Consider the following 109528-nt stretch of genomic DNA (forward strand, 5'->3'; position numbering starts at 1 on the left):
TGGCCACCTCCTTGCCCTTCCTACGCTGTGTGCTGCTTGTTGCTACTTGATTGGACCATGCAGACTATTTGGGGTTTATGCTCTCTGCCCAGTGTCCGGTTTTGCTGTTGGGGATGATGGGATAGTGAAAGAAACTCTTCGTCTGCTTTACAGATTGAAGCATCTTGGTGTTTTGGAGGTGGGCTACAAATGACTTTCTTGCATAAATCCTCCTTGCTTTGATGAAAATATAATATTTCTCATTCCCCTGAGTAAGCAAGTGTGCATATGTGTGTGTGTGCTGAATGCCAAAGCGCTGGTGAAGCCAGCTTGCTTCCGTATGTGAATCATTTCTCAAGCAGCGCTCTGTCTCACTGCAATGTGGTTTTCCTCTCAGGGAAGCACTCAAGCCCTGAATTTTTAGTCTGTTTTGCACATGCTGTCAGAAGCTAGTGGAAGACAGTTTTCTTTTTAATGCAGAAAAGAGGACAAGCTTTTACTGTAAGTATTTGAATATCTTTTACTTTTTTAGGTGGGAACTGTATTATCTTTAGATGTGTTCTAGGATCACTAATGTATTCTTAGAGTGAATGGACTTGCTTTACTCAACAACTACTTTTTTTAGTAGTATCTCACTTTAAATTGCATAAAACAAATGTATAATGGAAACAATTGTGCTAGCTGAAAATGGGCTGGGGGTGGTCTAAAAGCCCTTACAATGTAAAAGCCATTATAACAAAAAATGCTACCATGTGAGTCAGAGCTGGCTACTGTATTTTTGTTCTGCTCAGCTGTGTAGATGTAGTGACAGAATGGTTGAAGCTGTTTCTGTGCCTATTTCTGCTTTCTTTTCTGGCAATTTATGGTTGTTCTCCAACAGTTACATGAAGCAGGAGCATGAGCAGACTTTATTCTGCTACTGCATGTTCATGTAGTCCACTCAAAGGGCAGAAAGGACCAAGCTGTTAAGCACATAGGTTTGGCAGTTCGTGTCACTGCAGGGGATCAGTGAGAGCATTGGGGAGCATGCCAGATGGGTGTCCTCTTAAAGCACTTCAGCAAAGAGCTCTTCAGATTGTCAGCAGGACTCTAATTACAGCAGTTTAACAGTTGTCCTTAAAATTGTACCCTGGACTGAAGCTTGGTCATAATAACAATAGTAATAATAGAATTTATATGGCATGTAATATGGCAAAGTTGTGAAGTCCTGTATGTGTAGCTATAGAGGGTTACTGGTAGAACTGGTTTGAGAACAGGGATTCTCTACCTCTCTTGTATTCAGTCTAAGTTCTTCTGGGTGTCCTCTGTTAACCCTTTCTGTCTCATCTCCAAAAGGAGCCATTTTCCATGTTCCTCTTCTACCTTTTCCAAGTTATAAAATGCTCTCTGCTTCTAACCTCAGGAGGAGAGAGGGTATTTGATTTGTGGAACTACAGTATTCCGTGCAGTTTTGACAGATAACACAAGCATACCTCATCCTAACATGCGCACATGTGTGTACTACCCCTTCCCTTTCTAGTTTGCTTCTGCAATTGTTCTAAAACAATTGAATTTTATTATGTAGCCCACCAAGGTGGGTGTTTAAGTCCATCAGTGGTCCTTAACTCACAATTATAACTGTCAATACTGTTGCCTGAATCTGTTTTGTTCCCGTTCAATATGACTATTTTTAAAATGCAGAAGTCCTTTCGTTTCTCCTGTGGCTTTGGAGTTATGTCCTCATCTTTGCAAAGAACCCTGTCTCTTAGAAGTTCACAGTCACTCAGATAAATGTTCACAAGTTCCCTGTTAGCTTTAGTGAGTGATCTATTCTGTACTTTAATGGAAGATGACTATCTCAAGGGATAACTTCTAGATCTTGACTATTTCTCTGCCTTGTGATGGATGGAAAATGGGAGCCAGGGAAACATCTTGGCATGTGGCAATCTGAGGCTGTTCCCTTGTGTGCTGTAGGACAGATGTTGATTTAATTCATTTTTACTTTCCTCTGTGGGGTTCCTTTCCAAGGCACATGAATGAATATATCTTCATAAATATGCCATTTAGTGGATAATTGTAAATGGAAAAACTAAGACATAGGAAGATAACATGCCTGAGGTAGTTCAATAAATCTCTGGTGGTCCTGAGGATAGAATCAAGTGGATCCCAAATGAGTGCATTGACTGCAGTCTCATCCCTTTGCACTTCAAGGGGACAGAGAAAGGGAACCTATCAGTCTGTGCTTGTACAAGTCAGTATTCCCATGTAGCTACATGTTGTGTCTCTGCCATTCCAGAAAACATGGTCATTCCTTCTCTCTTGTAGGTGTACCTACCCTCTGTGCTAGAGAATGTAATGGCAGGTAATTATCAGGCAAACCACTTGTAATTATTCTTAATTTCTTTAGCAATTATGTATCTAAAATGAAACCTTCTTTTCTTTCTTCCTTGTGGGTTGGCAAAACATGAAGTGTGAACCATATGTGTCACTTGCTTTGTGCTGTATTCACCAGGACAGTAGTTCAAAGAACCTGAATTAATGAGCAGTAGCTACCTTGAAATGGTTCTAAACCATTTTGTTCTCAACTTGCAATATACTTGAACATAAATTAAACCCATCTATTCAGGGCACAGTCATAGTGGGGAAAGCCCAGAGTGACCTATTTTTTACTTTTATTTTTTTTTTTCAATTATAACATGGCTGTAACTTCAAAAAGGCAGTTTGAAATCAGTGCAGCAGTTCTACCTTTCCTGAATCTTTCCTTTGACTTCTGTCTCCAAAGGGGGGATGTCAGTACTTATGTGAACTGATATATTTGTCATACATTGAAATAATGAGGGAACTACTACTTCTAAAAATGCATCCTCCAAACTCTGTAGTGTGAAATCACTTCCTGGACGTAGTTTTGATGTGATTTAATAAAATCTGTCGTTTATTGCGTAACCTCTGTGTGTACATTCTGCCACTACATGCTTGTGTATGACAATGTGTCATGGCAGGGGGGTTGGAACTAGATGATCTTAAGATCATTTCCAACCCTAACTATTCTATGATTCTGTGTGCTGCCTCTGTCTGTCTCTTCTTACAAATGGATGTTGCCACCCTGCCCTTCAGATTGTCCTTTTGCTTGTGTGCATCTGTCAGTAATTGCCCCATTTAACTCTTTGCCCTGAAGGTAGTGAAAGATCATATCACTCTTTTGGCCTTTCAACCTTACCAAGAGAATGCATCTACTTAAACCAGAGAAGCAGGGTGTGCTGTGTATGGATAGCCAGCATACAGCTGTGCCTGTGCATGCATCACTGAATGACATGTGGGCTTCTTCAGGTATCCCACCATCCAGCTGGTAGTTGCCACTGTGCTTCTGGAGGGCTAATGAACAGAAAGTTACAGATAGGTTGGGATTTTTTTCCTTACCCCCATGTTGTTTAGTAGTCTCTCTTTGGAAGTGTGTAGTTGTGACTGGTTAGATAATCAGGGTGAGGAAAGAGGAGGAGACTAACAGTACAATTTAAATTACAGGAGGAACATGTTCCCAGACATTTAGAAATACAGCTTGGGCTCCATTTTCAAGCATCAGTCACTGCTGGATGACAGTTCTGGGTATTCAATCTACAGTAGTAAAATAGCTGTATTTTCCTGTCATAAATGGCCAGTAATACTGAACACAGACAAGAGAAACACAGCTAAATAAATCCTTTGTCCACATGCACACATGAGGATTTGGTTGCAACTTCTGAATCTTTTTTCATGAGATCTAACTAAGAATTAAAGGTTGACAAATGCAAAACTCCAGGGAGAACTTCTGTGGAGGAGGATGAGCAAGAGGTTTTGCAGTGCTCTCATGTCCATGCCTGGAAAAGTCATCAGTGACTCTAATGGTTGCTGCGGGAAGAGGATTTTATTTTGAGTGATGTTGAGACATGGAGTTTTGCAGTTGCTGACATGGACTCTGACAGTCTTGGGTTGGTTTTTGGAAGCTGAGTTGGTGGCCAGAAACCTGTCATCTGTGGCTGGCTGGAGCTGTCCTCACCTGGGCCATTTCTTATCTAGTTTAGACATCCTTGTAACTGCTCAGTATATTTATATACTAGTTGATAAGTTTTAGAGAGTTATGAAGAACACACTAAGGAACTTGGAACTTGATTGATCTTAGGTCCTTTCCAACCCTAACTATTCTATGATTCTATGAAATAAGCAAGAAATGCCTTAAGAGACAGCATCATTTTTGTGGTGCCACTGTAATCACAGATAAAGTAACTTTTGTCTTTAGGAGAGCTAATGGATTTTCCATTGTCTGTGGATTTCCATCTGATGCCATGATGGGAAAGGAACCGGCTCTTGCTGAAGTTGCTCATATTGCAGAGGGAGGGAGACATGTGCCCTGCAAAGGAAATTCTCATCTGATGCCACATTGAAAGTGCTCTTCTAGGGTTTTTTTGAGTCCCACAGAAGAGCAGTTAAACAAAACAAACCAAACTGCAACCCAAAAGAGTAATTTTTGTATGAGGATACAATCTTCAGGCAACCTTAGCAAAATGAGGGTTTTGAAGATGCGACTCTGAAGCGATATCAGAGCTACTGATGGTTAAATTTTGGGACTGGTATTTTGTTTTACACTTTCCCAATGATTAGTTGGGTGACAATGGGCATGTATGTGCCTTGATGTCTGTGTATTTGTTTTATATCTAAACTATCAATACTTTTAATCACGTGCAAAAGCACCTGGAGTCTATAACTGCGGTGTTATTATAGTATGTTTTTCTCTGCTCCTGAAAGTTAAAAACTTATACTCAAACCACCTTTGCTTGGGGCGTGTACAAACCCTGCAGAGTTTGTCCTGCTGCAGCATGCAGTTTGGGCATGAAAACTTCCAAGTGATGTCTCCTGGTACTCTACCAGCAAAACATGAAAATTCAGCTGCAAATGAGACTGGAAAGGAAGTCTGCTGAGGGAGACCAGGAGAAGCTGCTGCTCAGTGTTTAGGGTCAGGTTTATAAGGAATACTTTTTGGGCAGCAAAATCAAAAGTCTTAGAGATGAGGTGTGGGGAAATGGACATAGCTTGTCTGTTCCTTTGAGATGTGTTTTGGGGGAAGGAGGTGCTCTGGCTTGTGACTGGGTTGGGATTTTTTTGTAGTTATTGGCTCTTTAATCCAATTCTAACAAAAGCTAAGCTTTGTACCAGCAAAAAGTCCGGGAAGTGTCTCTATGTGGAGGAATAATGGAGAAAGGTTGTACTGAGAGCCTCAAAGACACTAAACCCAACATAACAAACTAGAGAAAAGAGAAGATGGGTATGTTAAATACAGAAATACAACACACTGAGCTGGAAGGAGCAGATGCCTAAGGAGACAAAGCCCTGGCAGTGTTCAAAGCCAGGTTGGACGGGGCCTTGGGTGGCACGCTCTAGTGTGGTGTCCCTGCTCAGGGAAGGCGGCTGTAACTAGATGATCTTGATGTCCTTTCCAACCCAAACCAGTCTGTGATTCTATGATTCTAAGGTACTGAAGGTGACCAAAAGAGTAGACAGTTCAATTTTAACTGTTAGCCAGCTCTTATTTCCAAAGAGGTTTTTATCTGCCATCTATATCGAAGTTACCAGTTACTGTATTGAACTATCAGCTTCCCTGGTTTGTGACCCTGGCTTGATTCCTGCTATCTGCTAAGAAATCAAGATGAGTCAAATGGAAGCATCTGTCAAGCCCAAAAAATTGTAGCTTAAATTGAATTGATGTGGAAGGCAGAAGGGAATTCTATTTTAGCCTAGCTGGCTATCCTGCCATACAGCTTCCTACATGCTGCCAGAAAATCCTTTACAGCTTACTGAACTTGTTAGATATTTCTATGTTCCAGTTGCTAGTTTGTCTGAAAATAGCAGAGATAGATTAGGTTAGAAGGAAAATAGTACAAGTATGATGCAGATTTTAGATGCTTAAACCACAACAGAAGAAAATTGTGCTTTGATGTGTAATAAAGGCTCTGGAATAGTCTGACCTTTTGATGTAATGAAAAGTAACCAAATTACAGGAAGGTGGCACTGGGGACTGTGGGTTTTAACCCACCAAAGTCACAGACGTGTGTCCTTGGAGAGTGCTGTCTGCAAAGCTGGTATTGCTGACCTCCTTTTCCAGAACTGCTGGGCATTCACAGGTCTCAATGAACCTGCCATCTGGTACATGGCTCTTCAGATCTAATGAATTTTCATAATTCCTTATTTCATTCATTTTCCCAAAGCAACTTGAATGACTCTGCTTTAATTTACCTGTCCTGTTGAGCAAGTAGCGTTACACACAGATATGAGCACCAGAACTTAAGTCATGTAAAGCACGTGGGGTACAGATAACTTGTATCTGTAGCCCCCCACTGGGGATTTTCCTGTGTGAATTCATTGCTGCAGATATGCTTATAATTTTTATGTACTTACTAGTGTAGCTGCCAAGTTTCTTGACTGTAAAATAATATTGCTTGTCATCACTCAAATCAACCTATCTTTTTACTTATTCAGAGTAAAATAGCCTTTAATAGTCAGCAGAATGTGCTTCCTAGGAGTTTGTACTACAGGACGGGTGAATTTTGTCCTTTGATGAATAGCCAAACCTTCAGATACAAGAGGCCTCGCATTGTTTCTGCTGATGCTGACTGGGAGAGTTGGGATGAATTCTTAATCCAGTTTTTCTAGCTAGAAAATGGGAATAATTCTAGACTGTTCTAAAGACCTTCTATTAATAAATGCATGTAGACTGGCTTATAAGCAATGTCTACTCAATCTTGAATAAATTGGTAAAATTTCAAGTAAAATGGACTGTCTTTCCAGTGTGGAACTTGTGACAGCTGCCCAAATAGTCCACATTGAATTATCCAAATGCCCTTTAAGCACACCAGTGGGAAAGGATGAGCTATAAAGCATGGCCTGAATTCTTAAAGGCTGGTGCCTGCAGGGAATTCGGAGGATTACTGAGAGCAAAAGCTCTGTCAGGACCAGCTTTACAATTTTTGTAAACTCTCTGATTCTCTTCTGTTTCAGTGGAGGTGATGTTCAGACACCAGCACTTGTAAGGGTAAAAGATTTGGGGTTTTTCCTTGTTTTTAAAACCGCTGCAGTTTGGAAGTGACTGGTGATAGAGCTGGCTTTGCTGAAGCAACAGATTGTTGGTACAAACCCTTATTTATCTCAGCATAGAGAGCCGCTGCTTATCTTCAGTTTCTACATGTTTTCAGAGTACAATTCCATGCAGGGCATCTACAGAGATTTAACTGTGGCCCACTAGTGACCTGCTCAGGCTGATGCCGAAGGAAAGACTGAATCGTGGGCTGCTGGTATTCTGTTTGCTTTCCAAGCAAAGTTCCCTGTGAAATGTGAAGAAATGAAAAGCGGAATCATAGAGCTTCAGGCGTTGCTTAAAGTGAGTCATCTTCCAGGAAAGTGAGCAGAAGTATCTCATCTGAAATGTACTGAGGCATAATGGGCGTAAAACTAGCGATTTTTGTCATTGTATTTGCAAAAGCAGCTTGGCTGCATCTCCTGTGGAAAGCTGCTTCTGAGATCTCTCTCTCTGGGTAGCCTAGAGATCAAGTCATCATCTCTCTGGGGTCCTTTCAGAATGAAATGGTGATATTTAGCTAAAATGTAGTACAGTGTCTTTATCCATGTATTCTAAACCACTGGGCGTTGTTATCTCGTGGCAGAAGAAAGGTAAACAAGGCTTGGAAAGCTGTGTTCAAAATGGTGTTGAACATGAGTAGGTATGTACTCCCTTTGTGAAAGACTTGAAAGATTCATTCTTCCAAGATCCGTTCAGCTGTGATAAGTTGATCCCATTCCCAAGCTCTTATTCAAGGATAGTTCATGACTATGACTGGCTGCTTTCAAAGTCATTTTCTGCTCGCTCAGAAGCATGGTCTCCGCCAGTTACTGTTGCCAACCTTGCCCTGAAAATCACATTGAGGAAGTAGAGGCTGTTTTCTAGTTACTGCACTGCTCTGACAAGCTGCTGCCTAGTGTTAAGATTTGGAATAGGGTGAATTTGGGTGTCTCATCCTGAGCATCTTCAAAGATGTCCTTTTCTTTCCTTACCAGTTTAGAATTATGTTAGCTTTTAACTGTTCATCTGTGGAAAAAGTGGTGTGTTTAAGACAAGCAGACAAAACCTATATATAATGGGTTTAATACAACCTATTACAATCTGCTACCTACCAAACTCAATCCATGAGCCATTTCATGATACTGAACTTCTGCGTTTCTTATTGTCCCAGCTGCCCAAATCTTCCATAAGACTTTTGTTTGTTTTCCTGTAATGCAGTAATTGAATTTGGAGGAATGGAAAAGCTGATGTTGACTCCGAGAATGGATTTCCTGTTCTCATCAAAGAACAGCAAGATTTTGGTTTTTTACTCCTTTTTTGGGGAAGCAGTTTTATTTAGTACTTCTCCTGAAACAGCACTTCTAATAACTCAAATTTGTGTCACTTACCTAGGAATGAAAGCAGCTTAAGATATTTGCAACCTTATTCCTTGAAGTACATATAAGGCTTGTGGAAAGTATTGGGATCCCACTTCAGAGACCAAAATCTCTATCTACAAGGCAGATTCAGGGTAGCCCAATACATCAGAAGCCTCACCTCCCTCTTTTACAAATGCTGATTTCCATATAAATACAGAGAACTAATAAACACTAATACATCCAAATATACCCAATTTTAGCTTCATCTGCTTGATGTAGTAAAATATTAACTCCACATGGCACATAACTCAGCTATCATTACATGAAAAAGCCATTTTGCCTGAGGCTACTGGCTGGATTTCTGAAGTTGTGGTTTGTTCTTTCTAAGTAGCTCTTACTTTTAACATCAGGGTCTAATGAGCATCTTGCTCCACTACAACTTTAAAATGCCATGGATGACTCAAACTTAAATTCTTTGGGATATCAAGAAAGCATCTGTACAGCTTAAGGCAGGAAAGTCTGAGGTACAGTTATGAAGAAATCCAGAGGGTATAATAAAGCAAGATGCATGTGCAACCACTGGATCTACAAACCCCCAAATCTGCATAATTTGCAGATGTAATCAGGGAGATAGTTTGCATGTGCAATTGCTTGTTCACCCATATAAATGCAGTGAATGGAATGCCTATTGGCCTAGGCTTTAAAATAATGTGAAGCACTGAAGCTTGCTAAGGAAGATCGTGAACTGTGGGAATGCTAAACATTATTATGTATTGTAATATAGCTTATGTATCTGTCAGGATACATGAAAAAGGAGCCAAGTGATCAGCATAATCATTAACAAAGACTCCTCTTCCTCCTCTAATGAGATCAGTTGATGGCTCCACACTGTATGTGTTAAGAATTTTAATGGAGTAATGACTATATTTAGTAATAATAATACCTACTAACTTATGATAGGTTGGAGCTGTGGAGGAAGTAGACAGCCCTCCCTGCAAGAGGCACCAAGGATAAATAGAGGGAATGTCACTTGCTGGCTTTGTTCTCTGTAAGACACTGGCAGAGCACTTGACATTCCCTTCTGCTTCTGTGCAGCAGAACACTCCTTAATAGACCATGGTGGCACCTGGAAGGTGCTGTCAGTGTCAAATGTGACTTGGCCCCAAGCAGGTTTGTTTCCCATGAGTCCAGTGAGTGTTCTTATTCATGAATGTGAAAGAAAGTATAAAGCAAGTCATGAGATAGACAAGGTCACCTAAGCTCTTCTATTCACTCAGCCAGGAATAAATAGTTTTAGCAGCTCTGTCAGTGGTGTTGTCCAAGTTCACACTGGCCCTGCTGGACTCCTGTGTGATTAACTTAGTGCAAGCACATTCCCCTTGCTGAGACACAGGGCTGATCTCTGTAGGTCTTTTGGTTACCTTTCTAACAGGCAAGAGAAGTTGGCCTCTGCCTACACAAGGCTGATGCTTAGCTACATCCTGTGTCTATTTTGGAAAACGAAGCTGCAGAAGAAGAATGTTGCTCATGTAGAGGGGGAGGGTAGGAGCTATCAGGCAATGTCCCCTCCCTTCTGCTCCCAGCTCAGCAGCCTGGTGGGGCTATAAAGAAAAAAACCTCCAACTAACCACTTTATTCTGCTCCTAGTTTGGATGGGGCAATGGCTGGGGAGAATTTATGGCTTTAGGTCTACCAGATTGGAGCTTGCTATTGAATTGGCAGCTTTCTACGTCCTGAAAGAAACAGACTAGTTGTTCTTGCTGGCAGACTAAATTTGTTCAGCTGTATCCAAAAAAAGGAATTCATGTGTATTTGCTGATTCCTGGCAGGATTTCTTCCTTGCATAAGCTTATCTCTGAGGAATAGTGGATCTGCATTTTTGTTTGCAGGGAAGTGATTTTATGTTTTTACCATGTTTTGTAAACCTTGGTATTGTGAAACATCGTTTTATCACTGTGGCAACACCAACTGCTGTTTCTCTGGAAAACTGATAAGTTAAAGATATAATTTTCCATACAACTTAGGAAACTTGCTTCTCATGTGACTTGTAAAGTAAGTATTATTTCAGTTGAAGATGCTGGATCTGTCAAGTAAGAGAAATAGCTTTCTTTTTATCCCAAGATTGTCTTCAAGTGTGATGGACTTCACTGTTCTCAGTTTCTCTTTGATTGTGCTTCAGCATTCAGAGGTGCTCTGCAGTGCCTGATGGAGGTCTCTGACTTGCAGAGTCCTAACAAAAGTCAGTGTTCCTTCTGCAGTGCTTCGTGTTACCAGTCAGTATGAAAAATATAAGTGGCTGCAGCCTGCTCTGAGGGTTTGATGTGTATAAGAGGGAATAAAGTTTAGCACTGCCTTTTCAGACCTTTAAAATGATGCCAGATCTCTCTGCTCTCTTTCAGATGATACAAAGACAGTTCATATTTCTGATGTGTGTACATATGTATATAATTTCTATTTTTTTATATTTTTTTAGGTCTGTAGACTGAGTTATTTGAGGAGAACATGAAGAGTGCTGCCAAGCCTTGGAGTCCAGTGGCAAAGCCAGGGAGTCATGGGGCTGAGAGAGGAAAATCTCTTTCCACCACCACAACAGGAATGAAGACGTCCAAGTCTTCCACATCACTCGCCTTTGAATCTCGGCTCAGCAAGGTACTAGCCAGTAGGGACTGTGCAAGCATCATTATAGCCTTGTTTCTGCTTAAAGCTTTGGATTAGTCCTGGAACTTTATTACACCTCCAAGACTTGGAGTGGGCTTGACCACTGTGCCAAGCATAGGGAAATTATAATTGTGCTGTATACTGACTAATGCACATTTCTGAAGGTATTTCACATATGATGGGGGAGACACTGTATTTGCAGAAAGGACGAGTGGGTTCCCTTACTGTATGTGAGGGAATTGCCTTAACTTTGCAGAGTGAGAAAAAGAAATAGCAAAGTTTTAGTTCAACTTATTGTTATACAGGTAAAGGAATTGAAAGAGATTTATTAATGGATCTGCAAAAGTCCTAAAAATCTGACTCTTCCTTCAAGGCAAAACCTATTAACAAAATGTACTGCTTGCAGTGGAACACATTTTATGAATTCTATCTTTCTATGTAGATATGTTTCAAAAATAGCAGAAACTTCTGTCAAAATAGTGTTTTTAAGAAAAGGGAGAAATACACCTAAACTGCTGCTGCATCTGTACCCTTGCAGCCAGCAAACAAAAATAATCTTATTGTCTAAAGCACAGACCAAGATTACCCCTGTTGAAAATAGACTGTGGGCTTCCTGGTTACAACTGTTTCCAGCACTTAAAGATTAGTAAACAATGCATAACATGGTGCAGCATTTTAATCATGAGGAGAGCTAAACTTCATTAATAGCCACAGCTTCTCAAGTGAAGGATTAATTTCATTAACTTGCATCATATTAATAGGGTATTTCAGTTTAGTGCTCCGGGCAGGTTATGTTCATCACTGGAGTATGTGCGGTATGGTTGAGGCAAGCATCTCTGAAGGGATGCTACTTAAGAGACTTAATCAGATCTGGTATAATTAATGTGTGTATGGTGTTGAATGCAGAGTATTTTCTTCCTAATTACAGCGAGTATCTTCAAATTGTTCATCATTTGCAAGTGCAACAATATCAAAGTGGTTTCTTTGAAAGAAACAGGGTAGAAAAAGGCACCATAGCCTCTGCTGTAGAAGAGGCACATTGAAGAAACTGGAGACTGCAGAAGTCTCTAAAGGTCAGGAAGTCAGATTGTTCCATTCTGCTTTTAAGAGTGAGCTGACAAAATCTCTGCCAGAAGGCAGAACATTCGCTCTCTGGTATCCTGGAGCAGATCAACACTTCAGCTATTGAACCTGATGGGCTCACAGGGTCCAGGAAACCACAGACTCTTGAGTCAGAGGAAGAGATGAAAGGGAGAAAGAATTGGAGCTGAGAGACTTCATTTTGCTTAAAGATTTTACTTTAAGAGAAGTAAATTCAGGGACTGCTAAATAGGGAGAGTGCTGCTTGGGATCTTTATTTTTAACTCAAGCAGTGGTTTCAGCTTGTGGTTCATGGACCCCCTGAGTGTCCCTGGGCAACTTCAATGGAAGTGGAGTTTGATATGTGAAAACAGTTTAGGTGTCCATTAACTGAAAAGGGTGGAAAAAAAAGCTCTAGGGAGACTCTCCAGAGCTTTGGTCTTTTAAAATGATTCAAGTATTTTCCCTGAAATTAATTACAGACTGCTGTTAGAGGTACCCAGGCTCTTAGAGAGGGACACCAATGGGAAATCAGTGACCAAAGTTCTTGAGAGAAATTGCTACTTCTGCTTGTTGAAGCAGCATAATTCCAGTGTTTCTCCTTGCATCTTATGGTCAGTGTGCTTGTATTGCATGGATTTCTTGAGTATGCACCTAGAGTAGGTTTGCTTTACCAGAAATCCCCCTCCCAAATGAACCCCTCACAGCAACAATGTCCCTTGCTTTGTCATGTACAATAAAGCTAAATAAATTACAGTGCTTTAAATGCTTTAAAAAAAACACATACTGTAACATGCCCTGGAAAGCACACAGTTCACCTTCTTCCAAGCTTATGAAACATCAGTATTAACCTTTAGAATTGTGCAGCTGATCTGTTCTGGAAACAATGCATTTTTTTGTTGGGAATGATTTCCTTGGTGGTCATGTGAACAAAGTGCTTTCCCGCAAACAGACTTCAGTTTCTCATCTGAGTCAACAGTCTCCAGTCACACACATGGCATTAGGTCCTGCCATGAGGTCATGGGTCATCTTTGCTCACTGCTTTTCAAAAAGCAAGGAGGGTAAATAGCTGAACTCATACCATGTTGAAGATAAGGCATTTCCCCTTGGTAATTGTTAAATCTTGCACTGGCTGCTCTTGCCTTTTATTATGGCAGCCTGAATTTCTCAGCTAAATGGCTTTGAGATTTTGGCTTGGTCTCTGGCATGTTCATTGGTCATGTTGGGTAACCTAGTTTCTGAAGCCATGAGGTTTGGTGGCTCCTGTTTGACAAACACAGGAAGGAACAGGCAGTTCCTTACTGTTGGAGCAGCTCAGGCACTGCTTCAGAGGATCTAAAGTCACCATTGGGCCAAAACTGTATGATCCTGAGTGGAGAACCAGCAGATCCTTTTAGGATCTTTTTACTTTATATACATTAAGGGCCAGTTATTTGCTGCTTTGACCTACTCAGTGTGCCAGGCTCTGCAACTGGCATTTACCTGCGCAGCCCCGATACATGACTAAATGCATACCAGCAAGGAAATGTGGTGAATGGTGTTCACAGCAAGATCAGAGAAGCCAGATCTACTGGCTCCTGTGTTCTCCCTGTCTTTCAGTATTTGCTTATTTGAGTGGTCTTTCCCATTCTTATTCCTCACTGTTGAAATAGTATTTATTCCTTGACCCGCTTCACAAAAATGAAAAACAAATACAAAAATATAAAGAAATACATAATGTGACTATAGAAGCAATATTCCTATTGGGCTACTTTAAGGAAATGTTCCTTTTCTGCCAGGGACTTTGCATTTTGAATGACTTAATGGAACTATTCAAGGTCTTAACCTTCTGGTTGCTTACAATCTCTGTTGCAGCTGAAGAGGGCCAGCAGTGATGACATGCTTACCAAGCCAGGGGTGACAGCAGGTCCTGGAGTCTCCAGGCTGAAGAAGACCATTACAACAGGAGCCATTTCTGAGCTTGCTGAGAGTCGCCTGAAGCCCAGTGCAGGTAGATACAAAGGATGACAGTCTAGTTATGTGAAATGTGCTGTATCACTTGGTTCACCAAGATCCTAGCAGTTTCCCTCTCCCCACCCCCTGCAGCCCATTATAACTTACCTGCTGTGACAGCATGCAGGATGAAACATGCTGTGCCCTGCAGATTGGCCTATCACTGCTAAATCTGAAGCTAAAAGGGAGGAGTTGGGGGTTCCCAGGAGCTGCCCTGCTCAGCTTCACCCTTCTACCTCTACCAGACCAGCAGAATGGTTACTGCAGAGGCAGGAGACCAAAGATCCAGCCAGAGCATCTCCACATACAGCTTGTGCTTCTAAGCTGTGGGGTGGCACTCTCTGTCCCTCAGAAGCCCCATCAGCTTGTTACCATTGGTTCCAGAGCTAAACCTGTTTCTAAAGGCAGAAACACCATCTGCATACCAAGGGCTTCTGTGCAACTGCTCTGCCTTCCTTCAGGAGCTCAGCAAACGCTTGCTTTTGTCTGCTCCCTGGTGGCATTTCCAAGGGTATTTGAGATCTTATTAAATTTGACCATGACCTCCCTATTTGTCACAGCCTCTGCAGGGTTTTGCTGTGTAACAGAACAATGTTATTAACCAAGAAGGGATTTCTGGGAAGAAAAAAAAACCAGTCTTTATATACTTTCCCCCACCCCTGAAAGAAAATGGTGCGTTTTTAAACAGCATAAATCTTCACAGTAAGCAAAAGACAAATCACATTCTGCAGCGTGATCCTCAAATTCAAGTGACTAATTGTATCCAAAAGCATTTGAGATTTACCATCAATAAGGAGGCATGATGTTGACAAAAGATGCTTGGGAGGTATAATGTGGGGAAAATAAAACCTGTACAGATGATGCAGCGTAGGATCCTGGGAATGCAGCCAGGGAAACAGCACTGCAGGGACTCCAGAATGGAATACGTATGTCAGACACAAAAATACTAGCAAATGGAATAGAGAGCCCCCTTCTGCATGTGTGTATAATAACTGGGATTGAAGGAGGGATAAGATCTATGGTGATGAGTACTTTAAATACAAAGGGTAAAATGGTTTATGGAGGTCAAGTTACATCTGGGTATTGTTTTGCCAAGTTAAATTGCATCATTACATCTGACTCTGCATATTGCTTTGCATCAATACTTGTAGAAGCATGAGTGGGAATATTAGTGCTAGGCAAAGAGACAAAGTGTGGAGCTACCTATACTGTGTAGACAAACACTGAGCATATAGGTACTAACCCTCTAAAATTCCTTTTAACCTCGACAGAATTGTCCCTGGTCGTATAGGGAGTATTATAGGCATGTATATAAAGACCTGTACCTTGCATATCTTTAATTTTCACAGTGATTCCATGGTCCAAAAGAGCAGAAATCTAACTATATTCTGTGTATGTGTTGCTCTTGTGGCCACTCATTGAAAGGTACTGGATATTTGTGAGCAAAGATGCAAAGCTGAATGGTACTTTCCGATTATCACACTACAGAAAGATACCAATAGGGACATTCTAATACAGTATATTGTTGCTAAAAAGAAAACTAAATATCAGACATGACAGGGGGCATGATATGTTCTAGGAACATAAGAAAAGGAGGGAACACTGAGCTGCTATATTTGATTGAAATGGCACCCAAATAGTCTCTGATTATGATCAAGACTATGCTGCAATGCTGACTGGCTGTGGAGCTACTCCAAGTAAAAATGTTCCTGTATAGGAAATGCAGATGTTTGTGTATGTAGCCAACTGTAAATCTTGACATTTGGTTCTGAAACCACTTTCTTTGGCTTTTTTGACTGCTTTCATCAGTTCTGCATTTTTCTTTCACGTCTTCACTGCAGGCATCACGTCTCCCCCTCGCGCCTTCCCCCTTTGTTTGTACTTTTTAGGTTGAGGTTTCTTTGTCTGTTGCTTGAGCAATTTGATTATTTTACTGAAATGATATTATATTGGTTCCAGCTGCACTCTGGCAGTACTCAGTGGGTATTATGCTATTGTGTAACAGAAATCAGGAGAAACAAGGTATGTGGAGGGGGGAAAGCTTAGGTTCCTTTCTTCCTTGGGGAGTGACTGTCCAATGTTTGTGTGTTGACCTTGAGCAATAGCATGTGTTCCAAATACTGCAGATAATAAATAATTGACATCAAGATTGCTTGTTTAAATGGGGTTGTTGTCTGCTGCCCTTGGTGGACTTGAAGTTATTCATTTTAGCCTTTTGCTGACATAACTACCCCTGTCTGCCTTGTTGGAAGCTAATGCAGTAAATCATAAACAACTTAAAAGGGAGATGAAGCCAATCTTATGTGTCCATTCCTGGCAAGTGGAGTTGAGCAAATGGAACTGGAGACAGGTTCTGGCTGGAAGCTCTGTGTTGTGATGTTTGGCTTCGTGACTGCTTGGCAGTTTTGAAACCCCAAGTAATGGGAAATGACGTGCAGGGAGAAATAAGTGTCTTGGATGCAGCTTCTTTATCCACAGTGTTATGTCTTTCCATGTACTGTCCTAAAGTAGCAATTTGGCTTTAACATAAACCTAAACTTACAGAGCTCTGGTGTTGCTTTTAATATTTAAGTTAATGAAACAGCTGGAAAAATTGCAAAACAGGAGGAAATAGGTCACTAATCCTGAGAAATATTTATTTCAATGTATGCACTTATAAAGGCAGCCAATCTATGAAACCATACAGCAAAGTGTTTAAATAGACAAATGTATATCTTTATGAGAAGCCAGGACTCTCTTCTTAAGGTTCAGGTTTATAGGAAATATGTGATTTTTCAGGTTCTGATCCTTTGAGGTTTGCAAGCCAAATAACCTTAGATAATGCAATTTCACAGATAATTTCAAAGCTTTTTATGTGACTGTACACTTGGGAAGCGCATTGCATAGTGGCACTGGTATGCAAATGGGAAGTTTGAGGGTTACACAGGTGAAATGACTTGCTCAGTGGATCCTACAAGTCATTCCAAATCCTTGCTCTCACTCTGTCACTCACTCCCTACAAACTCCCAGGATAAGCACTCTCTGAACATTTCCCTCAAGGCTGTCTAGTTTAATCACGTTCATGTGCTTCCTTGATGTTATTTCAGTGCCAGCAGCTATTATCTGTCAGGTTTGACAGGAATAAAAAGAAGTCTTATGCTGGACATCAGAGAAGAGATGCAGCCAGGATGTGTGACTGGGCCGATTGAGCACATAGTCCAAAAGCATTCAGAATACTTCAGGCATCCCTGTTTTTCACAGTGTATTGACTTTCATATTGAGCTGTGCCAGCTCCAATATGAAGTATCAGTTATCTTTGAACAGTAAGTAAGAGCTTTACTTTATTTTCTCAGGCTGCTTCATCAGCTTATTTCTGTATTTCTAAATCTATAGAGACCTATTGAATTTGCCTCAGAAACAGTAGGAAACTGTGAATAACAATGCTATAATCCCCTAACTCACTATTTATAGAAATTCTGAGTATTTTCCTGACAAGCTCAGCATCTCTCTAAAGCTTAAACCATGTTAAAGACTGGTGCTATACCTTCTCACAGTGACGGATGTGTTACATCTCCAGGGGCCAGGAGAAGCCACGATGCCAGCAGGAATGTGAGGGATCAATGGCCCGCTGTGTCCTCCCGTGCTTCATTAGAAATCGATGCATAAAATGGAAAAATCAATAATTGGCACAAGTTTTCAGCCATAGCAACAAAAGTGTTTCTTTCTGTGCCTGCCTGCTGAGTTGGTTAATATTAAGGGTTAGAGACAGTGCCAATACCGAAGCATAGAGGAGGCAAATTCAAAGATATTTAGAGTTTCAATTATCTCTCAGTCATCTTGTGTGGAGCCTCTGAACTCTGCAGGTTACCTGGACAAAAGCTGCTAATCCCAGAATGGATCACTGCCAGCATGAGAAATGAAGCTGTACAAAGCATGCTGCTGTAATAAGCCCAGTAAATTGTATGGTAAGATAAAAATACAAGGAATGTGCTATAATCAGTGAAGCCTATAGAAGGTTTTGAGGGTTATATTCTGTTGTGGAACAGTTTAGTTTGAACAATATTCTGTTCCAATACAGAGGGCTTCAGTTTTGATGAGTTTTTGTGAATTGTCACATTACTGCCTAGTTGTCAGAGTTAATGTCCCAGTGACTAAACATGATACCTGTAAATCTTCTGTTCCTTTCTAGTTCTAGTACAGTACATAGGATTAGCCCCTTTGTCCATCACTTTTCACCACGTAGTTTGTATAAAAAGAAGAATCCTATTTTCTCTCTGAAACTGTTGCTTCTACCTTTTCTGTGTAGACAGTGATGATATTCAGAACAGAGAGGTTTTAACTAAGTGAGGGCAGCTGGCCACTACCAGTGGTTAGTGCTGGAGAAGTATTGGAGTGTCACTTGTGCAACCTGAACAAGTTCAACTGCGCTTGATTTTAGAGGGGAGACTGGTGTATGGTTTAATTGCACATATCACTCATTAGATGTGCTTCTTTCCCATTAGAATTGAAAATGTGGCAGAACATGGATTCCAGTGGTTCTTGCATATTTATAAATTGTCATTTCAGGGTTCCTATTTGAATGTAATATGTGGACTCTATCAAATTTACTGTCTTCTTTCTGTTAACTTCTCTGTTTTGATGAGTCTGCCACTTTCTGGTATTGGGTAACCATTTAGATTGATGTGAAACTAATCCAGACCAGAAACCTCTTCTACATCATCAGAAAACTCAAGTTTCACATATATATATATAAATATAAGCTTACTTAAAAATCCTTGAAAAAATCTAATTGACAGTTTGTTTCTTCATAAGATGCTAATGCTCCCCTATTAGAACAGGAAAAAGGAAAGTGATTTCTTTTGAAGGACAGCTCTCTGACCTTAGAGCCCTTTTACTCTCCCATACATCAGTTTTTGACAGGGCCTGCTTATTGTGATCTGTCACATCAAAGGACTGCTATAGGTTTGTCGAAAGGTTGCTGCACTTTGTATTCAGGCTCGTTACTGTCTCCCTTTTCTTGTGAAAGATAGAGCCAAGTGTGAGAGACACTAATGAGATTGGTACGTTCTGTTCCACAAGACTTCACTGGAAACCAAATGACTGATCTCATCTGGGTTTCCCAGGAACAATAAATATGCTTTAAAACTTCATCTGGAAAGCTGGTTGCGTTTTGCTACCCTTTTCAGGTACAAGACACAAGTTCTGCGTAATTATTCTTCCTTCTAAAGCAGAAGAGATACTAGCTCTGTAATTGATATAAAATGGAAAGGAAGACTGAAATTGCTTTGTCAAGATGTCATTCAAATAAGCAAGTAGCGCTGAAGGAACTTAACATGCAAAGCAGTGTGTGGAAATACGTGTTTCTGTGTATGTCCATAGACATGTAGAAATGTCTGCATGGTTGTTTGTAGCATACTGGTGTAAATGTGAATCTGAACCTTACCTCCCTGACATTATTTAGCAAAATATTTCCTCTAGCTGTGATTTCCCCATGTATCAAGCAGTCAAACTGTTTCAACACCATTTTAGAAGATTTCACCCACTAACCTCTAAAGGGAAAGCTCAAGGATTGAAGTAGATGGAATCTGGCATTCTAGATCTGGTTTATGGGAGTTACTTGTCAAGTTTCTCCTACTTCTTACAATGATCTTTTTTCTGTGCTAGCCTGCGTACTCAAATGCACATGTTCACTTCTCATGCCTTTGAAAAAGTTCCTGTATGGTGCTTGTTGCCACGTTAGATTTTCACTTTCTCCTAATTTTTGCTCTTTCTTTCTGTAGCCCATGGATAGTTCTACACCTTAGAATGTGCACTGCTTCATGTGACTGGTTTTCAGGATTCTTCTTCCCCTTTGATAAGTATGTTGCTGTGGTATGATATTTTAATTGGAGAAGACACTTATTTTAGTAGGGCAGAAGGCACTCCCTAGTTCATTTAATGAAATAATAGCAGTGGTCTTACTGAACTCTGTCTGCTGGCTCAAGATCTCAGTCCCATGACGTCTTAAACTAGTGAGATCTGTCAGTGGATGCTGTCTTGTTCTGAAGGTGGCATGTGAAGGCTGACTAACGTAATTATTCTCTTGTTCTGTTGTTGGCTGTATTATACAAACCTTCTTCCATAGCCGGGAATAGAGTGTGAGCAATGCATTTCAGTGACTCTGTGTTGGGATTTTCCAGTACCTCATCTTGTTAAGGATAATGGTTTGAGACTCATTTACAGGCTGTCTGCAGTCATCTTGCATTATTAAACAAGTAAGAATTAACTTCTGACAGCACTGTCTGCAGCATGTACCTTTCACAGCTTTGTCTCTGTCCCAGTCTACTGCACAATTTACATCTGCTGCACTGAATCTCTGTGAACGCATCCTCAGATTTTGCATGCAACTTCTTGTTAAAACCATCTGTGAAATAGAGACCCTTCTCTCTGATGTGAGAGAACGACTTTGCTGGCACATCTTAACCACCCTGGGACCTGAGCCAGTTAAGAGGATTCGGTGTGTGGTAGGGATACTGAGATGCTGAATCTTAAAGACTGTAATGTCTTGATTTATTAAATTGTAGACAGTTAATTGGCTCAAGCCAACACCTATAGGGAAGATCTATTACAGCTGTAAGCAAACTGTGATGATCACAAAAGCCTTGCAAGGGATACCTGAACAGCAAGTGCTTGGATGGCCCAGGAATAGCACAAATCCATGATCTCTCTATTTTCATTTCTTTTCAGGCTTCTCAGTGAAGTTGTTCAGCAAAGTCAACACAGCCTTGTGGGGACTACCTGCCCTAGGTTAATGATCAGCTTTCCTTCAGTTGGTTTGAAGAGAAATGATCCTTAACACACATTCTTTAGGCCTAAATGTATCCCAAGCAGAATGCCCTGGCAGAGTGCCATTGTGTTTGCACTGAAAGAATGGGAGGGAGCGAAAGAAAGGAGCGCAGAGCTGGCCTGGTCTAACAAGTAACAGGAGAGGGCTTGGCAATTACCTTGTATCTGTTTTCTTTTCCACTGATTATTTTTTTTAGCAGCTTTTGGCTTACACTAGATTTTAATACTGTAAAGTAAGAGGGAGGGATTGACAGCTACATCTCAGATGGGTTTCTGGAAGGCTCTAGTTCTGTGCCATAAAATGTGACCTCACCAAGTATTCTCTCCACAAAAAAGCTTGGTTTTAGCATTGGTTAAAAATACAATTGCTCCTTTGGGTTTCAATGTAGATGTTATAATCCTAATCCTTGGGGGCCCACTACTGTGCATGATATATACATCTCTGTAGATTTCTTTTCCCTGCTACCTGTATACTTAGGGCTCATAAACTCTTTAGCATTAATGGAAGAAATAGAGCACGATGGTGTGAACACTGGTATTGATAGTCAGTGCCCACCCTTAGGGCCCATTCAGTTGAGTCCAAACTTGGACAGACAGTTTGGACTCTGGAAGTGCTCCTTAGCATCTGTAACTTTTTATAGACCTTAGCTTTCTGAAGAAACTGCCAGCTGTTTGGTCTCTGTGGCTTTGAGATCATTTTGTGGCATCTTCACACCTTTCCTTTTGAACTTGGATTATAATTGGAACAGAAGTTATGCTAATTAATTTGCTGTGAGAGTAGGATGCAGGAAAGGTTATGCCTGGCAAGAAAGTCCAGTCGTTCAACTACTGAGTTCAAAGAATTATATACGTGACACCTTGAGTAACTCATTCCTCTTCTCACTATATATATAGAAAAGTGATGTTTATGGGGCTTTATGGGCAGTCCCACAAGTGAGCAGTGCAAATGGATGAGTCAAGCTTCATGCCTAGGAAGAAACCAGCTAATCTGCTTTATAGAGATGAAATTGTTCATTCATTTTTATACCGTTATTACCGAGGAGGAAGGGCGAATTATGTAAAATGTTCAGGTAACAAATAGTTGCCTAAAGACTGAGCCATGTGTCATAATTTATTACCTAGTCATCACACTAGAAATCGTGCTTGCCATTATTCCTTTTCCTTTTTGCTCAGTTTGAGCTGCAGGCTCCATAAAGGTAATCTCTTACCCATGACTTCTGCTCAGGCTATAGCTGGATTTTAAAATTCATATCCTACCTTTCACTGTGGACTTGGATAGAAGTCTTTTGCCTGACATCATTCTCCCTACCCTGGTGTTAGTATGTTCTGATTTATCTTCTGTGTTACTGTCAAGAGTGACAGATTGGTTCTTCCAGTCATGAAGTGCTCAGATTTAAGGTGTGTTTGTTCTGACTCAGTGATTACATTTTATAATTACTCCAGGCTTGCAACTGTACTCTACTGGGCCCCTGATAGACTGTTTCTCTTTGTGTTATGGAAATAGAAAGCAGGTGTTGAAATAATAAAAGCTCAGTATCAGGATTTATCAGCCCAAGAGATTATCTTGGCTAATGGGATCCCTCTGGTGAATCCTGCTGAAGAAAAGCAGAAGTCACTCTTTAGTCTATAGTAGAAGAAAATCTCTTGGAGATATGTTTCAACAGCATTTGAAGGACATATGTATCTGTACCTTGGAGAAGAGCAAGCTGAGTACCCATCTAATAAAAGACTTAAAAGAGGTCATAAGCTGATCATAAGAGATGAGATCATTCAGAAAAATAATATACTATCAATGATTTTCTTTACAGATCTTAAATGGCTTATTCTTTAAACAAAGCATTCTATGCTTGGTATGCCATCAGTGGGGTAGGCAGGAGCTCTTTAATGTCATCCCAATTCTTTAAACAAATCATTCTATGCTTGGTATGCCATCAGGTGGGGTAGGCAGGAGCTCTTTAATGTCATCCCAGTGTAGACAGCCGTATGAAAACTTTTAGCTACATCCATAAACTATCAGAGCAAGACCAATGAAAAACTGAAGGTTGACAACTCTCTCTGTTATACCGGTCTAGCGGAAGATGTCCCTGCCCATGGCACAGGGCTGGAACTCAGTTACCTTTAAGGTCTTTTCCAACCCAAACCATTCAATGATTCTATGAAACAGCAGCGAAAGTCCATTTCTAGTGTATTAAAAAGTCTCCAGATTTGGGGCAAAACAAGTTCTGTCTTTGCTCTGGAGGCATTTGGCTGCTCTTGGGGATCCAACTTTCTGCCCGGTTCCGCTCCCTGCGGCATTTCGGTATTTCGTTTTGGCATTTCCTCGTGCATGGCCCAGAAGCCGCTCCCTGGCCGTTAACCCCTCTGCAGCCGGGGCTGTTCTGGGGCACTGTGCTCAGGTCTGCCCTGGAGCCCGGCTCCTGTTAGAGCCAGCGCCCGCCTTGGGCCCGGCTGCAGTTCTCGCCTGCGGCCCCTGGGTGGCTTCCCCCGCCACGAGTCCCTCCGCCGCCTCCTCCCTTCTCCAGCCCGCCCGGTCCCTGCCTCTTTCTCCCCCTCCCTTTATTCCAGCAGCCAGGCAGCTAATGAACTGCACAGGCCGGCCTTCGGTGCATGGTATTGTAATGAGGTAGGAGGGAGAGCCCCAGCTGCTCCAGCATGAGCGGCAGGCTCTGTGCCCTGTGCCAGGAACTAGGAAGGAGCTGACTTCTTTCTCCCTTTCCAAGTTGAGTGAGGCGTAGACGGTAGGAGCAGGCAGAGGCAGGTCCGGCTCCGGCACCCACACGGAGCATGAGCGGGGCGCCGGGGCCCTAGAAAGGAGCTCGGGGAGAGACCGACGATGGGCAACCAACCTGGGCGAGTGGAGGAGCACGACCAAGGTCTGTACGGTCCCGGGGGTTTAACCGCGGCGGCTGTTGTCATAGCTAATGCTGTTGGCTTGGAGCCTGCTAGAGACGTTACTGCCCTTTATCTTGTGCCTTGTAAATGCTGTTTGTTACTGCTCCACACCTGAGATCACAGCCCCGTCCTTAGGGAAGCTGTTCTGGAAGAAATCCTTTGCTGGTGTGAACAGACTAGCTACAGGGGAGGGACCTTACTGCCTCACGGATGTTATTTTGTGCGGTCTCCATGATGCAGCTAGAAAGTTACAAGGCTTATCTAGTGATGTACATGCAACTTGTCAGGATCTGCAGCTTGGCTGCCTTAGCCTTCACCATTGTTCGTGGCTTGAGGCCTGAAATTTTCCAGGCCTTGGCATTTAAAATGATGCTTTTGTGGAAGGTCTTCCCACCATTGTCCTTTCAGAAGTGTAGTGCTTTGCATGTTAATCAGTAGCAGATTTTATAGACAGCTAAGAGCCAGTATCAGGTATATCTAATTCCCCTTATGCTAAATGTCTGTGTTGTACCTAGGAAGGCTCCTAATGTGTTCCTGATGCTGGTTGCCTTTTGATTGTTTCTACTTGTTTCTCAGATGCTGAATAGGGCAAAACCCAGTAGGCCCGCTGTTTTCTGCTGTGTATTTCTTAGTTTCTATTTGAGCTTAGAATGTGCAAGAACACTGGAATCGGTTGTATTTCCTGGCACTCTGTTCCTTACCGTTACCATGGGAATTTCATTCACAAAATTCCATTAAAGTTGCAATTGCTTCATCAGGGTTTCCTTATAACTTTGGGTTAGATGTGTAGCTGTTGTTTTAAAAGCAAATACATACGTACCTGGTCTCCAGTATCACGAGGCAAAGCAAGGGGCAGAGTACACTGCATTGCTACTCCAGGCTCTCGCACAATAAATCCAGCAGTGAGTGCTGGAACAGCAGTTAGGTGTAGTGGAGAACTCTCTAGCACTATGTTAATCAGCAGGCTAATGAAGAACACAAAAGCTGCCAGTATCCAGTCACCAGAAGAAATGCTGCCCTAAGGGAAAGTTAAACTTTAGGCTGGAAAGTATGGCTGCCCACATCCCCAGCCCCTGAAATCTCATTGCACTGGCCGTTGCCAGCTATAGAAGTTATGCTGGAGCTAAACATGTTACTATCATTTGTGGAGGGATGGTACTGATAACAAACTAAGGGAGGGGTGTTTAATGGCACAGAGGGGTATGCTGTGAACTTCTAACCAGAGTGTGAGAAAACTGACTTTGATTTTGCAGGGCCGGCAGTGGGACTTGAACAGCTTTCTACTGTTAACATCGATGATAAATGAGCATGCAGATCCCCTGTGGGCTTTGAAAATCTCTTTCATCCTTTGTTTTCTCTTGTCCTGTGTTTTATTTAATTTTTTTATTGAAGGGGAAAGATTTATGCTTCTGTTGCACCTAAGCAGTTGTAAAACTATTCCCGGTTTTTACGTGTAGACTGTACTAACTTTTGTTTTAATGTCTTCACTGTTCATAAGGTATGAGTATGCTTGAAAAATGCATTTTGTATCAAATTACATGCTCAAAACTTTTGTTGTGAAAAAGTTTCAGGAACATTTCCTGCTGACAACGTAAATTCTGACCACATATTCCTTGTTGTGTGTGAGGGCTTTAGAGGATAATGTAAAGACAGCTGGAGCAAGAGTTTGTGTTGATTTCTGGCAACTAGGATGCAAACCCGTGTTTTTCACATTAGAATGCAGTACGTGGAAGTTTCTGGTGTTGGGCTTTGTTTCTCTTTGAATGAACTTAATTCAGCTGTACTTCAGGAATACCTGTATCTTGAGTAACTGTGGTACTCTAAGTTCAGTCCTTAACCCCAGGAATCGGCCTCTTTATTGATCTAGCCCATGAGCCAGCTTTAACTACACACGATCAAGTCTTGACCTGTTTCCCTGAGCATGATCCTCAGGGTCATCTTGTTTGTTTTTCTTTTCGGGGGACTTTATGGACACTGTATGGTAGATCTATAAGTCTTTCACCCCAAACTTACCATCTTGGGGTACTGGGGACAGGTTTTTAAAACACTTCTTCTTCCTGTTGATACCACTGGACTCTCAAGTCTTTAAAAATCTCATCCTAAATGCCTCTGTTATGATACAGGCAATAGTCTAGAGTAAAATACTTCTTTTCATATACTTAATGAGAGTATGATGTACTGCAACAGCTTTTCCTGTTAAGTGTACATAGAAATACCCAGACATGGGGATGCATAGCTTTTGGCTAACAAGGCTACAACTTTATGGCAAAGATGTATTTTACTTTCAAACCTAAATAAAATACAGGTCCCAGAAGCATCACTTCCAGAGTCTGATAGTGCCCATGTGAATGATGCTGACTCCTCAGCTAACCATCAAGATTCAGAATACAAAGATACAGCTGTGCTAACCCCAGGTTCTGGATCTGCTGGTCAGTGCTGTCAAGGACCAGGAAGGCAGTCATTGGCCCCAAGCTCAGCAGTTTGAAGTGAGAATGTTAATGCAGAGGAATGGGAAAGAAATGTAATAGCTGAGGGAGTGATTGTGGAGAGATGTAAAACAAAAGGAAGACATCCCACACTGCATCCTTCTTGCAAAGTAATCCATTGCTGGTGTCTAATGGGTATGTTTTGAACGCAATATTGACAAGACTGCAACAGCCCAATATCATCTCTTTTAAGTTAATCCACACGTTCCTGGGAGTGTAAGAGTGTCCAGAAAGGATTTCTTGCAATAATGTTATAGGCTTTTCCCGATTTAAAACTTGTTTTAAACCGCTTTTGCAGTCATTTCTAAGAACTTTGTGGTTCGTGGTCTAAGTTTGCATCATGCTTGCCAAAACTGCTGGTGGCAAGCGGTCACTTTTCCTGCTGTACCCAAGTACTCTGGATGTTCATATTTATAAAGCACATGGAGGTTTTAGAATAGAAACACCTATAAAGTAGTACAGAAAAAGATGTCAAACAACAAAGAATATTGCTGCAGTTTGTCAGTACAGTTAGTTTTCTGCTTTTGAAACTGGCTATCCCAAGCTAAAGGAACCATTAGTATATACAAACACAGGCCAGAGCACCTGTGGAAGGAACAGTCAGAACATTTCGTGGGAGTTGGGTGCACTGGTGTTATCCAGTGCACTGTATTTATTCAGAGAAAGCCTTTCAAATATTAGTTTGCCTTGGAAACAGTGAGGCAGCCTGTGTTTCCAAACAGGAGTGCTGAGATTCCTTGACTCTGGTTGACAGGGTGACCATGGGGTTTTGTTTATCCTCAAAACATCTGCAGGTGATCTGATGATCGGTATCGTTGGGAAGAGGTGGAAAAAAAAGACTCAAAACATACAAAAACTTTCTTGAAAGCAGCACTTGAATGGGAAATGTTAACTTCTCTACTTGGAACAAGGTGGTGATGGGGTTATCCAAGGGTTAGACTTTTTCTGGGGCTGTTCTTATTTGTAAAACATGCTTACATGGCTTGGATGAGAACATCTACTGTCAGTGCATACACTGAGCCTGTATTGCTCTGTTTTGCTATGTCTGTTTTGTCCTTGCCTACTGGTGGCTTCATTTTATGTTTGAGGAAGGGATACTTCAGTGTAGGATATATAGGTTGTAAAATGACACTTTAAAGATTAAAGGGTATTATACGTTATTTCTTGTGATTGCTGTTTTTCTTGGGATGTGTAGCCAGATCTTTTCTGGGTGCTCTTTAGTCCTCTCATCTGCTTCTATTCCTTTCTCCTCCTAAATATGGGAGCTATTCATTTTCACTCTGTCGTATGTCAGCGCACCATTTCTGCCAAGCCAAAGCTCAAGAGAACAGATGAGTTTAATGATGGGGGGGGGGGGGGGGGGAAGGGGGGGGGAAGAGAGGGGCAGCAAAGCTAATGAATCATATAACAGCTTTCATGGAAATACCGACAGCAAGTCATGTCCCCCTCAAGCTCGGGCAGCAAGCCATAGGCCTTTTGTTCCCAGCGGAGCCAACAAACCACAATTTGCTCTCCAGTGGATAGTTTAATTCCTTAGTCACCTCTTCCTCCCACAAGCCATTCTTGCAGGGGGGGTTTTACAAATGCTCTTATTCTTCAGAGCAGTAATACACTGCTGATTAAACTGGTATTGAAGTAGTTTATTGTCCCCTGGAGGGTAATTTTTACTTGAAGGCTTCTCTTCCAAGGCCAGTTAGGGCCAGCTCAGTTGATTAGTGTTGTGATGTGACCTGACTGGCCTGACATTATTAAATCATTTCAGAAATACCCACAAACAGATGTCAAATGGCAATAGTCTCTTCTGCTCTGCAGGCCAGTGGAATGAGTACAGCCAAGAGACTATGTCACAGTTTGGAATGGCTTCTTAGAGGAATTTAGTCATGAGAATAAGTAACTTGCTGCCTCCAAAATTCTCTGTTTGAGGCAGAGTTAAGTGCTAATCTGAGGTCCCCTGATTGCAAGATGAGAGGCCAGTGAATGCTCAAATAATGGAAGAGATCATCAGTAAGTTCTGTGCTAAGGCAGGGGTCTTGACAACGGTTTTCAGCATTGGCTGCATGTGCTGAGTGGGAGTACTTTCCCTGTGGGCAGGACCAAAGCTTTTACAAGAAGAACTTTTAGGGCATGGCAGGCAGCAGGATGTGGTTTATGCGTTTTGTTTAGTGTTAGATTGTTTTGCTGATGAAAATTAAAGCCAGTCTTGGATGAAGGCAGGGAGCTTGTGCTGGGAATCTTACTGAATGGGCTGCTCAGCACAAGCTTGTCCTGTCTTTAGTGCTCTGCTTTTGCCCTAGTGCTGGTTGTGTGATAAGGAAACAGCCAGTGGATAGTTGTGATTGTTGGTTCTGACACAGCATTAAATGACTCAAATGAGGGGAAAGGGTGAAAGGAGGGAACAGTGCTGGCCTTGGAGGAAAAGTAAACCTTACTTCTCTTGTATTTGGCTTTGAGATCTTCAATATTATAAAGCTAGCCAAAGAAATTTGAGCAAGTATTGCGCCTTGGTCTTCCCACTGAAACCTCCCAGAGCCCTGGAGGCATTCAGGAGTTTATTCAGAAGCAGTCCTGTGTTTTGGAGCTGCTTCTACTGTATCAGCAGAGTGATTTCTCACATTTATTTTTTTTTAATTCCTCCTGTATTTTATTAATTTACTTTTCAGAAAATCTGATTTCCATTGGCATTGTAGCTTTCAGAACAACACAAAATTGTAAAACTGAAGCAAAGTAGATATCTTGGTTTCTTTGGCACTGTATTGCTTGACAAGGACTTAATGTGATTTTTTTTTTTTGTGGTTCTCAGACTGCCACTAGCAAGTTGACAAATCTTTGATGCTTTCATTATCTTTTTGATACTTTCCAATGCTGTATCTCCAAGCAATTTGAGTATGATACAAAACTGAGGATCACTGTTGATAGTAGACACTGATAGATTTTTCCATGCATCAACTTTTTTCTTCCCATAATCTGAAGTAGGTGCATTCACATATTCTCTGAAACATTCCATCCATTATATTTCATGGAGCAGTAATGAAGCATCAATAGATCTGGATTTCATGTTCAGAGGCAGAGTACTCTGTCCTTGTGTGATCCGTGCTCATCAGTCAGTTCTCTTAGGCTACAGCATTATGTCAGAACTGCCGTTTTCTGCCCTTTTAATCAGTCTGTGTAGCACGCAACTAACAAACTCTGTGTTTTTTATCAACAATGAAGTTTAAATGTAAAGCTCTTAAAGGCAGATTTGATTTTGATGACTGGAAAAATATATCCTTGGGAAAATTTAAGACTAGCTTGAGTTTGCAGGGTCCAGTTCTGTGCATGCACAGGGGATGTGTTGGCTGAAACAAGGACAGACATCTTTCCATTTGTTACCAAGATGAAAGACTTATCTAGGCTTTATATCTTGACTGGAATGTGTTCAGTTGATTGTAGAAAATACTAGAGACTAAGTAAATGTGTCCCTGTCTTGTGAGCAGCGTTATATTCTTCCCATATTCTTGTCCTGATGGATGCTTTGGTGTGAACTGCTAAATATCATGAGTAAAAGTATGATACTACTGAAGCAAGTAAGAATTTTACCAGTAACTCCAGTGAAGTCATATTTATTAATGTATGGAAAGGGGCTTTAGGGAGAGGGTGTAGTTAGATCATATAGTTATGTTGGCTGTCTATTCTTCCTTCCCCTACTGAATTGTAGTTTATCCTTAACCTTACTTTTGCATTTCCTTGCTATGGGCTGGTGAATAATATTCAGGATAACTTGATGAATGGTGGTTAGTTTTGGTTTTATTGCTTTCAAAGATCTGTTCCATTTCTAAACTAGGATATCATCTCAAAATATAAAGGCTGCTTCAAACAAAAGACAAAAGGGTTATTGAGCAAACTCTTAATCTTTGAGGATACTTCCCTTCTACACAGCTTCTGTCTCAGGACACGGTAGTAGGATTCTTGAATCCAGCAGAAAAACCTGTAAGGCCGTATGGTTTTCTTACAGGCTTTTAATTTTAACCTCTTTACCTTTTACAGGTAAAAGGAAATTTTGCCTTTTACCTTCATGGTTTCCTTTATATAGGTTTGTGCAAAAGCATCTTAATACACGTCTGATTTAATAGGACTATATGAGCACACAGAGATAATGCTCTTGAAATGCTGTGGAGAACAAGGTAGAAACTGATGATCCATTTAACTCTCCATCAGTCCTAGGCTTACAAGCTATCTTGCCAAGATTGAGAGGCACGAAGTTCTGATAGCATTTCTCCAGGTTTTCACGGAGCAAAAGCTGGTGAAGGTGAAGGTGTCAGAAGGGAAGAGACAGTGCTCCAAGAGACTGAGGATGTTTCTATAACCCCTATCTCCTAGATCTTCAGAAATGCCACTTTCATAAAGCCCTGTTTAGTTTGAAGAATGGACTAATCATGTTAGAAGTTACTCTGGGCCTCCTCCACACATAGTTTCTTTGAGGCTGCTTGACTGTGGAAAATCTTTGACTGATCTTTTAATTAAAAGCTCTTCTTTTTACTAAGGAGTTAAGGATATTTCTGCTTTGAAGTGGGCAACTTTTTATAGATAAACATCTCATTATGTTATGAGATTTCTTCCTCTCCCCTTCTGTCTCATTTCTTTCCTTGATGCGTCTCACCCTGTGTTGGTAGTCTTAATGACTTGAGCCCAGTTCCCAGTATGAGCTGTTGAGGACTGCTGGCTGGCTCCCTTATCGCTATACTAGGCAGAGCTAAAGCTCTGGATGGATTGTGGAAACTCAATTCCAGTCCTTTCTCCACCCCCTCACTGAGGCAGGCTGGAAAGGACAATAAAACTGGGTTTATTATGTGGTCATCACATTTTAGTAAACAAAAGGCACTTGTAATACCAGTGTAATGCATACTGGTTATTAAACGTTGTATTTAGAAAGAAAAGCCTCTAGCTTTTAAGTTCTGCCCTCTGTTTTAGGGGAGGAGGATTGTCCTTTCATGTTTCCAGTTTTGATCCTTTTTCCCCCACTCTTTCTGGATTTAGCAGGGTTGGAGAATTCATGAGGGAAGAAGTTATTTTGGCTCAGTCAACCCTGGCCTTTTGGCCAACTGTGGGGCAGCATTCCTGAACTGGAGGGTTCAGGTCATGGTTTCCTAACACAAAGCACTCAACAGCAGTGCTGTGTAAAGGCATTTTCTGCTGCTCCATTCCTCTGTAGTGGCTTGCTGCTCCCTCAGTGGAATAAGCTGAAGTGTTTATGGGAAGGGCAGTAAATTAGATCAGGATCTATCTGCCTTGAACAAAGAAGGCAAAAGGGAGGAAAAATTCCCATGCAGATATTGGCCAGATTAGTTTCAGGACTGAATTCATAGCATGGCCTCATGAATAGTTCCACAGGTTGATTAAATGAGCATCCTAATTGCGCACATGCTGATGTTGAGCATTTCCCTCACTTAGAATTGCTATTTAGTTACCTTTTGTGCTTATAGATGGGGATGTCCGGTAGATTGGGGAGCTTAGATGTGTGATCCGTAACACCTTGTCAAGAAGGAGCAGAGTTGTTCTCACTCTTCTTTCCTACTGGATTCTTGGACCAAGAGGTTTTAGGTAACTTTTCTTCAACAACTTCCAGCCACAGATCAGCTGTTAAGGTTCAGTTGGGATAGCGATTGTATATGCACTGTACATGGAGGAATGTGTCTACTCACTACTCTGATGACTGTTATTAACTGAATTTGTATGGTTAGATTTAGGGTTGGGTTTTTGTTTTGCTTTTTAATTTCCTGTATTTCTTGAAACACTCAACACATGGATCTAGCAAAACTGTGTTTTCCAGCAATGGAAGTTCAGCTGTCTTGTCACCACTGTTAACCCAGTAATGACTGAGTGATGAGCTTCTGGCATAGATGAGCTGGGAAGCTGTTTTCTGAGCTGAAAAGTATTGTCTGCTTCTCTGCAAGCTGGAATCAGGAAAATCCTGGGGTTCTTACTCCAGCTAGGACTTATTTATCTTGAGAATAGCCCTGGTACAGCCATACAAGTTGAAATTAGTTTTCTGCTATATTCTGCTATGAATCCACTGCTATTTCTGAACAGCCCCTTCCTGAAGACAGTATTAGTAAACTTCAAGGATGCCCCCAGAGCAGTTGCTCACCACTTTCTGGCCAGCATACCAGATCAAAGTACAAATTCCTTATTTCAGGGAAGCACCAGAGGTTTAATCTTCATTCACCGAAAGATGTGTATTTATGGATATTTTTTTATTTAACAGTTGGCTCAAAGCTCACTTTGCTGTGGGTAAGAGATGATTATACCTGATGGAATCTCATTTTGACAGGTGCTCAAGCAGGAAGTGTTCCAGGACAAACAAAATCAGGAAGTGTCACAGCACACAGAAATCCCTATAATTTTGGTGTGCTCATGTCACAAATATACAGAGTTGAGGCCCTCTTAAGGAATATAAAAATCATGTTTTTTCTAATTATGAGCTGTGTTGGTTGTGGAAATAGTCAAATTGGCTAAAAAGAAGCAGCAAGTAGGAAATTTCTGGATTTTTGCAACTTTCACCACATTAATTTTGGGATGATGCTGTATACTGAAAGCTTTAGTCATCCCTTTTGTGGGGGTACACAGGGGTATAGCTTGCAGGTGACTTAAGTGTTTGGCAGGCCCACTGGTATTAACAGTCCCCAAAAAAGTAGGCTTGAGTTGACCAGGGGGACATTCCAGTAAGTAGGGTATAGAGTTTCTCTGAACATTTGCTAGACCATTTGCTTTGGATGTCTCAGTGTTTGTTATGCCAGGTTGCTGGGTACTCCAGGAATCCAAAGCAGGGGTAGATTGCAATGACACTCGTAACCTACACCCATGTTGGCAGACATGATGTGCATTGTTTGGTTATTCCGTGGGGGTTTGCATAGCTCACGATCCAGTGGTGCCCTCATGATGCTCTTGGAGCCCAGTGAAGCCTCTTGGGTGCTTCTTGATTCTCAAGCAGATTGGAAGGTGGAATTTATATCTGTGAAAGCAAATGCACTTATGCATAGAACCAATCTTGCCTCTTTTCAGCTTTGCCTTTGTACTTCACAGTCTTTGGTCCTTAGACTTCTGAGCAAAAGTTCCATCTCACAGTAGAGCCTGAAGCTGCTTTGTGCTGGGTACAAAACTGCGTTATATTCAAGACAGGCATATCCAAGCTTGGGTTTTCATTTAAGACTTAACAAACCTTCAGAAAACCGAAATAAATAGCTTAAGAAATGCTCAGAACTCTTTTGTGTGGACATAGGCATGTCTCTTGGGGTAGAAAAGTTTTTAACTACTCCTGCTGTTATTCAGAGAGGAATTGTATGTGAACAGGCCCATAAAGAGGAACGTAAGTCAGCTGAAAATCACAATGAGACTTTGTGAACAGGGTTTTGATCAGATCTAGTCTCATTTACCTTCTGAATGCGTCCTTGTTTCCACTGTAATAGCACTGAGCTGTGGCAATGTGAACTTGAGCTTCAGTTCTTGCTGTTGTGGCTGTGCTAAGAGCTTGCGACCACCAGATGCTAAGAGCTGATCCTCTTCTGTTTATGTTTTAACACGTGAAAGTTATGGATCAGGGTGAGTCCAATATGCTAAAAATAAAATACTTGTTATCTTTAAGAAATTCCTTAATTGTGAAGCAGGTTCCCTGGGTACTTTCTCTTGTAAAACCACATTACAATTTATTGAAGGAGACAATGCAAATAGGGCCTTTTGTGGATTCTAAGAGTACTGGACAGCTTTATTCTGCAGCCATCTCCTTGTCTTGTTTTAAAGCTAGGTGGAGTCAAAGATGAACCTTCCCAAAGAATTACCAATCTGCACAGGTGTTGGCTCTGACTAATACTTTGCAAACTCACTGACCCAGGGCAACCATGACTGGCCAAGCCTAGGTTCACGTTGTTCACTGTTGCATAAAGTCAAGGTAGCAAAGAGCATCATCTTTCTGCAGGACAACCCTAAAAGATGTTATTGAGGATTATCCAAAGGAGTATCCAACACCGGTCACTGAAAAATACTGACAGCTAACCTGTTCAGCTCATTCCCTTGGTATATCAAGCAGATCAAGCTGGAGTAGTTTGTCACAGTATAATAGCATCATTCTTTACCCTGACTTTCACCTAAGCTGATAGTGGATCAGAGGTTTTGGACATCTCGCTCTCAAGATACAAAGTTCCAAACAGTTTAAGCCCTCTCATTCTGACCCCCAAGAAGCACTTGTAACTTAGAGTTGGAGCTTGGAACTTGGAACTTAGAATTGATTCAGGTCTTCTTCGTGAGCTGATTTAGTTACATGCATCCATTCAGTATGTGTTATCAAGCTGTCTGTTGGTGTGCCCAGAGGTTTAAGGATCAGAGTATTAGCCTCTGTCTTCTGCCACGCTAGTTGTTACCTCTGTGTAGATACCTGTGTGAGAGCACAGCAGCCTGGGATAGGGGTTGCTGTTATATCTGCCCTCCTTTTCAGCAGTTATATTTGCTTTTTCTTATGCCACCATGAAAAGTGTCAATGTGTTTCCTGTTAATTGGGGTATCAGATCTCTGGTTAGCAGGGAAGTTGCATTTTAGCTGCTTCATTTGCTTAAACAAAGGAAAAAAACATGGGGGGGAACCAATGAAGTAGATGTGTGCAAGCCTCTGAAATTTTAAATGAAGAAGTACTTTGAAGTGTCAAATATACACTAATCCTTCTTCTGTGCTTTCTGGTCATCATTTCCCAGAGGACATTCCTAGTTCACTCTTAATCAGGCTCAGTATCAATCTCAGGATCAATGCTGGAGCAGGAGGAAAGTGATCTGCTGGGTCCCCTGGGCTCTCAGTTAAGCTTTGAGCTCTTAGTGGCTTAGGCACTTCTGAAAAATGGATTTTAAGCACCAAGTCAATTAGGTTCTTAAACTTCAAGTTGACAAAAGACAGAAACTATGGCTGGGCTCCCTGGAACGTGTAGTTCTTTATTGTAGGGAGTCAATGGAGTGTGATGGCTCCAAGTTAATACCGTCTTTTCTGATTTGGCTGTGACTAAGTTCAGATCAACAATGTCGTGAAGTCACATCTTAATGCATTAAGTTGTTTGTTCTGTGGCTGGAAATCATCAGAGTGGTACTTTAGGGACTGAAGTAATTTTGAAAATGGCCCATAAGCTGCCATTACCTGCCTTGTAACACCAGCTTGTAAATCTGTTGTGAAAGTCTGACTGTTCAAAGTCCAGTACTATTCTAGATGTCTTCAGGCATCCCAGTTGCTCTCTGTCTGCCTCTTGAGCAGAGGTCGAGTCTCCCACAGGTACCATCAAATCTTTCAGCTCATTGAAGGTATTTTAAAGGTACCAAAAGGGCATCTGTATTTTGTCTTCTACACTAAGTGTCATAAACCAGATGGGAGTAAGGTACACCTGTGACCCAGGTTTGTTTTGCTTGGGAAGCTCAAAGTTGGCTAAAAATTGTAAAAGGACCTTACACAATCAAGACTGAGCACCTCTGAGTACATGCCTGCATTACTGATGTGATGCTGTGTGTTGTTAATGCTGCTCTGGATCCTCAGCAAGACTTGGCAAGGCCTAAGTGCGGTCATGCTGAGTCCAGGATCTACTGAAACCACAGTCAGAGGATAAGATGAAAACCAAAACTGATAAGGACCTATTTCAGCTAAACCACATGTGATAGAGCGCAGCAAAATTGTATGGGGAGGTTTAATAACACTTTATTTGCTATACAAGCACACGTTCATAGTGTTCTCTTTACTTAGCCATTCTGCTAGATGCTTACAGGCCACTTGATTTACACTAACCTTTTTCTCAAGGTATAACAGCAATTGCTTTTCTATCTGAGGCTTGGGAATTGTGTCAGATGGCAAAATTTATTGAGTATCTTAGCAAATGGGAACAGAATTCCACAACAATGCAAGAATCAGTCTCCTGTTGGCAGGGAGGCTGTGGGTTAGCCCACAGCTTCTTGTTTCTACCTCTTTTGTTTCACTGCCCCTTTCTGAGATGGAAGAGGTGGCAAAGAGACACAAGACAGTGAAAATACCGTCTGTTGTAAATGCAGGAGCTGAAATGAGAGAGATTTAACAGTCATGGAGCAGCAGATAATCATGAGCCTGCAGACTTGTCTGCAGGCAACAGTTTGCCTTTTTGAAATGCATGACTTTAATGTTGCAGAGTGCTATGAATAGCTTTCTTTTATTTCTTGTTATTTTGCCCATGACATTTAAATAAGGTATCCATTGTTTAGAAACATCACACCAAAGATGCATCTGTCTTCATGGTTTAATCTTACATGACGGAAATGCTTTGTGAAATGAGTAGATGATCAACACACTTAAATTATACAGAGGAACTCCACATGCAGGAGACTTAATACCTACTGAAACCATGGAAGGATGACTTACTAACATGTTTTTTGAGTATGTTAAAGGAAATGTGTTTTTAGTGTTCTTAGCTTAACAGTTGACGGGGTTAAAACTTAGGAAGAAAGTACAAAATGGAACATTCCCTGTAAATCTAGTCCCTGGAACAGCAGGAGCCCATGGCATTAACCTTTGGGTTAATAGTATGTTGATGGAGGGAAGGATTAAGAAAAGGGCAGGTTATGGGACACAAGTGGCACAAAGGCCAGAGGTGAATAATCTTGTATTGACTTCAGGTTTAAAAAATAGATTTAAGTTATAAATTAGAACATTTTGAAAGGTGTTTTCTGGGTCAGATGACGTCCTTCCCAACTGAGATTCTTTCTCTGCTCTGGGTTTGGAGAAGCAGATATTCGAACTCTTAATTCTGCGTAAGAGTCAAGTAGAATAAATGTAACCTCAGGGCTAGTGCTTTACTTGGAAGATGATGCTATGTGCTCTCTCAGAGCACTTGGAGTGTGAAGGCAGATAAACTTACGGAACCTTCATTCCCAAATGTCATGTATGGCCCCCCTGTGACTATGGTAAAATGTTTGCCGTCTCCTATTCCTTCCCCTGCTATCACTGCAATTACATTACCCATCCTGCATGGACTTCTGAACACCAGCCCTGTGTTCTACCTTGGGGGACTGGGAAATGGTTTTCTCTGTTTCAGTCTATTTTCTTCTGCTTGTGGATGCCCCTATGGGAGCTTATGCAGCAGGTGCTGAGAGCTTAGATCAAAAATAGATTATGTGGAAAAACTGAAGAGTAATCCTGATCCTTCTGTGAAAAACACTGTAGCAGTGCTCAAAATGGGATTAAAATGGCTGGAGATCATGGTGAGGGGTCAACTTTTATCTCATTAAAGTCCCACTTTGTTTCTGACTCCAATGGAAACTCAGTGAGTATTCCCTGGCAGAAAGTGGTGCAAACAAAGCTACACAGCAGGCTGCTAGCCAGGAGTTCCAGGTCCCTAACCCTTACTGACCTTGCTGGGTGAGTCCTTTCATTGCTCTCTGCTTCCCTGTCCAGTAACCTAGACTTAACAATTATGTGCTTCAGGGGATTTGAGTTAAATAGCTCTTCATTTTAAAGCACGTGGAAAATTATACGCTCTACATGCATGTTGAGGTTTAATCCCTCACACCTGAATAGCATGGCTGATGCTGAAAGTAGAGTCCTTGCTGGGTGCCAAGGCAAGGAACATGATGCTGAGGTCGCCTTGGTCTGATCAAAACAGGTTTTCAGGCAATAACTCTCACTGGAGTAATTCCCAGTTCCTCTGTAGGCAAGCTTAGCCCATTAGTAGAGTGAATGTAGACTGTGAGAATGGGAGGTTGGGTACGGTGTAGAGGGAATGAGAAATACATGTTTGATCAGAGCGTGGATGCATGAGGTGATGGGAAAGACTTAAAGTTAATGAGAGTTAAGCTACAGTTTGGGTAGGGTGGACAAACAGTGCGAACAGGAATGGGGAACCATAGCACCATTTTGACCAAGGATACTTAACAGTTTGGCTTTTGGTTGGGGATCTTATCTTCTTAAAACAGAAGATGTCCTTTGAGATGCAGAGCTGATCGTTCTTCTTTCCTACTCAAAACAAGCAGCACTTTCTAGGAAGTTCTGCAGGATTATAGCCGCTTTATGCAGCAGCATAAATCAACCCCAGATTGGGTTCTGCAGCTTGGCAGGCACATATCTAGCTGGAGTTTCCCATAGACCATAATCGAAGTAGGATGTGGATCAGGTCACCAGGGTGACTTGTACAGCCCTAAAGGCAGTTCCTGCATAGTGAGTGCTTAGGCCTGTGGGACTGGCAGTTGCATTTATAACTGCTACACTGCTCAAAGTCAAGGTCATTGAGAGGGGGAGTTGCCTATGAAATAGGCTTTAAAGTATTGCTAATACATGTTTTGGTGCTTTGTAATCAACACATGCATTCAGAGTTATTTCTCTCTGGGCTCTGTGACATTAGTATTGCGTGGCACTGTTTTGGAGAGCGGAGAGGAAAAATAAACACTTGTATGACATGAAAGAAACAGGTTGGTTATGGTTATTGATGGATAGCAAATGCTTTGTGACTTAGGACAAGTCAGCAGGGCATGGAGTCTTGCAAAACACATGGGACATGTTGAGTAAGCTCAGAGCCTGCGCTGGTTGGCAAGCTGGTGAAGTACAGATAATCCCAGTTAAACTTAATTGTTATCCTTATGTCTTCCATTGCTGAGGATCATGTTCCAGTTGTCATCTAGTAGTGATTAGAAGCACACTGGTTACTAAGAAGTGCTACCAGAAGTGCTACATTTCTCTTGGGAAAAGGCAATTTTCTCAGTGCCATGCAATTTGTAGCATCCTTATTTCTTGTAACATACCCAGTACTGCCCACTGCTTCTGTAACGCTCCCCAGTCATGTGGTGACAGTCATGTCATTACACTCAAAAAGATGAGTTATTCAGGGTACTTGCTTTATCATTGAACTTTGTTATAATACTAGAAACCCCCTTCAGACTGAATAAAAGTCCAGGACATAACAGAAGTTTTTATAATCCACACCTTCAGCTCCATTGAAGTGGCCATTTGTAATGTGTATTTTTACATCTCAAATCTGTAGTATGATTTATAGCTTGTGTGAGTACTGCTTCTCTGGACACTTGTCTTGCTGTATGTCCAAGAGATGCATTCAAGTACCTTGTGCTGTTCTGCCTGGACACCTGGGGTTCAGCCTCTGAGCAAGGAGCTGTGTGAGCTGGTGTTTCTCCACTGGAAGTGATGCACCACATCATGGACCATTCAGTTTTCCTCTTGTCCTTCCGTTTGTGGCATTAGATGCATCAGCACGAAAAGCTTTTCTCAAGCTCAGTATGAATGCAGTTTGCAGGTGCCAGATCTCAGCAGTTGGGAGCCCTTGGGTTAGGAGATGGGAATGAGCAGTGAGCAGGGGGGCTTCAGCTCTCACAAGGGCTGGAGTTGCACTAGTGGTCGTTTGAGCTGCCGTGGAACAACTCCCATCTCTGCTTGCATTGCACTTCCCACTGGGGAGCCTGGAGCTGCCTTGATATGCTGGTGTTCCCAGCTGTAGATGACTAAATGGAGCTGTGTGGGCTGCTGGCTGTTCGGCCGGGCTATCCCTGCTATCTCTTCCCGTACACACTGGAGCCTTTGTCTCTGGCCTTATTGTGCCTCTGCCATGACAGAGCCCTTTCTGTGCTCTCCTCCCAGCACAGCCTCTGTGTTCAGGGGGCTTTTCTTCAGCTGCTCTTTGTGTCCGTGTGTTTATTGTGCCTGCTGTAGAGTGTGTTTGTTTGGGAGGGAGGAGGAGGGGCTCCTGTTTGTGCGGGGTTTATAAACCCAGTGCATTCTTCAAAAGAGATGCTGAGCAAACTGGGTGGTGTTGGTATTAACTCTTCACAGCCCTGTGTTACTGACAGCCCATCCATCACTGCACTGAGACAATCCTCAGTGTGAGAAATGCTGTGGGAGGGCTGTGAAGCTGCTTGCTGTGGAAGGAAGGGAGGCTGCTCCCCCTTTGGTCTTCACTGCCCTTTGATTTTTCTGTGAATGCTTCACAGAAAAGAGCCTCCCAAATGTGGGGGGATATGATTGATTCTAGGATTTCCCCTCAGTCCTTCTGGAACTTGTTTTAATTGCAAACACTGGCTCACTAGCCCTTTCTGTTTGCATAACTGTCTCTTGCATCCTGTTTATGTGGCTGCATCAGACAATATCTCTTCATTGTACCATATCCTAAACTTCATGACTCCGTACTTTAGGGCTTTTCCTTTTGAGCCAGGTCCTGAAAACAGGGATTTTTAAAATTTATTGTGTTGCCACTTGTATATAATACCTCCCTTTTGAGCCAGCTTCTTTAACCAACTGAATACTTCCATGGATAGGATGGCTCTTACTGTTTCTTCAGTACCCATGGTCCCATACTCCCAGGGAGCTTTGGAAGATGAAGATAATCAACATGGAAACTTAATTTCCCTTGTAATCACATAGTATTGTGCTTTAAGTTGGTTGGGGTGGAGCAACAACAAAGAGAACAGCATCAGCTTTCTAATCTCCTTTTGCTCTTCCTCCTTAGGAGGATGGGAATTTATAACATGAAATATCTCTCATCCATCTCTGCAAGAAGCTGCAAGAACACAATTGTTTCAGTGTTAGCAGTGCCAGGAGCTGTGTGTTTCACTGAATCTGCAGTCAGCAGAAATGTTTCAGGCCCTTTTTATGGTGACCTGCATAAATGGAGCCTAATGCAACTACTTTACTTTTATGTGTGATAAAATAATAGTGTGATGATAATGTGTTTTCAAAGAGGGTGTGTTTTCTTAAGTTACTGAGCTTTTTTCCCCCAGAAATTAATAGGCTTAAATTCAGCATTTCACAAAGTAAAGAGCTCTTATTTTCAAATAATTATTATCCTGGTATTGGGGCTTGTACTTTATGGGTTACAGCATCTGCGTATTATTACATTGGGAAAAGGCTCATCAGACTGTTCCTTTGGGAGAGGAGAGGAAGAAATGCAAAGTAATAGAAGCCTTTGAAACATGAACCCACACACTCAGGTGACTAAACCTATTCAGACACTCAAGTGTGTTTTCCAGCACTGCTTTATGCTCTAGTGGGGGTGTTGTGTGACTTGTTTTCTTTATGAACTCACTCACTTTGCCTCATCTCTTTCTCTCCAAGGAACAGTGTCAGCTGCAAAGCGCTCGGGGATTCCAGCGCCCCGGGAAATAGCATCCTCTGTATCCAGAGAGCGAGCTGTCCTGCGTGGCCAAGCCAATGCTAGGAAAACACAGCCCAGCCTCACTTCTTCTGGTACACTGACTCCTACCAAACATGTGCGCCCCACTAGCAAGTCCAAGCAAGAGAATGAAAGTGGTGACAAGGCTGTTCTGGAATCTCAGGTTAAAGAGCTCCTGGCAGAAGCAAAGACGAAAGATTCTGAAATCACCAAACTCCGCTGTGAATTGAAGAAATGCAGAGAGAAAGGGTCACTTAATGCTGAAGGAATGGGTGCTTCCAACCAAAATGTAGAAACAGTGTCACCTGTTGACATAGATCCATTAATACGGACCCTTCAGGAGAAAAACAGGACTTTTCAGAAAGAGCTTGCTAGCCTGGGAGAAGAAAACCGTGTTTTGAAAGAGAAATTGCTTTATCTAGAGAACTCTTCTCTCTCAGACACAACAACGAGCAGTGGAGGCAACAGCAGCCTCCCAACCCCAACTACCCAAGAGTCCAGTTTTGGAAGCCAATCAAAAAATGTGTCGAGAGGTGAAATGGATGAGCGCAGGCAGCATGTGAATGGGGGGACACTGCGCAATTCGGGTTCTTCTAGTAGTGATGTGACTAAAGCTTCCTTGTCACCCGATGTGTCTGATTTTGAACATATAGCAGATGTACCTTCCAGGCCAACATCCTCCAACAGCAACCACTTCAAAGGTTCCAAATGCTCCACTACAGGAAGTTCTCCAAACAATATTAGTGACCTTTCTGTTGCGTCTCTTACAGAGAAAATACAAAAGATGGAGGAGAATCACCACAGCACGGCAGAAGAATTACAAGCCACTTTGCAGGAGCTATCAGATCAACAGCAAATGGTGCAGGAGCTGACAACAGAAAATGAGAAGCTAGTGGAGGAGAAAGCTCTCTTGGAGACTTCCTTTCATCAACACAGAGATAGGGCAGAACAACTGAGCCAGGAAAATGAGAAGCTAATGACTCTTCTCCAGGAGCGATCCAAGAATGAAGAAAGCAGAGCTCAGGAGGGGAAGGTCCTTGAGCTGGAACAGAAATGTGCAGAAGTTCTTGAGAAAGCACAATTTGAAAGAGAGAAATTGCTCAACATTCAGCAACAGTTAACCAGCAGCCTACGAAGCTTAGAAAGGGAGCATCAGGATGCCCAGCAGGTGATTAAAAGCCTGAGAGAAGAAAATGAGAAGCTGCTTAAACGTCTAGAAGTGGAACAGCAGAACAACAGCACAATGACAAAAACTCTGGAGGACTGTAAAATTGCCTTAGAAGGTCTGAAAATTGAGAATGGCTCACTCAAAACTCAGCTAGAGAGTGAGAAACAAAAGGCTGCCGAAATCAATGTGATGGGATGTACTACTGACAACTCTGAGGTGCAAGAGATGCTGAAAGTAGCCCGTGCAGAAAAGGATCAGTTAGAAGCAGCTTGCACTGAGCTTAAGCAAGAGCTGCTGAAGGCAAACAGTGAACTGAAGCACAGTCAGGGTCTGCTATCTAAGGTAAAGCAGTAACAGCTGTAAAATGTGATGGTTGTTTATCTGTCCTTCCACAAATAGGTAATTGTTGGTCTTTAGATTGTTAAGCCATTGGTTGTAAGTTTTCAGACATTAAATTGAATGGATTAGCTTTGAATGGAAGCTGGGGTTGTATGATAGTCTGCCTGTGCTGCTATATGCATATTTTCCCAGGAATAACTGTTAGCATAGTTGCATTTATAAATTCAAAGCTCATTTCCCCTAACATCGCCTGCAGAATTTACGAAACAGAGTTGTGTCTATCAACACTGGAACAAAGAACAGGTAAATAAAAACTTACTGTATTATGTGAACAGATACTACTGTAAATCACTTGGTAATTCACATGGAAAGAAGGGCATGAGTAATTAGCAGCAGATATTAAATTCTGAGTAATTAATCAGGATTAATTAGTAGTGAACTGTAGGTGCCATTGGTCATGGGAACACATGAGCTAATCCTCAAGGAAGGTGATACTTACAGCAACATGACTGATGCATGGTCAAGCTTCCAGATTACTTTATCTTCATAAAACTAAACTATTTTTGCAAAACAACCATTTGGGGCTAGGTAAAATAATGGGGAAAAAAAAAAAAAAGATTCATTTCAGAACAATTTTTTTCTGCCTCTGTTGGTAGTTTTGTAGCTTTGCTCCAAGCAAGCTGAAGTCAGTCACGGTTTATATTTTCTGGGTGTTCCTGGGTGTTCAGAGGAGAGCTGCAGTGTGAGGCATTGTAGAACAAGTGTTAATAAATCACAAGCCAGCAGCTGTGTCCCACTGCTGCAGAAAGAGTGATAGTGTGTGCAGGCTTTCCTGTGTAGGGAAAGGATCATGAACAGTAAAATTGGCTACATGAAGAGGAAGATCGTGTTGCCAAAAAGCACCTCCATGGTTTGGTTTAGAAAAGCCAGATGTCCTTTCAGCTAAAATAGGTGACCGCAGCAAATGGAGTTAGTAGAGGAAGCTCCCAAGTGCTTACTGGAGCTGCAGTTTATAACGGATAAATGAAAAACTGCTGAGTGTTCAGACTCTGTACCAAACTTTTTATTGCTTGGTTTGGAAACCACAGATTTCCTCCTTTTTACTCTTCCTTTCTCTCAGATTAAGCTGTTTTGAATCATTGGCTATTTGTGACACCCAAACGAGACCACAGGCTTCTGTAAAGCTGCCCTTCAGCCGGGCTGTGCCCAGGGCTGCTCACTGAATTGGCAGCCTACACCTTGCTTTCTCTTCCTTGTTCATAAACAGAGAGCTCCCCCCAAACCTGGAAGCATTGATCTGTGGGCCTCAGCCAATAAAGTGAAGTGCAGAAAGATTCTCCCTTTAGTAATTCCAGATGTCCCATATCCCAAAATACGCTTATCTGCAGTAGCTAGCTCTGCTTACATATGTTTTCATAACACATTGAAAACATACATGCTAAAGCAGCAAAATTGTTAATGTGGATGAACTAATCATCATTGTGGCTCTTAGATTGTGATACCACTCTTATGATGTGATACATAGATGTGGAGCTTTCCAGAATGTAATTATTCTTGGTTCATTAGCGTAATCATACAGAAAACTTAATTTCCTTTGTAGCATCTTATTTTCTGTATTACCAAGAAAGAAAACTGACATTCATAGCTCATCTGTTTCCTGAAACTGTCTTAGCTTCATTGAAGCTCAGTTTATACAATGCTTAGAACACAGATTTGATTCTTAAGTCCATGAGACTCCCATGAAAGTCTCTAATGAGTGATAACTCTTATGACATACAGACTTGCAGCTTTCTTTGCTCCCCTCCAGGCTGAGACTGAGTGTGGTCAGCTGAAGGAGCTGTGTGACCGGCAGGCTGAGCAACTGAGCAGAACCAGCCAGAAGCTGCAGGAAAAAACATCTGAGAATGAAGCAGATATAAAAAACCTGAAAGAGACCATTTTTGAGCTGGAGGACCAGGTGGAACAACATCGTGCTATAAAACTTCACAATAACCAGCTCATCAGTGAGCTAGAAAGTAGGTGGAGCCAAAACAAAGGATTCAGGTGAACTTTAGAGGCTTTGTTATAGCAGCAACAGGGAGGAGGAGGCATGTCTTGATGTGTGACAAGGGCCTCGCTTTAGAAATACTCCCAATTTGGGCCAGTAATAGAATGGGTTGGGTTGGAAGGGGCCTTAAAGATTATTGCATTCCAGTTCTTTCTGTTCATGCATAAAGTCACTATTTTAAGTTAGTGCTATAGAAATATTATTAGACACAGTCCCCAAGCTTTATTCTTCAGCGAAGTTTGTATTGCCCACTCTAGAAGTGGAATTATTGGCCTTTTAAAGAGCTTCTAGGGCAAAGCCTAGGGAGAGCTGTGCAGTCAAGGTTGCTGCTGCGTTGTGGAGGGGCAGCTGCCACCTGGTGGAATGAGAGGTATGTCTCGTTTTGGGGAGTGAGTGATCCTGGATGTGTGATTCTGTAAATCGAAGTCTGGTTTAATGCTTCAAAATAATGACCTGTTTCAGAGATGCTTGGGTAATGAATCTACCATTGATTCCATTCCTGATCCATTGACAGAATCTATGTAGTCTTTTTAGTGGTGTTACTAGAAGCAAGACCAACCAGGCTTGTCTGCCCTCCCATTTTCACCTTTCAGCCTTGCTCATGTGTTTAACAATCTGTTTCCTTTTTTACTGTTCCTAGGTAAAGCAATGAACCTGGAAGAACAAAAACAAGATACAGAGAGGCAGCTGAAGGCTCTCACTAAGAAAATGAAGGTAAGGCTTGGACTCCTTCACAAAGCTAAACTGAGCTTTTCTTGCAGTATACTGGATTGAGAGAAGCATTGTAATTTCTAGAACAACTGTAGAAAGTTCTACATCCTTTCATTCACCATTTCTCTTCATTTATTTCTAGCTGGGTCCTTTTGCCTGTAAAGGAAAAATATAATACATCCTTTGCAAATTGCTGTTGCTTTTTTTTTTCTACCTATGAACTTCTACTTTGGAACAGCCATTCCTGATTCATGAATTATCAGTAGCAATGAACTCTTTGCAGCAACAGTGCCTGTAGTAGTATCACAAGTCTGAATGATCCATAGCTATAAGACAAACTGTGATTTACTTTCTGTATTAGAGTGGAAAGCTCAGCATCAGTTTCTTCTTTGGCAATCTTGTCAATACTGTGTAAAGAGGCAAGTGTTTAGTTTGACCTCGGTGTCATCTTGAAACTGTGGTGGAAGCCTGGTTGCTTGTGATCAGTGCAAGACAGATCAATAAGAAAGTGCTCAGCTCAAGTAGGTGCACTTTTACAGCAAACAGTTTGGGGTTCTGATTGCTCTTTGCAGGAAGATACAGAAGAGTGGAGGCGTTTTCAAGCTGATCTGCAGACTGCAGTGGTTGTAGCCAATGATATTAAGTGTGAAGCCCAGCAGGAGCTCCGTGTGGTAAAGAGGAAGCTTCAGGAGGAAGAGGAGAAGAGTGCCAGACTGCAGAAGGAGCTGGATGAAATGAAGGGCAGCAACAGGTTGGTTACTTACAAAGGCTGGGATTTGGTCTGTGACTGCTAACATGCATGCAAACAGTGCTTTGTCAATAACAATTCATTGGCTTGGACGTGCACGTTGTCTGTTTTTAACTCTTCTGCCAGATTTTGTTGTCTCTTATTCTAAGATGTTTCTGTTCTTTTTCTTTTTGCAATCTAATTCTGTCAACTAGGCCATGAAGGTTTTAATATTAAGTAACAGTTGCCAATATATTCCTACAGCTTTGTTCTCAATGCAGTATTCTACTGTGGTTTATTGCCTTCGTAACTCTCTGTGCAGTTGTATTCAACCATCTGTGAAAAGTTTGCTTGGCTACATCCAGAAGAGAACTGCTTAACTTTAGAGGAGAAAGGACTGTATCTGTTGAAATTAAAATGAGGACAGGCTGGACTTATGTTCTACAAGTCTGATACGTGTTAACTGAGTATAATGCAAGTACTAGGATTCCTCATTTCACATCTCCTGTCCTTAATTTGAAACCTGTTATGTGATTAGCTGGGTTAAATGGTCTGGATGCTGACCTGGGTTAGCTTTTAGCCCAGAATTGACTTTGTCATGCAGTGGACACACCTGTAAAACATTTCCTGCAGTCTCAGTGGTTGGAGGGGGAACAGTGATTGTGAACTATTCTGAGATGTACCCCACCAGGGTAAGCTGTATGTGTGGGGCTTCCCTCTGTGTCATGGTAAGAGCAAAAGTGACTTTTACAACTAAATCTAGAACCAGTACAGATGCCTTATAATGTGGTTTTTATGTAGTGCATGCACCACCTTTCATGCCAAAAATCCTACTACAATTGAAGTACTGAATAAGAGATGGAAAACAAAAGATGTATTAGAAGTGAGAACCAAAATTTCTAATGCAGACATTGCTTTGCTCTTTTTTTTGCATTGATTTAAATAGAGCAAGCAGAGCTACAGTGATGACAAACTGTACAGGGGGAATGAAGAAAGGCAAAATAACACAAACCAGTCATACTGTTTATCAAGAATGTGTGCCAAAATAATATTGCTCCTCTAGATTTTTCCATTTAATCTGTTTCCTAGTAGATTCATGGCCACTGGCAGAATAGCCATGGGAACACAGTGAATCCTGTCATTTCTTTCAGGTGGAATAGCAGTCTGGCTTTGTTGCACGTGGTTGCTTGCTGCTTTCCATTCAGGAGTTGCCACAAGCAGCTGAACAGAAAAAGGATGGGAGGGCTTTTGTGTGGAGGTGTATGCATCAGAATTCCTGGGTTGAAGAAATGGAAACACTTCTTTTTTGGAAAAATAAAGGAATATGTTTAAGCTCCAGTTTCATGATTGGAGTCCCCAGTGGATGCAAAGAAAAGCTATTACAGACTATGTGTTCAGACAAAATGATTACCAGACAGTACTTAAGTTCTGGGCTGTTTCCATTGTTAGTTTGTTCTTAAGGAAATTTCTCTTCTATAGTGTGGGTCCATATGTAAGGGTGGGAATCATATACCTGTAGTTTCCCATTATTCTTTTTCTATCTGAAGATTATTCTTGAAGATAATGACTAATCTGAAGATAATAATACTTAAACTGAAGGTGACCTGCTAAATCACAAACTGGGATGTTTAGCTTCCATGTATAAGGAACATGGCTGCATTGTCAGCTCTTTGGCATAAAAAGCCTAAGCTGCAAATACTGCTTTTGAAATGAGATCCCCAGAATCTATCCATCCATAGCTCCAGACGGAGCTATTCAGACATGCATTTAATTAAGTCAGATTTGGCATTTGTGTCTCCCTCTTTCACATACATATAAATAAATGTCTGTCTCTGTGTCCTGTTAACTATCTGTATAGCTTGCTTCAAGTACTGCATTGGTCATGGATCCAGATATACTATCTGCAATGGGCAATACTTAATCTCTTTCAAAGACAGGAGTTGAGACCAAATTTTGCATGTGATTTTAATTGAAGTATAAAATAATTTAAGTATGATTTGACTCTGTGTCCATGCAGAGTGCAGGATTTCTTTGCTGAGTGGTATGGAGAACATAATGAAGTCTATGCAATTCACTGCCTAAACAAACCAGTGATAACAGCTAAGCACTGAAATGTTAACACTGAAATGACCTACGAAACATGTTCTTGAAGTCGCCAAAGCTGCTGCTGCGAGCTAGTTCTCCACTCCCAGATGGTTCTGTATTCTGAGGTCACTGTCTTCCCCAGCACCTCAGCTTCTTTCACCCAGAAAGTTCTGGGGTAGTCTCATTGTTGCTTTTAGTCAGCCTTCACAAATGCTAGTGCTCAGAATCAGCAGTAGATTCTGGTACGTGTGGTGACTTACAATGCATGCTCAGCACTGGTGGAAACAGTTTGTAGCATGATACTTTGACACAGTCTATAAAGTATTCCTCGTTTTTGTTAATGCTGAGCAGCTGTGCACTCAGCTGAGTTTCTGACAGTCCCTAGTGAAAGCTTCCTGTTGGATTTTGAAGCTCTGACTGGAAAATGTACCTTCCAAATAGCTGCTACTCAAAGGTTTTTGGCAAAATCTCAGTCATCTCTTGAGTGTCATTAGACTCCACCTCATAAATTGATCCTGAAGCCAGTTTATCTTCTACGACATCCCGCCATTTAATGTTTGCTTGTGGCTGCCTGAGCTCCTGCCTCCAAGTTTGATTTCACTGTTACGTTCTTCTAATCAGACAAAAAGTCATTTTTGGTTCAGGAACAGCCAAAGAACTTGCAGAAAAAAATCCTGATGAGGTCATCAGAGTTCATCTGAATGAAGGTAAGAGCCTCCCAAAGGCATCTTTAACACAGATTAAATGTCTAATTCTATGACTAAGAATGCTGGGGGGAGGTTTGACCACCATCAGACAAATGGAATGAGGAAGAGAGGAGTTAAATTGTCCCAAGTTAGTACTGATTGACACCTACAGATTGATTAACCCATGTTTCAAGCAGTCCTCTATGATGTCTTTACATCCTAATTAATGTTATTTCTCTGCAAGAAAATGCAGAAGCTTTTACAATCAACTGCTGTGTAACTGTCTCCTCACAGGCTTTGGAAATTGAAATTATATAGTCTCCATCCTTGGAGGTTTTCAAGACCAGACACGATAAGAACCTGGGTAACCTGGTCTGACCTCATAGCTGACCCTGCTTTGAGCAGGAGGCTAGACTAGGTGACTTCCTGAGGTCCCTTCCAACCTGAATTACCCCGTGATCCTGTAGCAAGTTTCATTTTTTCAAAACACTCACCTTGGAATTCAATACATTTTTGTAGCTCTTTTAGAATTGAATATTTAAGCAGTGATTAAAAAAAAAGAATTGGGTTTGTAACACAAAGGAAGAAAGTTGCTGCTGAAAGTACCTGAATTATGGACGCCTTTTTTTGGCTTCGTTACACACCCATTTCCAAGCCTTTCTGGCAATACGCTGTTTAGCAGCAGTGAAAGCTTCATGGTCACGCTTTGACTTTTTCCCTTCAAGTTCTCAAAATCATTTTGAATTATGTGCCTTGAACCAAGAACATGGAAGGAAGCCAGTTGGGCTGGGAGTAATGCTCAGAAACCAGGGAAATCCTGTCTGTGATTACATGAGCGGCTTCTTAGAGTAATAAACCAATTTAACCAAATCTCCAAACAGAAGTCTAAAGTGAAGGTTTCAGTGTATTCCACTAATTTGCTTCTATTCTTCCTCCTGAAGTCTCAAATGCCACAGCATGGCAGTGTTACACGCTTTTACTCTTGGAATTAAGCTTGTACTGTGTATTAAACCCTGCTGTCAGTCTCTATGTGTTGATGTGCTGCTCATTTGTGCCTGTGTTTTGCGGCTGTTCTGTTTTATAGAGGTTCAATAGTTCATTCTGCTATCACTGAAAGCAAGCAAACTAGAATGTCAGAGGAGGGTTCTCCGAGTGCTCCAAGTCGCTAGTTAGTCACTTCTCAGAGTTGTGTAGGATTATTTGGGGGTTTTGTTTTATTTTGCTGGACAAATTATTCCGTGCCCTTTAGCATAAGAACCCTGAAATAGATGCTGTGACTGAGGTAGAGCAGTTTCCTGGAGGGGTTTATGTACCCATTTTAAATTAATAGTCCTAAATTATTAGAGGAGAGGAAAGCCAGGAACACTACCAGCCCTGTCCTTTAAAATTGGTTCCCTGGCTTTAAATACTTCATTTCTTTCTGTTTGAGCAGCAAAGATTTCTTTTCTTTGTACTGCTGTTTGCTCATCATCTCCCAAAGCTGAATTAGTGGAGTGTTAAGGCACTCCTCCAAACTTCCTAGCAACACCATCAGCATTTCCCCCCTTCTCCTTTCTATTTAGTGATGATGGGATGATCAATGTGGAGAGCTGTACATCAGGATGGGCATTGTATTGCTTCTTATAACTTCCCTGATTGTTGTCTGTATCCCCATAGGTGCCTGATCTCTACCAGCTAACACAGCCCTGAATGGAGGCACAGCCAGGCCTGTGGGACACTTCAGGACGTATCTTCAACTTGCAGCTGAAAAAGGGAAGTTCCAATTTGAGAAAGCACCTCAAGCTTTTTATTGGCCTGCAAAAGTCAAGGGTACTGCAAAGTGTGAATGCTGCTCAGGTCCACCTCCTCCTCATGGGGAAGTGCCTGTTTCTTTGTTTCAGAAGGCTTCTTGCTTCAGAAGACTCCATGAGGTGGAAGAAATTCTGAATTAGTCCAAAGCCAACGAGGCCATAAGAAGTAACCCAGAGATCTGGGGAACTGAAATATTTGAGGGCTTTTTGGAGGGATGGGGATTATTTGCCCTGAAACAGAAATTCAAACATGCTATTTTAAGCTTAAGCAAAAAATAAAACTGTGTATGTCTAACTTGTAAGACTGAATGTGCATACACATTATAAGTTCTCCATCTAGTATTATATTCCTAGATCTGTGTGTCTAAATACTTAGGTATATGCTCAAGAAGCAGGTTACTAAAATCCAGCAGAAAAGCTAAATGGAAATGTGAAGTTGTTTTTTCAGTTTCAGCTGCTTTGATGGTTTCACGTCTTTAATATTGCATTGACAAGGCACTCACCACTGGGTGGCATGTCTGACTTGGTGTGTCTTAGGAAGTGGGGTGGGGCCCAAGAAGTGTGTCCTGCTATGACTTTCATAGAGAATGTCGCATGTGAGGTTTGTCCTGGCTGTGAGAATTGCAGATGGAGAGATCTGAACGAAAATAAATGAATATATCAAGCCCCTAGTAAATATCCTCTCAGAAAGGAATCTTTCTCATGCCCTTAACTCAGGTGAAGTATATGATGATCAGGGAGAACTTGCTGAAGTTCAGCTTTCCAACTGGAGATGCCTGGAAACAGCCTTACTTGAATGCTAAGGAGAAACTCAGAAGTCACCATCTCTACCAGGAGATCATCAGGATTCATTCCAGGACTGGAATTTCATGTTTTGGCTGTGGCATTCGCATCTCTTCCTTCTGGATGTGAAGACCTAGCAAGGACCTGGTCTCAGAGCAGGCTGAGTTCTGCAGGATGTCCTGGCTTTGGCATGGCCTTCACCGTTGTGCCGTGCTCCTGGAGTGCATGCATATATGCACACTTGTGTTGCCTTTCTTTTCTGTGCTGGCAGCTGTTGAATGTTGTTTTCTTACATTTAAGAAATACATATTAAAGTGCCAAATAAATGCTTAAGTGTCTGGAATTGTCTGCTGCCTGCCCTTGGCCTCTCTTCCGTTCTGTGCATCAGTAGCTGTGTGTCTTTTTGTATCCTTTGGAGTTCAGGAGGATTCGCAACAACAACAGGAACTGTATCAAAGACTAGATTGCAGAGTAATTATTTCTGAACATCTGGTTTTGTGGTCCTAGGCCACCTGTAACAAAGAACATCTTAGAAATTTCACAAACACATGGAGGTTGCTGTTGCCAAACTGTACGTTAAGCACAAAGACTTGCACCTTGTTGGTGGTCTGTTTTCCACATATTCCACACCTAGAAACTAAGGAGACTAACTCCTGCTGGTAGAGAAGAGCTCACTGCATCTACTTCTCTTGCCAATGAATGAAACGAGGCAGTGGTTTTATGAAGACTGCACATTTTATTTCCTTTGTGGCTAAAGTGCTCTGTTTCCTCCTGGAGCTGCTCCACTTAAGCCAGCTGCACTTGCAGCATTTATCTATATAAACCATTCATTCTTGTTTCAAAGAAAGCATACAGTAGTAAATGACATTTAGTTCAAATCAGTCCTTTTTGTAGCAGAGCTTACTTGGTCTTCTTGGATGGCCTAAGCTATACTAAGCTGAATAAATTCTGTGTACAAGGAGTCAATTTTGGTTTGGAGTTATGGCTTGTCATTAATTTTTTTAAGTCATGTTTTCCTATCCTGTCCTCCTGAATTAGCTTGCTACTGCAAGTTAAGCTCTTACTCTTCCACTTATCTCTTAAGACACCTATATATGTACATATACATGCATCCCCTTACCATACAGATTTTTTTTTCTTCATTAAAAATGGAAGATGCTCACCAGGTTTCATAATGCTCCATTGCTTGTTGGCTGGCATGTGTGGTTTTAGTTGAAGCGAATGAGTCTCGGCACTATTCTTCCTGCCTTTTGTGCCAAGGTTTGCAGCATGAGAAGACTCAGTTTTCTGATGTGATTGTGTTTAATCTAGGAGGTTGTTTCAGGGTACATTAGGAGCCTGTTACAAATATACAAACTTCAGATTACAGGAAGCATCCTAACAAAATTGGAACCGGTAGCAGCTCCAGCACTTCAATCTTCATAATTACACTGCACAATGCCAGAGTAATGGCATGTGATTTCTCAATGGACTTTTCTGTGGCACAGCATAGAGGCTGGTCTAGTTACTCTAACTTTATTGAACATGTTTGCATCCTTCTGCAATCAAAGGCTAGACTTAGCAGACGAGCCTGAGGCTTGGGCTGTTCTTGGAGTTAAATCCTAACCAATGAAGTGATTGAGGGCTGCCTTGAGCATACCTCTGGCTTGCTTTAGTCTCAAGATTTGCTACTTGGCCTCCAGGCAGTTACTGTTTCTTTCTTATTCTGGTAATACTCCACAAACCTTGTGCATACCCTTGTTACCTGGATAACTAGACAGAACTCTAGCATAGTAGCCTATTTAATCCTTGGAAGTGTAATGGGTTGCAGTGAATGGTTTGGTATCTTGAGGCAGAAATCTATCATTCCTCTATACTTAGGATTGCTTTAGTTTTTGTGTAATTTAAGTGCAGATACTGTCACCTGTTGGTCTGGTTTATGCTTTATGAAGCCACAAAAGGAAAACTAGGGTAGAACTTAAAGTTAGTCAGCAAAACATTGGCTCCCTCAGAGCTTTGTGAACCTTACCCAATCTCCTTTCCTCCTTATTGGATTAAATGGAGCACGGAACTAAAATGGCTTTTTCTCTAGCCATCTGCCTTTGCAGGCTGCCCTGGCACACCAGGAGCTTGAATGAATTAGCAAAGAAATAGCCAATGTCTGCTTAAAGACAGCACCTCCTTAAGCTCTGCCAAAAATAGAAACATGATTCATTCTCTTATTCATTGACACCCTTCAGACCCCTGTATTTGTATTTGTAGACTGTGATACCAAAAAGAAAGAAGATAACTCTGGCTTCTATTTTTAGCTCAGTGGAAGTTGTTCAACCCCATAGGTACTTTCTGGATGGAGACCTCCAGCCTTCTTATGAAATGATTTCTGGTTTTGCATTCACATAGCTCTCGGTGCCGGCAGTGCTTAGAAGTAAGGAAAAGTGGTGACCTGTAAATTAGCATGCATTTTGTAAGCAGCCAGGAGATTAGGAAAGTAATGTATAAATACTCTTTTTTTTTATGTGACTAGACTGTGTTATTAATTGCAGCTTTTCTAAGCCAAAGCTGAGTAATTATACTCAAAGTCTACCTGAGAGCTACTGGGTAAGTACAGTGTCAGTGCTAAGCAGCGTTGGCCAAATCTGTTAAGCATATGATATGACTAGAAGCAGCAGTTACACTGGATGATTACATCTGCTGTTTAACACAGCAGTGGTCTTCCATGGACTAACTTCTTTGAGCACCTAATCTTGACTTCAGATTTTCTTTTCAATAGAGTAACTTAATGATCCTTCCTGTTAAAATATGAGCCTTATTGCTATTTTGAGTTTGCCTCTCTTCATTCCAGCTGTTGAATGTTGGTATTCTTGTGTTTGCTCAGATGAAGCACTTAACACTTTTATTCCCCCATATAGCTGCCTAAGGATTGTGATCGAGGGTTTATATGTTCAGCAGACAGCCTTGGTGATAAGCTGTAAGAGTTGAGTTGCCAGAGTTTTTTATTCTCAAGTAGGTTTTCTGGTTTAATTTTTATGGCTCTTATCTGAACCTGTTGTTATTTTCAATGGTTGCATTTTAACTGGTAACAATTACTCCACCTGTGGCCACACCAACTAAAAACATAGAGTGTAAAATAACATCTTTCTCTTTGGTTACTTTCCTTGTTACACACCGAGGACCACAGTAGCCCCTTGGCCCCTGTGCTGTATTGAAAGTCCATCTTCGGGTAATTATTGATCGCTCACAAGTCTCATCAAGTTTTTTTTTTGTCTATGATAATTCTCCATCCTGTTTGAGGATGGGGAATGGAGTTCATACGGTTAACAATGCAGGAAAGTTTGTTAGACTCAGTGATTGCCAGGCACTTCAAGGAAAGAACATGAACCTTCTAATGAGTAGTCCATGTTCTGGGCATTACAATAAAAGATGTGCATTGTTGGATTTGCCTCACCACACATGTAAAGACCTTCAATCTCTACTTATACTTCCTGTTGCCCCTGACTTTTATCTGGTTGCTGCTTTGCAGGCTGATAGCTGAAGAGGTAGAATCTCTAGAAGCAGATACAAGCAACCGCTGGCAAGGAGTCTGCGTTAACAGAGCATCTCCCACACCATCAGAATCTACAGCCACTGTGAAGTCACTGATAAAATCATTTGACTTGGGATGCTCAGGTATTTGAACACTGTATTTTGTAGTAAAAAACATTTCTAGCACCAAGCAGGTAATTTTAGCATTTTTGTGCTGCTCCTTAATGGATGTTTTCTGTCAGTGCTTGCTACATAAATACTATCTGTGGCATATCACTACGAGTGGATCCTTGTTCTGATGAGACAGACATAGTTGGTTTTGAAATGCAGATGTTTCCATGTTTTGTCCTTCCAGGTAGCACTGGACAAAATATCACAGTTCACAAAGTCCCAAGGAGCCCTTTAAGTGGAATTCCAGTGAGGACAGCCCCAGCAGCTGCTGTTTCCCCCATGCAGGTACAAGGAGCTCTTTCAGCCCTCATAGTTTTGAAATGCAGTGTTTGCTGCAGCATGACATAGCTTCAGCATGCTAACATGCATATGTTGACAAGGGGAAAGGGAAACTCGTCTGTTTATTTGCTGCAAAACATCAAATGTTGTAGTGCTACTAATAAAAAAGGATCGAAGTGAGTTTGTCTTTGTCTTTGCCTTCAGTTTAGAGTCTCCGTGGACAGATGTGAACACTTTGGAATACAATTCTGAACTTTAGTCACTGTTGACCAGAAAAATAGGTGTTGCTTGTTGGGAGTGAGTTACCAGAAACATCAGACTAAACTACATAGCTGGTGTATAAGCCAAGAGATGTGGGGTAGTAAGTTTTTAAGATGTCTGCTCCCAGCTATCCAGTAAGATCATACAGTACTGAATGAAGATCTCTTGCAATTGGAGGTTTTTGCCTATTGAATCATAACTCTCTGGAATACTGGACTTCTTATGTCACTGCACCAATTTCTGTTAGCAGTTATCAAACCTGTGTGCAGTGTTACTGGGAATAGCATTTTTGTGAACGATAGAGAAGCAAATGCACTGTGCTTCCCAATTTCTATATGTGCTAAAGATAGCATGCAATCAGCCTGCTGACCTTTCTAGGCTAGAGAAGCCATTGTATGTTTTCTGACTAGGTGGTCACTGAATTTACAACAGGATGTTCCTCTCTCACTCTGGGTAAAAGACAGTTGTGGGGCTAAAGTGCTTAGGTGAGTGTTTTGAACTCGGATGACTTTGAAAGGCTACTTAACAAATGTGTGAGCACATTTCCTTCAAAGAATCAGCAAAGGAAGTTAAAAGAATGAGATTAAACAGAGGTCTGGGAGCCTTCTGCTAATGCCTGGCTTGAGGGAGTGTTAATGCTGAAAACTGGTGCTGGGGCTTCAGAGAGAAGAATCCTTCAGACTTATGATTTGAGGTGCTGGGGACAGAGGCCGAGTTAGGAACAGGCATTTTTACTTTGGGTTTGTGACACTAGATTATGGTTGGCAAAAGGAAAATATGATACAAATGGGAATGTGAAATAGTTTAGGAACGAACGTGTTACCAGCTAAAAATATTGTCCCTTTGTTAATTTATTTTTCACAACCATTTCTGCAGCTCTAGGTACAGCTGATACCTTGCTGAAGGGTTTCTGTATCCCTCTGCCTGCTTTGTGATCTTGAGGTAGCAGAAACATCTTTCTGGTTACCTATTTAAACATGATATCTGATATTATTCGGATTATCTTTTGTACATTTCTTTCACAGAGACATTCTGCTTATAATAATGCCAAGCCAGTCAACAAAGGTATCGCCAGACATGCAGATCTTTCAGACCTTCCTCTTGCAGGTAGGTTGCAGTAAACATACAAAAGTTGCCTCTTTTTACCAGCCCTTGCCATTAACTGTTGGCCTCTGCCTGGGCCATTGTTCCTCTTCTTGTATGGTTAAAGGAAACAAAGTGTCTTCACAGTCTTTGTTTCAGAGAGCTTATTAATTTTGTTGTGTTTCCATTCCCATCTTGATCGTAGCCTTAGAAACCTAAAAAATAGCTGATTTGTAATGGCTTGCCAATATAAACTTGCCTTCTTTATTCCAAAGTGTCCATGGCACCTCTCTAATCCATGCTGTGGAACTGGAGAGGATTGGATTTTGTTCAACATGTATGTATCTGGAACAATGCCAAAGCACTGTCTTTTGAGGGTTTATTTGTTTTTAAATTGAGCTTCATTTGAAATACATCAAACATTGTAGATACTGATGTGACTGGTTTAGGAGCAGTCATAGTTGGGCTTGAAATAGTTTGTTTTGAGAGTTCTCAAGAGATGCGTTTGTTTTTATTTCACACTTTGCTTTTGTTCTCTTGTCATTTAATATTTTCTTCTACCAGTGTTTGTTTCCCATTTTCTCTAGGGCTCTTTATTTTGATTATCTAGTCCTGAATGTAGTTGCATTGTAATCAAAGCTAGTAACAACAGATTATTGAATTTTTAAGGACAGTTGAAATACATTCCTGTAGTGAAACCTCACTGAAACTGCAGGGAAGGACAAAAAAAGTCATCAGTCACAACTTCTTCATTGGTAGACTGGATTTTCTGCAATAATTTGCTGTTACAGGAGAGAAATTAGAGCCTGTCTTCATTTTTAGACTCTTCAGTTAATCTGATAAGCTTTTCCCCATCATTCAAAGCTGAAGAGGTACTAGATCTGAACAGCAAAATGAGTTATAGGGTAGATGGCAGCATAAATAAATAACATATTTTCTATGCTACTGGCTTCTCCTGCAGGAATAAATGCTAAGCAAGCAGAAGTTATCAGTGGGACAGACAGAGTTTACTTACTTGTATCAGTTGGTTTCCAGTAAATGACTTGCATAAGAGTATGCAATAATTCTAAACAGAATTTAAGACCTTTCTAATCCCTACGAGTTTACTGTAGAGTGAAGTAATCTATCAACTGTGCAATGTAATGCCAGTCCTTAATAATAAATGTCCCACTTCAGGCCATGGATAATTACTGTTATTACCCAGAGACAATTCTATTGAGTATGGTTTACCATCTAACAAGTTCCTGTATTTACAGCTTCTCTTTGTACCTGGGTTTAATTTAGTTCCAATAATCCATAGCAAAGGCTTATTCACTGTAAAGCTGTAATAGCTCTGGTTCCAATCTAAATACCTCTAGAAGGCAGTTGATCCAAGCCCTATGCAAACAACACTGAATTAAAAAATATCCCCAGGGAAATTCAGAGTGAAGTAGTCTCCATAATAATAATCTTCTGGCTGATTCCATCTGAGCAGTACCACGGTAGGGTTCTGTGATGTCCTTAATATGACCCAAATGTTACATCGTTGGAGAGGGTTTACTTTGTGGAGAGAGCTGATCTTTGCTTATGATCTTTTCATTTAGAATCAGAAGTTTACTGGGTCTGTCTTGGAGTACCTAAAATAAGTCAAAGGAAGGATACTGAAGTAAGACTCAAAGTACAAAGCTGGGTACTGTTAACTTGCACCACTTCAAGCACTACTGTATAATTCAAACCAATAACCACAAAGTTCCTTTAAATACTGCAAATATAGTGTTAACAGAATGGGATTTTCCTTCTGTTGCATATTTCACATGCAATTATTATCCTGTTTCTCATTCCAAATGACTCCTAATATGCCTCCTCCTTCATCTTTTCTTTCCATCTAGATGTTACCAATATTCTTTACACCTCTGTGGGATCCTTCCTTCTCTTTCCTTTTTCTGTACCATGTGTGAACACATCCTGAAGGATTGGCACAGCACTTCCTGATTAGACCATGCCATTAGCCAGTCCAATTATGTTAATGGCAATTTAACAGTGCCCCTTTTTTGCTATTCTTATAAGCTAGCAAGAAACCTACATTCCTCTTCATAACGTTCACATTTTGTTTACTGATATGCCTTTTGCACTAGATCTGTTTCTCTAAGCAGAATTTGCTTAAGTTTGAAACAGTCCCAAGAATCATTCATGGGTTGCCTGTCTGACTGGTGTGACTATTTAAATTTGAGGGAAATTCCCATAAATCCAGCATAATGAGGAGCTAGAAAAGTCATACATTTGGAATATATAGCAGAAAACCAACACAAAGTACGTTGTGTGCCATTTCCTGTTCACTGTGGGTTCATGATGCACACAAAGAAGGGACAGTGAGTGGAAGGAAGGAAGACCTTGACTAGGGTATATGCAGTTCAGTGCAAAACTCTGCTAACAGCCAAGCTGGAATGGTTTCTGTCCTTTTCCATCTGGACTTAATAGATGGGAACTTATCAGCCCTGTATGCTTGGAGAAAAGGTGCAAAATGCCTATAGCTCGCACATGCTTACAAAACTCTGGAGGCAAAACTAGGGCAGCTGCATGCCTGTTTGAAGGATGTGTTTATCTGGCAACTGCTGATACACACACCCCACTTACTGCTGAAAAGCAATTAAGGGCTGATTCAGTGATAGACACCTTTGCTGAAGATGAGATAAGAAGGAATTCACACCTCTAGGTGATATGGCATTAACTGATAATGAACATTGGGAGGGAACTGAAAAGGAGAACAAATTGTGTTCTACAATCAATTAATTTCTGATAACAACTCATAATGTGCTGGCATAGATCCGGCCTTGTTGACAGTTTGTCTACAGAAAGGAAGCAGCCAGCTTTCCCTGTGTAACACATCATTGTACCTCATGACTGATGTGAATCAGGAGATAATTTGTTTTCTATGATCTCTTTAGGGTCTCTTAAAAAACCTGTTGGATTCTATGGCTACTATTTTTGTTGATTTTATACATACATACACACACACTTGTATAAATATATACAATTTAAAACGTTACATAAAAATATGTAATATGTGCAATAAAAATATAGATGCATCAGCTGTGAATATCTTGAGATTTCCCAAAGTCCTGTCGGATAGAATGCCAAGCATCATATGATAACAACTGCCTCTTGCTGCTGCCTGGAGGTGGGTTGTGTTCAGGAGACAAGAGGCTTTCTTGTTACAAATGACTAATGGCAGAAAATGAATTCTTGTACTAGGGCTGGCCAGTCATCTGCTGAAGATATCTGGTGATCAGCTTTTGAACCTTGAAGACTGTAGATTTTGGTATTTCCCCTCATTCACCTGAGTCCCATACCCCCCAGCAGGAGTATCAATCACAGGAAACCAGGCAGTCTGTACTGTTGAAATCATCAAAGCCATTCCTTGTTATGATCACCTCTAATCTGCTCAAGGTTTCCTAGCCCCATGTGTGTTTAATGAACAAATGAGTACATTTGTTTAGAGTCAAAACAACTCACTGCATATTGTGTGCTGGGTGGCAGCACAGTGATTAATCAAATTCCTCAGGCTGCAGACTGACAGGAGTTTTTTTAATTCCCACAGACCTTCTGAAGGGGAGAAATGAAGAGCTGAAACCAGACCATTACCTGCGTAAAAGCCCCTCCCTGGAATCCCTGAGCAAACCTCCTATGGCCTTCAGCAGCAGAATGCTTACCTCTACCCCCAGCAGCTTGAAACCCCAAAGCAAACTCAGGTACCAACTGTTTCCTGGGAAAAACAGCACACAGAAAGATTGACAGCATTACCTGACACTATGATGGATGTTTTAATGTGGTGGACCCCTGTCTCCAGTGAAAACTCTGATGGCTGCTCTGTCCAGTTCAGAATTACCAGGCTGTAGCAGAACCAGGTGTCATAATTCAGATTATAATAACCAAAGTTATGTGTTAAATGAGCAATCATGGTAAAATGAGGAATCATGGCAAAATGAGGATAGCAAGCTCTCAGGAGCCACTAAGTTACATACAAGAAGTCCATCATGTGTACAAGTGGTATTACTGTAGCTTTGCATGTTCGGTGCGTTAAAAGCTAAAAGCTTTGAAGTCTAAGGGAAAGGTGGACACATAACTTTCTTCTGTCTTGACAGAAGATGTATTTTCTTCTAATCGCCACCATTATTTCCAACAGTAGAAGCTGCAGAGTGGGGACAATGCAGGTGTTTTGACTGTTGGCCTCGACTGCAATACAGGTTCCAGATTCTTCATTTTATTCAAGAGCTTGTTCTGCAGCAGCGCAATTGGATGTGAATTTGCTGTTACAGATTCTTTAGATAGTTTCTTTCCATTCTACGCTCTATATTCCAGTTTTCAATATGTAAAGCAAGAGATTACGGGAAAATGTTATAAGTGGAGTTGATAAAAATAATAGCACAAATGCATGGTTAACACACGCCATCAAACAGTTTGTTGCAGTTTGGTTTACATTTAGGTTCTGTGCTGCCATTCTGCTTTGTCATGCAGATATTATTTACACTGGTAAAGAGTAAGACACTTCAAGCATATTTATCTGTTCTGTTTGCTTCCCTGGATTAGTGTGGAGAGAAAGGACCCACTGGCAGCCCTGGCTCGAGAGTATGGTGGTTCAAAGAGGAATGCTCTGTTAAAATGGTGCCAAAAGAAGACTGAAGGTTACCAGGTAAGGGAATAGGTACAATTTTACTTTTCTCTGGAGAGTAATTCATCACTTCCCTGTAGGTGTGCAGAAAGCAATGTCACTTCAAAGAAATATGTGTATTTCAGTCTGCTGATGTTCGTGGTTACTTCTACTGGGTGTTTCCATCCTCTTCCTTCAGATTTCTTAAACACTGGAGTCCCCAATATTACATTTTCATAAGTAATTCATGTACAAAACCCAAAATACGTCATCAAAGGTTGCTGAAGGTTAGAAACAGAGTGTATATGTGCAGTAGCTTCAGTTCAGCATCCATTTTTGAAACTACATTGTAATATTTTTCTGTAAGCTTCTGTGGGCATTGTGCTATTGTGAGAGGTTTTTTTATTGGTCATTTCTGTAAAAAACAAAGAAATATTCCTTTGTGTGTCCTTGACCAAATGAAGTTTGCAGCTTGGAGCCCTGCTCTTTCTAATCTCTTGCAGTTTTTTTACAAAGCAAGTTTTGACCGCTTGAGAATGGGTCATTTCTTTGTAGAGTGAATCCAGTTCCTATATGGCTGTTGCTGTGCTTATCAAGCTCTGCCTGGTGTTTGTATTCAGATGGGTTAGGCCTTTGGTTCTGCTTGTAACTGAGCTGTAGAAGGCAGTTAGAGACAGCTCATCCTGTGATATATGCTGGGTGTGCAGGACAGTCTTGGTTTGATATAATGTTGAGATTTTTCTTTCCTAAGAATAATATTGTTTGTTACTTAGAGCAGAAGACAAGAGCCGTTATCGCCACATGATATGCACCCTGGAGCAAGTCTTTAATAAAAGCAGAGTCCATCTTTTAAAGTAAATAATAAAATACTTTTTTTTTCTTCACAACCAGCTCTTTATGAAGCATTAGCTGCAGGGGGCAGGAGTTTGGAAGAAAAGACAGTAGCTTTCCCTTTAAATAAACTGAGCTATAAAAGCCTGAGTCGTTTCTTAACACTGGCACATAACACTTGCACCGATTTCACGGGACAGGTATCAGAAAAAGCTTTTGATTTTAGACATATCTTAGAAAGAATAAAGCCAGGGTTAGCATTTTGCCCCAGGTTCTGTGAAACTGCCTAAAAGGCAGCAGTGCTGTCCCCTGAAACTGTATGCTCTATTCTGTGTTGGTCTGGTTTGTAGCTCATCTACTAAAATCCTCCTGATCTTGGATTTGGAAGTGTGGGGAACAGTCATGTCCAGTCCTCAGAAAACAATTTATGAAATACAGCTTTTCCAAGTCTAACTCCTGTTAAGCAAACCCATCTTGAGGAACACTTTCTCCTAACAGTATTGCTCTTTTTTGTTTCAAATGATATATGCAGTGAGCTTCTTCCACTTCTCTTAGAGCAGTCTAACTTTGAGTTCACTGGTAGAAGTGCTCTCTGAGAGTCAGCCTGTAGTTTTCTTTCTCTGATTATACCCAAGTTGGACTAAATGTATTGCTTTTAGAAATTATTACATGGCTTTGCAAATACAGAGGCCTGTCCTGGTTCTGTAGGTACCAGATGGGCACTAGAAGTGACAAGTATTCCCTCTGTGGTAGAAAAGAAAAGGAATCTTGTTTTTCTGTGCTGAACCCAAGTAGTAGAGCTAACAGTGGATCAGATAGCAGGCCACCCAGGAGGTATGCAGGCAATCTGGGTCTATTTGTTTTTCCTTTTAGTATTAGTCTCTGGAGGAAAGTATGTCCAGGCTTCAGAGGACAGTGGAAGTCTTTGCTTCAGATATGGCTGCTGGCGTGTTGTTGCTACGTGACTGTCCAGATGATGTTTCAGGAAAAGCTTTGTCAGTTCAGCTCCTGCTCTGACGAGGCTCTTGTTCTGTTCATGGCTGTCCTCTGTCGTTACTCTTTCTAAAGCAGCAGAATGAGTTCTCAGCAGTTTTGGAGAACAAGCAGGCAGAGCACTGACAGACACTGTAGTCCAGGAGAGCCTCAGAAGTTCAGACTGTGGTGTGGTGAGGGGCCTTATTACACAGAATTATAAGATCTCAGGGCAGAAATTAGAGAGAGATGAACCAAAGAACAAACATGGTATTGATTTATGGTGAGAGTCTTGCCTCTCTATCTTCACTGTTGCATTTAGAGGCATTATCTCTTGGACATTCTTCCTCAGATTCTCTTTCCATTGCACTCTTTGTGGTGCATTAACTAACTTTTCTTGAACTTGCTTTTCCCAGACCCTTGCACTCTTAAGATAAGGCTGATATTAAACTCCACAGGGAGTTTTTATCCTTCTTGTGTACAAAGAACTGGAGTGGAGTAAAGAACGTCATCCTCCTTCCTGCCTTCCTTCCACTGCAATGGTGGGAATGAGGTAATGAACTCCACTGAGCAGAAGCCTGGTGATATGCATAACTGCTTTTCCATCAATAATATCACTGTCTATGAGGCATCATCTGTGCAAATCCCAATATAATATGTCTGTCATGTTTGATCATGAAGCTCAGAACCACACATAACTTTGGACACAAACTGTTTTCAGCTCTGTGATGTAGTGGAATGAGAGAATAAGACTTGCTGCTTGGCTGCCTAACTTCTTTTTTTCAGTGTCCAAATGTACTGCCTTTAAGGTTTAGTAACAGTTCCTGATCTGAGCTGGTGAGGAAGAGGGAGATTCCTTTGTTTAAATTATGAAGATTCCTTGAAGAAAGCTGGATTAGTGACCTAGGAAGGTATTTGGGGTAAGACCTAGGGACCAGCACACAAGGCCCCGCTTTTTAAATGCTTTAATCCATACAAGGCTTATCCTAGAGATAGAAATTGGCATCCTGCTCCTGACATATATTATAGAATCATTTAGGCTAAAAAAGACCTTAAGGATCATCAAGTCCAACTGTAAACTATCCTTTCATTGACTGCAATGGGAACATTCCCTGGCTTTGAACTTCAGCATGTTCCCCAGGAGGCAATCTCATAAAACAAGAGAGGGACACTGGAGGGAGCTGAAGGAAATGGAGCACAAATCAGTAGTGGCCTGGAGGGGATTTTTTGTGTTTTTTTAAAAAAGAAATTGCATGAGTTTACAGTAACTGAGTGGAAACGTGACAGCATCAATGTTTTTCTGATCTGCTGTGTCATTTCTAAGATCCCTGTTTAAACAGTGTGTTGATACCTAAAAGATGTGAATGCAGAAGAGAAAGTAACTATTTAGAATGTGAATCACTAGAATGAAAATGAAGTGGAAGTTCAGTTTAATGACTGTGAGAAGGGAATATGAAAGTGGGATTGCATGAACTGTGGCATAATCAGTGGTATGATTTCAGCTGTAATTCAGTGCCTAAATGAATGTTATCTGGTGTTTTGGCCATCCATTTTGAATAACTGTGCAGGGGAGGTGCTAAAAAATTCTCTGCAGTAAAAGGAACTGCAATGAAATAAGACTTTGGGTTCAGTGGCTTTGTGCAAAACTTTCAGGAAAATCTCCCACTTAAAAAACCCCAATCTTAATCTAATGTATGGTTCCCTATAAGAATTGTCACCTGGCACATGATATCTTTTGCCAGACATGCATAGACTGTTCCTCCTGCTTCTCTGAATTTGTTGACATCATGGTGTATAATGTAGGGTGATGAGATGACCAGATCTGAGAACTGCTTTTGTGGCTCTGGAACTCAATTACCACAAGTCCTTTAAACCACAAAGCCTGCTGAGAGCAAGTTATTTATGTTAAAATAGCTTTTTCTCTGTTGTCTTGTGGGTTTTTCTTTCATCTATTTAAAAAGATTATACATCATAGCAACAGTGTGAAGTAGAAGTTGGGTGCCTCTTTTCTAATAGACTCTTTTCCTGTGAGTCGTAACTCCTGGAAGCTGCTGAGAGTCATTCTTGTTGCATTATCACCTTCCATAATCATATCATTAGTGACTGTAATGTTATTTAAGTGCCCTGGTTCTGTTTGCTCTCTGTGGAGACCATTTGTCAAGGGGCCAAACCTCTCTAGATTAAGTCTATTGCTATCCACAGATGTATTGTGAAAACACGGAACATCAAGAGGCACTTAACCCATGATCATTAGAACTGAGGATTGTTGTTTCTGCCACATATACCCTCTCCAGAGAGGGGAGGGAATTGCTACCATGTTAGTGATAATGTTTTGCTTAAAAGAACTATTTCCGTGGTATTTCCAACCTCTGCACATCACCTGTGGCACAGAGGAAAAGAGAACTTGAGACCAACACTTTTCTCCAATGCACAATCATCATTATTCTTTTTATCAGTTGTATTTGATTTAACAGGACCCGGTTGGGATCCACTTGTTGAAGAACCACTATCTCTTATAGTAAAACTAGCTGTGCAGTTGTCTTAAGTAGAGGAATGCTAAATAGAATGAGACAAGGAATGTTCTAGAACTGTCAAAGGGAAATGGCAGCTATAGCTCTGAAGACTTTCCTATTTCACAATTCCTGACCTGTGCATTGAAGCCACTGTATTCTGTCACCTCCTTGACTCCTGACAGCATCAGTACACTGGTTTATGGATGGAAGGCAGCAGGCATCTTCAGGAAAAGAAGCAATGCTCCCTACTAGCACTGGCACCAACATCAGATGGCTGATAAATTGGTATTAATCTTATTGGTATTTGCAGGACCAGCCTTGGAGCCAATTTCATATCATCTGGAGGAATCTCAAGAGCATGGGGAAACTGCTAACCACAGTGGTTTTTACGTAGCTTTCATGTTGTGCAAGTAGTTCCTGGAGAAAAGAATTCCTTTTAGTTATCCTGCATAAAACACACTAGTAAATATGAGCAAAGCTAGAAGAAAATGATTGATTTGTTTCCATGCCTTATTCGGAGTTATTGTACTCTGCAATAGGTCCCAGGAACCCTGTGCAGTTTTAGAAAGCATGCTTAGGAGTTTGTAGGAACTGTTTTTAGGTGACACTCTCTGACATTGTATTGTTTAGTTTGAATTAGCAAAATACAAATATCTGTATACCCAGAAATTCTGAATATTTGCCTCAAAAGTTGTGATTTGTTATTTGAAGCTTCCTTTTCACAGAATCACAGGTAGTTTTAGGGCGTTGATGAAATATCCCAATGGACACTGCAGCCTCCATAGTTTCCAGAAATGCAGACTGACATTAAGAGGAGTCTGAATACTTCAACTTTTGTCTTTACTGTGTATTTTAATAGAAGTGCCATTCCTGTATAGTGCCTTAGCTGTTCAAAAAGAAGAAAAAAACCCTACCCTGAAGTATGCCCACTATTACGCCTGTTCAAGCCTTGAGAGATAGCAATTGGAAACAAATTACTTCCAAGCATAACCTAAAAGTCCTTAAATGTAATTCTGAATGCTTTTACTACAAGAAGAGTAAAGCTAGTATAGCAGACTGTGTAAAAGTTGGTGCCTCTGCTTAGTGTTCTTCAGGTAGCAAAGATGCAAAAGCTGAGGGGGAAAAAGGCTGTTGCAGTGTTTGCTGTTTGTCAAGTAATTATAGCAAGAGACTGGTTGACTAGTGGTTTAGCAGTGGATGTAATATAATGCTTTTTACCCTTTTGTTTTCAGTTTAAACTCAGACTAATACTAGCTTTTTGTTTATGAATTTGTGGCTTTATTTTTCTCACAGGAATTTGCATTCCTTTTCTTTCTGTGCTAGACAGTATTTCCTCCATATCCTCTTTGTTCTCAAGCCCTATTCCGTGATATTATCCCCTGCTTTTTCTCATATTTTTTGCTTCATTTGCTGGCTGGATGAGGTCCAGCATAGATTAAGTGTGGCCCAAAGATGTACAAATGCAGATAGGCTGATGAAGACACAACATATTCCCTTTGGTCAAGTGATCATGGGGCCATTGCGTTCTCATTAGGGAGGTGGACTCTGCTGCATGGACAGCCAGCCAGGATGACTATTTTTTGACTGCTGATGCGTTAAACAGGCGTATTTCTGGGGCTGCAAGCAGTGGGGACCTGCTTTATGGGAGATCAAAAGCTCCTTCATGGCCAGTTGTACATTAACATGTACACGTTTGGTTTCTTCCTTATTCTGGAAACTAAGGGTTATATTTAGAAAGAAGAAGTCAGTTATTTCTTTGCACGTCATTAGTGTGGGTAGTTGACGTTATCTTTCTTCTTAAGCAACTACTGTCTCAGTCTTTAAGTCTTGATCAAGCACTTTGCCTCACGTACACTTCAGTCATGCACTGTCTTGGATCACAGAGGGTGAACAGGGATGTTGCAAATGCTACCACAGTCCTCAGGGTTAGTGCTCAGGTTGGGAGTTCCATTAAAGAAAGCAAAGAGCTGAATGGGGCAAAACCCAGGATCAGTCCTCCCAACCTCTGCCCCTGGGCCTTGGCTTGTAAAACAGTCGGTCAAACACTTCCTTTGACACTAATATACTGGAGCTTAGTTTTAAAGCCTTGAGAATCCCAGCACAGCTGTGCACTGTCCTAAAGAAATACAGGGGAAAAAAAACAAAACAGTTGTTTCTTAATCACAAGATGTGTGCTTGGGTATGAGAGTGATTCTCTTGTCCTTTTCTACATTACTTTTCATGTTTGTGTCAACAAGTAGTGTAAAACTCTGTTTCAATATTGTAATCTCTGTCTGTATATCAACATCAACGAGGTTTCTATCTAAATATTTAGCTAGTTGGGAGAACTAGGTAAGCAGCAGCATTCCGTAATTCAGGAGTAACGCTGAGGAGGTTTTCTGGCCACCTTTCCAACTGAGGTCTTCCAAGCAACAAGGATAGGAGGTAAATCCCATCAGCTGTTAGTCACAGTTCATGTGCAGTGTGGAAAGGCTGGATTCCCAAAGAGCTGTGATTAACAGCAAAACAAGTAACTCCTAGTTTGTAATGTAGGCGAAGAAAAACACTGAACACCCCCCTCCACATTTAAATAGCAGCCATGCATGCAGTCTAAGCAGCATTCAGGGCAGACTCTCTTCTGGGGAGCACTCTTAAGATTTCCCTTCTGCCGCACCAACCTGTGTGCTTCAGATCAGAGGCTGATGGCCAGAGCCTGCTGAGCAAGCAGGAAAAAGCTGTCTGTCTCAGTATTTACCAATACCGTTAATGCAGCAAAGTTCTCTGGTGGACAGTGAAACTTTCCCCAAAGAACCACATGCTAAGCATATCCCTTCTGTTGTGGGAGGGCCCACATTGCTTCCTAAGAGCTCTGCATCCACAGTACTTGCAGCATTTTGACATTTAGAAGTAGGATATATGTGTAATGGGTTTTTCCCAGGAAGTTAAGATATTCTGTGAGTTTCTGAGAAACGGGTGAAATTTCTGGCTTTCTTTGTGTTTCTCTGATTTTTTGCCAAAGAGGAGGTTGTTGACTTCAGAGAAACTTTTTCCTATCTATGCAAAATCTATAGGGAGTCTTGGGTAATAGCTATTGATATAGGAAGGGATTATCCTGTGTTTAAATAAAAATTGACAGTAAGTTGGTCAGGAATTTTGTTTCCAAGTCTGCTTTGGACCATCTTTGTGACCTTGTCAGTCTTGCATGTTACCATTGCCTTGATTTCCCCAGCTGTTAAAACATAGATCATCATATCCTATCATTGGATGATGATGAGTTTCAGTAATATTTGGAAAGATCCTTTGATGAAAAGCACAAACTTGAAAGTTTTTCATTAATGAAAATATGGGTCCGATTTTGGCCAGAATAAACGTTTTATTTTTTTAAGTAAAGCCTATAATAGCTGAATGTGTACATGCAGTTTCTCAGTATGTCCCAGCTGCATCCAGGGTTGGGGCTGCAAAATAAACACAGCAGCCAAATTATAGCATGTAGGGAATAATCATATTGATTACCAGTGTGCAAGCCCCCTTCACAGTGATGCCAATGCATAAACGTGCTTCTCCACTGCAGCCAAATAACTTAAGCCAAGTTCTACCTTTTTTCATATAAAGGGCTTTATCCTGTAAACAAATCCAAGTCTCTGGATTGGAGGGATAAAATAAACGCCCATGCAGTGCTCTCATGCGTAACTTTCTATCCTGCTGGGTAATTTTAAAAATAGCATTTACATTCTATCCATCCCAAAGTCCAAGACACTTTCCTTGTGTTGCCTGGATGCAATGACAATCAGTGAAAACACTGAATTGATTGGTCACCAGCTGGAACAGCTCCAAGCTGTGAGTTTAACTGGGAGAGAGCTGAGCCCTGCTTGACAGTTTCATGAGTATCTTTTGCTGTTGAGACCTCTCCCCACCTTGTTCCCATCGTTTCCTGTGAGCCTGCTGCAGGCTGCAGCCTACCTCTCTGGCCAGGAATTCCAGGACATGGCTAATCTCTGAACTCTCAATACAGATAATTAGAAATAGCTGTGGGAGCAGTCAGAATGGTCATTAGCAATTCTGCACCAGGGCTCCAGCCAGGAAGTAGCAGTGCTGCTGGCTTGGACACAGAAGGGAGCTACTTCCTCCCCCTTGCTTCCTCTCTCCTTCCCCAGAGTATCTGTGTGATCCTTGGAGCTGTGCTGCTGCATCTTCACTCTTGTAGTCTTGGGAATGAAGGAACACAACCCAATCTGTTTCTTGTCTATGGCATTCATCAGTGGTGTCAGTTATGAGCTGGTGAGAAAATTGATGGAAGTGTTAGTTGTGTAGCAAGCAGGGAGTTGTCTTTCAGCAGGTGAGCATAACAGGTGTAATTTATCCTGAAGAGCAGAAAAGAGGTGCATAGCAAAAAATAAGAACTCATCAATACCTAATGTGATTATTATAATGAGGAGAACTTGTTCTTCATGGTGTTGCTGTGTAATGCTCTGCCTCTCTAGGTGTAACTAACACTTGTTTGCCCACTCACTGTGACAGTGGTTTAAATTACACAAGTACCAGTCACATTCAATATGTATCTTTTGTCACCATTACCTCATATGTACAATGCCTTGTGAGACTTTCAGGTAGGTGACTTTTAGTAATGAGGCTATTGTCATGGGGTAATCTGCATTCAAACCAACTTATACTATTTGCTAGGAAAGCGTCAAATACATTCACTGTGTGTTATGTTCATTGTGCCAGCAACTACTCTTAACCCTTGTTCACCAGAATTTGTTTTAATTTTAAAAAGTGAAATCTTTATATGTAAAAATGCCAATGAAACACCAAAAATGTGGGCAAAGTGAGGTGAAATGTTTGCCAGTCCACACAGTGATGAGAGCAATGGATCTGATGGGCATGACTGGATGCTATTTGGCTCATTAGGGAGGTTACTGATATGTATAGTTACAGCGATGATGTCAGTATCAGTAGTAACTGTTTTTTACCTTGTAAGCAGAAGAAATAGGAGGTCACAATTATTTTATCATATATGACCTTAAATATCTTTCATTTGATGCTACTTCTCTTTTTTTTATTCTTATGAAACCTGTTAAGTATAGCAGCAGCACATCTCTTTTGTAATCAAAATACCAGAACCTACTTTGTGGAGGTCATGAACCCCCTCAGTACCTCATGAAGAAAGGGCTGAGCAGATGATAAGTGGTAAACCCAAGGCAAACACCCATGGCAGCAGTTGGAGGAGGGAGCAAACAGAACACAGAGTGTGATGGGAAATGGTGTTTCTTTATGAAAAAGAATACAGAAAATAGGATAACCTTTAAAGAGCTAGCACCAATTCCTTATCAATTCACTGTGCTGTAATTACATAATTCAACAGCCTTTTCACAGAGCATTTTGTACCTGAGCTATGTTGTGTCATACATGTGTAATCAGCAGTAAGATGCATGACTTACTGATGTGGCTGGTAGAATCAGAATTATGGATGATGGGGACAAAAACTCAACGTTCCAAAGAAAGGTTGAAACAATTCTTATGGAGAGTGCAGCTGCCTGAACCATTTGAACTAGGGATATTAATACAGCCTGGAGGATAGAAGGTCATTTGGCTTCCTTCCCAATGTTGGCTAGCCACTTAATCTCTATACAATACACAGTATTGCTGTTCCACAAGTTATTCTGGATTTTTTTTTCTAAATCAAGAGGCATTATTTTCTGTATTCCATTTAAAAGGAAAAGATTTGTAAGGGAATTCAGAAAGGTTCCTGGTAGTAGATTGATTAAATGTGATATGCAAATCACTTTAGGCTTGCAGCTACCCATTGAAAATAGCTGTGTGCAATTGTCCAAGTCATCTGGGTGCACCCTGTAATTACAGAAGAATCCAGGCAGTCTTTAATTTTAGGCATTCATGCCTTTCATCTGTGTTAACTGGACCTGACCACACTTCTGATCGCCTGTATTTCCAATAGATTGCCCAGATGTTTCATGGCTTTGCTGGAGCATTTTAGATGAACTGGAGCATCTTGTTTGCTCAGGAGGTTAGTTCATGCTAAGAGGGAGTCCTTCATCACTTGTATTGCTTCTTAGGAGGTGTTTAGAACTTGCCGATCCAGAGCTCAGAGCCTGTATGCTTCCTTTGATAGAATCTCTTTGGCTGAAGGCTGCTGACATGTTCCCAAACAATTAAGGTGTAATGAATCAGATTAGATTTGCAGTTTCATGCAGCTGTTGATAACACTGGGTAGGTGGAAATTGCCTTTCAAGGTACCTTGATCAGATTTTACATTAGTAAGGTCAGAGTTTAGATTTGCAGAGAAGTGGCTTATGAAAAGGAGGTTCCTGGTCAGATAACTGTGTCTAAATATAACCATGTAAAAATACTGAGCTGTGAGACGTTTGCTGTGCGGAGATGTGGGTCTCTGGTTAGTGATAAGCAGGATGGATTGGAGAAAGCTGAGCCAGTTAAAGGGGAGCTGCCATTAAAAACAAAGCTATTTCCTTTGGTTTATCCAGTATGCTTATTTTAACTAGTTCTGTCTTCAGTACTTAAGTTTATGTTCTGTATGGGTTGAACCTCAGTAATAAGCCACTGGCATGTTCCTGGTGTGCTATACCAGTGACTTCTGAGAGGCAGCGGGGTATGTTGTGTGCTGAGGAGGAAGGATGGTAAGAATGATGCTAAGGTCATATACTGCAGGCTTTCTTCCACAGAGTTCCAGGCTACCTTCAAGCTGGTTTATGTCTATAATTTATAATTCTGTCTTACAGACAAAATTATGACTCAAGGCCATCGCTGTGGGCTCAGTAACAGCATAGTGGGAATATCTTGTGTCAGTATTTTAACATCCTCAGGCTGTAATGAAGAGCATATGATGTCATTGTTGCTTTTTACTGAAGACTTGGAGCCAAAGATCTAGTGAAATCTAATGGGGTGGTGCTTTTTTCCTCAGAAAAACAAGAAATTGTTTTTAGTGAGAACAGATCACGCACATGTCCCTGTGTGTCTTTACTGTGGCTCTCATAGTGAGCTGTTATCTATGAGCAAAGGTCCTGTTCCTGTGGTGGGCTGAGGTTAATGGCTTGCAGGTGTCTATAGTGTCTTTTAGGCTTGGCATGCCACTAATATCATAGATAATACATTTGTTCTCTAAATACCAATCCTGGTTTCTTTTTTTTCTTTGCTTAATGTCAGGGACTTCAATATTCATAGAAGCGAGCCTCACTGGGTACTTAAGTACTTTCAGATAACCACACTCCCTGGTGTGCTTCTGGATCCCAGCCTCTTAATATTCCCAGTGCATGTACAGTAGTTCACTCATGAGCTTTCATTTTAAGTGAATGAGCTGTTTTCACTCACAAGAAGCCTGGGAACTACACTGGAAATAGCTTAGCCTTGACACCGGTTGTCTACACAGCACCATTATCCCAGCAAACTTTGTACCCTCACATCTTTCCATGGTCCTTTTAGCCACTCCACACAGGGTATGTAAGGATGGTTATGTGCTCATGTCACAAAAACATCCCTCTTCTGGCCTGACTCACTTTCGGTCAAGATTTTTCAACTACATCACCCCACCTTCGCAATTAATTTCTTAGCAGCACCATGGAAGAGATCCAGGTCAAGTGCTGCGGGACATTGATATGATATGTCAGCTCCAAAGGAAGTTAGTAACCCAGAGCACTGCAGGCCTGAGCTACTTGGCACCCCTTAACCTGTGGGCCAGGGGTTAATCTCTGTTTCAGATGCCTTTAGCATTATGGATCCACTGATGTGCTAAAGATAGACCTCGGGGCATTAGTGACCATGAGGCACACTGTGACCATAAGATGGCAAGTTTTTCACCCTGCCTAACAAGCACAGCAGCTCAGTTTGATCTGCAGTCCCTATTCCATTTTCATATTTCTCCCTACATTGATTCTGCATACACACTGATGGTGCATCTTCCTCCTGAAGGGTGCCATCCTATATAGGTTAACTTCTAGGTCTCCCCATATGAAACTGCGTGCAGTTTTTCAGAGCTCAGCATGGGGGTTCTGCTGTAAGCACACTGGGAGACAGAAATCACCAAACTCTCCATCCTGCAGCTTGGAATTGTACGTTAACAACCAGCATGTACACAAATAGCTCCCACATATTTATGGACTGTGTTGAGGAAGAGAGGTGTGGCAGAAAAACTGAGACAGGTTCCACTGCCAAAATAATCAAGACAAGTGAATAGTTTCCAAGGTGTTCATTCCCTAAATTGTTTTCCTTGTTTTCCTTTTTTTTTTTTCCTGGCCTCAACAGAGCCAGAGATCTGAGAAATCAGAGTGCCTCTATTTTGATTTAATTCCTCTTGGTGCAGCGTACTGGGGAGGTATTACAAGTGAAGTTACATTGCAGCAAACCACAGAAGATCACTTTTCATTTATCATGTCCTTATATCCCAAACTGAAAAGTAGTTAACACAGGATCCGAGATGAAATGCCAGAGACAGATTCATGCCATGTATGAAATGGAAATGCATTTGGTTAGAGGAAAAAGCCACAATTCACTGACGCTTGTTGGATGTGAAAATGGCAACTGGGTGCTTTTGAGTATGTCTAAGTGTTTGTTGTACTATTAACTAAGCAGTTGAGCTGAACCTTGCAACATTCATTTTGGGTTTGCATTTAGGATAAAAATTCATATTTGAGTTAATGTTCTCTGTTGGCTGGATGATGCTGTTGGAGATGTGTGGATTTTTTGGACCTAGTTCTGATTTTATCATAGGCCTTAGCACTTCTTATCTCTGGGTATTGTTAGATAGGAGGAAGAGGAGAGTTTTAGATGTAGTTAAAACTGCAAAAATTAGTAAAGTTACCAAACTGATGATGGGCTGGTGAAATACTGTAGGAAAGAACAGGTTTGTATCTTGCGTTGCTCTATAATAATAACATCATGAAAATGAGAGTTGGATATTATGTTCCCACACAAACATGACTGCCTTTTTGTCTAGTCCTGTTGCTTAACTAAGGCTTTGTTTATTCCTGTTTCCTTGGCCTTTGGCGGGGGGACACACACAGCCTCCACTTTCCATTTCTACCATACGATATAAATGAGAATATTGGCATTTGATGGTCAGTTATTTGCTGATTAAAATACGTTGGCCTCAGTAAAAACACTTCTGTAATTTGGCAGTTGGTCCTTTCCCACTAACTGCAGATTGATAAATAGTAACTTGTTTATCTGAAACATCAAGAAAGAGTAATCCATCTTTATCCAATTCCATAACACAAAGTTGGACTTCCATGATGCGACTTTATGGAAGAGGCAAAGCCAAGACAGCTTTCAGAGAAAAGTGGTTTCTTCTTGTGATGGTATTCAGCCACTGTGTTGCTTTCCTTTTATCTCCACTGACAGATGTTAATAGGACAAAACACATTGTGGTGGCTGGTGCAGTGCGGTAATGTCTGCTGCTGATGGCCTGCTTTCTGAGCCCATTACACTTGTAGATTTATTACAGCCAAAGTATTTTAAACTGAACTGTTCTGTACTGCTTCAATATGAGTCATGTTTGGTTATGGACATTTATTACTAATCTAAAATCCTGTCTGACTGGGCAAAGTCCAGGCTGGACAACTAATCAGTGAAGCACCGTGACAAGTATATGCTAAAATACTTCCTGTCTGGGTTTGAATGCGTCTGCATTAGCTGTTACATGAGAGATGCAGTAAAAGCTTTGTCTTTTGGGGAATCTTGAAAGAAACTGGAAAGTAGCTAAAGAAAGAAAATAAAGTGGCAAAGAGTCTGAGTTGAACATGCAGGAAGGGTAGCTCCAAACCTGCCATAGCATGAGGTGGTGCAGTACCATCACATCCTGGAGCCTTTGGTGCTCCAGCAGCTCTTACTTTTCAAAGGAATATCACTTAGTTCACTGATTTGTTTTTAGCTGGCCTTTGGAGTTACAGCTGCTACAACAGAAGCAAAACTTAGCCATGAGAATTTCTTAGTGTGCTGGTATGGCCAGTCAGTGCAAACAAGAGCAGCAGAAAGGTCACCTTGTTCACAGGATCAGAACTGGGCCACAAACGTGTGTTTAACTACAACTGTGCCTCACAACAGAATCCCTGAAGAGCCTCTAGTGATGTTTGTATTTGAAAAGAGTTCTTCACAGATGGGCTGAGTTTAAAGTACCAGTTTCTGTGATCGCTCTAATCTGCCTGTTGAACACGGCAAGTTCTAGACTTACGTTGTCATGAGTAGGGGAACTGGGTTTCTTCTGTGCACCTGAGTGCATCCTATAATAAGTTATGTGACAAAGAAGAATCCTACCATCTAGCAACAAGGGGAAGGAAGGTGCGTTTTCACCATTTAAACTCATAACCATGTTAGACTATTTCTTTCAAAGCATTTCTTATTCACTGCCCTCCTGTTGGAGCTGGGAATGTTGCTACAGGCGAGTTGGAGATTTTTCTAGCTCAGCTCTGGGATTTCAACCGGGTGTTTATTAACATATCCATGCTCCCTGAAACATTGCTTCCTCAAGCAAACTCAGCCTTGATGGAAATGCGTGAAAACAAGATACAAGGTTTTTGTCTGTTTCTGTTCCATAAGGATCTTGTTATTGTACTTGTTACCAGTGACACAGCCACATTTATTTGTCAGTGACTATGGTAGTAAGAGATTGAGCATCAGGAAAGTCCTCTTCTCTCCTAAGTACTTACAGATCATTTTGTGAATTAGGATAGATGATTAAATTGTATCTCTCACACTTCCCCTTCTTTATCTGCATTTTGTTAAGTGCTCTGTGATATGCAGATGAAAGGTGCTGAATTGATAAAGAATATGGGAATGCAGACTGCCAGCTGGGCACATCTCTTGGAATGCATCTTTTCCAATGCCCAGCTCTCAGAAAGCTGCTCATTCAGCTGTTGCTGTTGCTACATTTAAGCCTCCCTCTCATGTGCACATAAGGATGTTCTTTATTTAGGGCTTGAGGACTATGTTAGTATTTCATCAGTTTGATACAACTTTTGATAAGGGGATAAATCAAGTCATAATTGTTAATTACATGTTCTCATTAAAGTGTGTTGATGTGTAGTATCAGAAAGACAATGGTGGTCAAAATGCACTGATTCACTGCCTCATTATTCTACAGATCCATCCACTGTGAAAAACATTTAACTCCTTAATAATCCCTTGTCCAAGACTTTGAAACTTGCCATCCTATATGGTATCTTTCTACTTTACTTAAAAAAGAAGGGGAGAATGGAAAATGTAAACCTATGTTCCTTTAATACTCTGAGGTTTTGGTTAATGAGTGCATAAAAGTATTGTTGGGAGATTTTGTTGTTGCTGCATAGCACTGCTCAGAACGGTTCATGTTTTCTCTTACAGAACATTGATATTACCAACTTCAGCAGCAGCTGGAGTGACGGGCTGGCCTTCTGTGCTCTCCTGCACACGTACTTGCCTGCACATATTCCTTACCAGGAGCTCAACAGCCAGGATAAAGTAAGTTTTGTTGTACCTGCTCCTACACAGTTTGTAGAATTCATGGTAAATATCCATTTTGCTGGATATGTAGTGGAGACACAGTGCTGCAAGATCTTGATTGATGCCAAATAAATAGATGAGAGCAACAGTAGGAGCCAAGTGTCATTTGAGAACCTACAGAGCAAACTGACTGAATGAAAAGGGAAAGGAAACCAACAGTGAACTCTCAAAGAGAAATGCAGGGACTGCTAGTTAAAGAGTTAGTGACATGTCACTGGAATTCAGTGAGTGCTGCAGATAAACCTGAAGACAGCATCCCTTTGGAAAGGCTAAGGCATTTCTGGACTCCTGAGTTAACAGCACACTTTAAAAGTGCTGGATCAGTAGGCAGGCAGGCAGATCATTCATTTTGCTCCTTGGACAGCAATGTATTTAAAAGTCTGACCATGTCAGCACATTCCATGTATGTTAAGACCCTCACAGAGAGGAAGAATCTGGATGTACTTCAGACAACTAGTATTACAATAAGAATTGTACTATATACAGGGATGTCGTATATTAATTAGCACCTCTTCAGAAAACTTTCACTCATAATAAAGACAGAACCTTAGTGCCTTTTTCTGCCCAGTTGTAATCAGTTTCACAAGAACCTAATTTGTCCAAAACAGAGGGCTGTAGCTTGGGCAAAAGTAGATGAGCTATTCAAAGACAAAGAACTTTTTTGTGAGTATACCTGACTAATACAAAAAAGTATCTATGTGAAAGTACTGAATCTAGTGATTTTCAAATACACCTGCTTATTTAAACTTACTGATTAACCAGATAAAGGTAGAGTTCAGGAATCACACTTTGATGGTAACCCTTTGAACTTTTGTTTTACAGAAGAGAAACCTGCTGTTAGCATTTCAAGCTGCTGAAAGTGTAGGCATCAAACCCAGCCTGGTGAGTAACCTTCTTTTAGCAAGGGAAGATATACTCCATACACTGTTAAAGAGCCTTTGTTGCCATGTGGCCAGCCAGCTTGCACTGAAAATGTTCATAGTGATAGGGAAGGTAGCGGCACCATCTCTGAAAGTCCATAGCAAGAAGACTAATAGAATTAATATAATTTGAAGGAACTTCTGGAGATCATCTAGTATTGAAATAAGTCTTCCTCTTGGAAGCCAGTTCCAGAAGATTCCTATTTTCATGAGCAGACTAGCCTGTTAAGACAATTTCCTTTTGGTTTAGTGTTTTAAGAGACAGAAGGATAATTAGTGTGTTAAGCTGTTTAAAAAGCCTCTTCCAAAATCAACAATATGATGAAAAGGAAGAGATCAGTTTAATATGAAAGCAAAAATATTTTGGGATCTGTAAGGTAAATAGAGAACCAAACACATTTAAAGAAGCAGCGATTTAAATAAAGAATTGATCTTTGATTGCAGATGGAAAAAAATCTTTTCAGAATGTAAAATGTATATGGCTGTTTAAATACTTTTTTAATGAGCTTCAGAAATGCTCTAGGCCAGTAGTCATTCCCATGGACTTTTATACTGTGTGTGGCTGCAGGTAGCTCTGGAATGGTGGTGGTAGTAGTAGTCAACAACAGTCTCAGCTACTCAAAGGACCTTGTGATGGTGCTTGAGTAAGTTCTGACAATGTGTCTGTCCTGTGCAGGAACTTAGTGAGATGATGTACACAGACCGCCCAGACTGGCAGAGTGTGATGCAGTATGTTGCCCAGATTTACAAGTACTTCGAGACCTGAGACACAGAGCAAGAGGTGGACAGAAATGGGGAAGAGAACAAAGAATGCTACAGATGCACTCGATCACTTTAAAAGTCCACTTGCTCCTCTTCCACAACCAACCTAAGCTCTTAGTTTGAAAGAAAGCTCTTCCATAATTCTGATGACATCTGGGACTACAACCAAATAAATATCCATTGTCTTATCTACGCAAACCAAATTAATCTGTAAGTTTATTCCCATGTGGAAGTTGCAGAGTGTTTTCAAACACGTGGGATTTTCTGAAGAGGATCCCTTGTGCTAAACAATGTTTGCCTCAAACTAGACTCCACCAACAGGAGACCTGCTACAAAATGAAGATCTGAATCAATGTGGACTATACTGGTACTCAAGGGAGGCTGGGAGATTCATGTTAATATGAAAGCTCACAAAAATGCTCTTCTTGCCAAAACGTGCTTAACTCATCCCAAATATATGTTGTTTTCTTGCATCCATGTATTTTATAAAACACCATGACAGATGCACATAAGTGTGTAGAACCTTAACCTCAGTTATTCTCACACACCTGATTCAGTAAGTATACTAGTGTGCTTGTCATAGCTTAGCCAGCAGGCTAATAACAGGGTTATTTGTAACTCAGAAACTGTGTTCTCATCCATCACCAGTTAAAGAACTCTAAAAGAATCCTGTGAGGTGCCGAGACTTCATTTCAGATCAAACAGAAGTAATTTCTGAGGGAAAAATAGGTTTATTGCTACAACTTTGTTACTTGATTACTATGGGAAGCCAGAGCTTGTTTTCCCAGCTGACTGTGCAGGCACAGTTATCCTAGGAATATTGCAAATGCAATTTGCTAGCTTTAGTCTGCAAGGTGCCAGTAATCAGGTGATGACTAAGCAATACAGTAACATCTCAGTAGTATATATCTGTGTGGATTGAGTGGAGTAACTTCTTTCTTCTGTGTTGATCCTGTATAATCAGCACAGATGTGTAATTGCTGTGTAGAGGCATGACTCCTGAGGCATCCTGTGCTCTGTCCATTAAAATATGGTCCACAGGGCACTGTTAAATACTTGGAAGTGACGTTACCCTGTAAAGGAACACAGCAATACATTAGTACTGATGGAAGTTGCAACTTCACAAGTTACAAAGATTGTAACTGGAACCCCTCTGTGTGTCATGGAAATCTTTAAGGCGCCAGAGAATAGCTTTCCAGCTCAACGATACTGTTAGAAAATGTCTGAAAGATACTGTTTAATTTCCATTTTACCATTTCTCTTATTTCATCTCGTGAAGTTAAATTTTCTGTTGGACTCCAAGGGTAGCAGGATCAAAGAGGCTGCTTGATTTGTTCTCAGAGCAGGTCTTGGAGAGTGGGCTTTGCACAGGACCTCATAGGAGCCGGTCTCACTGGTTTAGATAATGCTGGTAGAAGAAAGTTGTTTAGTTAGCATGTTTAACCCTGTGACCAGACTTGATGCTTTGTGGATGGTAATTATAGAGAGCTAGGGATAATTCCTCTCTTGCAAAAGAAGTAATAGTGCATGCTCACTGCTCTTAACTCCTGAAAAAAAGGCTCATGAAATAGAAACAAATGATTTCACAGAAAAAACTTGGTTTCAGGTTTTCTGGGGCTTTCTTTACAGGCAGCTGATCTCAGCCTCTGGCTTCCCCACAGTGCTCTGTTGTTTGTTTTTCTTAGTACTATTTAATTAGTAAACAAGCTATTTCACACTTTGGCTTTCTCACAGCAAAATACAGGATTAAGGGATAGGTGATAGTACTGAACAGAAATGAAGCTGGAGGAATGCGAGGGGAAAAGCATCACTTGCTCTTAGTTTTAGTCTGACATTTATTCTAATTCATTACCCCCAGGAAAGTCTGATTCCAATCTTTTGAGAGTCTGTGTGATAAAAAAGGACAGTGGCAAGCACTTACGGTGCCCTTGCACTCTTTGTGTCATCCTATACTGTGAGAAAGCAGTTGTAAATGCTGGCCAGAATTATTTCTTTGCAAGAGAATGCTTTCTAGATTGAATTAGCTCTCCAGTATTTTTAAGCGTACACTCAGCCATCCCTAGAGAACATAGGATGAGTTGCTCTAAGTGTTCCCAGATACAAGTCTCCTGTTATGTGATAAGATGGAAGAGAAAAATAGCTGCTAAGCAGAGTTCATTTCGGAAGACAGTTACACTGCAGAACTCCGCTGCCTTGTGGCTGCAGCAGCTCTTGTCCCTTGAGGTATCCATTGGCAGAGATCCCAATTCTGTCCAACAGGCTGTGGTTCAAAGCATAGTGAAGTCAACACAGAAAATTCCATATTCCTCAGTGGGCTTTGGATTGGGCACTTGCAGGGATGAGAAAACTGTTTTAATTCCCAGTGCCTGGTAAACATTTCAAAGTCAGAGGGTTCCACTGGATCCAAAAAGGAAAGATAATCTTAACCCTCTACTCACAGGGGGCGTGTGCTCCGTGTGACGGTCAGATGTATGCTCAATGCATGTGCTGTCTGATGTGTCAGCATCACTTGCTTCCAGCACTGTTCTGACATTTATTCTAATCTGGTTCTCCAAGACTCTAACCATTTTTGATTGAGCAACTTTTTGGGCTTTTCCCCAAACGATTTTTGCAAAGTAATGTTCCTGTCATCTCTTTGCAGCTTATTGTTGTGTCCCCATCAGCACAGACCAAACACTAATTCTACCCAATTCTAATGGTATATTCTTAACATTTCTGTTATTTACTTATTTAGGAGTTAGAACAAGGAGCCATCTGTCAGTAGGAAATGATAACCAGTTTCACTGTTTGCTGAGTGTTACTTTCCAGTCCTCAAACCTGCAAAACTCCTCATTTGGAAAAGGTGATACTTTGAGACTGAGAGATGGTCTTCAAGGTTATTCTTTGAGATTGAGAATGTTGTCTATTTGTTCGTTTAACTGTTAACAGTATTGTGTGTTTTTCTTCTTCCTTTTGAACCTTGCATAGTTACATTTCTAGATATGGATTTTCAGAAATCATTGTTTTGCTTCATGCTGCCCTAAAATTTGAATATGAATTAAAATTTGTTCCACCCAAGATGCTGCAGACCTGAAAATCTACAGGCCCTGTGAGACATCTCAAATTTGAACTGTAAAATTGAAGTTCTAGCTGCCTTCATAATTAGAGAGTTTGTTGAGTAAGTTAAGCTAGAGGATATAGGGATAATCATCATAGGAGTTCTGAGAATGCTCTGAAAATGTCCTAAAATGGATGGTGCAATGTGTTGTATCAGTAACAATTTGCCTAAGTCCTTTTGGACTCTGCCTGTTTGGAGTAATGGATCTTTCCTTGATGCAGGCAGATGAAATCTTTTCACTGTGTCACCGTATGCTCCCTAAATGTACAGTCACTCTTCAACATACCTGCACATGCTTGAGAGTTCTTGGGTAGTCTGTTGGACTACAAGAAACCAAATAGCTGATTTTGGACAAGCACGTGAGAAGAATGGTTAGGATGGGGATTTCAGTGAAGTTCCATGGAGGGATATTGCATTGTGTGACTGTTGTACCATAGCTGCTAGAGAGGAAAGGAGAGTGAAGTGCAGAAAGTATACAGTGTGGCTCCCAGAGCTGGTGGGTCATAGAAGGTACAAGTCATTCCATGGCTTGGGAAGGTACAGAGGTGTTGAGAAGCGAGCTCAGAGCCAGCCCTCTGAGAAGGTTTTCTAGAAAGGCTGATGAGCTGTTTCTGAAAGTACACAAGGGAACTGAATGATGGAGTGGAGTCCAGTGTGTGAGGAGAGGGGCATACATGGGACATGGACCTGGGCTTTTGTGGACAGCAAAGGACATCAGCTTGAGAGCCCTTACTGTCACCTGGAGTGACATTTCTCCTAAGAGTGCATCCTGGGGTGGATCTAGGAAGACGAAGAGGGAAGAGAGCACAGAGCTTGCTGCCTTTGCCAGGTTCTCCTTCCTGTGCCTGTGACAGCCATGGAAATGCAAAGGAGACAAAGATTCCTGGTCCTTCCTGTGCTGCAGCAAGGCACTGTGCTAGGCAGAGTGGTTTTTGATTTATGCACGTTCTCCTGTTTCCTCTCGGTGAGACACATTCTCTTTGAACTTTGGCAGGTTTTCTTTTTGTGTTCTGAAGTTGCTTTTACAGTTTTACTCTGATTATCTTGTTTTGTATCTGCAACCAGCACAAGTTTTACGTCCAGACCAAATAAGTGCACCCTGGCAGAGTGATTTGGTCTTCCCTGTTTGATTCCTGACCTGGAACTCTTCCAGATCTGCCTTTTTGCATCACTGACTTTCTCTCTTCCTTGGCAATCAAGTGTGAGCATTGGCTCACTGGTTGGTTTGTACCTCCCTCATCTTTCTGCGCCTTTGGTACCAGGTCTTCCAGCAGGGAGCATCTGACGGGGCAGCTGTGTGCAAAGTTGTGCTTCATGTAGCTGAGAAAAGGTAGGGTCTGTATGGGATGAGATTGTACATTTTCCTGTCAGAAGAGGGCTTTTCCTAAAAAGACTCAGGGCACTGAGCATTAAAGCATTTTTAAACCCAGCAATAACTTGTACTATGCTAGACTGTATTGGTTTTTACCGACTCCAGTGCCATTTAGACTAGCTCACCGATATGGTGCAGAATCAAGCTTATAACTGCCTGCAGTTACCAGGTTTCTCAGCTGATGGTCTCTACATTTCTGACTTGCACATGTGCCAAGTTCCACTGGGCAGTGCTGGACACAATGTTTTTTTATTGATTGTGGGTCCAGACTTGAGTTTGTCATCTGGGATAATCACCTCTAACAAGTCTTCTAGCTTTCTCTGTTGGGTACAGATGTTACATCATAATCTAATTTATACAAAGAGCACATTAGAATGTATATACTAGGCATTGCCAGATTTGGGCATGCTGATATTTAAAGATTAACATTATTAAAATGTACGATGCAAAAATCTGTGTAATATTTCTAATAAATCTTTTTCTGTTTCTGATATTTGTTGTAATGTCTCAAATCTCTGCACACAAACCAACCAGGTACCCCTGCAGTCTACTAGGCAGCAGGACTCCCAGGAGAGACTAAAAGATGCCCAAGATCCATTGATTCTCCTCCACTGATAGCAAAGAAAATTTGGTCAGAATTGTCTTTTCATAAATACATCAAATTCCATGTTTTTAAAGTAATTTAGATGCATTTGGATGCCTTCCTCTGAAATTGTCTTGAGATTGTCTTGGGGATAAAGGAGTGTGAGAGATCTGCCAGTTTCTGAAACAGAGTATTGAAGAGACAGTAGGCAATCATCCTAGTGCAAAGGTAAGGAAAGAACATGGAAGAGAGCAATGTGTCTGCATTGGGAGCTCTTAAGTGACTAGAGGCTTAAGAAAGACGTGGCCAAAAAGTGGAAGTAAGGACTCGTGGTTGGAGTAAGTATAAAATTAAGGGTTTTATTTGCATAATCCGAACTACTTTGCCTCTCCCCACATAAGCATCATGTTTCAGTGCTGGATTGTTAATGCTGGGCTCATCCTTTCTTGTGGCGGTGTCTCAGGCAGAGCAGTGTTGTTTCAATGGCTTGTCTGATCCGGGTAGCTTTATCTCCTGGCCAGAGTGTGACCACATGAAACAGCAAACTAGGCTTCCTCCTTCCATCCAGCTGCCGCTGCACTGTATTTTGCAGGTTTGCTGTCCCTCACTTAGGCTGGACTCAGTATTTGCACCTCAGTTGTCTTCTGCAAAGGAATTCTCAGAAGCAGCCCTGTCTTGCTGTCTGGAAATCCCACCATCACTGGCAATGCAGGCTCCTGTTGTGTTTGAAGAGCAGGACTATGAACACTCAAGTTCATCAGTTTTATGTTCTTGGAATAAGGCAGTTTATGTCCGCCTGTCTAAATTCCCAATTCTTTGTGCATTTATTTTCTCTGTCCTTTGGTCTGTCCTTTTTTGGCTAGAAAACCTCTGCAGCAAGAGCTGTACTTGCTAGGAGTTTATACAGCCTCCAGCCACAAACTAGAGTTAATACACAATGTTATAATAGAGCTAATTAATCAGAGCAGATTGATTTTGTACTGTTGCTTAGTTGTAATGGGGTGAAATCCTGGATGTTTTGCCTTGCTCAGGGAAGCTGTGATTTATCTGCATTCCCCCTGCATTTGTAACACAAGTAGAAATTATCATGTAACGTGAGCTGGTGACAGGGTGGCATTCAAAGCTGTGTGTCACCAGCTGCCTCATTTCCATCTCCCTGTGACCCAGCCAGGTCTTGGCTCAGGTGTAAAGCTGGTAATTCCTGTCAGCATGTTGCAGTAGCTGCAATAAGGGTGCGGGTTAGGGTTATTTTTCCATCAATCAAGCTGTGCAGGATGCGTGTAGGGCATTCTTCAAGTCTGGTAGCACCCAAGTTTTCTGATGGGGATAGATTCTTGAGTCCTGGGATGGGGAAAGGCAAAAACCCTTTCTACCTTACAGATCTATGACCAAAGATCAAGCGTGTTGAGTCTCGGTCCCATTCCCTGTCTATAAAGAGATCTGAATCTGACAATGCTGTCAGAGTTATTCTGTTCTTTGTACAGCATGGAGATACCAGTGGGTAGCAAGATACCTGTCAATGCAGCTGCTTTAGTTTGTGTTTGCTTTGCTTTTAAACAAATGATCAAACAAGATAGCTCTGTCTCTTTAAAACCCTGTCCCCGTAATCCTTCCTCCAACACAAAGCTCTGCTATCACAAACCGAGCCTTAAAGTGTCAGCCATACAACTGCTCATAAAGAATATTTGTGTTCAAATGGATCCACTGCTCCTCTGCCTGACTTCAGCAGATTACCTGAGCTGTGCCAGTGCCCCTGCAGTGGTGAGCACATGCTGGGGAGCCAGCAAAAAGTAACAGCACAGCAATCGGGATCGATGCTTGGAAAGGATGTAAGACAGCTCTTGTCTTCATCAGAATTTGCTGTGTTGGCCATTTTCAGCTGTATTAATGTCTGTGAATTCCCTCGTTATCTTACAGAGAATAGAACCTGCTTAGGAACAATTGATTCTGAGGACCTGCTGTCTCTCACCACCAGACTTGGGCTTTCTGTTACTGAAGTAAGCTGTCAGCTGCTTACAGGCTCTGCTGCCTCGATGCTTTTCAGAACACACTCCAGATGCTTTGGTTTATTCCTTGGGAAGAGCTGGGTTCTCTGTGGAGGTGTCAGTGTGTAATACATGTGGATATGTTCACACATGGTTCAGTGGAGGCTGGTATTTACCCAGGATTATTTGTGCTGGTCATAGACGGGGTGAGATGCCCAGGTTCAGAACTGCTTTGCTGCTTAGTACACTGTGATTGCCAAGTGTCTCCTAATGCATGAAGAACGTAGACTGGGGTGGAAAGACTAATTCCCTTCCTGACTGGTGCATGTTCTTCTCCAGATGGAGAGGGTTTTATTTGTTCTTCCATTTGAGATGGAGAGGGTTTTGTTTGTATCAGCACAGTGCCTCTGACCCCAGCATGAACCAGGACCTGTCTGTGAACACACCAGCTCTAAGCGTGGATTCAGCATTTTGAGGTTCATATTCATATGGCAGAGACAAATGAAAGCAAAGTGCCATGACCTGATCTATCTTTGAAGCTGAAGACAAGGCAGATAGTGTAGTCTAAAGTTTAAAGCCCAGAATGAGCATTAGGAGCCTTGCATTCTCAAAAAAGAGATCTTCCATGGGAATTGAGGCAGGTGTGCTAGTCATAATAAGCCATAAGCAATACCAGTAGAATAAAAGTCTTCCAGATGGAGACTCAATAGGCTGTAAAGGTCAGAACCAGATGGATGAAGTCTCAGAGGCATAGCTTTTCAGAATCTGATACTGGAAAACTATAGGCAGCAACTCTGGGAAGCAGGACCCCGAAGTAAATGTCACCCAGAAAAGATGGCAGTCAGATTACAGGGGCAATCAGTTGTTTTTTATTGAGCATAGCAGGAAGAAAATGAAAGCTGTAAAAGGCCAATGTGGGTAAACATTATTCACGTATCTAGAATGTGAACTGCTGTCCCTTCTTAAGTACATAGCAATGACCGAGGCTTTATCCTTACCCAAACACACATAGAATCATAGAATAGCTAGGGTTGGAAAGGACCTTAAGATCATCAAGTTCCAACCCCCTGCCACAGGCAGGGACATCATGAGTTTAAGCTGGTTAAAGAGAAAGTAACAAGATTAAGAGAATTAACACGGGAGCAAGTGATTTTTCTTACCTGCTGCACCCAGGCATTTGCACCCCCTCTGTGCAAAGCCCCGTTTTACCACTCCTCTTGGCTTCAAGAAAGAAAGAGTATGCAGTGGTTGAAACCCCTCTTCCACCTTCATGTGCTGTACTTCTTGCCTTAAGCAGCTCATCCTTTCTCTCTCACTGCTCCCACACTCCAGTCAAGGAAGCAAACCTCAGGTTAGTGATTCAGCAGCAACGTACCCAACATTCTCCCAACAGGATCAAGCTCCTGGGAAGCAAGGCGACAACCGTGGCTCTGCTTGGCTTTTTCGGCTATAAACTGTCTGTTATTCTCCTTGCCAAAATGAAAAGCACAACCAGGGCAGTCACAGGGAAGGCGGTGAGCGTGGCCTCTTGCGTATTTGTAATGGAGCTACAGTATTCAGTTCAGACATCCCAACCTGTCTGAATAGCACAGCAATAACGATAATACATGCACAGCTCTGCCCTTGAGAGCAATTGTACTGTCAAGGCCCTGGAGAGCCATTCAGGGAAGGGAGAGTTCAGTCTGAAGCTTGCAAAGGGGCTAATAATATTAATAATACATAATATACCAGGGGATAGTGTGGGCCAGGTTCTTCCCCTTCAGCTGTGATTCAGACATTGCGTTCATAGTGACTAGGAGGACTTCTGGTCTTGCAAGGATGGAAACCACACTGACCAAGTTTCTGGGTTTCAACAGTATTTACCCCTAGGTTTACACAGCACTTTTGCCAATAGTTCTGGAAACAAAACAGGCAAATCTTTGCAACAGAGCAATAGAACAGAGGCTGTGTAATAATGATCCTGGGGTTCAAACAGGTTTGGAATGCAAACTGAGCTGTTGCTTGCAGCTGAGTGTGGAGCCGGATGGGACAGGAAGGCTCATCCCTCCTCTGCACTGGCTGATTGGAATTCTGCAGTGTACCCTGCGGTATTCCCTTTGCCACAGCCACGCTGCCCTCTAACCCCTGAGTGACCTGCGTGGATAAGATATTTTACAAATCTTGGTTCTATCTTGCACAAAGAGGCTGAAGGATTTTACTTAAATCTATGGTTTGAGCAGAGTCCCGCACTCAGAGCAGTTGCGTTGCACCAGGTCAACTCTTCTCATTGCATTCATTCGCAGCTCCAAATGTCACATTTCTGCATAAAGCAGAATGGCTTTAAAGCCTTGGGAGAAGGGAACATGTCCCTGCCCTGTCAGGGTTTGGCAAGCAGCGGAATCGCTTCTTAGTGCTGCTGTAACGTGTTGGTTGGGAGCGAAGCTCCGGTCAGGTTGCGGAGCAGGCACTTAGCGAGTTTGTTTTCTTAGGGGCATGGAGCTGTGAAGGCGCCTGAGAAGCAGCTCCAGCTGTGAATGAAGCAATCCCGGGGTGTTTGATGTTTGAAATGCAGGCACATCACCGCCTGTCAGGCTTCACCCTGGGCTTTCCACTACTGACATTGGCCTGGAAACATAACGATGATTCCTATCGATTTCTCTCCAAATGGGCTGTACCGTGTGCACCAGCACAAACGGGACAACCGGCCCCAGTACGTGCTGGGGTACCCAGTATGTGCTGGAGTACAGGCTCACCCTGTGCGGGTGAGGCCTCACAACCAGGGCTCAGGGCATCACTCATCCCTGGCTTGAGCTGCAGGTTTCATTTGAAATGAGTGCTGGAAGAGGTACTTGGCTGTTCATCATAGAAGGTGGTTGGTAAATAAAATCAAACCCTGAGATCACTTAAAACTGTCTGCAAACTGGTATCCTCATTCCCGGCCTCCGCCCAGCCAAAACCCTTCCTTTTGAATTACACCGCTCTTCAGAGCTCGTTTTGTTGAGTCTTGTGGTGACTTTGTGGGTTTTAATGAAAGGTGTAACCCGCGGTGCACAAAGAATTCACGCACCTGCGTGGTTACAAGTTGCGCTCTTGCAGGTAATTTAAGCACCAGGTTTAAATTCCAGGGTAACAGACATTCATTATCTGGCAGTGACACTGGAGAGCCAGGAAAACCCAGGATCGTTGATCTGCTGTTTATGGTTTACCTGAACTTTCCTGCTCTGTTTCCCAAGGATGGAATGGAAGCTCCAGTCTGGAAATAAGTTTCCTCTGGAATTTCACTCTCCGCTTTCCCAGTCTCTTCCAGATAAACAGCTACAGCGATACAGCAGCAAACCTCACCTTTGGCCGTTCACCTCCACCACTGTTTACTTCAGAGCTCACCTGGAATCTTTGCCTGGCTGATGCTCAGCACAGCAATGCAGCAATAAATACCCAGGCAGAGCCGAGGGCTTGCTTCACCCGCCTGCACACCACCTTAGCCTCAAAACCACGTTCCCTTCACCTCGCTTGCGTAGACAGTGTGCAGCTCAGCCCGTCCTTGGCAGTACCACTTTGAAGAGGGCTTTTGTACCTGCTCTATGGTTTAGAGGTTATATCGTGTCTTGGGAATCCTTTCTTAGAGTCAGGTTCAGGGCAAGCTATGTCTTGTCCTGCAAAACAACGCAGAAGTGCTAGTGAAGACTTGAGTGCTAATGGGGATTTGGTTCACGCTGCCCTGCGAGGCTCATGGCTCCTATTGAGCAAGTTGTAGCTGAGCGTTGCTGCCCTCGCAGTTGGGTATGGCTGTTTTAGAGACATGAGCTGGTTCTTCAAGCAGCTCCTCATGTCCACCTTGCAAATCCCTACCATCAGCACTGGCACCAGTCATTCCATGAGCAGACAGCCCTTGCAGAGGAGATAGGCACTGAAAAGAGGTTTGAAATGCGTCTCCTGGAGAGACATGTGTGGAGGCTTGTGCTAAGGTGTACTGCCAAGGTCTGCAGGAAGAGAGAACCTCTGTGGACACAGAAAGGCACATGCCATGGCTCAGGACTGTGCCACAGCGTGAACTCCAAACCAGGGCTTGTGCAGAAAGCTGCGGGGACTGCCTCGGTCTCTCCTGATTTCTCGGTCTCTCCTCTCTACGGGAAGGTTTTGGGATGGAGCAGCCTCTTCATGGAATGGGTGGCTAGCAGCTGCTTTGCTTGTAGAAGCCTCCAGGTGCTGGGCTGATGTCCCCTACCACCCAAGAGCCAGTTCTACTCACTCCCGCAGCTCTCATGGGTGGATGAAGGGTTGCCAGAGTCAGTGTGGTGGATGAACTTTCTGTCTGGCATCCACCTTCCTTTCCCTTCCCTGTTTTTGATATCCAGAAGGTGTCTGTGTCCCTTTGAAGCAGACACACTCCCACTTCAGCCCTTGTTACTCCTTAACTCTGTGTTGTCTCAGGAGTGTCTGAGACGGCAAATCTGGCTGCAGGACAAGCAAGAGCATCTCGGCTGTCACTGACTGGGGCTTTACCTTGTGCTTAGGGACCTGCCCCTGTGGGCTGCCTGGGTGTGCATTGGGTGTGCATGGAGATACGTGTGCTGGTGGGGCTCTCACCTGCCCTTTGTGGCTGGGCCAAGGGAACTGGAGGTGTCAAGCCAGAGGTTGCGAGGGAAGTCCTCAGTGAAGCCCGAGGCTGCGCAGAGGCCTCGTACAAAAGAGATCACAGAGGGCTGCAGGAAGCGCAGGGCCTCCGAAGCGGCAGCTCTGCTCCCTGGGGACAGCAGCGACAGAAGGAACAGCACGTACGAGGTCGGTGGGCTCCTGCCAAGCCCCGGAGCCGCCGCACCAGGGTGCTGATCCTGCCTCCCACTGCATCGCCATTCATAACGTGGGATCTGTTTAAATCAGCTTCCCTCGGAACAAAAGAGCCAGATTAGTTCTTACACTTGAAAGAAGCAGGTTGGGGCTGGTGCCGTTTCCTACATGAGCGCTGAGAGGCAAATCCCCAGAGTAAAATAGAATCCAGGAAAATAATAGTAATGGTGATTCATTTGTGTCTCACATCTTCACATCCAGCGGCGCGCCAGTGACCTGTTGCCATGTTACTATTGCTCTCTGTTCTTGAATGGATCCCACAAGCTTTGGGCTATATTTACCTTCCCACTCGTGTGACTTCCTTGCTCCTTTACAGACTCCGGTACATAAATACGGACATTATCACCTACGGACTCCCCATCCTCAGAGCCTCAGGAACTGCAGTTTCACAACGCCTGATCAGATGATTACTTTACAAGGCCAGCACATTCGGTTGGTATTTAATGGCAGGGTGCACAATGCCATGTATTTTAAAACAAGGCTCGAAGAATGCAGCTGGAGGGCAGTGTCAGTATCTCCAGATGGGAATGGGCTCATCCTCCTCCTGCTGCCAGCAGGATTTAACCACGTTTGGTACAACAGAGCTGAGCACGCTTGTCCTTGGCTCCACTTGCAGCCAAGTTGTATTCAGAAGAAGTTCAGTTGCATCGGTTAGCGCCAGAATAAACCACTGGACCTTGGCAAAGCCTTTGCTGCTTTGGAGAGCCATGAATCTCTGTGTAATGCAGAATCCATAACACCCACAGTGCCTCACTACCTGTCTCACAGAGAGACTTACCCAGAACAACCCAGTCATCAGAATGAAATACTGGATCCTCTATGTCTGACTTGATAAACCGCTCTGTCCCTTTGCTCAGGCTGTAAACCCTACGCTCATGATCACAAAAGCAGATCCGTTTCTTATAAAACGCATCCACTGTTTGTGTGTATCCACCAAAGTTAATTCCCGCTTCACCCAAGTGCTATAAAGCCGCCGAAGGCTTCTGTTGGCACATGTTTTAGAGCTAGGAAAACAATGTGTGTAAAAACCCTGATGTAAATCCATTGCTTTGGGGGAAAAAATGCTTTTCCATGCTAGTTTACCATCGTTTACATGATTATAACAGGCTCTGCACAAGGGAAGCTACACTCATCCTGAAAGAATAAATAAACCAAACCAGTGGAGGCAAGTTGAGGATTGAGGCAGTGCTGAGGATGATGGAGCAGCCTCACATGGGGGCTGTGTACCAGCAGCCCGAGCCCTCCTCAAAACTCTGTTTGAATCTCAGGAGTTATGTGCCCATCTGTTAGTGCTGTTGTGAGACTCCCACCTTTCTTTGTGCAGGCAAAGTGCTTGGAGGATGGAAGGGTGAAGGTGTTAGGTGGGAGGGCAAGGGGCAGGAATGTTCCCTGAGTGCAGATCCTTTTGTCTAAAAGGAACAAAGGGAACCTTGCTCGAAATCCCCATGGAATTAAATACACCACAGTCAGGGCTTTCCTTCAGCATCCAAGTCATCCTTCACCTTCCTGCTCCAAGGATGTTCAACTTCCAAAATAAACAATAGCTTCATTCCATACAAATTAGGAGTTCCCCTTCCTATCACTCTGATCCAAAGCATTGTTAGTGAGAGTGTCACCATTTACACCATGTCCATAGGGATCATTTTGATCCGTTTTTCCCTTGTGGTTTTGCTCTGCTTTAACTTTGGATCCCCAGAAAGCTTTCCCTGCTGCAGGATTTAATTTCCAACTTAGTTTTGTATTTTAAGAAGCCATTTCTTTGACTTTATTTGCTGCATGAAGGTTCGTTTTGCTTTAAATGTTCTGAGTTTTTCCTAGTTTCAGTCCTGGGTTTTCAGTGCTGCTGGATGCTATGAAACCAGAATTAGGTTCAGTCTCCGATCTGGTTGCGTTTTGATGGCGAGCACAACGCCACGCATGAAAGCTGCACTGGAAAGGTAAGTAGTTATGAAACTATATTTATCTTCACATCCTTTGCTGCTTCTAAGTGCAGACAACCCCTGCCGTTGCTGATTGCGTTAGGTCTTCGTTTTTTCCAAGCTCCTCGCCTGCAGCCCTGTGAGTGACAGCGTTTGCTAACCCGCGGTATTTTGCCATTTCCTTACACCGGGGCTGTCGCGTTGGTGACAACCCGGCCGCGGGCACGGGGCTTTTTGTGAAATCTCTTTGCTCTTCCCTTGCTCCTGGGGACTTTTCCCCGTGGGGGACCCACGGCAACTGAGCGGGGGGGTAGGCGGGGGGCTCGGAGCAACTTTTGGTCCTCGTTTGGCTGAGCCCAGCGCCCCGGGGCTGGATCACCGGGGGCCGTGCAGGGGCCGGGGCAGTCCCGGGGCCGGGCGGTGCGGAGGTGCCGTCCCGGGGCCCGCCGGTTCCCGGCCAATCGGCTCAGCGCCGCGCTCTCCCCGCCCCGCTCGCCCCATGTGCAGAAATAGCCCCGCCGCGGCCGGCAGCGGCTTTCTGCGGGGAGCGGGCGGGCGGGCGGCAGCGGAGCATCCCCGGGCGGAGCAGCGGCGTCGTCCGGTCCCGTCCCGTCCGGTCCCGTCCCGAGGTGCCGGCGGATGGCCCCGCGGCGGGCGCAGCGGCCGGGCCCGGCGGCGGGCGGGCGGTGACCGGAGCCCCCGGGAGCGCGGATGCCGGCCGGGGGCCGGGCGGTGCGGGCAGCGGGGGGCCGCGGGCCGGGGCTCGCTGCGCCCCTCGGGCCCCCCAGGGCCGGGCGGGAGGCGGTGGTGAGCCCGGACATGGGTGTTTGTCTCCGGGCAGCGCTGCCCCGTGGCCTGTTGGTACCTGCGGCCGGGCGGCCGGCGGAAAGTACCTTTTTCTCATGAACGGTTCTAGTTCCTCGCCCTGGGCTCTCGCCATGGACACTATGAAAACCACTTACATCGTGCTGGAGCTGATCATCGCTGTGCTCTCCATCGCTGGCAATGTCCTGGTCTGCTGGGCCGTGGCCATCAACAGCACCTTGAAGAATGCCACCAACTATTTCCTGGTGTCTCTGGCGGTGGCTGACATTGCCGTGGGTTTGTTAGCCATCCCTTTCGCCATCACCATCAGCATTGGATTCCAGGTGGATTTTCACAGCTGCCTCTTCTTCGCCTGCTTCGTGCTGGTGCTGACCCAAAGCTCCATTTTCAGCTTGCTGGCGGTGGCCATCGACAGGTACCTGGCTATTAAGATCCCGCTGAGGTAAGAGGCTGGGGTGGATGCAGGTAGCCACGTTCCCTGAGAGCCCAGACCGTGATCTTCCTTGTTTTAGCGTGCAGGGACTGCTGGTCTCTAGCATTGCCCTCAGGTTTGAGGGTCATGGTGATGATGAAAAGAACAGGGATTTTGCAATTAACTTGCTGCAGGACTGGGATTGGGGTTCCAGTATCCCACCTCTCACTTCAAAATGCACCTGATAGCTCAGTTTCTGAAGGATGTCTGCCCTGGGAAGGTTGTGAATTGGTGGGGTGATTCAGGGGTGTGCTTGGAATAGCTGTAGCTAATCTATGCAGGTATTTATACAGCCCCCATTACTGTGGTGTCCGGGCATCTCCCAGGTAACTAAATATAGGAGCACCCACTGTTCCTCCTATTTTCCAGCCTGTTAGAGAAGCGGTGATGTAGTCTGTTCTGTAAAAGTTCTTGTCTCTTCCTCAGCTCAGGTCACAATACATTCAGAAAAGCTGGAAGTCGTCTTAAATAGATTTTAATGTGACTTTGTATGCACTTCACATTTTCAGCCAGGACTAGAGTCTAACTGGGCTGTCTTCCAGTCCGCAGGGGGCTAGAATTGGACTGAAAGCACAATTTGTTGCATGTATAAATGCTGAAACCATATTTCCATGCTTGCATACCTGTCTTTTCCTTCTGAGTGCTTATCACGAGTCCATAGAGCAGTAAATGTCAGAAGGTGTCAGCTCTGTGCATACACTGTGAAAGGAAAAGAGGGAAAGAGAAAGGTTTCACACATTGGACTGTTTTACTGTTTAGACTTCCATCCAAGTGCAGCATCAAAGACATAAGCTGGTTTCCTTGTAATTTATGGGATGTTGCAACATAATGGGGCAAACTACCAAGCATAATTTACAGGCACTTTCCCAGTGAGTTGCTGCAGCAGCTGCCTTAAGCTTAAATGCACCAAACCCCCGGCTTTGCATCACAAATGACCCGAGTCCATTAGTCTCAGTCTCCTTCATGTCTCTGTTGTCCCTCCCTGAGAGTAAGACACATCATCGATGGAGCGGGAGTCCGGGACTGCTGCAGGGACCTCAGCTGAACTGTGTGAGCTGCAGCTTTCCTCCATTCTGCTCATCTCTGGTATCTCCCTTGCATGAGTGATGACCTAAAATGACTTAAAAACCCCTTTCACCCTGTTCTGGCACCTCGTGCTGGAGAACCCCCATCTGTAGGGCAAACATGAATCAGCCACCGGGCAGATGGTGAAGTCTGGGAGTGGAAACGTGCGTGTGCTGCGTGTGTCACTGGAGCAGCGCGCATGGAACTTCCACGGGATGTCGGGTAAGCGAGAGCAGATCGGCAGCACCCATTGACACAGAGGGAGCGGGGTCAGAGCTGCTCACACCCCTGCCAGCTCCTCTGACACTGCTGCTTGCCTTCACAGCCCCCTGCCTGTACTGGAGCACGCTGCTCCGGATAACCCTGGGCTGCCTCTTCCATCCCCTCCTTGGGGCTTTCTCGGGATGGGGGTGAGCGGCACAGCAGCAGCCACGGGAGCAGGCTGGAGTTTTTGGGTTTCAGTCTAACCACAAGCAGGCTGTTTGAGCTCGGCTGTAACCCTCAGCCTTTGAACCGCAAGGGCTTTCTTGCAGTGCTTAACTAAGGAAATTGGATCCTGTGCAGGGTTCGAGGTGAGAGCAGCAGCTCCGAAATGCTCTGACGGGACCACTCACACGGCTGGGGAAGGGAAGTGGTTTTGCTGAGTATTTCTTCCACTCTCTTATTATTTCCCCTCTCAGTCCTGGTCTCTGGCAGCTTTGCTCAGCTCTCCAGGAGCTCAGCTCATACACCTGTGTGGGATGACATCCCAGGGCAGTTTTGCCTAGCTTCAGGGCTGCTTTTTCACCCCCTCTCAGGCCAAAGCTTTTATTCCATTTGCACAAACATCTTTATTCCTGTGAGTGCTTTTTACTCCCTTCAGCTGTAAATGGAGACCAAGGATTCCCACCCTAGTCTGGCCTAAATAATGAAGTTTGGATTCAACCTGGTCTTGGCATTGAGGCTCATTTTATTGCTTTCCAAGGTGTCAAAGAAGTAAAACTCCTTTGTAAGGAGGGAGGTTTCTCCCTGCTAGGAGTGCAGGGCAATGGACACGGCATTGCTTTGGCAACAAGAGGTTTACTGAAAGGCTGCTCTTATTTGTACAGCGAATCAAGAGAGGATAGAGGAGGTTATAGAACTCCACTGGCAAAACACTTCTCTATGGCACTAGGGCTAGAGCTGCCTCATCAGCATCGTTACTCCTGGGGATGCTCCACGGTGTTGCCAGCAGCAGGCAGGAAGGAACTTGCCCGTCTGCCCGCCCTAGGTAGATGCACGTGGTGTTTCTGGAAGGAGTTTGTGCTGTGGGAAGGGAACGGTGTCCATCAGTTCGTAGGAAAGGAAACCTTAGGGGAAGTGTTTCTCATTGAAACCCTCACTCTGCAGACCAGCGCAGGGGCTGGTAGCAGGCTGTGAAGTATCAAATGCCTCAGAAATTGATTCTGCCCCAGTCCTATTGAGTAATTCCAGAGCAGACAAGTGTCCGTGCTGCACACAGTGCTCCACCAGCTCCCTGTGGAAACCTCTGCAGGGACACCAGGAACTGACTGTGCCACATTACTTAATACAATTTCAGGGCTATTTAAGCACACTGAGAGGCTGGGGGGTGCACAGGAGAAGTTTGCGTTACAGCCAGGCTAATAATGGATTTTTCAGTTCTGTGGCTGACCCAAGAAATCTCATGGGAAAGAGGGAAATTATTGCAGTCAAACTGCAGGAGATACTTGGAGGTTTCGGTGAAACAAAGTGATCCTGAGCAACCCAGCTGGCTGTTGTTTGAGCTGCTTAACCCTCCCGATGTCATCGTGCTGCGTTCTGAAGCGGTGGCATCCTCGCTGGGAAGGAGTCACAAATTCTGGTCCAGACAATTGCGGAGCAACAACAACAAAAAAAGAATCTCAGAACATTTAAAAACGGTGGCTTTGAACCCTCCCTCTTCTGGCTAAAAATATTCCCTGGATTTGACCTGGAGCCATGAATTCTTTCTGTCCCTTGGAGCTCTGATTTTGTTTGTTTGCTTTTGACAATTCACTGTGTGCCGAGGAGCCCGCGCTGCCCGCTTGGTGCAGCTGCAGCTCTGAGCCCTGCCCTGGGTCCCTACCCCAGACACGCTCTAACCCTGCCTTGCTTTCCACGTACCCCTGGACCCCCGTGCTTCTGACCAGGCAGTGCTGCTGCCTGCGTGTGCCCGTCCTCGCGCTGCCCCGGGTATATGGCACCGTCCCTGCTCCCCTCTGCCAAACCGACCCCCCAAAACCTCGCTCCTCCGTTGCGCTTTCTCCAAGCACAGCGGCAAATCCCGGCAGTCAGGCACCTTTTGGGAGCAGTAAATCCATCCTGCAGAGTGTTTGGCACAAGAGCGGCGTGAGGCTTTCGCTCTCTGGCTTTCTCCAGGGCTGGATCTCACCCACAGTCCCATAGTTGTGAGCCAAAGAAGATTTGTAGGTGGGATAAAGTCTTCCCCTTTTATTTGCATTAACCAAAATCCTTTGGCATGCCGAATAATTGTAGGTACGGAAAGATGCCTGGAACAAATGCGTCTGGAGTTAGGGAGGGAGGAAAGTATCTGTACTTAGAGAGTAAAAGAAGAATGAAATGCTGTGCAACATCATGCTGTGTGTGCCCTTGTCTGACTGGTGATGTCCTGCAGGACATAATGTGTTACTGCTGCTGCCCACCTGGCAAACACCCCAGCAGAGACCTCAGAGGGAAAACTAGCCCCAGGTCCCTGCGATTTGAGCTGATTTGAAGCTTGTTCTTCCTCCCCGGATTTAGGATTTAGCTCTCTCCCATCTTCAGTTTTATCCCTAGCAGGACTGATGTTCCCAGGCAGCTTTGCCATGAACTGGAACAGGGCGTCCATGACCGTGGCCTCTCCCTTTCTGCACTGAGCCCTTGCTGTCCTCCTGCAGTCAGAGCATCTGTGCTCGGGTCACGATCTGCTAATGGTGTTCTGCTTCTGGTGCTGCCAGCCTCTCATGTGAGCTGCTGCCCCTCTTGTCTTTGTCACGATAAAGGCACCAGTCCAGCTCCTTTTTGCTGTCCTCATGGGGACACGTTTCACTTGGGTCGTTGTTGCTCCCATCTGACCATTTAGCTGAGCAGTGGCCTTTCTAGACGTGAGTCGGCTGATGCTCCACGGCTGCCTGCCCTCGCTGTGCCCTGCTGCTGCAGGGGAAGTGGTTCCCTCTGTGTTCCCCAGCTAAGAATGGTTCCTGGTTCCTTTCAAATCCCATCTTGCTCCTCAGCAAAGCAAACTGGGGGACATTAATGGCATAGGGGAGGCCTGGAGCCACCGAGGAGACAATCCCCCTCAGAGCCTTGGTCTTCACTGGCCATTTTCTGCGTGGCACCAACGGCACACAGCACTGCGGCTGCTCTTCCTCCTTCTGCCCTTGCTTCACTTCCTCTCTGAAGGGAAATCCTTGCATTGCCCTTCATATGAACCCCGGCCATGCTCTGCCGTTCACGTGTGGCTCACGCGTGCGGTGCCTGACCCCGACCCCCTGAGCAGCACAGGAGCCGGGGTGGATTTGCTGTTTGTCCCAGACCACAAAACAGGGTGTTTTAGGAGTGCTCTGCCCCAGCCTTTGGCTACACCAGGCAGTCACTGCATGGGGGTGTTGGCCTCCTATTACTGTATTTGGTCCACAAGATTCCAGGAATCATTGGCGCCAGCTGTGCCCTACAGATGTGCCAGTGTTCTCCCCTCCCCATCTGCTCTCGCGGCTTTGTGAAGTCCAGCAAGCTCATGGAATCTGTATGTGCCAAATCCACAGGATTATCTCCTAATCCTGTGGATGACAGCAGGCCTGGGAATGAGCCACAAATAACCTGTGAGGACATCAGTGGGGTGTGCCCGTGCCCTTATGCTCAGCCTTTGGTGCCATATAGGTGTCAGTGTGAGCACCACCAGCGGCGTTGCTGAACCTGATGGGAACAAGGGCCAGAGCAGTCCCTGTGCAGGGAGATTGGTGCCACTGTGGCTGGGGCTCTGCCTGCACCCCCTTCATGGTGCACTGTGCCTCAGCACCCATCACCCCGGTGTTCACATCCTCCCTCCCACCCAAACCACAGTGCCAGGTTCCCAGGATCACGGTGCTGTGGGGTGGCTGTTGGCCACATCCTCCCTTCCCAGTAGGAGGTAAAGGGGATGGATGCTGTATCACTAACTGAACCTGGATGTGAGGACAGGATGGGCTCCTGGAGCTGCTGGAGCATGCTGGGATGAGGCACATGGAGTGAATGGTGCTGGGCTTGGTGCTGACCACAAGATCCACCAGTCCTTGGGAAGATGGGTCTGGGGTCTGCAGGGAAGGCAGGTGAATAGCAGCTTGCTGGGGCTGGTGCATGGAGAGTGGTCTGGGGCCTTTGGGAAGGGCTTTAGCATCCGTTTCATTGCAGAAAGAGTGATCCAGCAGAGATGTGCCATCTCCTCACCTGTATCTGTTATCTGAGTGAGCAGGGCACTGCGGGCCCGGCAGCAGGGTGGCTGCAGCACTGCTCTATGTACAGGCTCACACCCAAGCAGCTCGCTGGGAATCGCAGCTCCTATCTCACCTCTACCAGCTGCCTTTAACGCAGCCACCCGGGTGCTGCGCATCTGAGGTCTGCCCGCGCTGGGAGGCTTGGAATGACAAAAATGCTCAGCCCCAGGCACTGTGAGCCCGGCAGCTCCGGGGTTTGGAGCCTCGGAGGGAGGGAGGGAGGTGCGAGAAAGAGCTCGGGAGGGCTCCGGGCTCCTCTCAGCGCTGAGCTCTCAGGTAGGGCGCAGAACGCCCCTGCGGCGCATGGAGCGCTGCTGTCCCCGCGCAGGGGCGGCTTGAGGCGGCCGCTTCTGCGCTGCTCTCGGGTGGTTGGAGGGTGGCGGCTGAGCTCATTTCCTTCCTGTGCCCCGGGCTCCGCGCACCCCTGCCTGTGCCCCAGCGTCAGGCACGGGCACAGGGGGTTGCCCAGCGTGGGCACCGGTTCAGTTCTCAGTCACCTTTCCTGCCCCCGGAGCCGCCTGGGGCGCACAGAAACCAGGCACCGAATGCAAACGCCCGCCCGGCTGCGGGCTGCTGTGGGAGCGCGCATGAGAGGAGCGTTCACAGAACCCCATCACAGGTGCTGCTGGCGTTCAGCGAGCGCAGAGCTCCCAGCCTCCCAGCCTGAGCTGGGGTTTCGCTTCTTAATCCTCCACGTTAGCCAAACACAGCCATTTGCAGGGCACTTTGAGCCAAAACTGCGCTCTCTTATGTAGCTCCTTTCCACATCCCTGGTCCTGCAAGCCTGATGCTGTTCAGCCATTCCCTTGCCCTGTGCTGGCACTGCAGGGCTGAGGTCCCAGCCTGTGTGGAGCAGCGTGCAGGGATAAATTGGGGTGAGGCAGCTGCCCTCAATGGGGGCCTTTCCTCTCCCAGATGCTCTGCCTCCACCCCAGGGAAGGAGCTCTCCGGAGGGATAAGCACATGGGTATGGATATCTTGTACTGAAACCTGCAGGCCCTCGATAATCTGAGCTTTCAGGGTGCTCGGGGTAGGGAATGCTTCCCTCCATACACCCAGCCCATCCCAAGAGGCATCACCATAGCTGAGAGTGAAACACGGGTGGGTTTTGTCTATTTGTCCTTGGAAGAGTAATTTGAAGTCTTTATAACTGGGGAGCAGTAAAAGTGGGGCTGCGAATGGGTTTGCTTACAGCTGCCAGACACCCCCCATCCTTCCTCTGGGAGCAGGAAATGGCCACGGCCACCCGTGGGCTCAGCCCCAGCCAGGGTGGATTCACCCTGCGCTCTGTGCTGCTGCTCCCTGTGCCTTCCTCTGCCTTGCATCTCTGTGACTGCTCCCAGGTGGAATCACTTCCCAGAGCACACGCAGGCAGTGTGGCAGGCCTGGGGCAGTCCAGCCCCTGACAGCCTCTGACCACACACTGGGCTTGTCTTCTGCTTGTATTAGTTCAAGCTCATCAAGCTTTTATTTTGGACTAAGGCTGAAAATGCCAATGTAAACAAAGCAAGCCCTGGAGAAAGAGAAAGCTTCCAGTTTTTAAATCATAGAATCATGGAATGGTTTGGGTTGGAAGGGACCTTAAAGCTCATCCAGTCCCAACCCCTGCCACTGGAGCAGCTTGCTCCAAGCCCCTGTGTCCAACCTGGCCTTGAACACTGCCAGGGATGGGGCAGCCACAGCTTCTCTGGGCACCCTGTGCCAGCGCCTCAGCACCCTCACAGGGAAGAACTTCCTAATGTCTCATCTAAATCTACCCTTTTTCAGCTTAAACCCATTCCCCCTTGTCCCATCACAAAGTGCTTTTTAGTGAACCTCCAATCTGAAAATGAAACATTGCAGCCTGTGACCTTGCTGGTTTAGTGCCTCCCCACCAAGAGGCGAGGAGGTGGATGCTCCTCCTCACTCTGCAAGGGTGGGTTCCCTGTGCTCAGATCTCAGAGCAGCACCCAAACGCCATGCTCCCCTTTACAGACAATGCTTGAGCAGCAGCCTGCAGCTGGGCTCTGCGCTGCGAGGGCTGGGTCTTCTCATTTACCTGTTGCTACCCAGGGCTGCAGGACCAAGGGGCTGCTTGCCCAGTGGGTACGTGCTCAGGGTACCAGGAAATGGGGATGGCTGTCACCCTGTAAGTGCTTGCTTCTTCCCAGTCAGCTTCTCCTGGCAGGTTAAGGATGGAATCCAGCATCTTACAGCATGTTCAGCGCTGTCTCCATCCCTGGTTTCCCATGAATGCACCAGGCGGGCAGCCAGAAGTGGATGGTACTGAGCCAAAGAACCCCGTGTGCTCACCTGGGTGCTGGCATGGGTGCAGTAACCCGGCCAGCGGAAGGCCGGGAGTGCGAGCGGGGGATGCTGCTGCCGTCCCCTGTCACAATAGGGACAGATGTGGGAGGAAGTGATTTGTCTGCAACTGGACGTGGACGGGCGCAGATGTCCTGCTTCCTCTGCTCAGCCTGTAACTGCTAATCAGATTTCTCGCTCTCGCCGCCAGCTCCTTCCTGGTTAAAAAGCTTTTTCTTCCCTCCTTATTTTTTGATTCCCTCTCTAAGGTGCTGTTTGTGATTCATTTCCAATGTCCTGCAGGATGTTTCAGCCGCTGTGTGATCTCCGTTCCATGGCTCCGCACGGAGCAAACACAACAGCAGCAGCGGTGCTTGTTTCATGCTGTTACAGCTCAAAAGAACACCCCCAAAAGAGCAAGATGCAAAGTCCAGCTGCAAGGAGCTGACAAGGATACAATGCTTGGCAGCCAGACTGCTCACCCCTTGTGAATAGAGGTGTCTGTGTATTTTCCTTCACACTTAAAATAGAAACATATAAATTATCACTGCTTGTTTGTATCAGAACACCTGCATGGTCCGAGTTCTGCAGACTCTCCATCTGCTCACCTCCCTGCATCCGGCAGCCTAGGCACTGGCAGGGAAGCAGGGAGAGCAGCAGGAAGCACCAGTGCTCAGGACAGTGACTGGAACTTTCCTGGGTCTTCCCAGTTCAGGCTGCAGATACCCCCATTGAAACGCTTGTTGTGAGCCTGGAGACTCTGTCAGGAGAGATTTTCCTGCTGCAGCTTCAGCACTGTGTTACCTGCACAGGAGAAGCATTTGAACACCCAGGGTAAGGCTTTCACAAGCAGCATTTTGGGGGCTGCTGATGGGATGGAGTCTGACCGAGGGGTTGGATTTCTCCAAATATCTTTGTTGCTAGAAGCTGCGTCTCGGCCATTCGCAGGGATTTCACTCAGCACCCAGTGAGGATGTGGGTGGTCATCCTACTGCAGATGTCTGAAGAGTCAGGACCCACAGTGTATTTGCCAGATTCCAGCTGCAGGTCTTCAGGCCATGACAGAGATGATGGAGCTCATTTTTGTGTCTCCAACAGCAGCCCAGCAGCAGGGGAGGTTGGGAAGGACTTTGGGAAGAGGGTGGACAAATGTAGAGGGTCACATCCTGCCTGCCTGTCTCCAGGCAGGATAAGGGCTGTGTGGTTGGATGGTACCCAGTGTAGACCCTGCACTGCAGCGCTGATGAGCACATGGGGGCAAGTGCTGACGCAGTTCCTCAGCTTGCAGATGCCCCTTTGGTTCAGCGACGTCTCAGATGTTCAGTAAAACAAACTGCGTGCTATTGGCTTTGCTCTTTGCTAACCTCAGGTTTATTTACTCAGTAACTTATCAGTGAGGGCCCAGACCATCATCATGGTCAGGGCCACCCTCAGACTCTGCCCAGCACCAGGAGAGCGGGTTTGTGGAACCCTAATGTTTTGATCTGCTCAGCTTTCAGGGATTCTTCTCCCCCATTCCTGCTCCAAGGCCAGGTTGGACACAGGGGCTTGGAGCAAGCTGCTCCAGTGGAAGGGGTCCCTGCCCATGGCAGGGGTTGGAGCTGGATGAGTTTAAGGTCCCTTCCAACACAAACCAGTCTGAGATTCTCTGAGATAAATAAAGGATTCTCTGAGATAGATAACATGGGAATCATGGCCCCTTCCAGACTGGTTCCTCCAGGCTGTTGCTCTTTTCCACCCCAAGTCTAATTGCCCCAAATGCATGTTTGACAGGAGCTCAGCAGCAGCAGTGCCTCTGCCTGGGTGATCTCCACGGGGTTGATGGGGAGATGCCAGCTACGTGCAGGACATGACTCAGTTCCTGCCACTCAGGAGCCAAATCCCTGTTCGGGAGAGGCTGGGCTGGCTGTGGGCTGGCAGCGCGTCCTGCTCTGCTCCAGCTGTGCTCAGTGGTGCCTGCCTGGGTGTCTGGGCTGGTGCCCAGCTCTAGGAAACAGCAGGAGAAATGCCATGAGGCCTGTTGGAAAAGATCCCCAAGCATGACCCCTACCTACAGAAGAAACTTCCCACAGCCTGTGCCAATGGGCAGCTTGGTAATTTTGGTGGTTGCCACGATGCTCTTCAAGAGAAGCTTTGGACCTTGCTGTGCCATCACTGAAACAGAGGGGCCGCATGTGACAAGGATGTCTGCTGAGTGAAGGGCACCATCTCCAGTCCATGGGCCAGCCCAGGGGACATCAGTGGCCAGGTGGTTACTCACTCTATGGCCTGGTGACAGAGTGGTGCTCTGCGTGAAGCCTCTGCAGGCACATGCCAGCAGTGCTTGACCAGAGGGTCAGAGCCATGGGGTGAAAGCAGCTGAGCTTTCTTTAAAGCATTTGACTTGGAACAAGGGCTGTGTGACTGTGACAATGGTGGCCAACATATGGGTATATATGTCAGAGAAATAGATCCTGAATCACTCCATGGTGGCAGCACACTGAGGGTAGCATGGGGGCTTCTGCAGCATGTCCACTGCAGAGATAATTACCTGCTTGATGATGATGGTGCCAGTAAAGAGGCTGCCTGGCAGTGCAAGAGGAACTGATGCGTTGCCAGAGTTATTTCACCTCAATAAATCAGTTTTAAATATTCAGCTGTTATTTACATTGAAGCTACATTTCATGCCCCTGGGCAGAAACACAGAGGAGGTTCAGTAGCTGTTATACAGTAGGTGAGTAAATTTACTTTAATAGCTGTTTGCCTAACAATATTAAGCCGAGAAGAGAATGAAGGAGGGGTTTGCTGGAGCATTCAGAACTGTGAAAACCTGGTTCCTCACTGCCTGATCATGTTTTATAGTGCTGAGAAAAAGGCTGGGGCCCAGCTCAGCTCTCTCACAGTCCCTGCCTGCTTTCGCTGGTGGTGGCTCATGGCAGGAGCTGCTGTGTCATGTAGATGCTGCAACACTTGCTGCTCCCAGCAAGACTCTTCATACTGTGATTTGGTGACAACACGCACTTTATCTCTAAGCACGTGCTTACCTTCCCTTAACGTCAGGGCAGTACAGGCAGTGTCCCACCAAATCAATGTACTAAGGTAATAACAATTACATTAGAACATCAGGCTGTTCCCAGTTTCACCTTGGCCTCTTCTGGCTGGTAGCTCAGTACCCAGGTGTTTGCACAGGCCCTTTCTGTAGTCACAGCAGCGACCATCACCCTTACTCATGATCATGTGTGATGTATCCCTGTGGAAGCAAAGCTAATCTAAGGAGCGCGGTTGTTCACTGTGAATAACCATCTCCAATGAAGACCATCTCTTCAGTGACAGGCTGTCAGCCCTCCCCGTTGCTCTGGCTCTTGCACAGCACATTTGCCATCTCCTTTCACAGTGTTCGAACGTGATGCTGGCGGCAGCTCTGCTGTGCGCTGGGGAGCAGCACTAAAGTAAACCCGTCACCATCACAGCCCCTGGAAAACCAAGGGACTTCTGACCTGCTTTTGTAAACCTTCAGGATGAGCCTTGTCTTTGCAGGGGAGTTCAGAGGAGCAGATGGAAGGAGCCTTACTTGGGGCCGGGTGTTCTCAGCAAGAGGCAGTGGTGGATGCGCGGAGGGGTGCTGGCTTCCCCTTGTGTTCCTGTGCACAGCCCGATTCAGGGACACAAACTGCTCCACTCCTTCAGCTTCTGTTTCTGAACAATGGTCCCTTTTGCATTTCCCAGTGTCAGTACAGCAGCTCTGGGATGCGGCAGGGGAGGATCAACTAAACGTGAACAGCGCAGGCCAAGGAGCCACGTTTTCCTCTTCCCACGTGCGGAGCTGTAGGGCAGCAGCAGCTCTCAGTGCTCCTGCAGCACTAAGCTTGGCCAATGCTGGAGCTCAGGATCCAGACTTTGCCAAGAGACTGGATTTCTGGGAACTTGCTCCTAATCAAATCTTCATGTTTTCAGGCCCCGCAACCCCAGACCAGCTCTGGCTGTTTAAAACTCGCCACGGGGTTTTGAAAGCAATGGGCTTGGCCTCACTGGTGCCCTGTCTGATAACTTCTCACCTTCTGGAGCAGCGAGGCTTAGTGGGAATGAGAGACAAGTCCAGGAGAAACCCTTCCGTGGCTGCACCTGCCCGTTAGACACCTGCGCCCTGCAGCGTGCTCACAGGTCAGCAGTGCCTGAACGTGGCTGCTGTCCCCGCATCCTCCTGGCCATGCCCCAAGCATGGCTCCCCCCAGCCCCTCGGTGCGGACACCCCCCGCATTCACCCTCCTGTCTCCGTGGCTGGCAGGAGGAGCGGGACAGGGCTCGCCCGGAGGCGGCCGCAGCGTGATTCAGATTCACAGCTGCGGTTCTGTGGGAACCGAGCCCTCCCCGGCACCGCGGGCCGGAAGAAAACCAGAACAAACGTCCTTAGGAAAGGAGGAGCAGGGAAACGGAGCCAGAGTAAACAGGCGCCGGGAGCAGGGGGTGGGAAGGAGGGGACATGCATGTCAGCCGGCAGACACTAACGGCCGGGGGGAGCACAGGAACGGGTTTCTCATGTTGTCTTTATGGCAGTCGCTGGTTCTCCATGTCTCTAAGGAGACACGTTGGCATCCGCGCTGGGGGCACCCAAACTGGGTTGGCTTTTGCTGCTTTAGGTTCTGGCGCTGTTCGTGTCTCTGAGAAGCTGGGACGTGAAGGGGCACCTTGGTTTTCTTGGCCGTGAAGGCACCTGGGGTTGGGAAAGGAGTGAGGCAGCACAGGGCTTTGTGCCCTTCGGCCCTGCATCAGCCTGTCCCTGGGACACAGCGGAGCTTCTGGGTAGCACATGTAAGAGCAGCAGGTGCCCAGGGAAGGCATTGGTTTAAATCTGGATCTTTACAAGCAGTTGGGGTGTGTGAGCAGAGCTCAGGCATTAGTTAACCACAGGCAGCTGTGCGGTTTAACCCCACTGAGGGCTTCAGAAGCTGCAGATCTGTGTGTGGCTTCAGGGTCCCTCCATGGTGCACGTCTTATAGGACTGGCACATCAGTGGAGGCTGACACCAGAGCTGGGTGAAGCTGCCCACTTCAGTGCTGTTGGAGGATGCACAAAGCAGGGATGTCAAACAGGGAAAGGAGCCCATGTCCCTGGCTCCCAGCTCCATTGCCTGGATGCGAGACTGAACGGAGACACAAACCCTCACTTGTAATTCTCCCAAGCAATCCATCATTAGCAGTTGCTTTCAGATGTTGGCTCAGAAAAGTCTTTCAGGGTATTACTATCCACCCAGAACAAGTTTGTGTGGGCTGCAGTCTGGCATCTGTAAGCCAGGAATTGCACTGTTTGGGAAACTAGCAGAATCCCTGCTTTCCACACACATGTGTACTTCCCACTTGAGTGTGTGAGCTAGCATGGGAAGGGACATCACATTTCAGGACCGCTGCAATCTCCAGTGAAAGCCAGCATTGCTGCAAGCCCATGAGCAGCCAAGGTTGAAGCAAGTTGGCTTTGGTATAAAGGCTGTAAGTGTGTGGTGAGGCTGGTTAAGTCTTTAGCTACCTATTACAGGGGAGAACTGAGAGCCAGCATTGTCTCAGCTGTAACAGATCAGCCCAGAAGTTCATGTAGCCCAGTAGCAAGCCCCAGCATGCCCATTAGTGGCTGCTTAGAGCAAAAGGGTAAGCTGGTGGTTACAGAGTGAGCCTTACCCTGTTCTTGCCTTCCTCGCAGTGTGTGGGTTAGGCTCACGCAGTGATAAAGCCCTCTTTAAGACTCCAGTTCATACCTCCCACTGAAGGATGTTTGTGGGCAGGGGTGGTGCTTGGTGCCTCTCAGGAGCAGTAGGTAAATCACCTCCCCAGGTTGCTGTGTTGGTGTAGAGCACAGGTGAGATTTTCACCCCTCCGGTGATGGCAGAGGTGAGGTTCCCACATGGGTGTGGGTGGGGATTTTGTGGCTTCAGCCAAAATGGTGATGACTTTCACTGCAGGGAGGTCACGAGCACTCATTTATATAATGGCTCTATCCTGGTTTTGTTCTGGATGCTGTAGGTATAATAGTCTGGTGACTGGCAAGCGGGCAAGAGGCCTCATCGCTGTGCTGTGGCTCCTGTCCTTTGGAATTGGACTGACTCCACTTATGGGCTGGAATAAAGCCATGAGCGGTTGTCCCAACACCACCAACGAGACAGGGGTTGACACCAGGACAGAGCACCATGGCTGCTTCATCTCATGCCTCTTTGAGAATGTGGTAACGATGAGCTACATGGTGTACTTCAACTTCTTTGGCTGCGTGCTGCTTCCCCTGGTTATCATGCTGGGAATCTACATCAAGATATTCATGGTTGCCTGCAAACAGTTGCATCAGATTGAACTGATGGGCAACTCCAGGACCACGCTGCAGAAGGAGGTCCACGCAGCCAAGTCTCTGGCCATCATTGTGGGACTTTTTGCCTTCTGTTGGCTGCCCCTGCATATCTTGAACTGCATCACACTCTTCCACGAGGAGTTCTCCAAATCCAAGCCTGAGTGGGTGATGTACATGGCCATCATCCTCTCCCATGCCAACTCTGTCATCAACCCCATCATCTACGCCTACCGGATCAGGGACTTCCGCTACACCTTCCGCAAGATCATTTCCAAGATCCTCTGTAAGAACGACGACTTCCCCAAGTGCACCACTGACAACAACCAGCACCTGACTGTCACCAACATTAACTGTCCTGTAGCCTCTGTCACCATATGACCCTGCATGTCCTGCTGCTGGGGTCCTGCAGTGTCCCTGACACTACCCTCCCCTGTGCCTCTGTGACCAGTTGCAGCTCGCTCCCGGAGGAGCGCTCAGAGATGACCACTATGCAGTTATGCAGCTGTATTTTTTGTTATTATTATTATTATTTTTGTAATTAACACAGTGCCTCCTGGAGGGATAACCTGAGCAGGGAGACTGACTGTAAACCCAGGTTGCGTGAGTGCTGGTGACCGTGTTGTGTTTCCAGTCCAGGTCAGACACTGACTGTGGAAGACCCACTTGCTGGGGGTGTTTCCCCAGTTGTGCTGCTCGTGTCAAGTCCTATTTTAATTGTTATTATTATTTTTTTAAGCTTTTGATTCCTTTAGGAGTAATAATTTTGTGTCTGGGTTTTGAGTTGTTCTTTAAGTCCGTACTTGACAGCACTTTGGTAATACCCAAATTATTCCATCAATTGTTTGATGCAGCTAGTATTCTCCAATGGGAAAAAGTCTTACTTAGCCCAGTTGCTGGTGTGAAACTGAATCTGCGTTCCAGGCTCTGAGGGACGTGACTGTGTTGATGGGAAAACAAGCTCAGAACTGGCCAGCTCTTTCTGGCCCCAGCTTGGAGGCCCTACTTACTGAAAGAGAAGAATTTTAGGAAAGAGTAGACTGAAGTTTTAGCTCAGTGGTTTTATTGCCTTTAAATCCCTTTGGCTTACAGGACTGTGCAGCCCAGTCTTCAGGTTTGCTTTCAAATCTATTTCCAGCGAGGAAA

At 43.7% G+C, this 109528-nt stretch overlaps 2 protein-coding genes across 7 annotated transcripts; both read left to right on the forward strand.

Moving 5' to 3' along the window:
• Positions 1-329: 329 nt before the first annotated feature.
• On the forward strand, positions 330-84142 carry SPECC1 (sperm antigen with calponin homology and coiled-coil domains 1). Of its 6 annotated transcripts, none has more exons than XM_061363545.1 (15): positions 331-480; positions 10874-11049; positions 13993-14128; positions 41388-42955; positions 44760-44967; positions 45640-45713; positions 46283-46461; positions 55281-55426; positions 55638-55738; positions 57019-57100; positions 60654-60804; positions 61643-61745; positions 77342-77458; positions 78323-78382; positions 79097-84142. In XM_061363545.1, the coding sequence occupies exons 2-15, from the start codon at positions 10903-10905 to the stop codon at positions 79184-79186; spliced, it is 3162 nt and encodes a 1053-aa protein (XP_061219529.1). In that variant the 5' UTR covers positions 331-480; positions 10874-10902; the 3' UTR covers positions 79187-84142. The 6 variants fall into 6 exon arrangements, with proteins under 6 accessions (XP_061219532.1, XP_061219533.1, XP_061219536.1 ...); XM_061363546.1 differs by lacking the exon at positions 331-480 and adding an exon at positions 11987-12131 and having other exon boundaries at positions 10908-11049; XM_061363547.1 differs by lacking the exons at positions 331-480; positions 10874-11049; positions 13993-14128 and adding an exon at positions 23476-23807.
• Positions 84143-93684: 9542 nt separating this feature from the next.
• ADORA2B (adenosine A2b receptor) lies at positions 93685-108989 on the forward strand. The gene is made up of 2 exons (XM_061363555.1): positions 93685-94232; positions 108070-108989. Exons 1-2 carry the CDS (start codon positions 93868-93870, stop codon positions 108761-108763), a joined length of 1059 nt encoding a protein of 352 aa, XP_061219539.1. The 5' UTR covers positions 93685-93867; the 3' UTR covers positions 108764-108989.
• The last annotated feature ends 539 nt before the right edge of the window (positions 108990-109528 follow it).

This window comes from Neopsephotus bourkii, unplaced genomic scaffold (genome assembly GCF_033783945.1).
Source record: "Neopsephotus bourkii isolate Nb327-2 ecotype Australia unplaced genomic scaffold, CSIRO-AGI_Nbou_v1 NB_1154, whole genome shotgun sequence".
Lineage (NCBI taxonomy): Eukaryota > Metazoa > Chordata > Aves > Psittaciformes > Psittacidae > Neopsephotus > Neopsephotus bourkii.

Excerpts from the sequence above, each read along its gene's own strand:
- ADORA2B (XM_061363555.1), top strand. The coding sequence starts at position 93,868 with ATGAACGGTTCTAGTTCCTCGCCCTGGGCTCTCGCCATGGACACTATG. Across the intron at positions 94,233-108,069 it reads GCTATTAAGATCCCGCTGAG|GTATAATAGTCTGGTGACTG; the intron begins GTAAGAGGCTGG and ends TGGATGCTGTAG.
- SPECC1 (XM_061363545.1), top strand. The coding sequence starts at position 10,903 with ATGAAGAGTGCTGCCAAGCCTTGGAGTCCAGTGGCAAAGCCAGGGAGT. Across the intron at positions 55,739-57,018 it reads CTGCTGTTTCCCCCATGCAG|AGACATTCTGCTTATAATAA; the intron begins GTACAAGGAGCT and ends TTTCTTTCACAG. Across the intron at positions 77,459-78,322 it reads AGCTCAACAGCCAGGATAAA|AAGAGAAACCTGCTGTTAGC; the intron begins GTAAGTTTTGTT and ends TTTGTTTTACAG.